Source organism: Hippocampus bargibanti, linkage group LG10, assembly GCF_051943395.1.
Source record: "Hippocampus bargibanti isolate YZ-2025 linkage group LG10, ASM5194339v1, whole genome shotgun sequence".
In the NCBI taxonomy this organism is placed as follows: Eukaryota; Metazoa; Chordata; class Actinopteri; order Syngnathiformes; family Syngnathidae; genus Hippocampus; species Hippocampus bargibanti.
In genome coordinates, this window is record NC_142743.1 from 8,922,336 (window position 1) to 9,059,340 (window position 137,005).

At 39.9% G+C, this 137,005-nt stretch overlaps 9 protein-coding genes and 1 long non-coding RNA gene across 12 annotated transcripts; 5 read left to right on the top strand and 5 right to left on the bottom strand.

Moving 5' to 3' along the window:
* Nucleotides 1–471: 471 nt before the first annotated feature.
* Nucleotides 472–5,677, bottom strand: LOC148892308 (uncharacterized). Its single transcript, XR_016116290.1, has 3 exons — nt 3,822–5,677; nt 3,087–3,169; nt 472–1,537 (listed from the first exon to the last, which is right to left on the bottom strand). It is a non-coding gene; the product is annotated as an uncharacterized LOC148892308 (long non-coding RNA).
* Nucleotides 1,600–9,076, top strand: LOC148892309 (T-cell ecto-ADP-ribosyltransferase 1). The gene is made up of 4 exons (XM_089006683.1): nt 1,600–2,058; nt 2,219–2,291; nt 6,526–7,202; nt 8,688–9,076. Exons 2-4 carry the CDS (start codon nt 2,238–2,240, stop codon nt 8,764–8,766), a joined length of 810 nt encoding a protein of 269 aa, XP_088862809.1. The 5' UTR covers nt 1,600–2,058; nt 2,219–2,237; the 3' UTR covers nt 8,767–9,076.
* A 148-nt stretch (nt 9,077–9,224) lies between these two features.
* LOC148892310 (neuromedin-K receptor-like) lies at nt 9,225–13,263 on the bottom strand. 2 transcript variants are annotated; one of them, XM_089006679.1, is made up of 5 exons: nt 12,770–13,259; nt 11,684–11,872; nt 11,443–11,593; nt 9,824–10,020; nt 9,225–9,717 (listed from the first exon to the last, which is right to left on the bottom strand). In XM_089006679.1, the coding sequence occupies exons 1-5, from the start codon at nt 13,147–13,149 to the stop codon at nt 9,480–9,482; spliced, it is 1,155 nt and encodes a 384-aa protein (XP_088862805.1). In that variant the 5' UTR covers nt 13,150–13,259; the 3' UTR covers nt 9,225–9,479. The 2 variants fall into 2 exon arrangements, with proteins under 2 accessions (XP_088862805.1, XP_088862806.1); XM_089006680.1 differs by lacking the exon at nt 9,225–9,717 and having other exon boundaries at nt 9,820–10,020; nt 12,770–13,263.
* Nucleotides 13,264–15,978: 2,715 nt separating this feature from the next.
* Nucleotides 15,979–25,244, top strand: LOC148892311 (N-acyl-aromatic-L-amino acid amidohydrolase (carboxylate-forming) B-like). The gene is made up of 7 exons (XM_089006682.1): nt 15,979–16,129; nt 19,574–19,800; nt 19,881–20,073; nt 21,260–21,353; nt 21,496–21,603; nt 23,143–23,255; nt 24,054–25,244. Exons 2-7 carry the CDS (start codon nt 19,574–19,576, stop codon nt 24,246–24,248), a joined length of 930 nt encoding a protein of 309 aa, XP_088862808.1. The 5' UTR covers nt 15,979–16,129; the 3' UTR covers nt 24,249–25,244.
* Nucleotides 25,245–26,603: 1,359 nt separating this feature from the next.
* LOC148892312 (claudin domain-containing protein 1-like) lies at nt 26,604–32,317 on the bottom strand. Of its 2 annotated transcripts, none has more exons than XM_089006685.1 (5): nt 32,229–32,317; nt 31,190–31,506; nt 30,953–31,060; nt 29,765–29,902; nt 26,604–27,593 (listed from the first exon to the last, which is right to left on the bottom strand). In XM_089006685.1, exons 2-5 carry the CDS (start codon nt 31,476–31,478, stop codon nt 27,382–27,384), a joined length of 747 nt encoding a protein of 248 aa, XP_088862811.1. In that variant the 5' UTR covers nt 31,479–31,506; nt 32,229–32,317; the 3' UTR covers nt 26,604–27,381. The 2 variants fall into 2 exon arrangements, with proteins under 2 accessions (XP_088862811.1, XP_088862810.1); XM_089006684.1 differs by having other exon boundaries at nt 31,190–31,519; nt 32,229–32,301.
* A 686-nt stretch (nt 32,318–33,003) lies between these two features.
* On the bottom strand, nt 33,004–46,528 carry glb1 (galactosidase, beta 1). The gene is made up of 16 exons (XM_089006987.1): nt 46,315–46,528; nt 44,023–44,192; nt 43,622–43,772; nt 39,508–39,568; nt 39,335–39,429; nt 38,811–38,991; nt 38,683–38,741; nt 37,633–37,754; nt 37,481–37,521; nt 37,285–37,397; nt 37,127–37,201; nt 36,538–36,627; nt 36,303–36,416; nt 34,872–35,003; nt 33,638–33,877; nt 33,004–33,546 (listed from the first exon to the last, which is right to left on the bottom strand). Exons 1-16 carry the CDS (start codon nt 46,363–46,365, stop codon nt 33,295–33,297), a joined length of 1,947 nt encoding a protein of 648 aa, XP_088863113.1. The 5' UTR covers nt 46,366–46,528; the 3' UTR covers nt 33,004–33,294.
* A 106-nt stretch (nt 46,529–46,634) lies between these two features.
* On the top strand, nt 46,635–49,085 carry ccdc86 (coiled-coil domain containing 86). Its single transcript, XM_089006121.1, has 4 exons — nt 46,635–47,580; nt 48,335–48,464; nt 48,537–48,611; nt 48,699–49,085. Exons 1-4 carry the CDS (start codon nt 46,898–46,900, stop codon nt 48,873–48,875), a joined length of 1,065 nt encoding a protein of 354 aa, XP_088862247.1. The 5' UTR covers nt 46,635–46,897; the 3' UTR covers nt 48,876–49,085.
* Nucleotides 49,086–52,921: 3,836 nt separating this feature from the next.
* Nucleotides 52,922–60,191, top strand: LOC148892315 (uncharacterized). The gene is made up of 3 exons (XM_089006521.1): nt 52,922–53,782; nt 54,881–54,953; nt 55,043–60,191. The coding sequence occupies exons 2-3, from the start codon at nt 54,887–54,889 to the stop codon at nt 58,444–58,446; spliced, it is 3,471 nt and encodes a 1,156-aa protein (XP_088862647.1). The 5' UTR covers nt 52,922–53,782; nt 54,881–54,886; the 3' UTR covers nt 58,447–60,191.
* Nucleotides 60,192–68,129: 7,938 nt separating this feature from the next.
* Nucleotides 68,130–90,682, bottom strand: rnf24 (ring finger protein 24). The gene is made up of 6 exons (XM_089007025.1): nt 90,189–90,682; nt 77,864–78,013; nt 73,032–73,074; nt 71,843–71,884; nt 70,903–70,982; nt 68,130–68,381 (listed from the first exon to the last, which is right to left on the bottom strand). Exons 2-6 carry the CDS (start codon nt 78,004–78,006, stop codon nt 68,240–68,242), a joined length of 450 nt encoding a protein of 149 aa, XP_088863151.1. The 5' UTR covers nt 78,007–78,013; nt 90,189–90,682; the 3' UTR covers nt 68,130–68,239.
* Nucleotides 90,683–111,701: 21,019 nt separating this feature from the next.
* On the top strand, nt 111,702–134,919 carry smox (spermine oxidase). Its single transcript, XM_089006564.1, is given in 9 exon segments — nt 111,702–111,824; nt 120,561–120,795; nt 124,027–124,253; nt 125,455–125,628; nt 126,944–127,679; nt 131,110–131,270; nt 134,283–134,402; nt 134,404–134,523; nt 134,594–134,919. Coding segments are annotated over 7 exon segments (1,665 nt in total). The 5' UTR covers nt 111,702–111,824; nt 120,561–120,587; the 3' UTR covers nt 134,443–134,523; nt 134,594–134,919.
* Nucleotides 134,920–137,005: the final 2,086 nt, after the last annotated feature.

Genomic DNA, 137,005 nt, shown 5'->3' on the forward strand with positions numbered 1-137,005 from the left:
CTCAAATGGGATATTGCGAGCTGAAAAATTTACAACGGAGCCTCATCAAAAATGCTAAGGTAAAGGAGAACCGGGAGATTTTAAAAGATCTCATCAATGCCACCTGCTTCCTTGCCAAACAACAGCTGGCATTTCGTGGAAATGATGAAAGTAAAGGCCCTGCTAATCGTGGCAACTATGTTGAACTACAGTAAAGTCTCGTTATATCGATATTCAAGGGAGTCCGAAAAAATATCGATATAACCGGGACTATCGATATATCCGACCCTGTTTGCATGTAATTTTCTCTGTGTGTGCATAGAAATAGTATCAATATAACCGGGACTATCGATATATCCGATATCGATATAACGAGACTTTACTGTATTACATTCTTTCGCTGAGAAAGATGACAGGCTAGCGAGTCATTTTGGGACATCCACTGTATTTTCTAGCCTGTGAAACAGAATACAGAACGATTTAATTGAAGCAGTTGGTGATGTCATTAGAAATGACATTAAAAAGGAGATCGGTGCAGCCCCATTTGTTGCTGGAGAAGTAGACAAGATTGTCATTCTCAGCACTGAAAACATACAGTCGGAACAGGACTGATCAAGGACGACTTTCTTCACTGGCAGTGATCTCCGTTGAGACAGAGAGACTTTTAAAACTGAAGAAAGACAAGGAATGCTTCTACAAAGAAGTTATCGATGCCTTTCTTCAGAAGGAGCGGCGTATGGACTTCATTTACAAGTAAAGGTAACACGATAATAACGTTTTTTTAATTATTTTTTTCTATGCTACAGTTTGTATATATAAAGAATGCTGACATGAAATTTTAAACAAAATACTTAACTCTTGCCAATCAAATGGTGAATAAACTACTCTGTAGAGTTCATATGTTTGTAAATCTGACTGTGATGACGTCAGTGCCTCCCCAGCCATGAACCTCACCGCACGTCACTGTTTGATTCTGACGTGGGCTTTCTCTGGCTATTTCGGTTTTTCCCACATTCCCAAAAAACATGAACGGTAGGTTAATTGGACACCTTATATTGTCAATTGTATGAGTGTGAGTGTTTGTTTGTCTTTGCGTGCACAGTGATTGGCTGGCAACCAGTTGAAGGTGTACCCATCCTATTGTCCGGTGACAGCTGTGAGGATACGTGGATGAAAAAATGGATAATTCGGATAATAGATGAACATTAACATTCACAAAATAAACTCCTCCCAAAATCTAGAAAAAAATAACAAAACATTTCAAACGTAAAATAATGAAATGGAAAACATCTCAAATGAGAAAACCAATATCAACATGCTTGCCTGCTTGTACATGCTTGCCTGTGAAAGCAATGGGATGTTCTGAATCCAGGCGTGACCCCGCTCCTCCCACACACAAAAAAGTCGTCCGTCAAAGTGCACAAAATGTGAAGCTCAGCAGGGCCTGAGTACTTTGCTGCCGTAGCTACAGAAGGAAGGAAGTGTACTGGAGGTCAGGAGACGATAATTCTCCAAAGGAGGAATCGTGCCCTTGTCAGGGTTCATCTCGAGGGAAACACTGGGAGAAAAAAAAGTATATAGTCCCATCAGGTTAGTGAAGAGTCACAAGTTTATTTTTTATTATTTTTTGACAGTGTATGATTTATGGCCAGTAGGTGAAATGTTGCTGCTTGAATAAGGGCAAATGGCTAGTGTAAATATTTTGCAATAAAAATTAAATAGAAAGTCCACACTTTAAGTCAAAAATATTTCTGCAAAGGAGAGACACAGAAAAGTTAAAAAATTATGAGAACTAATTTTTTTTGAGTGCAGGTTGCCATTGTTCACATAAACCAGTAGCTGCAGCAAGAGACTTAACTGCTCCTAATGGCGTGTTATTTCCTTCCACAGGAAAGGAAAAAGGAGTTGCCTCAGGCGATAATTTTGTTTTTCACTTCCACATAGTTTTTGTAGACTCCCCCCCTAGCCCTATGCCTCGAGCCATTTTTTTTTTACCCTAGATGGACTTGATGTTATAATTCCACACCTATACATTATCACCGCGGTGAGCTTCTTTGCACATTTCTACCCATCCCTGCGGTAAGTGTACACGAGCTGAGTTGATCAATGCGACGGGGTGCTCAAAGGACGCTGATAAGAGTCGCCTGAGCTCACTTTGAAAGAATGTGAACAAAAAAGCCAAGTTGAGTGGAGGATCACACTCCCCCCCCAAAAAAAAAATTGATCTTTTTTTCTGCAGACATTAAAAAGAAGAGAAGATGAGACACATGAAGAGGGGGTTCCTGCTGGCCTTTATGGTGCTCTACTGCACGGTAAGTTGCAAAAGCGAATGTCCGTTGTGTTGCAGTTGGAAAAAGTGCACAATTCTTTGATGATATTTTCAGTTTCAAATAGTAAATAAGTATGACATAAGTATGATCCAAAGATGTGAAAGTTGAGTATAAAAATTCATTTGCAAGTTGATATGAAGCGTGGGTTTTGTATTTGCATAGCTTCTTCCCCCAAGCCAGTAACTCTTTGAACAAATGGAACTGTATAGTTCCTCTTTGCAATTTTTTTGATGATACTAGTGCAGCGTGTTCGACCGGAAACAAATTCCTTGTGTGTTCTACATACTTGGCAATAAAGATGATTCTGATTCTGATATTCCTCTGCTCGATATACGCTGTTTTAAAGTAATTATTTTATTTGAAAATTCCTAAAAATAAGACAAATGTGTTATCAATATGTATTGTATTGTGTTCACATTCGAATAAAACAGTTGAATTTAATGTTGAAAAATTAAAACATCATTCTTATTGCATCTTCTGAACTTTTTTTTAGTGGTGGTGGGGGGATGGGTGGTTATTATGTTGCATTTTGATACGAATTATTTGAATTTGTAAACTTTTTAAGCTTTAAAACAGGGGTGGGGAACCTATGGCTCGCGAGCCATATATGGCTCTTTTGATGATTGCATATGGCTCGCCGATAAAACTAAATACATATTCTTGTTTTTTTCGACGTTTATTTCCTGTTGGGGCTGCAGTTGGCGGAAAGCGCAATTTTGATTGGATGACACTGACCTAGGTTGGCCGAAAGCACCATTTTGATTGGATGATACTTGCCGTCATGTTGAAACAGGTAAACGGCCCTTTAAATGAGCTGGACGAGTCCACTTCAGCTTGAATGCACCGGAGGATTCATTCGCCTTTGAGGAGAGAAAAGATTCTGATTCTATTTTGCAATGAAACAATTCCATCGATGAAACAGTCGAATGTCAGTGACATTTTAACAAGCCCCATGTTAACGTTAGCATCGAGATACTTCTGCGAGAAGTAGATTGCAGATAGCAAGTGTGGAAGCTTATGAGCCGTGTGCAGGCTAGCTAGCAGTAACTTCGCCTCTGGACCGGCAAGTTGAATTTCATTCCGATCGTTTGCCTGGATTTTTACCAATCACGAGGAAGGGAAAACCATTCATGTTAACGGTGAGTACTATCACAAAGTTAGTTTAAATAACACATTCTGACATTTTGTTGAAAAAGTGGCCCTGCGTGCGTGCTTGCGCGTGTACGTGTGTGTGCACATACAAATACGCGCGTGCGTGTGTATGTGTGTCTTCACCTACAAACACGAGCGTGCGGGTGTGGCTCTCACTGAAAAACATTTCTAAATATTTTACTTTTATGGCTCTCTTCGTCAAAAAGGTTCCCGACCCCTGCTTTAAAACAAATTACATCGAGTAAATGTGTCGGCGAAACAACAGGCTGCTATCTTAATGCTATCACATAATGGAAAACCCAATTGGCATGTAAATGGTTAGCATCAATGGTAAAGGTTTCCGCACGCTTTAATGCATACCTGTCAACCGACCGTATTTTTCCGTCTTCTGTAGGATTTTTGCACATTTTAGATGTGTACGGCATACAAGACAAGAAAATTTGTACGGGAAACGCAAAAATTGTTCAATATAATTTTGAGATATTTTCAATTCCGTTTTGGTCATTAAATATTAGCAGAAATGTTACTTATAACAAATGTCGTCACTCGTAAAAAGCGAAGTCGACCACCAAGAAAACAAGTCTGTGCGAAAAGTCTCGAGAAGAAACAAAAGTTCAGAGAAGACAAGTTCCGGTTAGGTGGAATTTTATTTTGAAATCAGTTAAATTAAATATTTTACCGTGTTTATTTTTGTTTGCCGTAAAGCGTTCATATTTTTTTTAATAAACATTATACATCGTAAGAACACAAATTCAATTTGTCCACATAAAAAGCAACAATGCTGTACAACAAAGAACATACTAGATTATTGCTAGAAATATGTTGTAATTTATTAAAAGTAGACATTTTTACATGTGAAATTTTGTTCATAAAATTACGCAATGAAATATTACACACGCGTATGTTTTTTTTCTCAGTAAGGAAAAATTGAGCTGTTAGTAAGATTGCAGTGTCTCGCAGGTTGAGAGGTATGTTAATGGGTATGTGGTATTTTTTATCCCCTCTGAATAAAAATTACAAATAATTCCGCAATTTACTGAACAGTCGTAAAATAAGATTACTATCCTTAAAGGACAACCGACACCATTTTTTGTTTCCTAACTGAGATCAGAAAAACGTTTTATAGCATCTAAAATACCCAAAAAAGCTGATATTTTTAGTCAAATGCAAAACACAAAAAAAATGAGTTAAAGTGTCCCAAAACTACTTCAAAATGACCCTGGAAATTGCGAGTTTCAGAAGGTCCCGCCCCCTTGTTCGTGACAGCAAGCCAGGATGTCTTGCCTTGCTGGAGAATCAAAACAATGGCTTCAGATTCGGAGAAGATGCTTTCTTGTTACTCATCCAGTTATGAATATTATTCAAGTAGTTCTGAAGAGGAAAGCAGAAATCTTTGCAATCAATGAAAGAAGTCCTTCCGGATCAATTTGAGGTGTGTAGCGTCCCAGAAAATGCACAGGATGGCGCCCAAGCTCCGTTGGAAATGGGCTGATTTGTCTGCTGGGAATTTGTGTCAACTAGTATAAAATAGTAGTCTTGGTGCAACACACAATGATTTACCATTGCGTTATTTATGTATTTTCCTTGTCATTTCGCCATCAACACTGATCAACACGATGTTTTCAGACCAAACATCCATCCATCCATCCATTTTCCATACCGCTTATTCCTCATTAGAGTCGCGGGGGGGTGCTGGAGCCTATCTCAGCTGTCTTCGGGCACGAGGCGGGGGACACCCAGAATTGGTTGCCAGCCAATCGCAGGGCACATAAAGACGTACAACAGTTACTCTCACACTCACACCTTGGGACAATTTAGAGTGTTCAATCTGCCTGCCATGCATGTTTTGGGGATTTGGGAGGAAACCGGAGGACCCGGAGAATACTCTGAAAACTCCACACAGGGAGGCCGGGGTGGAACACGAACTGGCGACCTCTGCACTGTGAAGCCAATGTGCTAACCACTCGACTACCGAGCCGCCTTCAGACCAAACAAAGTACCCAAAATGCATTGTATGGTGCTTTCTCAGTCAGGGGCGTTCCAGATATGACGTCACGTCAGGCATCGTCATCAACTCGAAAACGAGACTTCCTGAATATTCAGCGCCGGTCTTAAAACATAAAATACAGCTATATGCCGTGGAATCTTTGTAAAAATGATTTTACAAATTATGGACACAACTTGGGCGGCCCAGTACGGAAAATGGATGGATGGATGGACACAACTTGTCTGGGGGTCGGTTGTCCTTTAAAGGACAACCGACGACAAGTTGTGTCCATAATTTGTAAAATGGTTTCAAATGACTTCTACTGAGCGTATTTTAAAAAGATTCCACCGCATATTGCTATATTTTACGTTTTAAGACTCGCGCGGAATATTCAGGAAGTCTTGTTTTTGAGTTGGTGACGAGTCCGTATGTGACGTCACTAAAGGAACGGCCCCTGACCAAAAAAAAGACACATTGTAGCAGTCCTTCCATCACATCAATGTATTTTGCTGTATTGTTTGGGCTGAAAACCTTGTGTTGCACCTAAAAGCCGCCAGAAGAGGGTGTCCAAGCTCCATATAAGGAATTTATCAGCCTGTTGAAACGGAGGTGGCCACTGGAGGTCGCCATTTTGTGCTTCTTTTCTGGTGATCGTTTCTCCCCAATGTTGCCTCAAAATGGCATGGAATAAATTCTTTAATTGATTGCAAACATGTATGCTTTCCTCTTCAGAACTATTTGAATCATTTTCATAACTGGATGAGTAACAAGAAAGCATATTCTCCGAATCTGAAGCCATTGTTTTGATTCTCGAGCAATGCAAGACGTCTTGGCGTGGTGTCACAAACGTGGGCGGGACTTTCTGAAAATGCCCAATTCGCAGCTCAATTTTTTGCAGATTTTGGACACTTTAAGTCATTTTTATTGGTGTTTTGCATTTGACTAAAAATATCATACTGCGTGTTTTGGGTATTTTAGATGCTATAAAACGTTTTTCTTATGTCAGTTAAGAAACAAAAAAGTGACGTTGGTTGTCTTTTAAAGTGCCTGCATTACTAATGTTCACTTCCTTTCAAGGCGAGTGCAGTGAAACGACTGGACATGGCCCCCAACGCCGTGGACAACTTGTACGAGGGCTGCCGCAAAGGCACCATGGATAAATTAATCCGCTCTGATGTGCTCCAACAAGAGTTGAGCCAAGACATTGGCTTCCAGGCAGCATGGAGTGAGAAGTGTTCCACGCTGCTCCCCGGAGGCGTGAAGGAACACACCTCCGCCCTCTTGGCCTTTGCTAACGGCGGCCAAGCGTTCAAGAAAGCTTTCAATGACGCGGTGGAGACCATGGGCGTCAACGTTAGCATCTACGAGGAAAACTTTCACTACAAGTCCTTGCACTTCTTACTCACGGACGCCATGAGTCTCGTGAGGCCGAAGACGTGTAAGAATGTTTACCGGGTATCGGAAACGGATTACGATGTGGAAAAAGGAGCCAGAGTGAGATTCGGACGATTCACCTTGGCTCAGTCGGATGTCTCCATGAAGGAAGACGTGGAGGATGGCGTCTATTTCAACATCACCACGTGCTTTTTTTTCAACCTGGAGGGTTTTTGCGACATCACTGAAGATCTCGCTATCTTGTCTCCCGCCGAGGAGTTCACGGTGGAGGATGTCAAGCAAGGAGGTGATGGCGACTACACTGAGGTCATTTTGAAACACTCCAACCTGAAAGCCAATCACAACTGTTACATATCACGGTAAGCCAATCCTTGAGAGTTTTGAAAAGTGCTTAGAAATAAAATGTATTATTATTGTCATCATCATCATCATCATCGTTATTGTTATTATTATTGTTGTTATAATAATAATAATAATAATAATAATAATAATAATAATAATAATAATAATAATAATAATACTACATCTAACACTGGGGTCACCAATCTTTTTGAAATGGAGATCAACTTCTTGCGTGCAGAATAATGTGAAGCGCTACTAGTTTGATACACATTCCTGGAATAATTCTTGGGAAAAAATTGCTTCAGTACAACAGCTTTGCAAACAATAGTACCAATCCAATTTCTAAACATCCGTGCAAGTGCTAAAATGGTTAAAAGATCACCTCTAAACTTCTTTGGGAATCGCGTTACAAAAAAATAAAAAATCCATAAATGTTGGGACTATTTTCAGAGCGGGCCCACGGGGGACTCATTTGGTTCACGGACAGCATATTGGTAACCCTTAAAAACATCAATCAAGCTCTTCGACAGTAAGAAAGACTTGACTTCCTGTCGCCATAATAGCATGAAGCTATATTCAACATTTGCATAAAACTGTAGCCCAATTTACATACTATTTCTGTGTGTGAATCGTGTTTTTTTTCTAGTCTCAACTCTTTATTATATTGGAGAATAGTGAATACAGTTACTTTTTCTTTAATAAAACGCGAGTATGTTATTTGTCATGACAAGTGTGACACTCACCATGGAGGACATGTTAGTCTGTTTGGGTTACACTACTGGTGACCATGGGAGGAAGAGTGACCCACAAACATGAGCACAGACTTTGATTTGCAGGTACAGTTCTGTACATACATACCCGTCAACCTGCGAGACACTGTGACGTTTCTAACGGCTCAATATTTCCCTACTGAGAAAAAAACCATAAGGGTTGTGTAATATTTCATTGTAAAATTGTATTCACAAAAAAAGTTACAACATATTTAAGTAATGTTCAACATATAACATAAAAGTATGTTTTGTGTTGTGGAGCATTGTGGCCTTTTTTTGCTGTGGACAATTTCAATTTGTCCAAAACAAAAAAATAATTTCAATTTGTGTTCTCACGATGTATAATGTTTATACAAAAACGCCACAATATGACGGCGAAAAAAAAATGGTAAAATGTTTAATTGAACTAATTTTCAAATTCCACTTGACCGGAAATTGTATTCGGAACTTTTGTTTCTTCTCGAGACTTTCCGCAGGACTTGTTTTCTCGGGGGTCGACTTCGCTTTTTACGAGAAGCAATGTTTGTTATAATTAACATGACTGCGTTACATTATTTAATGACGAAAATGGAATCGAAAATCTCTCAAATATAACAATTTTTGCGTTTCCCGTACAATCTTTCTTGTATGCCGTACACATCTAAAAACGTGCACAAATCGTACAGAATAGGCCGGTTGACAGATACGTACATAGTTTTGATCAAATCCAAACTTATTTTTTTATGTTTGCAGTGCCCCGGCAGTCAGGGTCCCCCAGTGGCTGGCAATCGTGCTGGTGTCCTTCTCCCTATATGAGACGCTACCCCGTTAGCATCTCAGCTCTTGAAAACGACACGTTGTCCAACAATGGTTGCATTTGAACACGATTCGTGCTAGTATGTTTATGATTCTTTCCTTTTTGTGCGCTGAAATGTATTATTGCTTTTAAGAAATGTATCAATGTAACTGACAGGCTATAATGAAAATGTTAGATTTTGAATGCTCTGAAGTATCCGTTTATGAATATGCTTGTGGTTTTCATGTACTGTCGCCACGGATGTTTTTATTATTTTTGCGATTTCCTAAAGATCTGGGTTCCGTTTTTTTTCTGAACAAACAATAAAGAAATCTTTATAACAATATCAGATTTATTACGTAGAGATATTTTGGCGTCATATGTTAGACTTACTTGGCAAATGAAGACTGAATTAATACGACGGTTACAGTTGAGAAATTGGTAAACACAGAGTTGCAGTCTTGAAGCGTTCACTATGACAACCGCACAAAATTCTACCTAAAGTTTCACATAGACCAAAGTCAGTAAATTATACATAAATGTACAACAATAAGACCAACACATTTGTGGCTTTATCCCTTCAAACTTTCATGTTTCAATAAATACTATGCGAGTCTCCCTTCTTTAGCACTGCACTTATATAAACACAAGCATAAATAAATGATGGATAGTTAAACAGGGACTTTAGGGAAATATCTCTCCTACGGACCCAAAAAGTTTCACAACCACTCACAAACCGTGGAGTACCGTCACGCTAACCCCTCTTTATTATTATCAGCCCGCCTTTCAGACTTGGACCAACGTGTATTTCCATGCGAGCACACACTCTTGTCCTTGCTCAGGATGCTGGTGTCCACGTGTGACAGGGTACACATGCTGCTCTGGCGGTGTGGGCGGCGACGTCTGTTCTGGAGCTCCAGCTCGTCATAGCTACTCATCCGGATGAATGGACACCATTGGAAAACACGTTTGAAGCCGGCTCGAAACCTGATTGAAGATTAACATCTCGATCCATTTTTCTTTTTCGTCTGTGTCAGTCGGATTTCCGAATGTGAGTGGTTTCATATGGGAGTTGGGGGTGGGGGGGACTCACCTGCTATTAAGACAGCAGTAGATGATCGGGTTATACATGGTGGAGCTCATGGCTAGCCATAGCACTGCCAAGTAGATCTGTTGGATGGACTTCCACTTACTCAGACCTTTATTGAGGCCCGTCACCATGAAGTAGACGTGATAAGGCAGCCAGCAGAGGGCAAAGGTCACCACCACAAGCATCATCATCTTCACGATCTGCGCTGAGGGGGGAGTTCAGCTGAGATGATATGGCCCTCATTGATGACATCTCATAAAATTTGAAATGTTCATGTCCTGTGCAATGGTCAGATGAGACCAAGCCAAAACATCCAAGCTCAACATGGATGACGCATCTCCACCCTGAGTGAAAGCCCCGACACATTATGCCAGCTTTGTTTCCCCCGACATGTGCGAAAACGCTTTAATCTTTCCTGGGTTCCATTTTGACATCTAATTGCGCCTTTGATGGTGTTTTATCTTCAGTGGTGAGCTTGAAACTATTGCACCTGTCGCCTTTTCTATTTGTGGGCGTTGATCTAAAACGTTTGTGGTGTCAAATAGGGGGCCGCTACTTATATTTCAACAGAAAGAAATGGATGACTAACTCATCTTGATGTGTTTTCCAGTGAAGGTTTCTGCAACAAAATTGCCTGCCAGGTTACTTTATGGCATTTGTCATTTTTTCTGAATCAAATTTTCCCCGTTTGATATTAATCCTGCTGCAGTCGAGATAGACTCTTACATCACGGCACCTGTGATTTGTCCTTAATCCTCATAGCAACCTCACTGTGTACAACCACTTGCGGCTGTTGTGCGTCGATTCCCCCTTGTGCAAAGTTTTGAAATGATTTAGCCTGTCTGACTTTTTTATATCAGAAAAAGCTGGCATGTAAAAAGCAGTGTGGTCTATATTCACTTTATATCACAGGTGTGAAAGTCAAGGCCCGGGGGCCAAATCTGGCCCTCCACATCATTTTATTCGGCCCGCGAAAGCAGATCGAGCATGTCAAGTGCCATGATGCTTGCTAAAGTCCGAACCAACATTTCAAATTGTCCCATGTAAAGCACAATAATAGTCATTACTCTTGACTTCAGATTTCAAAAAACAAGTTATTCATTAATTTGTTGTGAGGAAGCCGTAATTACAATGTGGCCCCCGGCAAAAAAAGGAGTTTGACAGCCCTGCTTTATGTCATTTTGATTAGTTTCAATTTCTTCCATGAAACATTGTGGAGTATAAATTAACATTTGGTCAGTGGCTAAAAATGCAGAACCACTTTTTTTTTCCTTCTTCAGAAGAGAAAGCAATGAAAAAAATGACTTGTACATTGTTAATAGCACAGCCCCCTTGCGTAAATACATTTACATATATCACATATGCTTTATAATGTATTTTTATACTTTGCACTATGTACAGTTCTTTTTATGATACATTTTTGTGCAGTTGTACCGTTCAGTCTTCTGTCATTTTTTTGGGGACATGAAATACTTCGTTTTTTTCCCCTTTTTTTTTCGACCCCGCCCCTCTAACCCCTTTCAATTTTGCTGCTCTAGATTTCAAATTTCCACACTGTGGGACTATTAAAGGCTTTCTGCTTTCTGTTTCTGAAATAGGAGTTGCTCATGTTTTGACCGTACCTTCCTTTTTGCCCGCAGTTGTCTATGATAGTTATCCGATGTGTCTCCTGGGATTTCACCTCCCCAAAGGGTTACACCAATGATGGAGTAAGTAATGGCCATCACCACTAAAGGCACCGCATAGACCAGAACAGTCACGATGATGTGATACCTGGGATGGCACACACAAATACACAATGTTAGATGTAGTATGTGAAAAGCGAAAAGAATAACTCAGGAAGCTTGTTGCTCTTTGGCTCACGTGAAGGGGTCATCCGCCATGCGGGGCCAGGCTACGTAGCACAGCGTCCTGCGGGGCAAGGCTCGAATTGTGGAAAAGTAGCCTAGGGGGAAGGCCAAGATGACAGCCAGACTCCAGATGGTCACGATCACAGTCAGAGTGGCTTTGGCAGACAGGCGAGGCTTGAGGGGATGGATGATGGCCATGTACCTGCATCCATAAGCAGAAACTAATTCCTGTATTTAGTCATATCTCGGAGTTGATCCTCCAAGATTTTTCCCTTTCAGTTTGGAAACCTATATGCAGTTTTGATCCCAGAAAAGGGTATAAACTGTAACGCAAGGCCAGGGTAAATAGATTTAGATTTCACCTTAAGGGACACTACTGGACTTCTATGGGGTTAATTAAGTGGATTTCATCAAACTAAATGAATACGATGTCACATGTAGGATAACCATACACTTGAAGCAAAATATAGGAATAAAGTAACACATTTCTGAAGTTGCGTATTAGAATTTCCAACATTCAAATGTCATACTTTTTTCATAAAATTATTTGTACAAATAATGATCTCAAGTGGCTGGCTGTCTTTGATGATGCGACGGTTAACTCAACAAACGTTGCTAATGTAGTTTTTTTGGTGAAGATTGATGATTTTGGAGATGAGAAAATTCACTTATTCGATTAACTCGTAATTTTAAAGGCAAAAACCAAATAAAAAAAACCATTTTAAGCGGAGCACTTCAATCACTTTTGTTGCGTTGGCTTTCCTTCATTTAACCAAAAATAAATACATACGTTGATAGAACTAATTGGCCCTTGTAATGTCCCCCAACTTAAAAATGAGTCAAAACGTGTCAGCGAATTGTGTTGCAAACAACATGCTATCTTTCTTATGCTAACATTGTTGCTATAAATGTTAATTTATATTGTTGTGATCAGCGTGGGTGTTTCAGCGCCCATCGCCCAAACGATGTCAGTTTTAAAATAAAGTGTTCAAAAAATAAACAATATTACATTACAGTACGAAGGCAATTCTTAAAATCGTAAAACGTTGCCTCGACTTCAAAGCGCGTAATCGTGGCGGGTGCCGTCTATTTGCCTCACCTGTCGAGAGCAATGGCGGTCATGGTGTAAATGCTGGCGAACACCGTCGTAACCGGGAACAAGTTGTGGAACGTGCAGTAGAGCGCCCCGAAGTACCAATCCGCGTGGGCAGCGTAGATGAAGTTGACGAGCGTGTTGAACGCGGCCGTGGACGCGTCGCACACGGCCAAATTGAGGAGGAAACAGTTGGTGACGGTCCTCATCCGCTTGTGCGCCAAGATGATCCAGATGACCACCGCGTTGCCCAGCAGGGCCACGCAGAGGACGGCGCAGTAAGCTACGGCCCACAGCGCCACTCGCCACGCCGGCTGCACGAACTGGCTAGCAGCCGGGGGGCTTCGGTTTGACACGGAGGCGTTCTGGTCGGAGCTGGAGGACATTCCTGCTGGAGGATGCTCAATCGATAGACCACAAGTGCGGGGTCCCTAATGGTGCCACTTCAAATCACGTACACTCAAACCCCTCCTTCGGGAATGGGGTGTGAGCCTCGAATCATGAAATGATCATTATATTAAATAACCTGCCCGTTGAATGCATTTACAACCCATGTGATTCAATTAATTCTTATTTTCATTTGACAGCAAGACGACTTCTTCACAAAACTAACATTTGCACAATTCGCAATCGCAGGGAGGCATCTGGGAAATTAAAAAAAGGGGGCCAATTGGCCCCCTTGTGTCTGAAAAGGGGGTCAAATTCTAAAATTGATGGGGTCCGATTTAACTAGATTACCGAAGTACGTGTATACTAAACTGAAATAAACCAAAATAAATTTGTATATATTGTATTGCATGGAAAGAAAAAAAAATACAATATTATAAAAATTGTATATATTGAATTGAATATCTCAACAATTTTAATTCAAGTCAAATAATTTCTTCATACATAAAATAAATATTTTCAATTTTATTTAGTTACTACATAATTAATCATGTGCTATTTTGATATTCTACAGTATTACAGAAAAGACAGACAACAGATTTAGCATAAGATTTCTTACTTGTCTACTGAAACAAATTCCTTTGCTATGAACATTTCCAATGTGCTGCAACAGCTCTGACATCATTCTCATTATCCACTCAATTCGAATCATCAGCAGCAGTTTGCTGTAAGGAATTCTCACTACGTCCCGCAGACTTATTCGATTGTTTCTAAAAAAACGAGAATGTGTTTGTTTGCTTCCTGTTTTTAATGTCTTTTAGCGTTTTACTCCTGTTCTCGCGCTCCACATTTCACAAACATCCGCCATGTATTCAACATGGCGGATATTTACATTGGTAAATACTGCAATGCAACATGGGTAAATGAATATTCGATTATCTCTTTCGGCACTTTCCGGCGGATCGCGGAAAAGGCCGAAATATCCTCAACCACAACTTTGTGGTCGCACAATGATTGACAGCATAGACCAAGAGCCACTCCTGCCATTAAGTGAAAAACACACATGCAAAAAAGGTCAAAAAGTGTGTTTTCCTCTCAGCAAGACCTCATTACCTTGAATGGGCTACACCCGAGCTCAAATGTCGCCGTTCTGTTCCCCTCCCCTCCCATTGCCAAAAAGGTTACGGCCTCTGAAGTTCTTTCACGGCACTCCCAATTCCTCTTGGATGTCACATGAATAAATCAGGTGTTGTTTCATCTCAATGGGGGTTGCAGGGTGAGGACGTTTGAATGATGTTGCATCATGCGGAGAGCTATTGCAATAGTCTTGGTGGTAAAATGAAAAAGTGCATTTCTTCAACTGAAAAAAATGAACAAGCAGTAATTCCATCATGAACAGACAATCAACTATTTCTCTTTGTAAAAGCAGAAACTTTATGAACACAGACACACCCCAACTTACGAATGAAACACTGTGTTCCGAACGGTCAGTGCTATATTTTATATGGAATGTATGTTTCAAGGACAACCGACGTCTCCGGACAAGTTGTGTCCATAATTTGTAAAATGGCTTCAAATGACTTCTACTGAGCGTATTTTAATAAGATTCCACCGCATATAGCTATATTTTACGTTTTAAGACTCGCGCTGAACATTCAGGAAGTCTTGTTTTTGAGTTGGTCACGAGTCCGTACGTGATGTCAGTAAAGGACCGCCTCCTGACCATAAAAAAAGACGCATTGTAGCGTCCTTCCATCACGTCAATGTATTTTGCCGTACTGTTTGGTTTGAAAACCTTGTGTCGCACCCAAAAGCCGCCAGAAGAGGGAGTACAAGCTCCATGGAAGGAATTTATCATCCTGTGGAAACGGGCTGATTCATTCCTCACAGGAGCTGGTCGCCATTTTTCTGCCTCTTTTGTGGGATGTTACATTGGAGTCCTGATGGCTGGAATTGATACGGGAGGACTTCTTTGATTGATGGCAAACATGTAGGCTTTCCTCTTCAAACCTATTTGAATCATATTCATAACTGGATGTGTAACAAGAAAGCATATTATCCGAATCTGAAGCCATTGTTTTTATTCTCCAGCAATGCAAGACGTATTGGTGTGACGTCACGAACTGGGGGCGGGACTTTCTGAAAATGCCCAATTCGCAGCTCAATTTTTGCAGATTTTGGACACTTTGTCATTTTTATTGGTGTTTTGCATTTGACTAAAAATATCATACTGCGTGTTTTGGGTATTTTAGATGCTATAAACCGTTTTTCTGATGTCAGTTAAAAAACAAAAAAGTGACGTCGGTTGCCCTTTAAGTTACACCCAACCCTGTTTCTGAGACAGATCAAAAGATACAGTGAGTCCTTGATTAATGACAGAGTTCTGTTTCGATGGCAGTAAGACACTTAATTCAATTTTGAGTCCAAACCTACGATAATGTCGCATTAAAGTCATAAATCCAGTAAATATGTTGTGGAGGAAGGGTGGCATTTTAGGTCATAAATACAGAAGAAGAAAAAAAATACATAATTTTTCAAAAAGAAGACCGATCTAACTTCTCTGCATGGAATGCAGTCTATAAATTAAGAACTCAAAAGTTCTTCATTTACTCAAACTGAGTAAAGTTTGAGTACTGAGTACTCAAAAGTACTTATTGCTTCAATGCAGTTGTTTACACCCTGTCAAGTCACGGCCGTAATTTATTAACGCAACGTCCCGGAGCGGCTCCTCTGGGTTTTAATAGGAGACAGTGAGCGTGTGTACTTCCTCTTACATCACAAAGTGAAATGTGATCTGCGAGAGGAGGGCCTTCATAACCCACAAATGGGCGGACTGGATCGCAGAACTGTAAACGGCCAAGGATTGAGTCCCTGCTTGTTTTCTAAGCAGCATGCAAACTGCTTTGAGACGCTAACAGTGAAGATTAATCGTCAACAAAACACCGCCGTTGGGTTACAAAGCTGGTTGTTGGTACACAGGTAAGGTAAATATGGTGTAGGGATTTTATTGTGTGTGACAGTAAAAAAATATAATAATTCTACTTGGGTTTTATGCCTGGTGTGCAGCAGGGAAGGGTGGTTTTGTAGTGTTGTGCATGTCAGCTGGATGGGGTCCAACTCAACATTCAAACAATTCAAGCGCTTGGAAGTTAAAGAGGACCAATGCAGTCTATTGGAGAGAGTGTGTGTGTGTGTGTGTGTCTGTCTCTGTGTGTGTAGCAAATAAAGAGTTTGGTGTTTCTCTTTAATCGTAAGTAGGTTTGTTGTCAGATCTCCCAGGCAAGTGACACGTAGATGTATCCCAGAGCTTGATCATGGCGTGGAGCAAGTCGAGCAAGTCGTGCTGTGAAACTCCATCCAACGCTGTGCGGGTCTCTGCGAGTTGCGTGTATGTCTGAGTCTGAGTCCGAATGGTTCTGTCCCGTGATTTCCCCCCCAATCTCTCTGTCCCACGCTGGCTACTTATATACCCTCGGCCTGCGTGGGAATGAGTCAAGCTCACATCAAAGGGTTGAAAAGCGCACTTCCGCATGATGCCACACATATATGGAACATATATTGCACATACATACAGATTTTCACCCAGGAGGGAATTTTCATCAGTACCACATACACACACACACACACTTAAAAAAGCTGTACCACACCTAAAGTGTGTGTGTGTGTGTGTGTGTGTGTGTGTGTTGGTTCCGGGTTTTTTTTTTCATTTCTTGGTAATGGTCATGAGATGAAATTTCTGTACGATCTGCACTTGAACGACAACATGTCAGTTTATGTGACAAAGTGATGTCCTCTCATTTTGTTTGTATTTTTTTTTTTTGGACGTGCAATAAATGAAAAGGTTTCTTCAGCCGTCATCTGTACTTCTATAAAGAAGTACAGATGACCTTTTCATCGATGGACCACTCGGGTACGACTGAGATGTAAATGCAATACTTTGTTTCTTTTCTTTTCCAACCACCAGCACCAGCCCTCCCTTTCAATGTTGCTGTTGTAGATTATGAATTTCCCCCACTGTGGGACTATTAACTCATCCACTGCCACTGTCAAAAAATTATTTGGCAATTGAAAATACTACATCAGGGGTGTCAAAGTCATTTTTTGCCGCGGGCCACATTGTAGTTATGGTTTCCTCTCGAGGGCCGTTATGAATTTGGGGAACCCATTACAATGTTTAAATCCCTTCAAATATTACATATAGAGCACACAGCAAATTAATGAATAACTCGTTTTCAAATCTGAAGTCAAGAATAATGACTTTTATTGTGGTTGACATCCAAAAATATGAAATTTTGGCTCAGATTTTAGCAATCATCATGAAATTTAACAAGTTTGATTTGCTTTCGCGGGCCGAAAAAAATGATGTGGCGGGCCGGATTTGGCCCGCGGGCCTTGACTTTGACACCTGTGTACTATATATTTGTTTTTCATTGCTTGGGTGCCGATAAAGCGCTGGCCAGATCTCTGGCAATATTTTTCCCTTCACAAAGGTGGCAGTATTTCCCTTTTGTCCATATTTGCGCTTTGTTACTGCTTCAGCTGTTTTTAAAGCCCTGTATAAACCAATATGCATGCATTGCATTGTATTTTGGACAGCCACCCTCATTTCAAGCTCATATAACTCCAGACCATATCATTGTAGGAATTAAATCGTTTTTTTTTTTCTGATGGAAAAAAGAGAGTCTAAGGTTTCTTACGCTGCATTGAATGTTGATGTAGTCCTAAAACTCAATATTTTGAGGGTCCTGGAATACAAGTGACAATGACAAAAACCTCGGCCCTGGAGTGGACACATTTTTTGCACATCATCTGCCAGTGAATGAGTTAAAGACTTTCGGATTCTGATGATCTTGGGGCGAATATCACACATAACTTTGTAAAGGAGTGCAAAATAATGTTTTTTTTTTAAAAAAGGGGGCCAATTTACTTTGCCAACCCCCCGCCCATGTCAGCCCCCCCTTTAAAGATACCAGCAGTCCACTGTCGCTAATAGGACTGGAAGAACAAGTATTGGCGTTTGACAACATTCTCGCGAGGGGGTTCGTCCGAAGTGGAGTGCGACAAGCGTGGTGGAATACGAGACAAAACACTTGAGACAAGTCTCAGCCAAAGTCTCGCTTCAAAATAAATACAATCGGTAACTAGACAAACGGCACAGTCTGAAGTTTAACCTTCAACCTCAATCTGGGTCACGCGTTCAAGTGGATGGCTTAATGGATTGCCTTTGGTCGCATGTAGAAGGGGGTGGGGGTCACGGCTGGAATCTTGGTGTGGAGTGAACGTATTCTCTCAGCCTTCGCATAGATTTTCACTTCAGTTCAGTTCAGAAAGCGTTTATATAATAGTGCCACCATGGGGAAATGTGCATTTTCCTGTGGTTCCCACCCACATTCCAAAACATGTATGTTAGGTGAGGTTAGGTTAGGTTAAAGGACAACAGATGCCTCCGGACAAGTTGTGTCCATAATTTGTAAAATGACTTCAAATGACTTCTACTGAACATATTTTACAAATATTCCAACTATATTTTACGTTTTAAGACTTGCGCTGAATATTCAGGAAGTCTTGTTTTCGAGTTGATGACGATGCCAGAAGTGACGTCACGTCTGGAACACCCCTGACAAAGAAAGCGAGACGCAATGCATTTTGGGTACTTTGTTTGGTCTGACACCTTCGTGTCGATCCGTGTTGATGGCGAAACCAGAAGGAAAACACATAAATAACGCGATGGTGAATCGTTGTGTGTTGCACCAAGACTACTATTTGATACTTGTTGACACAAATTCCCAGCAGATAAATCAGCCCATTTCCAACGGAGCTTGGGCACCATCTAGTGCATTTTCCGGGACGCTACATTGAAGTCCTGACGGCTCGAATTGAGATGGAAGGACTTCTTTAATCGATTGTAAACATTTATGCTTTCCTCTTCAGAACTATTTGAATCATATTCATAACTGGATGAGTAACTAGAAAGCATCTTCTCCGAATCTGAAGCCGATGTTTTGATTCTCGAGCAAGGCAAGACATCTTGGCGTGACGTCACGAACAAGGGGGTGGGACCTTCTGAAACTGGCCATTTCCGGATTCATTTTGAAGTCATTTTTATTGGTGTTTTTCATTTGACTAAAAATATCAGCCTGCGTGTTTTGGGTATTTTAGATGCTATAAAACATTTTTCTGTTGTAAGTTAGGAAACAAAAAAAGGGTGTCGGTTGTCCTTTAACTGACTGAGTGTTCAATCTGTGATCTGACTTTTGAATGGCAACAGTGCAAAGCGCCGATGTGTATGCGGAACTGTCGCGGCTTGGAATTGAAGCAGATTTACCGACAGGAGACAACTTCTTTTTGACAATGGATGTTACAGCTTTGCGTTTGCTTTACTTGTCAATAAAGATTATTCTGATCATCTTATGTTGTGGACAGATGGAGCGCCTGTTTTTGCCCGCGGTGTCCCGCATTGTCATCAGCGGCGGTACGCACGGCAATGAAATGACGGGGGTGTACGTCGTGCAAGAAATGGCGAAAAAGAAGGTTGATAAAATCGGCTCCGCCACCCGAACCACAATCCTCTCCAACCCGGAGGCCGTTAAAGTATGTCGACGTTATATCGACAAAGATCTCAATCGTTGCTTCACAGATGCTTTGTTGAGGTACGTTTGAAATTGGATGGCCTTTTGAATATTTTGACGCTGTTAAAAAATAAAACCTGTTATGTTTTTGGGATTTCCAGTGCGCCTTTAACGGCCTCCTCGCCGTACGAGATCAAGCGAGCTCACGAGTTGAACGCTCTGTTTGGCCCCAAAGGAAGCCAACAAGCCGTGGACGTCCTGTGCGACCTCCATAACACCACCGCTAACATGGGCGTGTGCTTCATTTTTTATCGCTTTGACTGGATCACTCTGCATATTTTCAAATACATCCAGGTAAAATGATATAGTTTTCTCCTTTTCATCAATTTTGGAGGGGTGACGCCATATTTTGATAAAAAAAAAAGCATCTTCATGTGGTCAATAGAAATGACTTTACACGCATATTTTTAAAACCTTTTCACTGGAGGGACAAGAACATTTTATTCGGTGGGGCGCGGATTGGATATCCTGAGATATTTAAAATGGTGGCTGACTTCCTCTTGCCATTTATGTAATCACATTCTATTTTTTTTATACTTCCTCACGAAAAGATTGGACTTTTTTAAACCCTTTCATGGACAGCGGTTACTACGGTGAACAGCTTCTTATATTTTCTTTTTTTTTAGGGTGGGGCAGTGGTTACAGGTACTACTCAGAAAATTTGAATATTGTGAAAAAGTTCAGTACCGTATTTTCTGCACTATAAGGCGCACCTAAAAGAAAATATTTTTCCAAAAGCTGACCACGCGCCTCATAATCCGGTGCGCCTTATGTATGGAAAATGTTTTAAAATATGTCATTCATTGAAGGTGCCCCTTATATTCCAGAAAATACAGTCATTCAATTTAAAAGGTGAAATGAATATATTATTTAGACTCATAGCATGCATTGCAAGATATTTCAAGCTTTTATTTGTTAGAATTTTGATTAGCCGCCAAAAACTGCAAAATACAATACAATACATATTGATTTATATTGGGCTTTAACAAAAGCTGAATCAGAGTCTCAAAAAATTAGAATATCACATGAAATAAACAGAAAAAGGAAGTTAAAATAAATACAATGTCAGCAATGATATTCACACTTTTGGAGACTGATTTTGCGGTTTTCATAAGGTGTAAGCCATAAAAATCAAAATTGTAACAAATAAAAGCTTTAAATATTCTGCAAAGCATGTTATGAGTCTCAATAATATATTCATTTCACCTTTGAAGTTGAATGACTTAAATTAATGCATTTTTTCACGATATTCACATTTTCTGAGTAGTACCTGTATTATTATTATTGTGTGAAAAAAACAACAATCTGGACTGTTGTACTGTAATTGCACAGCCACCTTATGTTGATACGATGCAGCTACATATATCAATATGCCTTTTCATTGATACTTGCACTATGTACAGTTTTTTATTAAACCTTTTTGCACAGTTACAGTGTACACCTCAGTCCCAAAAAAAAGTTACATGTTTTTTTTTGTCAGAGTAAAGTATCATTTGGGCCTGTGAGAGCAATCCAGTTGGACACACCACTTCCGGAGGCTTACTCACTCGAAGCCGTGGCCAAACATGGATTCAGTAAGTGTGTGCATGTCCATGTCTCTGAGAGGCATAATTTTCCAGGAACAACTTTTTTTTTAATCCTAAAAAACTGGAATTTCATGGATTTCAATGTCCGGTTTCAAAACAACTCCGGTTGTGTGTCTTTTGTTGTGAATAGCCTTGGAGGTCGGACCTCAACCCACCGGTGTGATCAGAGCGGACATTTACAACATGGTGATGGAAACGCTGGACCTCATTATGGATTGGCTTGAAAAATTTAATTCTGGTGAGTGCATCTAATTGAATGCTAAAAAAAAATGGTAAGAATGAAAATCACAGTAAGGAATGTATATGTTAGAATCACAAGGGGAAAACTATCCGTACATTTACATGAATGAAATTGTTATATTAAAGTGAATGGGGGGAGTGTGTGATGACAAAGGTTGAAAACGCCGCTAAACAAAAAGTGAAATGAAAATGTTTGAAAAAGTTTGTATTTAACTCCCCCCAAAAAATTCCAGACATGAGAGCGAGAAGTAATTTTGTCTGTCAAGTGTTGCAGTGACTCACTTGCATGATCTTTGGTAAATACTATGTGAAATAATATTACTTTATAGATTATTGTCATTAATATTACAATTATGAATATAGTTAAAAAAAAAGATTAGGGAAATAAGCCATATTTTGGAGTCACAAAAGTGGACACTTCTACTCCTTTTCATTTCAGCTTTCATAATTTTGCTGCTGTGAATTGCGAATTTCTCCACTGTGAGATTGATAAAGGTTAATCTAATCTAATTGGATTGGATTAGTTTTTATTATTCTCACAGTGGAAATTTACATTTCACAGCAGCAAAGTGATGAAATAAGAGGAAAGGAAAGGAAGAAGTAGAAAAACAAAAAAACAGGAGCTGCTGGAAAGGCTATCTCGCGGCGCCACCTTGAAGTCAAAACAACAACAAAAAAACTAAATCACGAATCATAAATGAAAAGAGGATAGGATCAAAGTATCCTTTTCACCAGTGGATCAGAGACGTAGCGTCTGCTACAAGCTAAATGTTGAAAGCAAACACGAAGCTGTAGCATCCATTGTCGGAAAAGACATTGTCTCACATCTCCTGTCCCACGTAAATTCGCTTCAATTCCAAGCCGTGACAGTTCCACATACGCATCAGTGTCTAATCTAATCTAATCTAATCTAATCTAATCTTAATGAGTGAGGTTCATCGTCTTGTGAGTGAAGAGACTCACGCCAGGTTAAAATGGATTATTATTATTATTTTTCTCTTTCATAACTTTGTTGCTGTGAAGTGTGAATTTTCCAGTGCAAAATTAATAAAGGTTAATCTAATATAATCTGATTTTAATAAGTGAGGTTCATGGAATGTTTTTATTTGATTAGATGAGCGTTTATTTGTCTAAAAGTGGAGAAATGTACATTTCACAGCAGCAAAAACAAAATACAGGAGCTGCTCTAAAGGCAGCCACTCACGTCGTGCTATCTTGAAGTAAAAAAAAATAGTTAAAGTAAATTAAGTTATTAAAAAAAATATTAGTTATTATTCCTCTTTCATAACTTCGCTCCTGTGAATTGTGAATTTTTTAATTTTATCTAATCTAATTGTATTTAGTGAGGTCCATCGTCTTGTTAGTGAAGAGATTGACGGCAATTTAAATGGATTGTTATGATTATTTTTATGATGATTCTTTTTGTGTTCTCATCATACGTTGACTTGATTCTCTTCAACCTTATTTTTCCAATTCCACATGACCACCGAATTGTCTCCCAGACTCAAGTTAACCCAGGCTGTCCTCCATTTGACAGGATGTATGTTCGAGGGCGGTGAAGTGGAGGCCTTTTGTCAAACCGGCTCCCTCGATTACCCGAGAGATCCGAGCACCAATGACATCACGGCTGTCGTTCACCCAAAGCTGCAGGTGAAGATCAGTTTACTACCTATATTAGCGATTACGCAGCGGCGTTCTATTCTGGAGGTGTGTGTTCTTCAAGGAAAACCGACACCATTTTTTTGTTTCCTAACTGACATCAGAAAAACGTTTTATAGCATCTAAAATACATTACCCAAAACACGCAGGACGATATTTTTAGTCAAATGCAAAACACCAATAAAAAGGACTTAAGTGTCCTAAAAGTACTTCAAAATGACCTCAGAGATGGCGAGTTTCAGAAGGTCCCGCCCCCTTGTTCGTGACGTCATGCCAGGACGTCCTGCCTTGCTGGAGAATCAAAACAATGGCTTCAGATTCGGAGAAGATGCTTTCTTTTTGCTCATCCAGTTATGAATATGATTCAAATAGTTCTGAAGAGGAAAGCATAAATGTTTGCAATCGATTAAAGAAGTCCTTTCGGATCAATTCAAGCCGTCAGGACTCCAATGTAGCGTCCCAGAAAATGCACAAGATGGCGCTCAAGCTGCGTTGGAAATGGGCTGATTTGTCTGCACCGTCAACACGAATCAACACGAAATTTTCAGACCAAACAAAGTACCCAAAATGCATTGTGTGTCGCTTTCACGGTCAGGGGTGTTCCAGATGTGACATGACTTCAGGCATCGTCATCAACTCGAAAACTTTCTGAATATTCAGCGCGAGTCTTAAAACGTAAAATATAGCTATATGCTATAAGTCATTTGAAGTGATTGTACAAATTACGGACACAACTTGTCCAGAGGCGTCGGTTGTCCTTTATGGGTGTTTAATTCTAAGTTTTTGCAGGACAACGACTTCAAGCTTCTCCGTCCCGGGGATCCCATTTTCCAGTCGTTTAATGGGGAGGCGGTCAAGTACGAGGGAGAGGAGGCCTACCCTTTTTTTGTGAATGAATGTGCCTACTATGAGAAGAATATTGCCTTCCAGTTAGCTCGCAAGACCAGTATCAGCATCCCGTCCATTGGCGTGATAAAGGATTGATGAGCGATTGACGCGGGCGATTTCAAATTATACAATTTACATCGATGACGGGTGATTGAATAATTTTGGAATTGCACTTATGATGAAGAGAAGAAACCGCTCAGCTGATCTGGAAATGAAATCGCCGTTGCAAGCTCTTGGCTTTGAATCTGTGTATGAACGATTCGGACGACATTGTACAGTCAAAAAAAATTCTGAATCAGTTCAAGCTCATGTCAAAATTTTGCTTCGCAATTAACTCATTTGCTGCAATTGAAAAGTGTAACGTGGAGCGCCATTCCCGAATTTGTTCGGGTTTTGTTTTTTCTTGGTGGGGATGCCGATAAAGCGCTGATCAGTCCTCTGGCAGTGTTTTTAGCTTCTACGAGAGGGCGTATTTGGCTTTTGTCCATGTTAGCTCTTTCTTCCAGCTTCAGCTGTTGTTAAAGAGCTATATAAATCAATATGTATTGTATTGTATTTTGCCCAGACCCAGACAACTTAGGAATTAACTTTTTTTTTCTGATGAAAAAAGAGAAGCTTATGGTTTCTTACACTGTATTGAATGTTTATGTAGTCCTAAAATTCAATATCGTATGGAGTGGACACATTTGTGCACATCGCCTGGCAGTTAATGAATTAAAATTTTCAATTCATCAAAATTTTGATTCATATTACGTGGGAGGAATAAGAGCCGCGCAGAGTGGACGACAGATGTTTTCGTCAACAGCAATTTCGACGCTTTCTGGGTTTGGTCACTTTGACTGCAATTTTCATCGACAGCAGAAGGTTGTAAGTAGAATGTCATTTTTAGAAAGGTGTTGGTTTTATTCTTTTTTTCTAAACTGCAATTAAAGATTTCAATGGGCAAATTTCCCCATTGTGGGACGATTAAAAACTTTCTGATTCTGAAGATATCAATAGAATTCAAGCTTTCTGCTTTATGATGGTCACGTTTAATGCCTGAAACCTGACTTGAATTAGCATGCCGTGTATTGTTGCTCAATGCTGTTTAAATTCCAGTGGATTGTTTTTTAACTGAAGCGATTTTTTTTTTACGAAAACAATTTTAAACTTAATGAGAAGTAAAAAATTATGTGAATCATTTTTTGATTTTTTTTACTGAAGGTAAATTGTGATTTTTTTACTCAAACAATTTCAAATTAAATCAAAGTAAAAATGTAAGTGAATGATTTCTGTTTTTTTTAAATTTTGTGAATTGTGATTTTTTTTTTTACTCAAACAATTTCAAATTAAATCAAAGTAAAAATTTAAGTGAATAATTTCTGGATGTTTTTAATTATGTGAATTATAATTTTTTTACTAAAACAATTTTGAACTGAATGAAAAGTAAAAATTTATGTGAATGGTTTCTTCTGTGAATTGTGATTTTTTTTTTAATAATTAAAGAATTTCTAACTGAGTCAAACTAAAAATTCGTATGAATGATTTCTGGATTTTTTTAACTACAGTAAAGTCTCGTTATATCGATATATATATACCGCTTATTACGATACTATTTCCATGAACGCAAGGAGAAAATTACATGCGCGCAGGGTCGGATATATCGATAGTCCCGGTTATATCGATATAACGAGACTTTACTCTATGTGAATTGAGATTTTTTTTTTTTACAAAAACAATTTTGAATAGAATCAAAGTAAACATTTATGTGAATGGTTTCTGGGTTTGGTTTTTTTTAAACCGAGTGCAAATTGTGATTTTTTTTTGTTAATAAAACAATTTCAAACTGAATCAAAGTAAACATGTGAATGGTTTCTGGATTTTTTTTAACTATGTGAATGGCGATTTATTATTATTATTATTTTTTTTTTTACTAAGACAATTTTTGGCTGCAGAATGCCCTTCCACCGACATGAGGATAAATGGATTAGAAAATGGCTGGATAGGTAGGCATTAACTGCATAGTCAACGTTTATTTCTGAGCCCAAAAAAGAAAACCAAGATCACCATTTTTTCCCCATGTACAAAATTTGAGCCTCTTTAAAAAAAAAAAAAATCCACAGATCTAACTACATTTGAGAATGCCCGAGGTTTTTTTTTAACAAAAGTGAATGATCACGTGGACGATAATCACGATAAACGATTGAGATGAACCAGCACAAACATCAAGCGCAGCAACAAGTGGTTACAATTCAAGCGAGAGACATTTTGTCAACACGACACACGCAGTCGACAAACTTTTAAGCAAATGGCTGAGATATTGCGAAACAGACAATGATATTTAAAAAAAAAACATTAATGGCAAGGTGATGAGCAGCAGTGACCTGGCAATTAACTCATTCACTGCCATTCCCGAATTTTTGTTCGGGAATTGAAAAGCATGACGGAGAGCGCCATTCCAGAATTTGTTCAGGTTTTTCTTCTTGGAGGGGGGTGCTGATAAAGCGCTGGTCGGACCTCTGGCAATGTTTTGCCCTCCCATGAGGGGGCAGCATTTGTCTTTTGTCCATATTAACGCTTTGTTCCAGCTTCATCTGTTGTTAACACGTTATGTAAATCAACACTTATGTATTGTATTTCGGACAGCCGCCCCATTTCGAGATCATATAACTCCACACCCATATAACTTAGGAATTAACACTTTTTTCTGATGAATGAAGATAATCTAAGCTTTCTTATGCTGCATTGAATGTCTATGTAGTCCTAAAACTCAATATTCTGTGGGTCCTGGAATTAGAGTGAGAATGACAAAAACCCTGGCACTGGAGTGGAATTGTACAGCCACCCTCATTTCAAGCTCTGATCACACCAGACCCATATAATTTAGGAATTAACTCTTTTTTTTCTGATGATAAAAGAGAGTCCTCAGGTTTCTTACACTGCATTGAATGTTTATGTAGTCCTAAAACTCAATATTCTGTGGGTCTTGCAAGTTGAGTGATCACGACAAAAACCCTGGCACTGGGGTGGACACATTTTTGTATATGGTCTAGCAGTGAATGAGTTAAAAGAAGCCAATCCCCACAGCAAAACTATAAGTAATACATAATCGAGTGTGGGAGAAAAGGCCACTTAAATGCAAAAAATAAGTGATACCACAAACGGATGGTGCGTCATGGCTATTGTCAGTACTTAGAATAACTCGCTACAAATGTACTTTATTGATTTCGATTGTTCTCAGTGGCCACGTTTAAGCCACCCTATAGGCAACCATACGCGAGTAGTTCATACGGTGGCTACGTGCCGCCCAGAGGAACAAAACGGCCGCCATCATCTGGAGCGGGAAGGAGATGAGGGCGAGGTAGAAGGACCAGCCCAGAGATGACTCGGGCGGTTTGGCGTACTGGTGGAGGAGTTCCAAGCCGACCAGGAAGCAGCACACGCTGCCCAGACAGCACAGAGCTGACGAGGAAGAGGAGGCATGTCAGCAATGGGGGGGGGGGGCGTCGCCACATTGACTGTTCGATTGCGGACATCCTCCCAGAGGGGATAAGGGGGATTTTCCATATTTGCATTGTTGGGCTCCTCGCACGCAAGAAATGACATTGTTGTTCTTTGCTCTTCCTTTTATAGACCTATGCTGTGTAGTTCCATATTGAAAGCCATTCTCGTTGGTATTTGATCTCCTTTCGATCCATTTTTAAAGTGCAGGGACTCATTTCCGAATTCAGAGGTATCAAAATCATTTCTGTTGCGGGCCCTCGGAGGACTGTTACGACACCAAAGACAGAGTAAACGGTTCATCAAATCGCATCTTTCATCAAATTGTATAATTAGCGTATTTTCCGGTGTATAAGGCACACACAAAAGCCTTACTTTTCTTAAGAAGATGACCCTGTGCCTTATATGACGATGCGCCTTGTATGTGAAGAATATGTGAAGAAAAAATCATTGGTACCGCCCTACCCACTCTCGAGGACTTGCACACTGCAAGAATCCAAACTAGGGTGCGGAAAATCATACTGGACCCTCCGCACCCTGCCCACCACCTTTTCCAGCCACTCCCCTCAGGCAGGCGCTATCGATCCAAGTGCAACAAATCCAGCAGACATTTAAACAGCTTCTTCCCCCAAGCCATTAACTCTTTGAACAGTAGCCCAAATTGAACAGTATACTGCCTCTTTGCAATTTTTTTGATGATACTAGTGCAGCGTGTTCGACCAAAAACAAATTCCTTGTGTGTTCTACATACTTGGCAATAAAGATGATTCTGATTCTGATATTGAGCCACAACAGGTCTTGCAACTACTGTCAGCAGCCACAGACTCCATTTCCTCCTGTAGAAAAAGTCGTGCGTAACCCCTGCCTCTAATGTAGCGCCTTATAAAGCTGTGCGCCTTATATTTGGAAAACTTTGATATATTTACATATTATATAAATTGTTTTTCATTCATTGATGGTGGCACCTTATAGTCCGGTGAACCTTATACAGTAAAGTCTCGTTATATCGATATTCTCGGGAGTCGGAAAAAATATCGACATAACCGGACTATCGATATATCTGATCCTGCGGCATGTACATTTTCTCCTTGTGTTCATAGAAATAGTATCGTAATAAGCAGTACTATCGATATAAGCGATATCGATATAACGAGACTTTACTGTACGCGGAAAATAAATTGACAATAAACCATTCATTGCGGGTGCGACTTATAAACTGGAAAACACGGAACTTGGGCAAAACTAATTGGGGGAACGACTAGTTTGTTCAATTTGCTGTTTGTTCAATGATCGCTCAAGTCAATGTAAACAGGGTAACACATTTCTTGGAAAATCTCAATGTTATTGCACATTCGCGATTTTAACATTGAAGTTGACAGGCATGATTTGCTCTCGTGGACCACATAATTCGATGTGGGGGACCGGATATGAACCCCCTCCCTCCCCGGGCCTTGACTTGGACACCTGTGTCCTTTTTATAATAATAATAATAATAATATTATATATAATAATATATATAAAAATATAATGTTCGACCGGAAACAAATTCCTTGTGTTCTACGTACTTGGCAATAAAGATGATTCTGATTCTGATAATAATAATAATAATAATAATAATAATAATACATTTAGTTTATTCATTTATTTTATAGCCTTTAAAAATTCTCAAGGTAACTTTACAGTCACAGGATAAGTTTTGCAGCAGCGGCAGCCAAGCCCGCCAGCATTCACTCAACCTGGAAGTAACTCAAATATAGAAATAATAGCTACTACTACTACTACTACTAATAATAATAATACATTTCATTTAAAAGCCTTTCAAAACTCTCAAGGTCACTTTACAGTCACAGGATAAGTTAGATAGATAGCTAGGTGGCTAGCTAGCTAGCTATATAGGTAATTTTTGGTAAGACAATTGAGGGAGTTGGTAGAATGACTGCCTTCATATTGACCTCACATCAGTTGATATCTACTCCCAGTTCGATATACACTAGTGAAATCAACCTATCGATGTATTCACAGCCATGTTATTAGCGTAGACGGCCCATGTCAGCGGCCAATAACATATAAATTAACCAATCAATCAACATCATAAAATCCCGCGACTTCCCCGTGAGCGCAGCCTTGCTTACCTGCGAGAAGATGCAGCACTCCCACGACCAGAGTGGGTGTGAAGCTGCGGCAGAGGCAAGCGCAGATGCCCACGAGGCCACTCAGGAACACCAATGTCAGAGAGACCAAAGGGAGGAGAAACTGGGACCTCCACAAGTCTGGAGCAACATTTAAACCATTAGAAATGAGGAATGGAAATCGGATTTACTTATTTAGTTGGTGTCGTCGGCGAACCCTCATTGCTACGGCTCTCCTCAAGCAAATCAGAATTTTGAATTGAGCATCTTCATTGTTGGACCGCTTTGGGCTCCAGAAATTATGGCAGCATTTGAGTTAACTGGTAACGATGCTTGATGATTTCCAAGAAAAGGACTCATAGAAGTTCCCCAACCATCAAAATCCAGTGATAGTCCTTGTTCAGAAGCAAAAAAAGGGTTTGGACGCATTGCAGCATGGGTCGCAATCTGTTTTATTTAAAAATCCCCCCTGAAGCCAAACGAGTTTTAACATTACAGAGACTTAAAATGACATTAAAAACACCATACAAATGTTGATCAATGTCAAAGACATACTTGTGAAAAAAAATATTCATATTTCAACTTGTCAATCATGAAAATAATGTTTGCTATTATTTTAAGAAAACAAAAAAAATGAATATTTTACAATCAACCAAACATTGAATAATCAATCTTGTTTGAAAAGTACAATGAATTGTAAGACATCGTTCGTAACTTTTAATATGCACATTGATTGAACCCAAAAATAGCTATCAACACACTCAAATGACAAACTGTATAACAAAGTTTTTGTTGCTTTTTCCCCGGCAGATGCCATTACACGACAATGATAAATACAATGCTAACTCTTGACTCTCGATTCCAGGAATGACCCATGGAACGCACACTAAAGGAAGTTAGCAGAGGGCACTGAGCCGATCGCCTGTTCTAAATTTAGATACGGTACTTAGCGATCTCGTGTTTTGAAAGAACGTTGGGTATTTACTATTTTGATGATTTTTTTACTTATTGTTTTTATTGGAAACCGTAATTTTCATTTATAAACCGTAACCCACAATGGGATAATGAAAACCATACTCATTATGGCAAAACCGGAGTAGTTGGCAGGTATGCATTAGTAGCTAGCATTCCAGACCAAAAAGGGAACCACAAAATGCAATTCTCAAAAGATACAATTTGCATCAAACTTACATGTCCTTAGCAGGTCCTCTTCACTGTCATGGTTTCCAGTTTGATCGTGTCTTGGCAAGAACTTCCGAGGAGGTGTGAAGCGCTCACAGTGCTTCATAAACTTGGGATCTGAAGGAAATGTTAAAAAAATAAATACAAATAAAAGTCATCAGACATTGGTTGACAGGTAAAGGCTACATAGTTCTATCAAAGCTAAAACCAAGAATTCATAAAGCCCATGTTTCTAATGAACACTACCTGGTTCCTTGAACCAGTGGGACTGGCCAGGCACCAGGATGCACCACCACCACAGTCCCAGGGTGCCATTGAGGTGATAGAAGTTCTCGCTGGATGCCTTTTCATCAAAGTCGCCGTCGACAGAGTGAACGTCACCCAACAATGAGGCGTTGATTCCATCATGTGCGCCAGGTGGGATGCTGTACTCGTACCAATGCTGGGTTGCCACGGCCACGGAAAGGTACACGGTGGCCAGCAGGCTCAGCACGGAGCCAATGACCAGTGCTGTGGCATAGCGATTATCCACCATGGTATCAGCACATTGGTTCAACTGTTCCCTGGTGGAAAACACTCATGAATATGAAAAGAAAAAAAAGAATGAAGAAATTATTAATGACATTCATAAATTCCACTGCGTATGCATGCGGTCTTGGTGCGTTCACCAAAGACGAATAACATATTTTGATTAGATGTAGCCTATCCCAGCTGTAATACCAGGCACTACTGTGCAAGTTACACTCTGAACTGGATGCTAAACAATCGCAGGGCACACATAAAGTGGTTAACATTTTGTATTACTGTTTTTTTTTTTATAATCACAGGAAATTATATTGAAAGCAACGTTGGATTACTCTTTTTGTCTGATACGGGCACAATAAATTGATCTTTTAAAAATATACACACATGAATAGAGCAATTGTTATGTTTACAGTCAGATTAAATGATGCACCAGGTGTCAAATGCGTCGTACTTCGCACAAGTACGAGTGGCATTATAACCGATTCTGGTTTGGTTAATATCGACTTTCAGTGCTCGTACTTGTACCGTTAACCACTGCTGTGTTTTTACGAGCATAAAAGAGCGTCCGAATATTTGAATTTAAAAACTGGCTATTGAAACAAAATCAGTTGTGGTTAGCAACTTGCTTTTCTCAGCTATCTTCCCCACCGCTTGTCACAGATGCCTGCCAAATATTTAGTTATCAGACACCAATCAGCGTTAAACTTGATACTTACTGACGTAAAAAATAATACAATAAAATAATGTGATTGGTAATTACCATATTTTTTAAAGCAAAAGGGTGTTTTCTCCGGTTCGTGTAACAAGGGATAGCCCGACCTTTCTTCTTCTACGCCGTTTGTCTTCTTCTCCTGTACCGACACAGCTGGCCACAGATGTTACAAATCACACCGCTACCTAGCGGAGAAAATCAACAACATCACAGATGACCATCGACAGATGTCTCGTTTAATGCTCGGCGGTCCCATTAATTTAGTAGCTCAATAAAAAATATTAATTCATCGACATAATTACATAAATGAATATGGCGGCGCGTGAACACGCATCGGCTCCCCTCTCTCTCCCGGCAAATTGGCGTTTTTGTGTTGATTATGTTTGTTAAAATAATTTTAAGTGGCTCGCACGCTGGGTCAGAGAGGACAGCAATTTCATCTGTGCTGTATGTCATGCATATTAGCATATTTGACAATAAAGCTGACTTTGACTCTGAAAAGATATCTAGAGCTTAATCCAGTTGGCTTCAGGCAGCAGGCAGGATACATCCTGAACTGGTTGCCAGCCAACTGTAGAGCACACATAGATGACATTCACACCAAGTGACAATTACGATTTTTCCATTAATCTGTCATGCATATTTTTGAAATTTGGGAGGAGACAAGAGGAGCTGGAGAAAACCCATGCAGGCATAGGAAGAACATACAAACACCACAACAGGAAGGACCTCTACAGTGTCAGTTGGACATGCTAACCAGACGACAACGCCTATTAGGTAAATCAAACAAAATGAAAATGAAAAAAAAACGTTTGCAACTCTGTGCAGTGCAATCCTTCATATTTATTAAAATCAGTAGATAAAAAAACCGTCTGGCAAAGATTTTTAAAAATACATGAACAAAACATCAGCCATTGTACTCTGACATGTAAAACTGTATTTCCCTGGTGTCCTCTGAGGGGAATTTGGTAATATACCGATAAAATTGTAAAATGTCATGATGTGATCAACCATTTAAGACACTTTGAAAATGTACAATTAGTCATAAATCAAGTGATGCTTTTTAGGAAGCAAGACATGAATCACATTGTTCAAGAAAAAAAATCCCTTTTCCTTAAAGCAAATCCCATCTAAACATGGGCAAGGGCTTCCTGTGCTCACTGTGCACAGTTGCATTCAAGATGGGCATGGCGGTGAATTCCACCGTGCATGATCCTGAGAGACACGGTGCCCCTTCAAGCTCCAGGACTGTCACGTTATTGGGGGCTTCGGTGGTGAGGATGCTTGCCGGGACGTAAAGAGTCAACTGGGGGCCTCGAGTCGGCCAGTAGCGTCCCAAATTGAAACCGTTGATCCAAACCTGTCCCTGAAGAGCAAAAAGAGAAAGTTAGGAGCCCATGTACCACATTGAGAATCTGTGATATAAATGACAACTCAAGTCATGCAAGTAAGCATGCCTTGTGCCATTTGGGCATGCTGATGTAGGTGTCCTGCGGTAGATCGGGTATGCCGTCAGGAATGATGAAAGTTCCACCGTAGAAGGCGGGTAGTGAATGGACAGCTGGAGGAAGAGGGCCAGATGACGTCGGCTTCGTTTCCCAGAGGAGGCCCAGAATAACTGCTTGGTCGATACTGAGGCTGTACATGGTCCATCCCGTAAGCACGATGTTGTTTAACGTCAGGTTACTCACAAGGCCCTGCACAAAGAGGGGACATACAAGGAATCAAGTCAACTTTGTGTTATTTAAAAAAAAACAACTGGACTCACACATTGTAAAACGCGCAGCCATCTTATGTCAAGTGAATACAGTAACATATATCAAATATGCTTTTGTGTGTCGTGCAGTTGTACATTTCAGTCTCCTGACATTTTCTTTTGTGCATAGAATACTTTGTCTTTTGACCCCCGACCCCTTTCAATTTTGCTGCTGTACATTGCAAATTTCTCAATGGTGGGACTATTAAAGGCTTTCTAAATATGATTTCCTACTTACAAATTAGATGTAGATGCCTGCATCTAAATTAGTTTATTGACACGGTTGATCACCAAGTTTATTATACTTCATGAGAACTTACAAAATAACTACATATAAAAACATAATATATACATGAAATTGAGATTGAATTAAGAAAACAAACAAAAGGCAACCGAAACTACATTATACATTTGTGAAACTAACCAGACTAACAATAAATACCTCAAGAATGTCCTTCCTTTTCACCATTGTCATTTAATTTGACTGTAAAGTGTCCTTGAGAGTTTTGAAAGGAGCTCAGCAATTAATTATTATTATTATTATTATTATTATTATGAGCGTAACAAGTTTATTTTAAAGCGTATTTATTTTGCTATGACTGCTTGTTATACAGGGCATCGCATTAACATCGCATCGCATCAACATCGCATTAAAAAACCTGTCAAATTCCAAAATCTAATTAAAATCTGAATGTAATAAATCCACTGTCGAACAAACATAAAAATTAATTATGATGAAAAAGCGCATTGTTCCAGTTGCACCTGTTGTGAAAGCGTTATATAAAGAAAGATATACAGTAATATATATTTCATTCCTCCACACATCAACATTCGGGTATTTTTTTTTCCTCATGAAAAAGACATTTTGTTGTTTGTTTCGACGACGGCAAAAAAAGTAAATAAGTAAAGGCTTTTTTTTATTAACAATCTCAAACCTTGAAATCATTGATGCTTTTTCCATAGTTGATCCGCCCCATGTTCTCCACTAGGATGTCCACTTGACTGCCAGCTTTGCCCGTCACATTAATGCTTAGGACTTTGTTTCTCTCCAAAATCCCCGAAGCCACCTAGAAATAAAGCAAATATGTATATGTGGGCATTTGTTCTGCTTAATATAAATCTCAACTCATTGCTTAAAGATTTTAAACAAGAAAATATAACACAGAGCAGCACATAAAACAGGATAGGCAGATGACAGTGAGAGAGTGAGAAAATGGATAGAAAACAGTGAAATTTGGACTCGTTTCAACTTTATTGATAGTTAAAAGGCAGAGTGTAGACTGCAAGGTTAAAATATCCCATCAGCCAGGCTCCACAAATAACTCGCATAAGCCATCTGTACAATTCCAACAGAAAAAACAAGAGGGGAACCAGATATTAATGAAGTTTCTAGTGTGTCTGCCTGCATCTGTTGCTGTTGCAAAATCACAACTTCCAAGATGTACAACACAGAGCTCCTTGAGACACGTTATGCAAAAAGCTATCAACCCAGCTAAACACAACACAATTGATGAGGAACTAGGTAAAATTATCGCAGAGAAAGCATGGCAACTTCACTCGGATATCGTCAAGAGGCAACCTGGAAGTTCGTCACCCATTGATGAAGTCAGGGCTAGCCATGGATTTTGCTTTCTCTGTTATAATTTCACCTAGTTCCTCATCAATTGTGATCTGTTTAGCTGGGTTGATAGCTTTTCGCATCAAGTGTACAAATGGCTTGTGCGGGTTATTTGTGGAGCCTGACTGATGGGATATTTTAACCTTGCAGTCTACACTTTGGCTTTGAACTATCAAAGTTGAAAGGAGTCCAAATTTCACTGTTTTCTATCCATTTTCTCATTCTCTGTGCCTGTCTCTTTAATGTTTAACGGCCTTACTCTCTCTGTGTTTAACCCCCAACCCCTCACTACTGCGTTCTTGACCAATCACGTGGCTTTAACTGAAGACTGGGGCGGGGAATAGAGGACTAAAAAAAGTCGGCTGCTATTTTCTTTTTTGGAGAATGGCCTCACTCTCTCGCTGTTTGTAAGCCCCACCCCCTCACTGCTGCGTTCTTGACCAATCACGTGGCTTTAACCGAAGACTGGGGGCGGGGAATAGAGGACAAAAACAGTCGGCTGCCATTTTGTTGTTAGGAGAATGGGCTCGTTCGCGAACGACATCAATTGTGGGGCTCTGTGTGTATCCCGAAAAAAGTTTGTATGCCAAGGTAAAATGTTCATAAATTTAACGTTCGTAAACCGAAATGTTCGTAAGCCAAGGGGTTCGTAAATCGAGGTACCACTGTACTTACAGATTCTCACTATCTGGAGCAACATTGCGGTGTTCGGATTCACTTGATGAGAAATAATCAATCCCTGACTTACCCCGTCCACAGACACATACGCTCGATCGTGGACCCCATTCAGCGGCGACGCAAGTGGCGTAGGCGCGCTGCATTTCACCGGTAGCTTAGTCCTGTACAGCACATAGCCAAATGCCTACAGGACAGGACAGAGCGGCCATGGTATCTTATAATCCGTAAAATACTTTGAAAATAAGTAAATTCATTGAAAACTTTAATATTAATGAAAACAGTCAGATAAAAATATGAGGAGATACCTGGTTGAGGTCAATGAAAGTCTGAGGGACCTCGTTTTCCACTGGACCAGAGAAGGAGATTGTCTCTAAGGCTTCTGACACCGTCTGGAGCTGTTAGAAGAGAAGCAGAATTTGTTTTAGTTCAAGTAAAGAAAGGTTTACATTAATTCAAAAACATGAATGTTTAATTTATGATATGCCTGTGGATGCTAACTATTAGCATGTCAATAGAATTTCACATGTTAATTTAGCATTAAACAAGTAGGCTTGTACGTATAAGTAATTCAGTTTGGTGGTTTTGATGTTGTAATTGACATTGTTTGTTATTCAATTTGACAGTAAACTTTGAGTGGTAGTGATATTTAACTGGTTGAAGCAACTTTTTGAAAATGTTTTAACTACTTCTTCTCTACTTCTACTTCTTCTCATGACAACTTTCGTTAGGCTCCTCCTTCTTGAAACAATTATTCCCGTAAAGCCAAAGAAAAACAACCTTCAGTTCAGTGTGATTTTATTTGTTGTTTTTTTTCTCTCGAAATGTTTGTTAAAATATTGCAACGTTGGGTAATTGCACCTTCTGTGTTAGCAAGAAGATTGTGGCATTGGGTACCTGCTGCATTTGAACGGCACCATATGCAAACTTTGGACTTGATGGTGGGATGAGGCCTTCAGGTATTTTTCGATACTATTATATAAAAAAAATATATGTGAGTTGCTTTTTATATCACATAAAGACGAATGCAATGAAATTAATTCTTATCTACACACCATTTTGATCACATCTCGGATTGCAAAATACTTCTCAGTCAAGTCTCCGGCCTCTGTGAGCGGAGCGTTGTAGTCGTAACTGGTCGGCTGTGCGTCGTAATGTGAATTGGCACCTTTGGGGCAAACGTTATCAGACGTCATAAAAGTTATGTGATTAAAAAAATATTTACTGTATAGAATTTTTTTTTATACTGACCATTCCAATACCCAAAGTTGGTGCCACCAATAAACATATACCTGTCAGGGGACAAAATAAAATGATTTTCAAGGCTTGCACCCAAATGTTGAATTGGGTCAAAATATGGACTCACAGATTCATTTCCTCCCCCTATAAAAAAGAAGACTCACAGGTTGACATTTGCACCCATTGCCAGAATCTCATTGAGGGTGACGATGACATCTTTGGTCGGGACCACCGAGTGAGGCCACCCCCAGTGGTCCAGCCAGCCCGTGTAGTACTCAGAGTTCACCTATTGGTGTAAATAAAGAGGACACTCTCTTTTCAAACACAAACGAACGAACGGACGGACGGACCGATAGACAGATTAACTCATTCACTACCAGACGTGCAAAAATATGTCCAATCCAGGGCCAGGGTTTTTGCCATTGTCACTCAAATTCCAGGACCCACAGAATATTGAGTTTATATTATATTATTATATATATTATATTATATATTTAGGGCTACATAAACATTCAATGCAGCGTAAGAAACCTTAGACTCTCTTCTTTTATCAGAAAAAGAGTTAATTCCTAAATTATATGAGTCCTGAGTTATATGAGCTTGAAATAAGGGAGGCTGTCCAAAATCTAATGAAATACATACATATTGGTCTATATATATATATATATATATATATATATATATAGTAAAGTCTCGTTATATCGAGATCGGTTATATCGATAGTACCGCTTATTACGATACTATTTCTATGAACGCAAGGAGAAAATTACATGCGCGCAAGGTCGGATATATCGATAGTCCAAGTTATATCGATATTTTTTCGGACTCCCGAGAATATCGATATAACGAGACTTTACTGTGTATATATATATAAACAACGGCTGAAACTGGAACAAAACGCTGACATGCAAAAAAAAAAGGGAAATGCTGCCTCCTTGTGGAAATGGAAAAAAAACATTGCCAGTGCTTTATCGGCACTCAAAAAGAAAAGACGTTCTATGTCATATTTTCAATTCCCGAATAAATTCGTGAATGGCAGTGAATGAGTTAATAAATAAAATATACATAAATAAATAAATAAATAAATAATAGGCCTAGAATTACAGAAATAATCTAAAAAAATGTTTCCCTCAATAATAAAGTTGTCATCCAGCAATTCGTCAAGTTAAGGGACCACTAGATGACGAAGGAAGATGAACAAAGTCAATGCTTACCAAAGGTCCATAAGGCTCTGCGTGTCGCTGTACTCCAAAAGCAGCGGACACATTGGAACCTGAAATAAAAGAAGAAAAACACCATGAAATCAGGAGTCGGACCGACCGTTACCTGGCCGCCTACCAACCTGGGCCAAAGTCAACGGTGGCGTAGACGCCTTGGATGGCACCGCACTTGAGGAAGCCTAGCGAGGCGCCATCGGTGGTGAACAGCACCACGTCGTCGCCCAGGTAAAACCGCATCAGTTTGGAGAGGTGACGCATGTAGTTGTAGTCGCATGCAAAGTAGCTGCCATATTCATTTTCCACCTGAAGGATCAGATGTTAAAAACTGTAATTGCTATGTGGTACCGAACAGTGGAATTAAATTAGTTAGCTAGTTCATTAACTAGTTAGCTAGCTAAGTAGTTAGATAGCCAGCTAGTTAGCCGACTAGTACGCTAACTAACTGGTTAGATAGCTACATAGCCAACTAATTAGCAGGTTGTTTAGTTTGCTAACTAATTAGCTAGCTAGCTAGCTAGATGATCACCTAGTTAGCTAGTGATCTTGTTTGTTGTTTAATTTATTTTTCAATTTAGTATTTGATTACAATCCCAATCGATCACTCTACTTTTCACAGAAAGAGATGACAACAAAACAGCAAAACAACCTGCACACTGATGATCGGGCCACCATTCTGATAGAGGAAAGGTTTCATCATCGGCAGCAGTTTGCCCATCCAGCGATCCACCGCCTCTATGTAATCTGGGGGCGTGGGACAATAATAGTGTCTTTATAGTGTTTCCAAAAACAACAGCTCAGCTACTATGTGAGGACTTTCACCTGGATCTGAAGAGCGCAGCACGATGTCTTTCTTGTGCAGAAGCCAGGCAGGCAGTCCACCCTGGGGGACAAATATGTCATCCTTTTAGATGTGGTTTATTTATTATGAGAGTATAATTCAGATTTTGGCATTTGTATTTTTTTAACTTAAAGGACAACCGACGCCTCTGGACAAGTCGTGTCCATAATTTGTACAATCACTTCAAATTACTTCTACTGAGCGTATTTTACAAAGATCCCACAGCATATAGCTATCTATATTTTACGTTTTAAGACCTGCACTGAATATTCAGGAAGTCTTGTTTTTGAGTTGATGACGATCCCCATGTGACGTCAAGTCTGGAACGCCCCTGACCGAGAAAGCGACACACAATGCATTTTGGGTACTTTGTTTGGTCTGAAAACTTCTTGTTGATCCGTGTCAATGGCGAAATGAGAAGGAAAACATAAATAACGCGATGTGAATCGTTATGTGTTGCACCAAGACTACTATTTGATACTACACTACAGTGAGACCCTGGCTTACGAACTTAATTGGTTCCCAGACCAGACAGAGTGTGTAAGGCAAAAAGTGTGTATCAGAAAAAAAAAATCAGATAGGAAACCATTGAAATGAGAATAATCCGTTCCCAGGTTTCCATAAAATATACTTTTCAACTAAATAAGCCTTAAAACTACACACAATTTACCTTATTCTATGTATAATAAGTGTGTTATTGTATTGTAATGAAAGAAATACAGTGCACTGTATAATAAAGTCACTTTATTTACATTTGTGGTGGTCATTGATGGCTTGATGGAATGGCGTTTGAGGTCGGAGGTCAGAGGGAATTGCTGTTTGGAAAGAGAGGCACATTCCATAACGACCGTAAATTAAAGAAATAAACTGTACTTTAAAATAAAGTTTTATTTACCTTTTTGATGGTCGTTGATGGCTTATGGAAGGAGAGTCACCTTCCATAAGGACTGTTGGTAACTTAACCTCTGGTGTGGCTTCTCTTCTTTGCTTCTTTTGGGACTCTTCATCATTTTTGCTAATTAAAAACCTCTTAATTGACACCTGTTGCTTTCTGGCTTGTAAGGTCTTACGAAACTGATGCATCACATTATCATTCATCATGTTGATGCCTCTCATAGCCACAGTCTTTTCTTGATGGAACTGTTCGATAAAAGCCTGCACATCATTCCACTTTGCCAACTTTGCCTTGATGCGCTCACTTGATGCTGCAGCAATCTCCTCCTCCTCAGATGACAACTCCTGGATGGCTTGCTGCTGTGTGTCCTCTTGAAGGGTAATCAAATCCTCCGTGTTTAGGACCTCATTATGGTCAGCAACAAGCTCCTCGCATCCACTTTGAGTCACATGTTCTGTCCAATGGAAACTATTTCATCCAAAACAGCAGCGTCATGAGGATCAAATCCTTCAAAATCCCTCCCAAGGATGCATGTGGGCCACAAATTCTTCCAAGCTGCTTTCAATGATCGAAGGGTAACATCATGCCAAGCCTTTTGTACCAGCTGAACACAATGAAACACGTTGAAATGGTCTTTCCAATAATCCCTTAGGGATAGTTCGGTGTCATTTGTCACTTGAAAGCATCTGGTAAATAAAGCCTTTGTGTAAAGCTTCTTAAAGCTTGCAATCACTTTCTGGTCCATGGGCTGCAGGAGAGGGGTTGTGTTGGGAGGGAGGAATTTTACCTGAATGAAATTAAGATCACCCGGAAGTTCCTCCTCCAAATTTGGTAAGATGCGCTGGGGCATTGTCAAGGAGAGGAAGATACATGATAGGGAGTCCTTTCTCCTCGAGATATTTCCTCACCGAAGGAGCGAAAATATCATGCATCCAGTTCATAAACAGGAGCCGAGTAACCCAAGCTTTGGTGTTGGACTTCCACATTACAGAAAGCTTGGATTTAACCGCCTGGTTTCTTTTGAAGGCCCTTGGGGTTTCTGAATGATAAACCAACATTGGTTGTATCTGACAGTCACCACTGGCATTAGCACAAAACAGGAGGGTTAGCCTATCTTTCATTGGTTTATGCCCAGGGACAGACTTCTCTTCCTGTGTTATGAAAGTACGGTTAGGCATCTTTTTCCAGAAAAGTCCGGTCTCATCTGCATTATATACCTGCAGAGGAACGTAGGCTTCTTCATTCACCAGTTCGAGGAATGACGCCTTGTAGGCTTCAGCAGCTTTATGGTCAGAACTGGCTGCTTCACCATGACGAGTGACGCAGTGAATCCCAGTACAGCGCTTTAAGTTCTCGAACCATCCGTTGCTGGCTTTAAAATCCTCAATAAACGTGATGGTGATATCGGCATGAATTAGCCGTGCTTTCTCGCATATAATTGCTTTACTCACGTTGTCGCCGGATAGCTGCTTTTCGTTAATTCAAATTAACAGAAGTTTTTCAACTTCTTCGATTGCCCGAGACCGTTGCTTTGACAGCACGGAAACACCTTTTGCAACAGACGCGCCTTTGATGGATTCTCTGATGCGGAGGATGGTAGCAATGGTTGACTTAGCATAGCCGTACTGGGCCGCTAAATCAGACAAACGCACACCTCGTTCGTGTTTTTCTAATATCTCCTTCCTCTCCTCGACTGTGATTTTGTTTTGTCTTCTTCGGCTGAACACGAGACTGTGGTGGGGTTTTTTTCGGTCCCATAATAGTAAAATTATCTGCACAAAGCTCCTCAGAGGCGATCGACGTGTGCATTCAATGAGAGGGGGTGTGAAAGGTGCGCCGGCTAGAGCGCTGTTTGGTCGTGTGCTTCCGCCAAAGATCACTCCGCCAGAAAAGTAGTGCGTATTTCAAGGTTTAATTTTCATACATTTGATGCTCGTAAACCGAAAATTTCGTAAGGCAAGGTGTTCGTAAACCGAGGTCTCACTGTAGTTGACACAAATTCCTAGCAGACAAATCAGCCCATTTCATACAGAGCTTGGGCGCCATTTTGTGCATTTTCCGGGACGCTACATTGGAGTCCAGACAGCTCGAATTGATACGAAATGACTTCTTTCATTGATTGCAAACATTTATGCCTTCCTCTTCAGAACTATTTGAACTATATTCATAACTGGATGAGTAACAAGAAAGCATCTTCTCCGAATCTGAAGCCATTGTTTTGATTCTAGAGCAGTGGTTCTTAACCTGGGTTCGATCGAACCCTAGGGGTTCGGTGAGTCGGTCTCAGGGGTTCGGTGGATCCTAGGCCACAGAGGTCCACCCCTCAGTCTAGACTGCAGTTAGTAGCCACAGTCATTGGAAGAATGGTTCGGTGAATGAACATATGAAACTGCTGGGGTTCGGTGCCTCCAAAAAGATTAAGAACCACTGTTCTAGAGGAAGGCAAAGACGTATTGGCGTGACGTCACGAACAAGGGGGCGGGACCTTCTAAAACTCGCCATCCCGAGGTCATTTTGAAGTAGTTTTGGGACACGTCAAGTCATTTTTATTGGTGTTTTGCATTTGACTAAAAATATCAGCCTGCATGTTTTGGGTATTTTAGATGCTATGAAACGTTTTCCTGATGTCAGTTAGGAAACAAAAAATGGTGTCGGTTGTCCTTTAACCACCACTCCTGAATTTGTTCGGGTTTTGGTTTTTCTTGCGGGCGTTTAAAGCTTCAGTCAGACCTCTGGCAATGTTTTTCCCTGCCACGAGGGGGCATAATTTACCTTTTGTACAGCTGCCCTCGTTTCAGGCTCAAATAACCCCAGAACCATATAACTTAGGAATTAACTATTTTTTTATGATGAAAGAATAGAGGCCAAAGTTTCTTTAGCTGCATTGAATGTTTATGTAGTCCTAAAACTCAATATTCTGTGGGTCCTGCAATTTCAGTGAAAAGGACAAAATCCCTGGCACTGGAGTGGACACATTTATGCACATCATCTGGCAGTGAATGAGTTAATTTTTATTTTCTGAAAAACTCGTTTCGTCTTTTTTTTCCCTGAGGCCCACCACCCAACTAAAGTGTTACTTTTGCACCACCAAAACTTGCGTTCCAAGATTTAATGCAGTTTGTTTAAAGCGCAAAAGGTGCATTGTCGTTTGCCAAAAGCGCAATAGAAAATGGACGTATAGACTGAGGAGATTTTCTTACCATGTCCCACTCTGCACAAATATAAGGCCCTGGTCGAAGGATGACCAATAGGCCGATATCTTGAGCCAACTGAAGGAAATGTTCCAAATCTCTGTCTCCGTTGAAGTCATAGCTGCCTGGAGTATTCTCGTGGAAGTTCCATGGAATATACCTGGAACAGAAAATATTGCATCTGAAACATTACAACTGTGTTACAGCGAGATTTGTGTTTGCTTTACATCGATGAAAAGGTTTCTTCAGGCGTCATCTGTACAAGTACAGATGATGAGTTTTACAGTTTATCGATGGACCACTCCTGTACGACTGAGAGTTTACACATCATCATCGAAATATCATTTACAGTATTTCTATTTACATATTACGGGAACATTGGCGAACAGGACAGTGAAACAGTCACGTACGTTTGGATTGCATTCAGGCCCGCCATATACATCTTGAGTAGCCGGTCTTTCCAGTAGACCCTTGGGATCCTGCTGTAGTGGATGCTGCCTGAGATGTAGCGGAACTTCTCTCCATCTTTGCGAAAGCAGTCATTCTGGTAGTCCACGCTGAAGGACGGCGGTGTGGCCACCTGTGAACACACAAGCAAACTACTTTTATTGACATTTTATTGCCACACACATGCTCACTGGAGGAAATAAAAATGCTTTGCTTACATGTTGGTTTTTTATATGACATATCAGGTGATGTTAAGGATGTATCCGCTGAGTCAGGAACTCAACATAAGTCTATGAATTCTAACTTTGTGTTAAGTGGACAAAGGGAAAATTAACTGTTTAATTATTTAAATTGGGACAAAGCAAATCCTCCTTCCTTGTTGTAATTAATTTAAGTGACGTAACTCCATTAAACAACACAAGCATCACTCATAAAATAAGATGGAATGAAAAGAAACATTTTTTGCGTATTTGCACACTTTCATACACAATGCAGCGTCTTATCCACGTGCCTTAAAGGACAACCGACGCCTCCGGACAAGTTGTGTCCATAATTTAATTAATTAATTTAATTTAAAGGAGCGTCAGCGCAGAGCGCCGATGTGTATTTGGAACTGTTGCGGCTTGGAATTGAAGCAAATTTATGTGGAACAGGAGATGTGAAACAATCTCTTTTCGTCAATGGATGCTACAGCTGCGTGTTTGCTTTCAACATTTAGCTTGTAGTTGACATGCACATTCCACCATGATGTCCCTGATCCACTGGTGGAAAGTCGCTTTGATCCTCTCCTCTTTCATCTAGAACTGTTTCATGTCATCACAAAGAGGGTACAGCAAGTCCTGAAGAATGAATGTCTCTCTGTGTCTTTGTTTTGTCATATTGTCTCTATGCTGTCATATTATTTGTTATTTAGTTTTTTTTTTGTTCTTTTGACTTCAAGACGGCGCCGCGAGAGTGGCTGCCTTTCCAGCAGCTCATGTATTTCGTTTTCTACTTTCATTCCTTTCATCACTTTGCTGCTGTGAAATGTAAATTTCTCCACGGTGAGACTAATAAAGGCATATCCAATCCAATCCAATCCAATTTGTAAAATCACATCAAATGACTTCTACTGAGCGTATTTTTCAAAGATTCCACCACATATTGCTATATTTTACGTTTTAAAACTCGCGCTGAATATTCAGGAAGTCTTGTTTTTGAGTTGACGACAAGTCCTGACGTGACGTCATGGAAGGAACGCCCCTGACCGAGAAAGGACACAATGCATTTTTGGGTACTTTGTTTGGTCTGAAAACTCGCACCAAGACAACTATTTGATATTCACTGACACAAATTCCAAGCAGACAAATGAGCCAATTACCAACGGAGCTCTGGCGCCATCTTCTGCATTTTCTAGGACACTACACATCAGTCTTGATGCCTCAAAATGAACCGGAAGAACTTCTTTAATCGATTGCAAATATTTATGCGTTCCTCTTCAGAACTATTTGAATCATATTCATAACTGGATGCGTAACAAGAAAGCATCTTTTCCGAATCTGAAGCCATTGTTTTGATTCACTAGCAATGCAAGACGTCTTGGCGTGACGTCACGAACTGGGGGCGGGACTTTCTGAAAATGCCCAATTCTCAGCTCAATTTTTTTTGCAGATTTAGCACACTTTAAGTCATTTGTATTGGTGTTTTGCATTTGACTAAAAATATTAGCCTGCGTGTTTTGGGTATTTTAGATGCTATAAAACGTTTTTCTGATGTCAGGAAAAAATGGTGTCGGTTGTCTTTAAATAGTCCACAAGGTGCTGTACAATGTATACGTACTGGATAGACGAAGTTGGTAACAACAAATTAGAAAGCTGCAGTAACGTTCGTCCATGAAGGGAAAAAAGATGCTATACTGTAATGTACTGGTTGTTGCTGCGTATTTGTATTCTTCCCAAAATTATTATCAAACCCACATTATCAATACAAAAATAATTAACAATGTTTTCGGGTCAAGTTTTCAAAAAGATATTTCACGTGGTGTAATATAATATAACTAACTGTACTGCGTTTACGCAAGTTTCAGTTTACGTACAGCGCCGGGTAAATCACCGGCACAGGAATTAAACTTCCCCTTATCACGTGAAAAAAATACACGTCGAAACGGTTGTAGTACGTTAAATTTTAGCTATTTTTTCAGTTAACTGACATGTGTGCGAATATTCCTGACGCTACAACGTGGATGTTTTTTCGAAAAAATCATGAGGTTCTTTTACCGTCGGCCCAAGGAGCAGAAACAAGAAGCTTGCGAGACCGATCAGCGACATGACGAAGCATCGACCAAAGCTTTAACGGCTTCTTGTTAAACTACATAAAAGCCGTTTTCTTCGTTGCTTGTCTTAAACGTGTTTTACTTTTACGTTCATGCTAAAATAAGTGATAACGCGGCATCTTGCGGTGCGGAAGTTCGAATCATATGATGCCAAATTGAAGATGCTGTAGTAACGCTTTTTGATCAAAGGGCGGCAGCATTGCATTGACGACTGAAAATGGGGCAATCTTTGAAAGCGACGAAGAAAACACGAGCTTGTTTTGTAATAAGTTTTGCAGATAATGAAAATTTATGACATGCTGTTATCCACGAAAGTGTTTTGTAAGTACTGTGTTATTAATGATTAATGTTATGAAGAGACTATAGACTGTAGCGTTCGGCGTTTATTATGCAGTTCATCTTCCGACCGAAGACTGGCGCTAACGAAAGAAAAACATGTTTACAATAATACGGAAGTACGTAATCACTACGGAGTCAGCTCGGGGCTCACACGTGGAAATATAGAGTCGAAAGTAGTGTATAGAAACATGTCGGAAAACAAAGTAAACAGCGATTCTACTGCGGACGACAACAAAGACACTCTCGATTTAACCACGCGGACCCGCAGCGGCCGCGTGGTACGTCGCCCAGCCTTACTCCAGAATTGTGAGGTCCCGGCGAGGACTCCGGTCAGGCGGAGCAGAAGGTCTATCATACCGGAGAATAGTGAAGCGGAGCAACGTGCCCCGGAGCCCGTCGAAGAGAATCCCGCAGTGAAAGTCGGCCAGGAGACTTTAAAGGAGACGTCCGCGGTGATTCTCGACCTGGAGACTGAGGAAGAGAAGCCTGCAGTGTGTGTTCAACCGGCGACTGTTGTGGATAATCCCGCCACAGGCGTCGTACCTGAGTCAGAGGGGCCTCGCACAGACCCCGCAGCAGAGGCGGACATAGCCGGTGCAGTGTGTGTTCAACCGGCGACTGTTGTGGATAATCCCGCCACAGGCGTCGTACCTGAGTCAGAGGGGCCTCGCACAGACCCCGCAGCAGAGGCGGACATAGCCGGTCAAGTGTCAAAGCCTGCCCTTGCAGAAAGACCACCAGCGATCCCAAAGACGAAGTCGGAACCTCCCAAGAAGAAGCGCCGTTTGGGAAATGGTGTTCAGGCGACTGTTACCATTCCCCTGGGGAAGCCGAAATCAGGACGAGTTTGGAAGGACCGCAACAAGCAGAGGTGATATTGTATTATCATTATTAACACTGTTGTCATCATGTATTGTTTTCAAAATGTGTTTGACGCATGCAAATTACCACGAAGACACGACTGAAGGACCAGATAATTAATATTTACATTAGAAAGAACCCATCTGGTTCAACACAGATGGTTGTGTCTGGAAGGGCATTTGACATAAAAGCTTGGCCAAAACAAACATGCCGATCAAACCTCTGAAGATGGAGGACGCTGATTCGCTGTGGCGACGCCTTGAAGGGAAAAGCCGAGAGAAGAAGACATGAGAAAGAACCTTTATGTTCTCAACTGCTCATAAATAGCAAGAAGATTTACATTAGCTCTTTATTTTAGTACTTGATAGGTCAATTAGCATCTGGTATTCTCTGCACAGCAGTTGAATGAATAAATTCTCACTGAAGTTATACCAAATAAACTGTAACCTTGGATACTATTTGAGTTATTAGATTAAATTGATTTTATTTAATTAACAGGTAAGCCACATAAACTTTTTATTGCAGTCATGTGAGAAAAATATGCCCACCATGCTAAAGTCTTCATAGGGAAAAATCACCCCGATAAAAAGATCCACAATATTACAAGATTGGGGAAAATAATAATCAAAATAATTTTAAAGTAAATTTGTTAAAAGCTGACAAATGCTTGTTTTTTTGTGGACGAATCTGCTACTGTTTTTGTGTGTGTCTCAGGGTTCTAATAATTTTAACAATTCAATACCTCTGCATGCTCGTGTATTTAGGTTCTCTGCGTTGGTAAGAGACACATCACTGTGCACTTCCTGGGCGAAGAAAATGCAGGCAAAGCGAGAGAAGCAGCTGGTACAGATATACTCATCGCAACTGAAACAGCAGAAAGCCAAAGCAAAAGAGGTACATAATTAAAAAAAAACACTAAAAGCAAAGCATTTGTGCACCGCCTGATTCACTCCGCCGCCTGCACAGGATAAACGGAAACGGCGAGAAGAGAACTTGAAGCGGCGCGAGGAGAACGAACGCAAAGCGGAGGTTGTGCAAGTGGTACGTAGGAACACCTCTCACTGTGACCAAGTGTTGATGTTAATGAGTTTAAAACGAGGCTTGTTTGAAAAAAAAATACTGTTGCAGATCCGCAACACGGCAAAGCTCAAGAGGATGAAGAAGAAGCACCTGAGGAAGATCGAGAAGCGTGACACGCTCGCGCTACTGCAAAAGTCCAACAATGACAACCAGAAGAACGAGAACCTGAACAACAATAACAAAGCCAAGCGAGCAAAGAAAAGCAAAAGCGAAAATTTGACTTGAAGACTTTTTTTTTTTTTTTTTTTTGGTCATCGGGTTGTTTTGAATAACAAGAGCTAAGCTTTCCTTGGAGCTGTGGCAAGTAAGACGTTTCAAATCCTTTACACGGATCATGCAATTGTTGCCATACAGGTCCCTCAAGTTCGCTTTCAGCCTGTGATTTAATTTTTTTTCTATTTGCAGGACTTTCTATGAAATAAAGTATCCCCTGAATATTCACAAATTCTTTTTCATTTGTCAGAGTGGAACATAAATGCTGAGAATTCAAGTTCACCATGACTGCTAAATGCATACGTGATACGTTTCAGAAATTATAAATCGGCAGATTTTCATACTCGTGACTCTGTGGTGTGTGTTAAAATAATGTGAGTGTTCCAAAAGTGTCAATTAGAACTAAATAAAACACAAAATGCTCAATCAATTAGTATAAAAATGCATTTTGTTTTTTTACATTTTCTTTTGTTTCACCTTGATTGGGTATTGTGGTCAAAATCGGGAGTCTCCTGACCAAATCACGTATGCAAATGATAGGATTAAAATGTATTGGATTGGATTTATTTTTATTAGTCTCGCAGTGGAGAAATTTACATTTCACAGCAGCAAAGTTTTGAAAGGAAGAGGAAAGGAAAGAAAAGTTCAAAAAATAAAAACAAGAGCTGCTGGAAAGGCAGCCACTCTCGCAGCGCCATCTTGAAGTCAAAAGAACAAAAACAAAAATAAATACAGTAAAGTCTCGTTATATCGATATTCAAAGGAGTCCGAAAAAATATCGATATAACCGGGACTATCGATATATCCGATATCGATATAACGAGACTTTACTGTAATATTGTAGGTAACTTAAAAATTATACCTAATTGCCTGACAACATTTTGGATTGAAAAATTAAATACAACTGATCTGTTTTAGCAAACAAAATATTTGATGTAAAAAACAAGTTTAAGTCAGGCCCTGACTAGCATATTTGATTAGATGAGCAATTATTTATCTCACAATGGAGAAATTTACATTTCACAGCAGCAAAAACAAAATACAAGAGCTGCTGTAAAAGCAGCCACTCACGCGCGGCACCATCTTGAAGTCAAGAACAAAACAAAAAAAATGTGACACACAAAACAGTCATTCAATTTTAAGCACTTCCTGAACCCTCTTTGTGACATGAAGCAGTTCTATACGAATGATGAGAGGTTCAAAACCTCCTTTTCACCAGTGGATCAGAGACATCATGATGGAATGTGCATGTATGCTACAAGCTAAGATTTGAAAGCAAACAGAGCTGTAGCATCCATTGACAAAAAGAGATTGTCTGACAATTCCTGTCCCACGTAAATCCGCATCAATTCCAAGCCGCGACAGTTCCACATACGCATCCATGACACTCCTTTCTTCTCATCGCTGGCTCCTCATGCTTATGAGCTGACGTAACTATCAAAGTGTCCGATCATGATCACTCGATCCACACAAAAACTCAGACCGGCACACGTCATATCACGTCCGACCACAGTTTAGTAGCATTTATTGAATCAAGCTCACATATCTTTCGCTTTTGGGGGATTTACATGAGCAGGGTTGTTCAAACAACACGAACAAAAAGTATACAGGAAGTTTCTTGAAGTAATCAGGTTTGTATTCAAAGCAGTAAAAACACTCGCGTCACCAAATGAATCATTGGTCAGACACTTACGCAATAACGGGAAGGGAGATTGTAATTCGGTCGGGATCGCTAGTCACTGCGTTTTGGTCGACATGAAAATATTTGCAAATGGGGACAATATGTCTTTTAAATGTATTTTTTTCATGTATAAAAAAAACATCTGTGTAAGCTCTCAGTCGTACAGGAGTGGTCCATCGATGAAAAGGTTTCTTCAGCCGTCATCTGTACTTTTTTGAAGGTGTCGGACGTTTCGCTTTTGATCCAAGATGCTTCTTCAGCAAACTAAAGTCTTACTGGTAGTATCAGCCCTATATATATATCCCTAATGTCCAGACATGGCGGCGCCAGACTAGGACAATCAGGTTGCGGGGAGCCGTCATGTCTGGTGCCATTAGGGATGTCTGGACATTAGGGATATATATATATATATATATATATATATATATATATATATATATATATATATATATAGGGCCGATACTACCAGTAAGATTTTAGTTCGCTGAAGAAGCATCTTGGACAAGAAGCGAAACGTCCGACACCTTCAAAAAAGTACAGATGACGGCTGAAGAAACCTTTTCATCAATTAAAAAAAAAAATCAACGTAATTGGCATATATATATATATAGCAATGTTCTCGATCACCTCTGTGTTCCACTCATCGCTTTGCGAGTACAAAAGGTGTAACGAATGCTTTAATTTTACTACATTCATATTTGAAAACGTCATTTTACAATCCACAAGTCAAATGATTTCCTTATAAATTTCGCCATCAACACAAAGTTTTCAGACCAAACAAAGTACCGCAAGATGAATTGCGTGTCCTTTCTCGGTCAGCGGCGTTCCGTCCGTGTGATGGAGAATAATAATTTATCATGTTTAAAAGTGCCGTGCTTTGCTGACCAACTAAACAATGGGTCCACAGTCAAAGCGCAGATGGCCACAGTAAATCTGAGTGAAACAGACACGGCAAGGTGAACTGTCGTCTCCATCTAGATTCTAGAAGGTCCGGCCTTGCACAGAATTTAGGGCTTGAGATACTCCTTTTTCCACCAAAGTTATTTACGGCTTAAACATCCTGCACAAGCGCCAGATTACGAACTTATCAGTTCATGGAAAAGACAACCAATTAAACTGTCTATGTTTTACTGCTTTCAGCTGTTGGTGCTCAGAACGCCCAGAGGCGTGGCATTATAATCAAGAAAACTATGTTTTACTAATATATCACTGTAATTTACATATACTCTCAATAAATAGCTTGGCAGAGAGGCGCAGAATTCAGACGTATGTCATCTGATGACTGCGTCTCCTGCCGGCAGTGGGGACAATCGTTCTGGTTCTGAGTCTCTGTCCACGGTGTCTGTCTGTCATATCTCTGACACCGTGACATGACGTCAGGAATCGTCGCCAACTCAAAAACAAGACTTCCTAAATTATCAACGCGAGTTTTAAAACTTAAAATATAGCTATATGCGGTGGAATCTTTATAAAATACGCTCAGTAGAAGTCATTTGAAGCCATTTTACAAATTATGGACACAACTTGTACGGAGGTTTTCGCCCTTTCCTGGTTAATTTCTGCACTTCAGTTAAAGGACAACCGACGTCTCCGGGCAAGTTGTGTCCATATTTTGTAAAATGGCTTCAAATGACTTCTACTGAGCGTATTGTACAAATATTCCACCGCATATAGCTATATTTTACGTTTTAAGACTCACGTTGATTATTCAGGAAGTCTTGTTTTTGAGTTGGTGACGACATGAAAGGACCGCCCCGTGACCGTAAAAAAGACGCATTGTAGCGTCCTTCCATCACGTCAATGTATTTTGCTGTACATGTTTGGTCTGAGAACCGTCTTGCACCCAAAAGCCGCCAGAAGAGGGAGTCCAAGCTCCATATAAGGAATTTATCTGCCTGTGGAAGCGGAGGTGGCCACTGGAGGTCGCCATTATGTGTCTCTTTTCTGATGATCCATTGTTGCCCCGATGTTGCCTCAAAATGGCATGGAATAAATTCTTTAATCGATTGCAAACATGTAGGCTTTCCTCTTCAGAACTATTTGAATCATATTCATAACTGGATGTGTAACAAGAAAGCATATTCTCCGAATCTGAAGCCATTGTTTTGATTCACAAGCAATGCAACACGTCTTGGCATGACGTCACGAACTGGGGTCGGGACTTTCCGAAAATGCCCAATTCGCAGCTCAATTTTTTTGCAGATTTTGGACACTTTAAGTCATTTTTATTTGTGTTTTGCATTTGACTAAAATATCATACTGTGTGTTTTGGGCACTTTAGATACTATAAAACGTTTTTCTGATGTCAGTTAAGAAACAAAAAATTGACGTCGGTTGTCCTTTAAACTTTAAACTCTCTTCTTTCATCAGAAAAAAAGAGTTAATTCCTAAGTTATATGGGCCTGGAGTTATCTGAGCTTGAAATGGGGGCGGCTGTACAAAAGGCGAATGCTGCCCACTCGTGGGAGGGAAAAAACATTGCCAGAGGTCTGACCAGCCCTTTTATCGGCAAAAACAAATTCGGCAATGGCGCTCTACGTCATGCTTTTCAATTCCCGAATAAATTCGGGAATGGCAGTGAATGAGTTAAACTAAAATGCCTTTTTAGTGTTTATTGTTTTATTATTTAATACAATTGTTAATGCAAAACATACGAAAAAAAAGAAACCTCAAAGAATTTTTGCTGCAACAGCCTGAGAAGTATTAAAATTAACCAACATCCTCTGACCTCAACCCAATCGAGAACCTTCCAAACAGTAACTGTCACCTCGAACCAAGAAATGTACACAATGTAGACGCTACGACGAGGAAGTTTGACTCCGACCCGCGGACAGCGACACGGTGACTTACGTGCGAAGGGAGTGAACGCATGAACTTATGGACGTGTGAAATAATGGATGACAGGTGCAGACAAAAGCGTCCCCACCTTTTTCTGCTCATTCCGTAAATGTCTTCTTCTGTGGACAAGCGCCGATGACGCCATTGTCAGCCACGTACCGGTTACACAGTGGCGTCTTTGTGCGCGCCTGTTGACTTTGCAACCGAGCCACACCACAATGATGCGATGACCCTGAGAAGAAAAGCGGACAGGTGAGCAAGGTGGAAGGAATGATCACCATACGTCTTCCCAGTGGTTGTCATCGGGCTTATAAAGATGCAAAAGTCACACGCAACGTGACACACCCCAACGAGGCCTCAATTCATCAAAGACGCACAAACTCCAATAAGTCAACGGTTGGTAAGTACACAGTGTTTCATATCAGGATTTTTAGTTCAAATTTTTCTATTTTTATTATTCTATTTTGATATTGTATTTTATTCTATTTTTATATCCAACTTTTATTTCACAATGTCACGGTGTTGGTCTTGGATGCTTCTCCCCTTCGGAATATTACAAATTTATTTGAAAATTATTTTGCAATTTTTTTCCCCCGTCTTGTGGATCTTTTTTATAGGGGTAATTTTTTTTCCACTGAATTTTTTATCATAATGGGCATATTTTTGTCACATTACTGCAATAAAAAAGGCTAAGTGGCTTACCTGTTAAATAGATAAAATTGATTTATTTATGTATGTATGTATGTATGTATGTATTGTATGTATGTATGTATGTATGTATGTATGTATTTATTTATTTATTTATTTATTCATGTATTTATTTATTTATTTATTTTTTAATTAATTTATTTATTTATTCATTCATTCATTCATTCATTCATTCATTCATTCATTCATTCATTTATTTATTTATTGTATGGTTAGTCGCATACTTTCTGGGGGGTAATATTGACACTTTAAGATAGTAGAACGTTATTTTCCTTTAAAAAAAATATAATGTATTGCATTGGTGTATGCATTCAGCAAAGAATTACAAGTAATTATCATTCGCGTTTTTTTGTTGTTACGACTTTATAAAAATTTAAAAATCAACTTATTTATGTATTTATTTACATGTGTATTTATTCAATACATTGTATGGCCAGTCGCACACTTTTTTGGGGGGGTATAGTATTGAAACTTTAAGATACTCAAATGTTATTTTCCTAAAAAAAAGTAATTCTCTTTAAAGTATTTTTTCTTGTTTGATTTAATACAAATTAAAAAGTGTGTAATTTTGTGTTTCGATTACAAATTACAAATGATACAATTGTGTTTTTCACTGATATTTTTCTGTCATAAAATGTCATGTTTTTCTTGTAAAAAAAAAAAATTCTGTTGAAGGCAACTTTTGTTGTTATAATTGTACAACTTTATCCTGTTTTAACTGAGTGACTTTTTCCCTTATGGGGTTTATACTAAAACTAATGTACAGCATTTTTCTTTTTTGGGATTTTAGATATTTATGAGATTGGTTTCCTTCAACAAAAAAAGAATGCTTTTGCCAATCCTCCTCCAACTCCTGATGATTGGTAAGCATGTAATTTTTAATTCCCGCTCATTTATTAAGGACGATGCTTTTAAAGTCATGTCTGATTTTTTTCTCTTCACCCCCCAATAGCATCCATAAATTCCCAAACTGCTACGCCCACACCATCTCCCCTAACCACACCCAATTCTGCCACCGGCAATGTTGTGATCACAGCGAACAATCCTGTGACTGGCAATACTGCAACTGGAAATGCTGCAACTACAGCCGGCAACGTTGCAACCGGAAACGCTGCCAGCACAGCCGGCAATGCTGCAACCGGAAACGCTGCAACCACTGTTGGCAATGATGCAACTGGAAACGCTGCAACTACAGCCAGCAATGTTGCAACTAGAAATGCTGTAACCACAGCTGGCAACGCTGCAACTGGAAACGCTGCAACCACAGCTGGCAACGCTGCAACTGGTAACGCTCCAACTACACCTGTCAATGCTGCAACCACAGTCGGCAATGCTGCGACTGGAAACGCTGCTACCACAGCCGGCAACGCTGCAACCACAGCCGGCAACACTGCAACTGGAAACGCTGCAACCGGAAATGCTGCTACCACAGCCGGCAACGCAGCAACCGGCAACGCTGCAACCGGCAACGCTGCAACCACAGCTGGTAACGCTGCAACCACAGCTGGCAATGCTGCATCCACAGCTGGCAACGCTGCAACCGGAAACGCTGCTACCACAGCCGGCAACACTGCAACTGGAAACGCAGCCACCACAGCTGGCAACGCTGCATCCGGCAACGCTGCTACCACAGCCAGCAACGCTGCAACCAGAAACGTTGCTACCACAGCCGGCAACACTGCAACTGGAAACGCAGCCACCACAGCTGGCAACGCTGCATCCGGCAACGCTGCTACCACAGCCAGCAACGCTGCAACCGGAAACGCTGCAACCACAGCTGGCAACGCTGCAACCGGAAACGCTGCAACCACAGCTGGTAATGCTGCAATCACTGCCGGCAACGTTGCAACCACAACTGGCAACGCTGCAACCACAGCTGACAATGCTGCAACCGGAAACGCTGCTACCACAGCCGGCAACACTGCAACTGGAAACGCTGCCACCACAACTGGCAACGCTGCTACCACAGCTGGCAACGCTGCAACCGGAAATGCTGCTACCACAGCCGGCAACGCTGCAACCACAGCCGGCAATACTGCAACTGGAAACGCTGCAACCACAGCCGGCAACACTGCAACTGGAAACGCTGCCACCACAGCTGGCAACACTGCAACTGGAAACGCAGCCACCACAGCTGGCAACGCTGCAACCGGAAACGCTGCTACCACAGCCGGCAACGCTGCAACCACAGCCGGCAATACTGCAACTGGAAACGCTGCAACCACAACCGGCAACACTGCAACTGGAAACGCTGCAACCACAGCCGGCAACACTGCAACTGGAAACGCAGCCACCACAGCTGGCAACGCTGCAACTGGAAACGCTGCAACCACAGCTGGCAACGCTGTAACCGGCAACGCTGCTACCACAACTGGCGACGCTGCAACTGGAAACGCTGCAACCACAGCTGGCAACACTGCAACTGGAAACGCTGCAACCACAGCCGGCAACGCTGCAACTGGAAACGCTGCCACCACAGCCGGCAACACTGCAACTGGAAACGCTGCCACCACAACTGGCAACGCTGCCACCACAACTGGCAACGCTGCTACCACAGCCGGCAACGCTGCAACCACAGCCGGCAATACTGCAACTGGAAACGCTGCAACCACAGCCGGCAACACTGCAACTGGAAACGCAGCCACCACAGCTGGCAACACTGCAACTGGAAACGCAGCCACCACAGCTGGCAACGCTGCAACCGGAAACGCTGCTACCACAGCTGGCAACGCTGCTACCGGAAACGCTGCTACCACAGCCGGCAACACTGCAACTGGAAACGTAGCCACCACAGCTGGCAACGCTGCAACCGGAAACGCTGCTACCACAGCTGGCAACGCTGCAACCGGAAACGCTGCTACCACAGCCGGCAACACTGCAAATGGAAACGCTGCAACCACAGCTGGCAACGCTGCAACCGGCAACGCTGCTACCACAGCCGGCAACGCTGCAACCACAGCTAGCAACACTGCAACTGGAAACGCTGCAACCACAGCTGGCAACGCTGCAACCGGAAATGCTGCTACCACAGCCGGCAACGCTGCAACCGGAAACGCTGCAACCACATCGGGCAACGCTGCAACCGGAAACGCTGCCTCCACAGCTGGCAACGCTGCTACCACCGCCGGCAACACTGCAACCACAGCTGGCAACACTGCAACTGGAAACGCAGCCACCACAGCTGGCAACGCTGCAACCGGAAACGCTCCTACCACAGCTGGCAACGCTGCAACTGGAAACGCTGCCACCACAGCCGGCAATACTGCAACTGGAAACGCTGCAACCACAGCCGGCAACACTGCAACTGGAAACGCTGCAACCACAGCCGGCAACACTGCAACTGGAAACGCTGCAACCACAGCCGGCAACACTGCAACTGGAAACGCAGCCACCACAGCTGGCAACGCTGCAACTGGAAACGCTGCAACCACAGCTGGCAACGCTGTAACCGGCAACGCTGCTACCACAGCTGGCGACGCTGCAACTGGAAACGCTGCAACCACAGCTGGCAACACTGCAACTGGAAACGCTGCAACCACAGCTGGCAACACTGCAACTGGAAACACTGCAACCACAGCCGGCAACGCTGCAACTGGAAACGCTGCAACCACAGCTGGCAACACTGCAACTGGAAACGCTGCAACCACAGCTGGCGACGCTGCAACGGGAAACGCTGCTACCACAGCCGGCAACACTACAACTGGAAACGCTGCAACCACAGCTGGCAACGCTGCAACTGGAAACGCTGCAACCACAGCCGGCAACACAGCAACTGGAAACGCTGCTACCACAGCTGGCAACGCTGCAACGGGAAACGCTGCTACCACAGCCGGCAACACTGCAACTGGAAACGCTGCAACCACAGCTGGCAACGCTGCAACGGGAAATGCTGTAACCACAGCCGGCAACACTGCAACTGGAAACGCTGCAACCACAGCCGGCAACACAGCAACTGGAAACGCTGCAACTGGAAACGCTGCTACCACAGCTGGCAACGCTGCAACGGGAAACGCTGCTACCACAGCCGGCAACACTGCAACTGGAAACGCTGCAACCACAGCTGGCAACGCTGCAACGGGAAATGCTGTAACCACAGCCGGCAACACTGCAACTGGAAACGCTGCAACCACAGCCGGCAACACAGCAACTGGAAACGCTGCTACCACAGCTGGCAACGCTGCAACTGGAAACGCTGCTACCACAGCTGGCAACGCTGCAACGGGAAACGCTGAAACCACAGCCGGCAACACCACAACTGGAAACGCTGCAACTGGGAACACCGCTACGTCCACCCACGTGAGCGTCCTCCTCCTTTGTCACCTCTGCGTGGCACTCCTTAAACTGTCCACAATGTAAACCTGCCAGGGTGGTTGATTTAATTTAAAAATGTCAATCAATGTGCATTGACAGTTCCAAAACCAAAAATGTGGCTGTCTTGTATTTTAATGTTGTCATTTTGAAAAGTAAACCAACAAAAAAAGGACAATCTATTATTTAACATGTCAATTATGACACTGTATGTGCAAGTTGTTTTATTGTTTTCATTCCTTGTGTCATTTTTACAAATGCATGCGTAACTGTGAAAAGATGGACTTGCAATATTGTACAGAATGTAATTTATTGAATTGGCATTCATCGGGGAAAGTGACGAATAAATGTACAGTAAAGTCTCGTTATATCGATATCGGATATATCGATAGTCCTGGTTATATCGATACCATTTCTATGCACGCACGGAGAAAATTACATGCAAACAGGGTCGGATATATCGATAGTCCCGGTTATATCGATATTTTTTCGGACTCCCTTGAATATCGATATAACGAGACTTTACTGTATTTAAATATGTACCGATTGTCATTTCATCATCAAATACATTTTTTGCCGCGGGCTACATTGTAGTTTCGGTTTCCTCTCGGGGGGCCGTTATGAATTTGGGGAAGCCATTAAAATGATTCATCCCCTCCACATACTACATACAAAGCGCAAAAAAAAAGTCAAAAATAATGACTAATTGCGGTTTCCATGGGATAATTGGAAATTTTGGTTCAGACTTTAGCGAGCATCATGGAATTTCAAAGTTTGATTTGCTGTCGCGGGTCGAATAAAATGATGTGGCGGGCTAAAATTGGCCCTTGGGCCTTGACTTTGACACCTGTGCTTTACACTAATTAATGAAATGATGAAATATCAAAGCAATTGAATCCAACTCCCCAAACCACATTCAATAAACGACTGAGGACCCCATAAAAAAACATTTTCGAAAACATTGGGGAGGGTCCATTTGATTGTACATGTGTAACGGAGTCATGAATTATGATGTCATGATGCCAAAAGAAATGTTAAATGTGTTTTCTGGATTTTGGATGGGAGAAAGGTGCGCATTTCTCCCCATCCAAAACAGTAGAGTTGGGCGACCACTAATTGATTGAGACTGATTGAGAAGGTGATTGCAACCACCTGGGAATGGCCAATTACCGCTGGGATCTGATTGGCCAGAAGCTCAGGTGAAGCACCTTTAAAACTAGACTGAGCCAGTCACTTCGAGGAGGGAGAAGAGGGACAAAGGACAACCTGGAGAGCAGTGTTACCTGGGGCCTGCCGAAAACTGATATCAACTTCAAATAAAGAAAACTCACAATACCCTTCCTGCATCTGGCTGAGTGAACTTTTATCAACTTTCCACCTGCTTGCTGTATCGCCGCACGACATATGATTATTAAATTATGACTTAAAGGACAACCGACGTCACTTTTTTGTTTTTAACTGACACCAGAAAAACGTTTTATAGAATCTAAAATACCCAAAACATGCAGTATGATATTTTTAGTCAAATGCAAAACACCAAGAAAAATGACTTAAAGTGTCCAAAATCTGCAAAAAAATTGAGCTGCGAATTGGGCATTTTCAGAAAGTCCCGCCCCCATTTCGTGATGTAACACCAACACGTCTTGCATTGCTGGAGAGTCCAAACAATGGCTTCAGATTCGGATAATATGCTTTCTTGTTACTCATCCAGTTATGAATATGATTCAAATAGTTCTGAAGAGGAAAGCATACATGTTTGCAATCGATTAAAGAATTTATTCCGTGTCATTTTAAGGCAAACGGGCGGGGGGTGGGAATATCTCACCCAAAAAGAGGCAATAAAATGGCCACCGAGCTGTGAGGAATGAATCAGCCCGTTTCCACAGGTTGATACATTCCTTCCATGGAGCTTGGACTCACTCTGCTGGCGGCTTTTGGATGTAACACAAGGATTTAAAAAAAACAGTACAGCAAAATACATTGACGTGATGGAAAGACGCTACAATGCATCTTTTTTACGGTCAGGGGACGGTCCTTTCATGACGTCACGTACGGACTCATCACCAACTCAAAAACGAGACTTCCTGAATGTTCAGAGCGAGTCTTAAAACGTTAAGTATAGCTATATGCGGTGGAATCCTATTAAAATACGCCCATTAGAAGTCATTTGAAGCCATTTTACAAATTATGGACACAACTTGTCGCAACGGCACACAGTATGACACCAACGTCATAATGCATGACTTCGTTACATATGCGCAGAAACCCTGGAAGAATTATTGAGGATGGTCGCACGGTCGTGAACCAAATTGTGTGTTGCTGAAACGTCTAAATGCATACTTGGGCCTCAAAATAATAAATTGTGTACTCACACCCGACTAGCAGAGAGAGTTGACGATGTGTACTTGTAAGCTAATAGCTGGACCGTGACAGAGACGTCTACCGTGTCCAACTTCAAAGTCCATTTCCTGTTCTTGGTTTCATCAAGGGGGAAAAAAATGGCACAAAATCAAAATCACAGCAAAAGACAAATAATTTGACATATATACACGCTCACATTAGTGGCGCGAGTTTGTATTACTTCCAGGTTGAGTAAACGCTCGCGCGAATGGCTGCCGTTGCTCAACCGCAGAAAAACGAATGTTCTTATACCGTGACTGTAACGTGTCCTTGAGAGTTTTGAAAGGTGCTTAGAAATCAAGTGTATTATTATTATTATTATTACACACAATATTGCAGAGATAAACGAAAACGTTATGAATTGCAATTACACAATACGGCCACACGATGTCAATATAAGACACCGTTTTTTTTGTACTGTAGTTGGCTGAATTGTCACGGTAAGATCAGAGCATTGTCATCAAATGGTGAGTATAGTTTTTGCTTTTTTGAACGTTGCTGTGTCGACGACCATTTTGTGTTTGGGAGCCTTTTAACTGAGCGAGTTGATTGTTCTGTAGCCACAAAGGGACATATGTCTTCTTGTGCCGGTCCCAAGCCCGGATAAATACAGAGGGTTGTGTCAGGAAGGGTATCCGACGTAAAAGCTTGGCCAAAACAAACATGCGGATCAAACCTCTAAAGATGGAGGACACTGATTTGCTGTGGCGACCCCTTGAAGGGAAAAGAAGAAGTTGGCTGAATTGTCAGCAGACCAAAATTTTGGGGGAATGTTGAGGAAGTTGTTAAAAAAAAAAAAAAAAATAGGGGACTGGGTGGGAGGGGGGGTGTGTCCGAGACTGGGAGGGTCGCAGAACCGCTGAACTGTGAGGTAGACGCGAAAACTACCATGTTACGAATATCAAACCGCCACTGTTTGTTTTCACACAGAGGCTCATCATCCATATCATAAACATCAAATTTGTCAGATAGCGAACGTGACTCAAATCTTGGAAACTTTATTACAGTTCAAGTCAGTCACATGCAATTGTTTTCATTTTAAAACAAATAACCATGAAATTAGCCAAATAAAAAACATGAAAAAAAAAACAACTCAGAATTATTTCCCTCTCAAAATAGCAATATACAAAAATAGAGCTTCCAAATACTGTACATCTATTATTATTATTATTTCACAAAAATATTCTGCTGCAGAATTCTTAGTCTTACAAACAATGTCTGTGAAAGTCCACAAACAGAACATCCGTGTTAACAACAAAAGGTTGGGGTTTGTTATATTAGATGCTATTATTTCTACTTGTGTGTTTTTCTGGGCACCGCAAAGCGACAGAGTAATAAATATCACATGTGCTTGTCCTTAAAGCATCCACAAAGATTCAAATGAAATTCTAATTTGATTGATTTTGATGAAGCACTTTGAGCGTAACACTAGGCTCTCTTCCATCGTTTTTTTTTTTGTGTGTTCAATATTGCAAGAACAAGTTCTGTCTCCTTTGGCACCGAAATTTGGATTTGTGACGTGCACAATACAACATGCAACATTTTTGATGGTAGGAGATGACTTGCTTAAAGGGGGCCACACAGATACCTTTCATTGGACCTCATCTGAACACTGTTTTCAATCAACGTCAGATAAGGTCCGATTATTGATATTTTTTTTTATATTATTCTCATGGGGTGCACAAAAAGACATTTTTCGTTCACAATTTACCCAGATAAAAAGTCGGGACAGATAAATGCGAATCAGTCTTACACACATATAACTCAATGGATCTAATTTAAGCCATTTCCTCCTTTTCTGATCGGAGTCAATAAAAACAAAATTTCAATGTCTCGAGAACAATATTCTGTGTTGAATAAAGTTTCAGAGTCAACTATGGCAAAGTGAACGAGATACAAAGAACATAATCAAATCTCATTTGATCCCCATCTTGATCATTCCTTTTATCACTTTGCTGCTGTGAAATGTAAATTTCTCCACTGTGAGACTAATAAAGGCATATCCAATCAAAGTCACCAACATCCGATGATAGTAATCCCTCGTTTTCCACGGTCAATGGGGACCAGGGCCACCCGCAATAGATGAAAATCAACGCAGTTGTATAATAATCAGGCTAAAGAATGACGTTTTTTAAATGAAAAACATACAATCTTTGTTTTGTGTTTAGCTTGTCTGTAGAATTTGAACTGGGTGGATAAATAAACAGATCAAAGACACTTTTTTGGAATTAAAATTCCATAGGGGGTTGCTGGGCGGGGCAAACCCACATGGCTGTAAACAATGACATGTCGTGCTGTCATTGGAGGATGTCAACGCTGGGAACCAATGAAACTACAGCCATGTACAAAACTTCTAAGTCATTCGGCATTTTTTTTAAAACAATTTTTTCCCTGAAAAAAAAAAAACATCCGAGATGCACTGAAATCAGCGATAAGTGAATCGCGAAGTAGCGAGGGATCACTTGACCGGTAAAGTTTCAAATATGATCACGTTTTTTTTTTCCCTTATGATATAATAGGTCTCGCACACATTTTAAAAAAGTGGTATGCGTATACCCCGTGTAAAGATCATTTTATGGCATCAGTACACTACCAATGCAAACATGTTCCAATGGTGATGATCAATACATACGCACGCGTTCACACTGAACCAAGCAGAATACATTCAAGGATACAAAGTAAGACTCGTTTCTACCAGTGAACAACAAATACTGGATCACAAAATCACGTTTTGAGGGAGCATTCGTAACATTTGTGAAGTGATGCAGTCTTTCAAAAAGAAGAAAAAAAAAGACAGCGTCACAAAAACTGCCATTTTTGTTGCTTATTTTGTTCTTCAGTACTGTAACGTCCATTTCGTTTGATCACACTTGCCCCAAACTGTGGACCATTGTAAGCTATTGCATTCCTCATCAATCAATACACTATCTTGGCTTTTTGATTCACGTTAGTACGGGAAAATATGTTTCAAATAACGGTTTTTAACTCCTTTCAATTCAATAAGTTATGTCCAAATAATATGGCACCTTGTATAGCACAATTGTAAAGTATGGAAGTGTTTAATGTAACTCTGACATATTTTTTTGAAAGGCACAATCAGTACTTTCCCAAAACAGTTCCGAGACACCTCAAATTAGCCATATTGTCCATTTAGAGTGGTTGCTTGAGATCTGAGTCAAATCATCAGTAAACACATTTCAACCTGTATCAGTCTCGGCACGAAAAAGATATCAACCCCTCAAAAAGCAATTATGAGGTGTTTCAGAAGGATGAAGCTGATAAAGAATATCCATACCTGTAAAATCTTATTTTGTCATTGTGTTCAAATATCACACCACAACAGAGATGGTATTTGTGAGGCCGCGCAAACTATCGGCCAGTATGTGTTAGCGTTAAGACAAAACATACAATTATCTTGGATTTGTGTTGAGTTTATCTGTAGAATTTTAACTGGGTGGAGAAATAAACAGCTCAAATACCCTTTTTTGGATTAAATTACATATTATCACCTCTTATTTTCATCACTTTGATGCTGTGAAATGTACATTTCTCCAATGCCAGACTGATAAAGGCTCATCCAATCCAATCCAAATCAAAATTGTCAGTCAAATTTTAGGGCCCACAGAATATTGAGTTTTAGGGATACACCATAGACTGTCTTCTTCCATCAGGAAAAAATAGTTAATTCCTAAGTTATATGGGTCAGGAATTATCTGACCTGGAAGTGAGGGCGACAGTCCAAAATACAATGCAATACATACATATGGATTTACATAGCGCTGAAGCTGGAACAAAGCACTAACATGGAAAAAAGGGTAATGTAAGGAGTAAGGGAAAAACATTGCCAGAGGCCATGGGCAGCACTTTATCGGCACCCCAGGAAGAAAAACCAAAACCCGAACAAATTACGTAATGGCACTCGATGTCATATTATCAATTCTCGAATAAATTTGGGGATGGCAGCGAATTAGTTCAATGAAAAAATAAACATTATTGCCATTTGAATGTAAATTCCGCTTCATTTTTCTTTAAAAATTTTGAAAATACAAACTTGAGTAGCTTACAACTTAATATAATGACACTGATAACGTTCAAAATTATACACACACACACACACACACACACACACACACACACACACACACACACACACACACACACACACACACACACACACACACACACACACACACACACACACACACACATACATACATACATACATACATACATACATACATACATACATACATACATACACACACACACACACACACACACACACACACATACATACATACATACATACATACATACATACATACATACATACATACATACATACATACATACATACATACATACATACATACATACATATATACATACATATATATTATATATATATTACATGCGATTGGCTGGCAACCAATTCAGGGTGTCCCCCGCCTCATGCCCGAAGACAGCACCCCCTGCGACCCTAATGAGGAATAAGCGGTACGGAAAATGGATGGATGGACATATATATTTACAATTCACCTTTTGTGATCTTACTGATTGTGCCTTTATGTGTTTTTTTTTCTTCCCCACCGCTGCTCTCCAAAACAATCAGCTCTGTTAAGCGAATGGAGCTCACAATCAGGGACACAAAAAAAGAGCAGGGCTCAGTGGTCCACACCAAAACAAAAAGGTAAGAGAAAGAGAGTGAGAAGCGAACCCTCGAGAAAGATTCATTGCCGTGTGTGAGCGTGTGTGTGTGCCTCAGTGTGTGAATGGAAATGCTGCTTCATTACATCCAGGGAACGTTGACTCAAACGGGGGGCAACTCCCTCTCAACCATAAATACACATGAAAAGTGACAACTTCAGATGCATTTTTAGTGCTGCTTTAACACGTTTTGGTGAAAAAAAATAACAATAAGTGGCATTCATGCCCCGATATTTTATAATACTGCGAATAATTATTCACGCTACGTGACGTTGTGATTCTACATTTAAGGGACAACCAACGCCTCCGGACAAGTTGTGTCCATAATTTGTAAAATCACTTCAAATGACTTCTATTGAGCGTATTTTACAAAGATTCCACCGCATATAGCTATATTTTACATTTTAAGACTCGCGTTAAATATTCAGGACGTCTTGTTTTTGAGTTGATGACAATCCCCACGTGACATCACGTTTGGAACGCCCCTGACCGAGAAAACGACACACAATGCATTTTGCGGTACTTTGTTTGGTCTGAAAACTTCATGTTGATCCGTGTTGATGATGAAATTAGAAGGAAAACACATAAATAACGCTATGGTGAATCGTGTGTTGCACCAAGACTACTATTTGATATTCGCGGACACAAATTCCCAGCAGACAAATCAGCCCATTTCCAATGGAGCTTGGGCGCCATCTTCTGCATTTTCTGGGTGCTACATTGCTGTCATTGACGACTCAAATTGATATGGGAGGACTCCTTTAATCGAATGCAAACATTTATGCTTTCCTCTTCAGAACTATTTGAATCATATTCATAACTGGATGAGTAACAAGAAAGCATCTTCTCCAAATCTGAAGCCATTGTTTTGATTCTAGAGCAAGGCAAGACAACCTGGCGTGATGTCACGACCAAGGAGGCGGGTCCTTTTGAAACTAGCCATTTCAGGTTTCATTTTGAAGTCGTTTTTGGACACCTTAAGTCATTTTTATTGGTGTTTTGCATTTGACTAAAAATATCAGCCTGCGTGTTTTGGGTATTTTAGATGCTATAAAATGTTTTTTTTCTGGTGTCAGTTAGGAAACCAAAAAATGGTGTTGGTTGTCCTTTAAAGACTTTGTCGCGTTTTTCCTCATGTGTTAAGAAAACACATCTTGATATATTATCACCCTATAAAAGTCGTGAAATCAAAATCTACCATATTTCTTCCAAAAAATAACTTTCACTCAGATTGACACCACTCTTGAATTAATGAACCATATTTGCTCCCCAGATCTTGACTCAGTCATGGCACATATAAAGCTGACATTTCTGGCACAGTTTAAAGCAAAAAAAATCAACATTGCCTCAAAAATACTATTAAGAACATCATGCTGAAATCTTGCATGTCCAAATATAATCAATTTGATTTTGTTCCCTAAAACACTGCTGACTCAGCTCGTTGATGTAATTGCCTCAATTTTTTTCTGATTTGAATCTGTGAACAATAATTTGGGAATATGATGTAACAGAGTCATACAGAATAAGTCTTACAAGTAAAGGTCTTACCGCTAATAGGCGCCCGGTACTCTCTGCAGTTTAGTAAATTAGTGTCGCCACCTTCACCTTACAGCCACTATATAAGGAGACATGGTCCTTTTTTCATGAAACCCTTATTGGCTTCCAGAATGTAAATCATCCAAACATTTGCATAATAATGATAACAATAATAATGACTAAAAAGACATCACTTCATTCATGTGTGAAGTTTGGCATTCATTGAAATGGATGGAACTGTGTGTCACGTTATGAACATGGAAGTCATGGTCAGAAATTAGATATAAAACATACCCTTACTACCACAATGGCAAGCAAGTCGCTTTTGACTTGTTGTAAAGTGCTTGTTCAATTAAAAAAAAACTAAAACAAAAAACACACCAAAAAAACATTATTTTGTGTGTTATCGATCGTGGCTGCTGTGAATGTTGATCATCCTGGTGTACACAGAAAAAAAAGTGTGTTGGTGAAGAATCAAATCGACACTCTTTTTATGTCTGTGAAATAAGAAAAATGGTTCATCCAGCCGATGATCAATCCAAGCGATCTGAAGGAAACAAAATATAGGAGTCCCCTTGTGAAGATAATTTACTGTACTGTCTTTTTCACCAGGCGGGTCCGCAGAGTCACACCAAATTGGACCTGTACGTCCAATTATTTTACTTGTGTGTACATAATACACCCCCCCCCAAAAAAACCCATATATATATATATATATATATATATATATATATATATATATATATATATATATATATATATATATATATATATATATATATATATATATATATATATATATACACACACACACACATACACACACAGTAAAGTCTCGTTATATCGATATTGGTTATATCGATAGTACTGCTTATTATGATACTATTTCTATGAACGCAAGGAGAAAATTTACATGCCACAGGATCGGATATATCGATAGTCCGGTTATATCGATATTTTTTCCGACTCCCGAGAATATCGCTATAACGAGACTTTACTGTATATATATATATATATATATATATATATATATATATATATATATATATGTGTGTGTGTGTGTGTGTGTGTGTGTGTGTGTGTGTGTGTGTGTGTGTGTGTGTGTGTGTGTGTGTGTGTGTGTGTGTGTGTGCTTTTTTTTATGTATGTACGTTTTATAGTGTTTTATAGTGTCACCATTATATTGGCTTCAGGTTCACTAGACCAGGTTCTCGACACCGGGAAGAGGTTGCTGGATGGGCACAGGGGGTTCAGTGGTGCCGGCCTGCTGAGCAAGCTGTAGGACGGGCATGTTGCAAAGGGGGCACACTTTCCTCACCTCCAGCCATTTGATGAGGCATCTGGGAAAATATGGAGAGGAGGGCGTGAAGGTCTGGTGACCTGGAGTTTATTCCATCTGATTTTGAGGGAGGATTACATTGCTGACTGGTCACCAGTCAATCAAATATCGACCAAAAAATATCCATTCACATTAAGGCTGAAAGATTATGAAAATAAACTACCATATTTTCTGTACTATAAGGCGCACCTCAAAGATTTTTTTCTTTCAAAAGCTGACCCTACGCCTCCTGCTTTATATATGGAAAATGTCATGCATTGAAGGTGCCCCTTATAATGTGGCACACCTTATCTATGAAAAAAGGTTTTTAAATATGTAATTCGTTGAAGGTGACCCTTATATTCCAGAAAATACGGTAATTGTTTTTTTGTCACTTTTATTACGATTCTTTTTTCAAGGTAAGTCTTCTTCCCATGCCTTTTTTTTGTTTTTAACAAACACAAGCAATGCATTCATCTGTTTTACAATAACTAATACCATATTTACCACAGAATCAGAATCATCTTTATTGCCAAGTATGTCGAACACACAAGGAATTTGTCTGCGGTAGAACAGGCTGCATCATAGGAAAAATTGAGGCACTATACAGTTCTATTTGGGTTACTGTTTATAGAGTTAATGGGTTGGAGGAAGAAGCTGTGATGAATAAAATGAAGGCAGATGAACCATGAATTCATATGAAAGATACTTTTTTACCGGGTAAGATGTTATTCGCCGGATTATGTGTGATCAAATTTCTTGAATAGGTCTATGAAAATGCAATTTATTTCCAAGTTATCAACCTGGACAACTTTGAGACAAATCTCACAATAATAAAAGGTGTAATTTTTTTTCAAATAAAAACACATCCAGTGAACCTTTTTATGTGCAGCAATGTTTCAAGATGGTTGGAAAACAACTGAAAGTAGTCATTTGTTGAATTTGGAGAGTTTTGAGGTTATATTTGCAGAACCTTCATTTGAATCAAAAACAACCAAACAGGTCAAGTTACATTTTAACACAGGAGGTCTTGTTTAATTAGCGGCCAAGTAAGTCATGCAGCCAATGAACTCTGAGTTTTTTGTTGCAGATTCTCTGATTTGAGTGTCTTTGGAGGATGTCAGGAATAAAGTTTCCTTCCCCGAGCTGCTGTTTGGAAACGTTTATTGAGTAAATCTCAATAGATTTGGCAGCTCTCTGAGGCTCTTTTCAAGGCACGCACTCACCCACACACACGCTTACAGTAAGTGGTGATCATTCTGGAAGCAAGTGACGAGAAACTAGGCCAGAGGGGTGTCATGCTGATATCAACAACTCAGTTGAAAGGGCGCAGGCTGTGTATATGTGGGGCAAAGTTAGCTCGGTCAAGTGGTCGTGGACTCTGCAGAGTTCGCTGACACATTTCTCTGTCAAAGTTAGAATTTGCAAGAGAAACATACCTGAACCATTCACTTGCTTATCCCTCCATGGGTTATTTCTGAATGATTTATCTATCTATTTATTTATCTATTTATTTATTTACCTTTGTCTTTATGTATTTATTCATTTATTTGTTTATTTGTTTATTCATTTATTGATTTGTTTATTTTCCAATATATTTATGTATTTAATGATTTTTTTGCCAATTTATTATCTATTTGCCAATGTATTTATTTATTTGTCCGTCTATTTATGTATTTATTTATCGATTTATTTAATTATTTATTCATTCATTCGTGTATGTATGTCTTTTTATCCATCTATTTTCATTTATTCTTTTATTTATTGATGTGTTTATCTATTTGCCAATTTATTGATGTATTTAATCATTTATTTGCCAATTTATCATGTATTTACCAATCTATGTATTTATGCATTTATAATAATTTTTATTCGTAATAATAATAAATTTATAATACTACTTAATATTTAATAATAGGCATTTATAGTAATAATAATAATAATACATTTTATTTGAAGCGCCTTTCAAAGCTCTCAAGGACTTTACAGTCACAGACAAGCATAGATACAATGATAAATAAAATACAATTATAAATAGAATACAATAAATAAAATACAATTATAAATAGAAACAAGAGATAGAGCTACACAGAAAATGCAATTTATGTATTCATGTATTTATTTTTCAATCTATTTATTTATGAGGCAATCCATTCATTCATTCATTCATTCATTCATTTATTGATGTTTTTATCTATTTGCCAATTTATTTATGTATCTATTTATGTATTTATCAATCTATTTATTAACTAATCTATTCATTCATTCATTCATGTATCTTTTTATCTATTTATTCGTTTATTCATTTCTTTATTGATGTGTTTATTTATTTGCCAATTTATTTATGCATTTAATTATGTATTTGCCAATTTATTTATTTATTATTTTCCAATCCATTCATTCATTTTCTCATTTACTCATAATTTATTTATTCATTTATTTATTTACCTCGAGGCAGATGACTAATTTCCGGGACTATTTTAACTTAATCTCAAAATCCGTGTGTGCATTCGCATGAAAAATCAACAGAGCGTTGCACTTACTTCCTATGAAATGCATGTTTGCACGGACAAATCCCCAGCTCGTCTTTCTGCTTGAACTCCTCCAAGCAAACCGCGCATATCTGCAAGACAACAAGAGAGGAGACTATTTGTGATTTTTTTTTTCTTTTTACCAAAATTTCTGGCAGACATCAAACAGCTTTGCGCTCTCCGGTTTGGCCGGATGAAATAAGAACAAGTCACAGCACCACTGCGCGATGTGAATTCTTGACAAAAAATGCAAACAAACTGTGCGGATAATCTAAATATGTAAACTGATTCTCCTGGAAAATATGGACTGTACTATACCACCACTGTTTGTATGTGTGAGTGTGCATATTGCTTGCAGCATCACATGACATTGTCAGATGCCTTCTCTCTATTTGCAAGAACACAAACAACAAACTCCTGACGTTTGTTGTGACACAACAATATGTAAATTGGTCTCCGTCATGACCTGGGGGAAGATGAACAAGAAATGCTTCGAGTGAGAACACTTTTGGCTGTATCCAACGTGTTATTTCCACAAGAATTGTTGGTATAGTTCAATAGATAGACTCCCTTTTGCCAATTCGGGGGGAAAATGGGCCATAGGTCTCATGATGTCAGTTCATACATAAAGGGATCCATCTATCTCCAACTTAGTCGTTAAACTGGTGGATTTATGGGAAGTAAAATAATGAGAATGTTCTTTTGGCGGGTTGAACAATTGTGGTCAATACAGCACTAAAGATGCGCTTGGATGATATGATAAGAATTGACTCTTGTATTCAAAAAATATTGCTGTCTTGAAATGATGTGTAATGGTCTCTCTGTTGAAAAGCTATTCAGTGCATGGTGATATTGTGACATGTACAGGATGTTAGCTCCCCCCTCCCGACAAAAAAACAACACATTTTGACAGCAAAGTAATCAAAGATGATGAAGAAAGGCAAGAACTGACCTCATGCAGATTTAACTCTTTCACCTTTTCCTTCTGAATGACCTTGAAAGGAATATCGAAGGGAAAAAAAGCATTAGACACGCTAGCATTGCATAAAAACGTAATTTTTAAAGACTAGAATGAGGGGACAAATAAATATGTTTTGTATTAATAATTGCCCCAAATCAAAGTGAGCTTTACCTCAGGCAAGCAACAGATTTTGCATTTAAAGGTGTTACTAATTCATCTTTGAAGAACTGATTCTTCCAATAATTAGCGTATTTTCCGAATTGTAAGGCGCCACGAGAACCCTTATATTTTCTCAAAAGAATTCAGTGGACCTTATACTGTATATACCTTATCAATATTGTGTTAGCTTTCACATAGGGTTTTTGTCGTTTTCACTTGAATTTCAGGACCCACAGAATATTGAATTTTAGGACTACAAAAAATTCAATCCAGCGTTAAACCTTAGACTGTCTTCTTTCATCAGAAAAAAAATGTAAATTCTCAAGTTATATGGGTCTGGAGTTATCTGAGCTTGAAATGAGGGCGGATGTACAAAATACAATACGATAGGTACATATTGATTTATATAGCGCTTTCACAAGAGCTGAAGCGCTAACATGAACAAAAGGGAAATGCTGCCAACTCATAGAAAGGAAAAACATTTCCAGAAGTCTGACCAGCGCTGTATCGGCACCTCCCTCAAGCAAAATCACCACCCGAACAAATTCGGGAATGACTCTGTCATATTTTCAATTCCCGAACAAATGCGTGAATGGCAGTGAATTAGTTTATTGCCACACATCCATTGGTGCAGCATTCCGCAACCGTCATGTAACTAGAGTGGTCTCTGCGATTTATATCAGAATCAGAATCAGAATCAGAATCATCTTTATTGCCAAGTATGTAGAACACACAAGGAATTTGTTTCCGGTAGAACACGCTGTATCGTCTAGTATCGTTGTCAAAAAAAAAAACAACTGCTAAGTGGCACTATACAGTTCCATTTTGGCTACTGTTGAAAGAGTTCAAAGAGTTAATGGCTTGGGGGAAGAAGAAGAAGATATGCATACTATTTGAGATTTTCAAAAATTAGAGCCTATTTTATGGCCTTTCTCACAGAAAGCTGTCATTCTCGCCCTTTATCCTCACAAATATTGGCAGACAGCTGTGTGTACTCTTTTCAGATGAGTGCATTTCTTACTTGTTTGTATGCATAGAGCTCTTTGTGCGCCTGGTGCCGCAACCTGGGTAGACGTAAAGACAAAAAACATCTTTCCGATGAGCAAGTGACCTCCACATTCATCACATCATGACTACACACATCATTCAGAGATCCTGGAGGAAAGGAAGAGTGGAACAGAAAGAAAAAAACAAACAAACAAACAAACATACTTGAATAGCACTTCGTGTCAAATTCGCTTGACATTAATAAGCTATGCAGATATCAGATGATAGCAAGATATAAGAGGTGCCACATTTTGAGATCACATGACTGTGAGAGGGCATTTGAGGCGGTTGCTTGTGTTGGGTTGGTCCTACTTGACTGCCTTTGCGGTCATGAGACTCATCACCGAATCATTGGAGATAGATTAATCAATAACAGGTTAAGTGAAACCATAACTACTGATCTCTGAGATCTGAAAAAGCATTCAAAGCAGTTGTGTGTTATGATTCTATTTTTTTGATGGTTTCACAAAAAAAAAAATAATAATAATAAAATAAAAAAGGAACACATTCAAGGCCGGACCTCTCGATGTTGGCAATGTCATAAACATTGCCAAATGAAAATACCTGAGTGACGAAAGATACACAAAAATGTATATGTAGAACTTAAAAGGAACAGCTAGCCAACGAGAGTGACAACAAACATGGAGGACAAAAAGGGGGAGGGCTGAGCGAGAAAAACAAAAAGAGAAATTCGTAGGTTTGTAAGATTTACCTCCATTACAAGTAACCTTAACCTCTCGCAGCAGAGTGAGAGGGATCTGTAAAACAAGCAGCACAGTCTAGGAGAGAAACTGACATTTAAAAAAAAAAAAAAAAAAAACGGTCAGCAGGTAAAGATGCAGAGACTCCCAAGAGAAGAGACAGAATATAATTTATCATATTTAAAAGTTTCATGCTGTTGTATGCTTAGTTGGCTGAACACAAGGCCCACAATGCAAGCACACAAAATCTGGGGTCAATCTGAGGTGAACAGACACAGTCTGTTAAACTGTCCTCCTCAGGTAGGAGATCTGGCCTTGGGCGGAAGGGAGGACTTGAAAAACTCTTGCACATGAAGAGCTTATTAGCCCGGTTAGAAATCTATCAGTTCACGGAAAGACAACCCATTAAAATGTCTATGTTCTGTTGGTTTATGGATGTTGGTGCTTGACATCCAGGAGTGTGGTATTCAAATCAAGAAGACTATGCTTTACTCATGAATCACTTAAAAGGACAACCGACATCTCCGGACAAGTTGTGTACATAATTTGTAAAATGGCTTCAAATGACTTCTACTGAGCGTATTTTACAAAGATTCCACCGCATATAGCTATATTTTACGTTTTAAGACTCGCGCTGAATATTCCGGAAGTCTTGTTTTTGAGTTGGTGACGAGTCCACACCCTACGTCACTTAAGGAACGCCCCTGACCGAAAAAAAGGACACATTGTAGCAGTCCTTCCATCACGTCAATGCATTTTGCTGTACTTGTTTGGTCTGAAAACGTCGTGTTGCACCAAAAAGAGGCAGAAGAGGGCGACAAAGCTCCGTGTAAGGAAGTAATCAGCCTGTGTTTTTTGGTGATACATTTCCCCCCTATTGCCTCAAAATGGCCCGGAATAAACTCTTTAATCGATTGCAAACATGTATGCTTTCCTCTTCAGAACTATTTGAATCATATTCAGAACTGGATGAGTAACAGGAAAGCATATTCTCCGAATCTGAAGCCATTGTTTTGATTCTCCAGCAAGGCAAGACGTCTTGGGCTGACACCCCGAAGAAGGGGGCGGGACCTTCTGAAACTGGCCACGTCCGGGTTCATTTTTTTTTTGCAGATTTTGGACACTTTAAGTCATTTTTATTGGTGTTTTGCATTTAACTAAACATATCATACTGCGTGTTTTGGGTATTTTAGATGTTATAAAACATTTTTCTGATGTCGGTTAGGAAACAAAAAAGTGATGTCGGTTGTCCTTTAAATTTGCATATACAGTGATACCTCGGTTTTCGAGCGCTTTGGCTAACAAACCCCACCACAGGGTCATGTTCTGCCGAAGAGGACTCAAAACAAAATTACGGTAGAGCAGAAGAAGGAGATGATCAAGAAATACGAACAAGGTGTGTGTTTGTGTGACTTAGCGTCCCAGTACGCTAAGTAGACCATTGCTACGTGTGGCTATGGGTATTTCTGTGTTGTTTAAGCAACGGTCTCAGGCAATAGAAGAGGTTGAAAATTTCTGTTGATTTGAATTAACGAAAAGCAGCTCTCAGGGGACTGTGTTAGTGAGGATATTATCACAGAGAAAGCATGGCAACTTCACTCAGATATCATCAACGGCCAACACAAAGGTAAATAAAACGACTTTATTATACAGTACAGTTTATGTATTTAATTACAGTACTAAATAAACACGTTTATTATACATAAAATAATGTAGATTTTGTGTAGTTTTAAGGCTTATTTAGTCGATATTTATGTTTTATGGAGACCTGGAAAAGGATTATTTTTATGTGAAATGGTTTCCTATAGGAAATTAATGTTTGGAAGACACACTTTTTGCCTTACACACACTTTCTGGGAATCAATTTAGTTCGTAAACTGAGGTATCACTGTACTCTCAAAAATAGCTTGGCTATTGGCTGCAGAAGTTGGGCGTCGGTCACGAATGGCTTCGTCCCCTGCCCGCGGTAGAAAAAAACCTTCCTGTGTTCGAGCCTTTGTTCACAGTGTCCGAGCGAACATCTTTAACACATTCCCACGGGATGCACATTTTGTAATTATACTTTGAAAGATATCACAGGTCTATTTCATTTTTTTCCCCAATAACTGATTGGAAGGAATTACATAATTGTCAATAATTTGTTGTTGTATGACAAGGAAAGAACAATGTACACTGAACTGAACTGAACGTGTACTGCTGAGGTTCAGCTATGATGACGTGTTTTGGTTCAATATGCTGTTATGTTGCACTATAATGCCATTTATGATTTTTATTTCAATTCACGGGAGCAGAGATGAGCAGTCCTGCTTGCTATAGCATGGCTGGTTTTACCCCTTGCTTTTGAATTTGTGTGTGACCAGTGTGACCGTAATCCAAGCAAATGAGACGATTAATTAAGAATATGTATATATATATTGGTCTGTTTCAACAAATTGCAGGATGTTGTAAGTATGTACAATACAATAAAATACATATTGATTTATCTCGCGCTTTAACAACAGTTGAAGCACTTAACAAGGACAACTATCATATTTAGGAACGATGAGTAACTAAGAGCAGCATTGCATTCAGTGAAAAAAAATAACTTTGGGAGACTGCATTTTTAGATGCTTCGAAGTGAGCAAAAATGCAATTTTTGTTTGCATTTGAAAAATCTCTTTTTTGTAATCATGATACCACATAAAAATCACATGGTATACTTTTGAGGTTCAATTAGAATAGTCTGTGGCAGCGGGACACACTTGTCTTGTCCAATGTGTGTGTATGTGTATATTTATTTATTTTTTCTTCTTTTGTACATATTTTCACCCAGGAGGACATTTTCATCAGTATCTTATATCACACACGCTTTTTTTAACACTGGACCACACCCATGATTTTTAAAATGCAAACAATAGGTTTTGATGGTTATATTTTAGTATCACTTTCAATTCAGATTCATATCTTCACGATTAAAAAAAATCTCTAAACTGTGCTGTTGAAATCATTTACATCTACAAACACAATGAATACAATGCCATTAAAATAAACACACAAATAAATAAATAAACAAATGAACAAATACATACATAAACAAACATACAAACAAACAAATAAATATATAAATACACACAGGACTCAGACCGTATTTGCAGCATGGTTGCTGCATTGGCTAACATTCTCTTGAGATTGAGAAAAGTTATTGGACATTGTTTCAGATTTCATATCAATTAGTTATGTACAAAGTTGTACAACACACTTTTCTATTGCACTAGAAAAAAAAAACAGCAGTAAAATATGGAGTTGACCGGATCCCTCCAAAAAATATGTCGAAATATTTATGGAGATGGCTGGCCTTGCGGTTGCCAGGGTTGACTGTTTTGTAATATTTGCTCTACTAAAAATACATTTCAAGTTCTATTCTCATAGATAGGCTCACATACTCTCAGTTCAAAAACTGACATATTTTCATTGAAGGGCAATGCTAGTTAAGCGTGTATGGCCATTTGACACCCCCGGCAGAATGAGGGTGTTTTTTTTTTTTACAGTGGGCAGGCAGACATTTTTTATGCTTAGTTTATATGCAAATTTCCCCATTGGGGGACTATTAAAGGCTTTCTGATTTTGATTCTGATATGTATGGTCAATGTCACCGTATTATTTTCATCCACTTTAATATATTTTGAAAAGCACAACTATAGGTGTGGTGTGTTCGATTGGCAGTCTCAAATCACACCTAGTCAACTTTCCCTAATCTGCAAATGGAGATCTTGCAGTTTTTATAAACGTACTTTGCGCTTTCTGATCTCCTGCATTATTGAGTTCCATGAAGTCGACCGAGAGGCTCTACTGAGCCACATTTAAAGGGAATGAGAGGATCCCCTTGAACTGGCTGGGAATCAAGTCAGCTGTGTACACACCCACAATGGCATAAACAGCCATCTCTCCATGCACGCATCCTTGAAATTACTTTATTAGTTCGACTATAGATTTTTGGAAAATATGAATATATAAATGTATATATATATTTAAATGTATTCCATTGTGCAATGGAATGAGGCCATGTAGGATACAGTCCAAATGTCCAGTTGAACTCATCAAGCTAAAATTGTGTAATTGTGCTTACCTTATTAAGTAACAGCAGAAGAGGAGACTGAGGATGAAGACAAAGATGGCTGTCCCAAACACAACAATGTAAATATTAAGAGGCAGGTTCTGGAACCCTATATTTGGCATCCTGAAACTGTAGTGTGAAGAATCGGAGCTCATGGATGTTCTGGAAAGCAAGAAAGACCACAATCAGACGTCTCATCAAACACACTGCCTACACGCCCACCAACAAATCAAAAATGAAAACATGAGGTAGAATGAGAAGGTCACAGAAATGAGTTTTACTTTCAAAATGACTAGCTCAATTCTCACCACAGGGTGTTTGTACAGTAAGCAGTTAATGGTGCTTTCATTCTTTTATTTCAGTCGTCATTTTACAAGAGAACCGACAGACATAACAATCAGTCAATCTAACACCTTTATTTTGGGTTATTGACTATGGTTAACCACACACAGACATCCATGCATCCGTCTCGCCAATCAATCGCAAAGCACACGGAAACAACCATCCAAAATCACACTCACAACTCGGGACAATTTGGAGGAAACCGGACCACCCAAAGAAAACCCACACAGGGTCCAAAGAGAACATACAAACTCATAACCCCTCTGGACTGTGGGGGTTGACACCAGTGACGTGCGGTGAGGTTCATGGCTGGTGAGGCACTGACGTCATCACAGTCAGATTTACAAACATGAACTCTACAGAGTAGCTTATTCACCATTTGATTGGCAACAGTTAACGTGTTTTGTTTAAAATGTCCTGTCAGCATTCTTGATATAAACTGTAGCATCGAAAAAAAGAATTAAAAAACGTTATTATCGTGTTACCTTTACTTATAAATGAAGTCCATGCGCCGCTCCTTCTGAAGAAAGGCATCGATACTTTCTTTGGATTGGATTGGATTGGATATGCCTTTATTAGTCTCACAGTGGAGAAACCTTTGTACCTTTGTGTTTGAAACTTTGTAGAAGCCTTCCTTATCTTTCTCTCCATTTCTTTCAATTTAGATATGTAATCCTCCATTCTGAAAATAAGGCCAAGCAACACGAAAAAATGACTGGATGGTTGCACTTAACTAGCTGTTTACTGTAGCTTGCTGTCACTAATTCTATTCTTCTATTCTGCAGCCGAGGAGGCGCAAGAAGAATCTCTGTAATCATCAGCGCCCCCTGTCATGAGGCAGGAGAACTGTGTGCCTCACCTATGCACACAGTTTTGATAAAAATAAAATAAAATAAACGCCGAAGTACAGTGTTTATAATGTAACGTGACTCTCCATTATATATACCAGCTAAACTAGCAATTTATTTCATATACTAAAAGTGTTTGAACACTTGAATAGCGATATGCAGAGGGACGGCAATGCGTTCTCACTGCAGAGCAAGCCAGCACAGTTAGCATAGTCATTGCGCAATCCATGGTGAGGCTCAGCCGGCTGCTGCCTCACCACTTGTCTCTACTTTTTTGAGAAATAATTCAACAATGGTGAAGTTAAATGGAAAAGAACTTTAAAGTACAATTAACTAAATAAATATAACTGTTTAATTTATTTTTTTCATTTGATATTTCTATGACAGGTGAGGCACGGCCTCACCTGCCTTCCCTGACTGCACGTCACTGGTTGACACGCTAACCACAGGACCACCAGGCCGCCTCACACACACAGACACACACAGCTAATTGTATATGTCAACAGAAAGCACAGCAAGTGAACAGAATTACACATATTTAAACTTAACACAACATGAATAATAAATGAATGACACCCTGGAGGGAAGAATATTTTATTCAGAGGCTAAAGTGATGCTTAGTTTACCCACACACAAACCAACATGAGCCATTAAAGTTGGGCAGAACAACAATGAGTGGTTGTAGTCAAGCAAGGGGCTCTTCCAGAATCCCGGAGAGGGACATGACTGGACATGTCTAGAAGAAGGAGGCCCACAGCCCAAGAATAAATAACCTTTACTCCTTGTGGAAGTGAGAAAAGACACACCCCATTTGCCAACATAACAGAGGGAGGTTTTGTCAGGTTACCTGCCTGTACAGTAAAGTTAGAATTTATCTGCCAGAACGTGCCTATAACTTCCTGTACACATTGCCTAAAAACATGGTACACATTTCTTTTGTATCAAATTGCATCCTCTGCTATCCTGATTTCCATTTCTCAAAATGGACATGTCAATGGTAGTTAAGTGTTACAATCGATGAAAAGTGGCTGCCGCTGTTCACCCACAGAAAAACTGATCCTGTGACTGTAGGCAATGTGTCCCTGGAGCGGACACATTTGTGCACATCGTCTGGCAGTGGGTGAGTTAATTTTAGACGATGTATTCTTCTGGGGGGAAAAAAATTAATAGATCTAGTTTTAAGACCAAAAATATAATACAGTGATACCTCCGTTTACGAACCCCTTGGCTTACAACCTTTTCGGTTTACGAACGTTTAATTTATGAAAATTTTACCTTGGCATACGAACTTTACCTTGGCATACAAACTTTTTTCGTACACAGAGCTGGCTCAATGAGTGATGTGTCGTTCGCGAACGAGCCAGTTCTTCTAACCACAAAATGGCAGCCGACTGTTTTTGTCCTCTGTTCCCCGCACCCAGTCTTCGATTAAAGCCACGTGATTGGTCAAGAACGCAGCAGTGAGGGGAGGTGGTTTAAACATTAAAGAGACAGGCAGACGACAGAGAGTTTCAATTTTGACTGCAAGGTTAAAATATTCCATCAATCAGGCTGCACAAATAACCGGCACAAGCCATCTGTACACTTGATGCAAAAAGCTATCAACACAGCTAAACAGAACACAATTGATGAGGAACTAGATAAAATTATCACAAAGAAAGCACCTACAAGGGACCATTCCTCAAGATGGTGAAAGAAGAAGGCTACGTTCCTCATCAAGTGTTTACTGCTGATAAAACCGGCCACTCCATTCCATCAAGCCATCAACGACCATCACAAAGGTAAATAAAATGACTTTATTATACAGTACAGCTTATTTCTTTAATTATAATACCATAGCACATTTATTATACATAAAATAAGGTATATTTTGTGTAGTGTTAAGGTTTAGAAAATTACAAAGTAGAAATTATGTTTTATGGGGACCTAGGAACGGATTATTCTCATTTTAATGGTTTCCTATGGGAAATTAATTTTTGTGATACACACTTTTCTCCTTACACACTGTCTGGGAACCAATTAAGTTCGTAAGCCAATGTATCACTGTATTTGCTTGTAACGTGTGTGTGGATGCTTTGGGAATTTCTGCATTGACCGCAGCCAATGAAGTAAACCCAAGAGGTTCGCTGGCGAAAGGAGATGAGGAAATGTAAACACAGTCAGGCCAGTGAACTTCGAAACTGTGGCTCTCCTCAAATTACTGGGGTGAGAATTCTTTCGCAAATCATTAGTTGCTATTCCTAGAAAACCGGGTCAATGTGTTCAGAGGGCAAAGCAGGAGAATCGTGGACAAAGTTACAACTAAAATAGAGTCTGAGACCGCAAAATGGTCAAATGCCAACCCTGGAAGAAATTGTCTGTAAAATGGCCTGGAAAAATTTGGACACTATCAATTTGTGTTTCATTTGGAAGCATGGATTGTAAAAAAAATAGATGGATATATATGAAGAAAAGGGAAGACTTTGCAGGGCCCTAGACAGTGCATTTATCTTTTGACTTTTCTGCCTCGGCTTTGCTACATTTATAGACTCCGTGGCAGACCTAAAACCTGTTGGACTTTTCTGAACAACCCCCCCCCCCCTCTCCCTTGTCTAGATACAGCCACTGGCAGCTGAATTTTCTTGTGAGCCCAAACATCACCTGACACGTTTTGGGTCTGAAAAATACAAAAAAGACAACCAAGCTACATTTCCTGTTCTTTGTTTGCCATTGACAGTCCGTTACTTCGTTCAGTCGGTCGGCTAATTGTTCATTTTTCTGTGATCATAAAACAGGCCAACGAGACAAACACCATTTTGGATTGGATTGGATTTACTTTTCTCGCAGCGGAGAAATTTACATTTTCACAATATTTCAATAAGGAAGTAGAAAAACAAAATACAGGGGCTGCTGGAATGGCAGCCACTCTCGCAGTGCCATCTTGAAGTCAAAAGAACAAAAAAAAAAAAACCGAAATAACAATTTTTAAGGGTGTGTCGGATATTGTGGGCTGATGCCTTCACTAAGATTAGAACAGTCTTGCGCATTGTACTGTCAATCACAGCGTGAAGGAAAGTGAAATAATGAATCATATCCAAAATGTCTCACGTACTATTGGTACACGTACTTTCGCAATTGCCGCCAGTTACTTCTGACCACGAATCAACCCACATGTTATCCTTTTACTCCCACAATCATGTGAAGCTTGACAGTATCCACGTGTCTCGTGGCCGGAAAGGGTTTTTCTCGTGGTTTGTCGCTGCCATCGTCTCCTCCGTGATTTCTACCACCTTGTGTTTCTCGCCCTCCAAATGTTTCACAATGTTACATGACTGCACTTAGACATCACTCGCATGAGATAGTGCACATGGTCATCCAACACCCGTACCACTTCTTAAGATGCCTCCGCCAAAGTTTTATTCGATTCCGAGTGTCAGAATACAGCCATTTGAGATTGAATGACGGACTGGTATCAAATTTGATAATCCAAGATCCACCCTCGCGTGACCTACTGAGTCACCAAACTGTCAGGATGACACTGTGTAAGCTCTCAGTCATACAGGAGTGGTCCAACGATGGAAAGGTTTCTTCAGCCGTCATCTTTACTACTTTGAAGGTGTCAGACGTTTCGCTCCTCATCCGAAAAGCTTAGTCAGTGAACTAAAATTTTGCTGGTATTATATATAATACGCGATAAAAAGGAGCGTCAGCGCAGAGCGCCGATGCGTATGTGGATCTGTCGTGACTTGAAATTGAAGCGGATTCTTGTGGGACAGGAGATGTGAGACAATCTCTTTTCGTCAATGGATGCTAAAGCTTCGTGTTAGCTTTCAACATTAAGCTCGTAGTAGATGTGCACATTCCACCATGACGTCCCTGATCCACTGCTGAAAAGGACACTCGATCCTCTCCTCTTTCATCTAGAACTGCTTCATGTCACAAAGAGGGTACAGTAAGTGCTGAAGAATGAATGACTGTGCCTTTGTATTGTCATATTATTTGTTATTTAGTTTTTTTTACTTCAAGATGGCGCCGCGAGAATGGCTGCCTTTTCAGCAAGTCCTGTATTTTGTTTTTCGACTTCTTTCTTTCCTAAGTTTGCTGCTGCGTTACTTCCGGGGAGTGTGAACGCTGGCGAGAATGGCTGCCGCTGCGCACAAAAAACTAAAATAAAATAAAATAAACGTTCTCATCCTGTGACTGTAAAGTGTCCTAGAGAGTTTTGAAAGGCGCTTAGAAATAAAATGTATTATTATTATTATTATTATTATTATTATTATTCTAAAACCTCAAACACGATGACCGCAAGGACAAAAGGCTCCCCCAAGACTGGAATTGTGACCCTTTGCTCCAAATTGATCAATCCGAATTCATGGCAAATTATCACGACAGAATAGGGAACTCCGCAGTCACGTTGGTCTCAATTAGTCATTTTCCAAAACTCCCAAATATTGATTTGTAGGAATTATCCACCAAAACACAATTACTGTTTCCAGCGACCCCAACAGCATGAAAATTCAGAAATAGTAGCTCCAAGGAGAAGTGGAAATTTCCACTCCCAGCCATGAGCGCTATGAGCTATGCGCAACTGAAACCTAATATCCCAAAGGGCAGGACTAAAGACCGGTGCCTCACAGGCAGAAGGAGGAAATATGCAGCAGGTATCGCTGTTTATTTGACATGTCCGTAATAATAGCGCAAAGTTGCTTTGGGTAGAAGGCGGTAACAAAGGGCAATTGCTAACTTTTCATTGAAAACATATTTGGCTAGCTATTGGGACGACTCATCCTACATAAATGCCAGTAAACGTTTTAATTTCAAGTTAATTCGAAGCAGATACAGTCGTGGTAGTTGATTCATTTGCCATGATTCAATTGTACGGAAACGATTGTGGGTTAATCAAACGGAGGCAATCAAACTTCTTGGCTGAGGCGAGAAGACTGAGGTCGGATTTGATAGGGCTTATCCACTGGTGAAAAGGATGCTTTTATCCTCTCCTCTTTCATCTAGAACTGCTTCATGACAACAACAAAAAGCGGGGAAAGCAAGTGCTTAAGAATGAATGAGTCTCTGTGTAATCATATTTATTTAGGTTTTTTTTTAAATTCTTTTGACTTCAAGATGGCGCCGCGAGAGTGGCTGCCTTTCCAGCAGCTCCTGTATTTTGTTTTTCTACTTCTTTCTTTCCTTTCCTCTTCCCTTCATCACTTTGCTGCTGTGAAATGTAAATATCCATATACAATTCATCACGGAATGGGTGGATTGGATTGGATTTGCCTTTATTAGTCTCACAGTGGAGAAATTTAAATTTCACAGCAGCAAAGTGATGAAAGGAATGAAAGTAGAAAAACAAAATACATGAGCTGCTGGAAAGGCAGCCACTCTCGCGGCGCCGTCTTGAAGTCAAAAGAACAAAAAAAAAACAAAATAACATAATATGACAGCATAGAGACAATATGACAAAACAAAGACACAGAGAGACATTCATTCTTCAGGACTTGCTGTACCCTCTTTGTGATGACATGAAACAGTTCTAGATGAAAGAGGAGAGGATCAAAGCGTCTTTCCACCAGTGGATCAGGGACATCATGGTGGAATGTGCACGTCGACTACAAGCTAAATGTTGAAAGCAAACACGCAGCTGTAGCATCCATTGACGAAAAGAGATTGTCTCACATCTCCTGTTCCACATAAATCTGCTTCAATTCCAAGCCGCAACAGTTGCACATACGCATCGGCGCTCTGCGCTGACGCTCCTTTCTTCTTATCGCGGGTTCCTCAAGCCATGCATCCATCCAGCCGCAGACTGTCCAACAGCACTGACCTTTCCGCTAAAGGTCTAAATTGGACAAATAATGTAGCATCACTTCAAACTACTTTTTTTTTCATGGTAATGTTTTTCGTGAAGTGAAAGTTCATCAATAATGCTCATTTTAAAAGCAAAATACGCGAACTAACTCAAGCAGGAGTGTCAAACTAATTTTTGTTCCGGGCCGCTTCGGAGTTACGCCATCTCGCGGAGGGCAGATGAAAAATCCCAGTGTTATTTATTACCCATGACAAGTTGACATTTCAGTACAGATTTCAGCAAGGATGATGGAAGTAGACAAAACTGATTTGCTCTTGCGGGTCACAAAAAGTTACGTGGCGGGCCGGATCTGGCCCCCGGGCCTTGACTTTAACACATGTGAACTAGGGTTTCTCGATTATGATAAAAATACAAATTTGCTCATAATTAATGTATTTTTTCTTGATGACAATTGCTACTTCAAAATGAAACAAAGAAAGGTCTGAATGTATAAATTAAAGTGTTGATTTCTTGATTAAACAAGCGTAGCGCATGGGGGTATATTTAACTCATTCACAGCCATTCCCAAATTTATTTGGGAATTGAAAAGCACGACATTGAAAAGTTGCCTATCCCGAATTTGTTCGGGTTTTTTCTTGCAGGGTGGTGCCGATAATGTGTTGGTCAGACCTCTGGCAATGTTTTCCTTTCCACAAGGGGGCAGCATTTGCCTTTTGTCCATGTTATTGCTTTGTTATAGCTGTATGTATTGGGATTGTATTTTGTACATCCGCCCCCATTTCAAGCTCAGATAACTCCAGACCCATATAAGTTAGGAATTAACTTTTTTTTATGAAAGAAGAGAGTCTAAGGTGTCTTACGCTGCACTGAATGTTTATGTAGACTTAAAATTTAATATTCTGTGGGTCCTGAAATTTGAGTGAAAATGACAAAAACCCTTGCACTGGAGTGGGCACATTTTTGCACATGGTCTGGCAGTGAATGAGTTAATATTCACTTATAAATTGTCATACAACTATATAACAATTTCAGTGCTCATTTTCAAATGGGTACAATTTCGACTAGATTACACCGAACTAAATTCCGACGTACCAGCTCTTGAACTAAAACGATAGCTCACGAGAGAAAATCCAACATGTGTAACAAAAAGAGGCTAACAAATAGCGAAGGAGAACCTACGCTCAAAAAGAAGCTAAATGTGCGCTTCTGCTCACCTCTCTCCCCCCCTGAGCCGTATTCTCACGGCACAGCCCACCATTCCGGTGTGGCCCCTTGTAGCGGCGCAAGATGTCACAAACAAGAGGAGCTGACACACGCAGCTGCCTCTCAGCTATTTTTTCTTTCTATTTTTTTTCTTTTTGGTGGTCCGGCGGCCTCCACATATCAACTTGCTTATCTTCCCTCATCAATTATACAAATAGTTGGTGTCACCACAAAGCATATGGATGTTTAAGTCCGCAGTTGGCCTACTTTCCTATCTCGTGGCCAGAATGCAAGGTGATGGCTCAAACTCAAATCTGTCCCTTTCGACATTTCCGTGGTTATCTGCTCGCGAGAAGGAAGGAAAAACAAATTGACAAACTTGACCACTTTTTTGTGCAACTTTCAACTGTCGTAGTAACATGAGCACTTCCAGGGGTCTCGCTCGGGGCTCATAACGTCATCGGTATTTGTGGAGAAACATTAAAAAGGAACCATAGGTCGATATAACCGGGACTATCGATATATCCGATCCTGCGCCGAACTGCATTAAACAAAAGCCGCCAAAAGAGGGCAGCCAAGCGCCATATAAGAAACGGAGCTGGCCATTAGCTCCCTTTTTTTTGGGTGAGAGATGTTCCCCCAATGTTGCCTCAAAATGGCACATATAATTCTTTAATGATTGTAAACATGTATGCTTTAATCTTCAGAACTACAGTGTATTTGAAACATATTCATAGCTGGATGTGTAACAAGAAAGCATATGATCCGAATCTGAAGCCATTGTTTGGATTCACAAGCAATGCAAGACGTCTTGGCGTGAAGTCATTTTTATTTGCATTTGAATAAAAAGTGACATCGGCTATCCTTTAATACACAGTATGGAATGTTAATAATTTTCAAAATCATCGCGCTTCAGCAGACAAAACAAGAAACATTGTTGCAAAAAACGATTGCATTCATATACAGTACAGTGGGCATGTACATAACACAACAGGGAATCGGGGTCTCGTCACCTGACCAAGTCGACCAATGGCGCGACCGATGGCGTGTCACGTGACAAAGTCGACCAATGGCGCGACCGATGGCGGCTCACGTAACAAGACACGTGACCAAGTTGACCAATGGCGCGACGGATATATCGATATAAACAACAAAAATGGCCGGCGGGGGATGAAAAGGAGCACCGTAATAACCGGATTATCGTAATAACCGGGTATCGTACTGAACGGTACTAATTATACATAAAAAGACTAGAAATGTGCAAGGGAAATGAAAATAGTATCGTAATAAGCGGTACTATCGATATAACCGATATCGATATAACGAGACTTTACTGTATGTTCGTCGTTGTATGTAGAGCATTGTGGCTTTTTTGCTGTGGACAAATTGAATTAGGGAATGGCGGAGAATGAGTTCAGTTTGACCTACTGTGCAAAAGCTTGCACAATGCAGTCTTTACCATCTGTAATAATTTATAGCCATGACCTTTCAGGAATTGAATTTATCCACAGCAAAAAAAAAAAAAAAAAAAAAAAAAAAAAATTCAATTTGTGTTCTTACGATGCATAATATTTATTAATTTCAAAATAACATTCCACTTGACCGGAACTTTTGTTTCTTCTCGTAACTTTTCGCACGGAATTGTTTTCTCGATGGTCGACTTTGCTTTTTATGAGTAGCAATATTTGTTATAATTAACATTACTGCTAGTATTTAATGCCAAAAATTCAATCTAAAATATCTCAAAATGATATTTAATAATTTTTATGTAGCCCGTACAAACTTTGTTGTATGCCGTACACATCTAAAAATGTGCAACAATTGTACAGAATATGGCAAAATACGGCCGCTTGACAGGTCTGGGATCAGCATACATGCATATGTTTTTTTCTTGTCCACACTGTGTACATCTAACCATTATCTGATCTTAGGCAATACAACTGATTTCCTGAGCTGAGTTATTTGGGATCAAACCAAATTGGCCAACAATTACTCAGTGGCGCAAGTTCAGAGGCGTATGCCATATCATTTCTGGAATGACAATATTTGACTTTGTAACATTCTGCTAAATGCCGAGATATTCAAAAAGCACGCAGGTACGTGCGTTGTTGTTGATAAAAACACGTTTTAACCCATAACACAACAAATGTTTTTGTGCCCCAAAAACATTTGTTGTGTTATGAAGAATCCAAAACTACAACTTTTGCTTTTTGGTCTTGAGTTGAGCCCACAAATGCTAATGCCGATCAACAGCCAATTTTAACCACAGAGAGGTCAATGTTTCCATTCATGGATGGATTGATGATATTTCCTGAGTGACCCCAATTTTTTTGCAGCTATTTCCGCAGCACAAAATTCTTTAGAGGAACCTTCAACATACCAAAGCAACATTTGCGGTACTCTGCTATAAACATAAGGCGCTCTGACAACAACAGCACCTTACTGAGACACTATGTGGCACCTACATGATTCATCCTCAAAATTTAATAAAACTAATAACTGCAGAGGTACAAAATAAATGAATTCATTAAAAGTGTTATTGTGACCAGGAAGCCTGCGTCCCAGTGTAACAATTTCCACTATTCCAGGTTTTTTTCACAGTAGTGCCAACCGCTATCTTATTAAAATAATTTTACCATGTCTGTTTTAAAACTAATTCATCTCCGGGGACGCATGGTGCAACATGATGCAAAAGTAAGTTGATATTGTTAAATTCATATCTTATGTGCGATGTTACACTCATCAGCAGGTGCGAGATGTCGACTTACATAATATTGTGTCCCCCTTTTTCCGCACAAGGGACACAAGCTAAAGTTCTAGCTTGATTCGTGTCCACATAAATGTTGAAAAGTGTTTGATTGACGTGATTAAAAACAAAAGGAAGTGACACAAACTGAAGAAATAATGCAGTTCATTTTTTTGGGCTTGGGTACTGAAAGGAGGTTGAAACAAGGTGACAAAAAAACAAAATAAGGTTAAAACTGCATTTATCTGCATAAACATACCAAATACACTTGCAGGTCGTGATGTCAAGCGCACTGTCTCAGCCAAATCTGATTTAATTCACTCCAATATGAACAAATGAAATGCATAAGAATTACAACCACATCCAACGTGCAAGTTGAAATTTGGCGGAATAATAGTTATTTGTAGTGCTTTACTTTACAAGTCTATAACCATACAAGTAGTATAGTGTATTTGCACCTAGGTCAGAGTGGTCTGGGGCTCTCACTCACTCAGCTGGGATTGGCTCCAGCTCACCTCTGACCCCCAATGAGGACAAGTGATTAAAAAACGGATGTATTAATAAATATGCAGGAGAGTAGAGGTTAGCATTTCTGCCTCACCAAAGTTCTAGGTTCATTTTTTAGCACAGGCCATCATGTGTGGAGTTTGTATGTCCTCTCCATGTCTTGCCTGAATTTTCTTCCACATCCCAAAAGATTACACATGCAGCTCAAAACTTTTAAATTGCCAAAGATGTGACACTCCACAATAATGTTATCACGTTTCCAACTTCTAACAACAGAACTGTGAGGCAGATGTGCTGACAATTTGTCCCCTGGTGCTGTCTTTACAGACAATATGCCAAAAACAGACAGAATTGTGTATACAGTACAACTATTGTATTGTATCCCACCATTTGGAGCAACTGTACCTAATATTGTGTCCAGTTTGTGTGTCGGTCACTGTGACATGATGATGAGAATGACATTCAGTCACGTCGACAAGAATAGAAACGAAACCGTTTGCCATTTGACCGGGACAATAACCCGCAGAGGAATGTTACACACAAGGTCACCCGTCAACGTATGCTGACATCTTTAATTAGCACTCGAGTGTGTTAGAATCTGATCGAAAAGGACGAGAGTGCCCCCGGGGCGTAGGCTCGCTTGCTAGCTCTATAAGCCCCTTGTGGTCAACATTATCTCACCAAAGCAAAAGCGTGGTTCCAAATCCACATCAACAAAAAATAACATAAAAATAATACATTTGAATCGAACAAGAATTCGAAGAGAAGAGGTGCGCGTTCTAATGATGCTTCGTGGCATCGTTTTAAAGAGCTTGGTAGCATCGCCGCTCGTTGCCAAGTGACGTTAGCTAGCTTGGAGTAATTATTATGCAAGTGAACGAGAAGAAATGTTCAACCACTCACCAAGTAGGCACGTCCCCCAAAAAACGTCGTTTCCGTCTTCTCCGAAGTCTGGAAGTTACGGTGGAACTAAATAAATAATAACTAAAAATAGAAATCCTTAACTCAAATTGACGTCGGTCGATGCTGCGGCAAGGGGGACTTCATCACCTACGCCAGCCTGTGGTGATGTTGACCGTGACTTAAAAAATAAGACTCACGCGCAGACAAAATATAGTGAATCCAAAAATAGATGAATCCGATTGGGGAGGCAGCACAATCGAGAAAAAAAGATGCATAGAATTCGAGGATGCGTTGTTCGATTTTTATATAGTCGTCTAGGTTGTGGGAGGGTGCTCCCTCAAATCCACGAGACGACGGGAATGGTAGACGAGCAGCACGATCTGCACGTAAACGCGTGTTTGTTTGTTCTTTTTTTGTAGCGTCCACCACCAACTCCACGAGTGGCTCAGTACACACGTCCTCCCCGATGCCAAAGCTTGAGAATGAGGGAGGGGGCGCGCTTTTGAAGAAGTGGACGTCGCTGTTTTAACCAGGGTGATACCAGATACCAGGGTGATACATGTCGATTCAAGTATCGATACCATCGATACTAAATCATAGTTATATCGACAGCAAAGCACTACTATAAAGTATATCCTTTACATTTGTTTCTTTTGTTTTCTAATAGGTGGGTTCCTCACACATTAACTTTTAAGTAACACCTATTCCGCTATCGACACAGCAGTGGCGGCACCGCAGGCGGTCAGGGCAACACAGGAGTCTAGTAGAAGGAAACATATGAAGATTATTGGTATATGTGTACTATTAAGGTACATGTATGTTTCTATTGAGGATATTATGTTTTATGGCATGGTGAAGAAATCTGTGTGAAACATGATATTTAATTCATTCACTGCCATTGCCGAATTTATTCGGGAATTGGAAATATGACCAAGAGCGCCATTCACGAATTTGTTGGGGTTTTTCTTGCTGAGGTGCTGACAAAACGCTGGCCAGACCTCTGACACTGTTTTTCCCTTCCACAAAGGTGCAGCATTTCCCTTTTTTCCATGTTCGCGCTTTGTTCCAGCTTCAGCAGTTGTTAAAGAGCTATGAAAAACAATATGTATGTATTGCATTGTATTTTGGACAACCACCCTCATTTAAAGCTCATATAACTCCAGACCCATATAATTTAGGGATTAACTCTTTTTTTTTCTGATGAAATAATAATAATAATAATAATAATAATAAGTCACAGATTTTTTTTTTCTGTGGGTGAGCAGCAGCCACACACACCAGTGTTCACTCAACCTGGAAGTAACTCAAATAGATAGCAAGATAGCTAAGAGTCTAAGGTTTCTTATACTGCATTGAATGTTTATGTAGTCCTAAAACTCAATATTCTGTGGGTCCTGGAATTCGAGTGACAATGACAAAAAACCCTGGCACTGGCGTGGACATATTTTTGTACATGCCTGGCAGTGAATTAGTTAATCGGACAAATGACAGAATACCATATTTTGAGAACCTTGTGTACTTCATATCGGTGATACTGCGTGCAATATTAAAATTATATTTATTGATACCAAAATCTCAGGTATCGCACAGCGCTAGTTTTGACTAGATTAGGCTGAAGGGGGCCAACCTGTAGTTTGGAACCAACGCTCGTTTCAAATTTCTTATGAAGTATGAGCAAGGTAAATGTGACCAAATGTGTTTATCATATCATCCACAGTCAGGCTTCATTAAATAAAATGTACACGTTCTGAAGCTTGGTCGACACACTCGTAATAGCATCAGGAATAAGTCTTAGAAAAAAGCAGCGTTTTGTTAGCACTTTCATGCAACTTTGATTTTATGTCCCATCACTTTGGAACGAACCCTAATCTCGGCTCGATGACTGTAATGTGCTTTACTATGGAGTCAGCCAATCGTCCTTGTAGGGTCTCCAGCTGGTCCAGAATGTGACTGCTTCTTGACTGGTATTCGTAAAAGGGAGCATTTAACTTCTAGTCTGGCATCCCTTCACTGGTTCCCTATACATTTTAGAGTTCTTTTCCAGATCTTATTATTTATATATCCAAATCTTTAAATGGCCTCGCTCCTCCTTACCTCTCCAAGCTCAACCTCTTTTCATCCACGTCACATGAAATGACATTTGAAGTTGTCCAAACCACTCAATGCTAACTCCCAATCAATACCTCACCACCTTCAAAAAACATGAATGCGGTATCCAGGAAGTTACACTTTGGCTACCTAACCCGGCACTTTATTCCCTTTGACTGAAAGTGGAAGAGCTTCGCCGGTTGCCCAATAAACATCACTGTGAGCGCATGTGAATGAGATGTGAATGACAGGGTCGCTTTGTGAGATGTATGTGGAACGGGAGTGCCATGTGACATTCTTGAATGGGTTGCCACGGATTAGCCAAGGGGGGGGTGGGAAGGATTGCTGCGTCCATCCACAAAGGCCCATTGAAGAAGCACAAACTGCCACTGCTCTTCCTTCCCCTCCATGGAGGAGGTTGCTGCTTGGTACCTACTCAAAGCAATGATTATTTGTAAAGAATTGCAGAGAGGAGCACAATTATGACCATGTTACACTTCCTTCATTCATTTTGTTACTGTCCATCCTATCCGATAGTCTGATAGAGAATAGACAGAAAAGAAGTTATCATATTTAAAAGTTTCACGCCGCGAACACAAGGCCCACAGTAGAAGCACAGAAAATCTGGGTGAACAGACACAGCCTGTGTTAAACTGTCATCTTCATGTCTGTGTAAGCTCTCAGTCGTACAGGAGTGGTCCATCGACGAAAAGGTTTCTTCAGCCGTCATCTGTACTTCTTTGAAGGTGTCGGAAGTTTCGCTTCTTATCCAAGAAACTACATCAGCAAACCAAATTCTTACTGGTAGTTTAGGCCCTATATATATATATATATATATATATATATATATATATATATATATATATATATATATATATATATATATATATATATATATATATATATATATATATATATATATATATATATATATATATATATATATATATATATATATATATATCCCTACTGTCCAGACATGGCGGTGTCGGACTCTGCTATGATAGGTCCCTGCTCTCTGGTTGGGGGATCTGGACTAATTTAGGACTTGGTAAACTGCATTTTCTGTGTAGCTCTCTCTCTTGTTTCTATTTATAATTGTATTTTATTTATTGCATTCTATTTGTGATTGTATTTTATTTATTATAGTACCTATGCTTGTCTGTGACTGTAAAGTGTCCTTGAGAGCTTTGAAAGGTGCTTAAAATGTCATGTATTATGATTATAATGATGATGATGATGATGATTATTATTATAGTTGTTGGTGCTTGGGATGTGCAGGGGCGGTGTATTCAAATCAAGAATGGCTGCGTCCCCTGCCCGCAGTAAAAGACAATCTTCCCGTGTTCGAGCCTTTGTTCCGTGTCCGACCGAACAAACTGACATAGTCCAATAACAAGTATTCCACTTTTCACCTCAGATGATTTATCTTCTGAGCTAATATGTATTTACTTACGCCTGGAGTGAACTGAGCGTCCTTTGTCAAACATCCATCCATCCAAAATGTATTACTCTTGTCCTTACTAGGGTCATGGGCGTGTTAGATCCGATTCCAGTTGTCTGCCAATCACAAGGTGCTCATAGACAAACAAACATTTTCGCTCATAGTCACACCTAGGGAACACTTCGTGTTTCATTAACCTATCATGTTTGTTTTTTGGAATTCACGAGGAAAGCGGAGTACTGTACCTGGAAAATACCCACACAGGAACCGAGAGAATATACCAACTCTCTCTCTCTCTCTCTCTCTCTCTCTCTCTCTCTCTCTCTCTCTCTCTCTCTCTCTCTCTCTCTCTCTCTCTCTCTCTCTCTCTCTCTCTCTATATATATATATATATATATATATATATATATATATATATATATATATAGCTATTTATTAGCTATCTGGCTGGCTGGCTAGCTATCTAGTTAACTATCTTTAAGAATTTTGAAAGACAGTAATAAATGAAATAAAGGTATTATTATTATTAGTGTATGATCAGGATTTGTAAATGTTTTTAAATTAGTTGTGTGGTTACATCTTAGTTATACTAATGAGGTGATACAAGATCAAATGGGGCAATCAGGCCAGTCGTAGACCCCATACTCAAGCAGGACAATAGAAGTAATTAGTCAGGACAATAGTAGTAATCAGTGTAGCCGCAGGGAGTAGTCCTCTGCTCCCCCCAAACTGAGAGCAGGGACCAATCATAGCAGAGTCTGAGAGTAGGGATATACATCGGGCCAAAACTGCCAGGAAAATATTTGTGTTCGCTGACGAAGCCTCTTGGATTCAATTGTGTAATTCATTTCCAAACGCATTGATTTTCTCCCTTTGTTATTGCCGACTATTATCCTTGCTGTCATTGCCTTTTTATCGAGCATCTTCATCTTTATTAAGCTCATCGAATTGCTTGTTCTGTAGCCACAAGGGGAGCCAAGCCAGTGTCTTATTGTGCCGGTCCCAAGCCCGGATAAATACAGAGGGTTGTGTCAGGAAGGGAATCCGACGTAAAAGCTTGGCCAAAACAAACATGCGAATCAAACCTCTGAAGATGGAGGACTGATTCGCTGTGGCGACCCCTGACGGGAAAAGCCGAAAGGAAAAGAAATGCGTGTGGTTACACCTCAAACTCCGGATCCACTTGGATGATCAATTTTTTGACTATTTGCTTCCATCTAGCTGTTAATAAAAATACTACACGCCCAGACATCTAATACTACACGCCCAGACATCTAATACTACACGCCCAGACATTTAATTTTGTTTTGGGAGGGCCGCTTTTACAAGTTTAATATCACATTGCACAAATTGAAAAAACTTCGAGGAGGAGCAATTTTGTCCCCCCCATTTGACTAATGGGCACACACTAATTCATGATATGGCGTAGTGACCAACGGTGATGTTACGTCGGAATATGTATTTATTTATATATGTATTTATTGTATTTATATTGTATTATCTGCGCAAAAAATGCCGTTTTCTGTATGTATGTTTTTCAGTAAATCAGTTGGTGATTTTTGACGCAGGGTAAAACCAACATTAGGAATAGCAGGCTCACCGAAAAAAAGACACATTGTAGCAGTCCTTCCATCACGTCAATGCATTTTGCTGTATTGTTTGGTCTGAAAACCTTGTGTTGCACCCAAAAGCCACCAGAAGAGGGTGTACAAGCTCCAAATAAGGAATTTATCAGCCTGTGGGAATGGAGGTGGCCACAGGAGGTCGCCATTTTGTGCCTCTTTTCTGGTGATCCGTTTCTCCCCAATGTTGCCTTAAAATGGCATGGAATAAATTCTTTAATCGATTGCAAACATGTATGCTTTCCTCTTCAGAACTATTTGAATCATATTCATAACTGGAGGTGTAACAAGAAAGCATATTCTCCGAATCTGAAGCCATTGTTTGGATTCTCCAGCAATGCAAGACGTCTTGGCGTGACGTCACGAACTGGGGGCGGGACTTTGTGACAATGCCCAATCTGCAGCTCAATTTTTTTGCAGATTTTGTACACTTTAAGTCATTTTTATTGGTGTTTTGCATTTGAATAAAAATATCATACTGCGTGTTTTGGGCATTTTAAATGCTATAAAATGTTTTTCTGATGTCAGTTAAGAAACAACAAAGTGACGTCGGTTGTCCTTTAAAGGACAACTGACGCCTCAGGACAAGTTGTGTCCATAATTTGTAAAATCACAAGGTAGCATTTGTGTTAGGTACATCCTTAATTAAAAAAAAACTTTATACTTTGACAATGTTTTTTAATGTGATTAGTCGTCTTATTGTGTGTCGAGGTGTGAAAAATGGGGCAGGAAACTTTTCAGAGTTGTCTGCCCTGTTGTCCGCTAACTTTTTGTCATGAGTTTCAGACACTGTTTTTACTATAATTTGGACAGGTTCGGCGGGCCGGATTAAAAAGCCTAACGGGCCGTAGTTTTCCCATGTCTGATCTAGCTGGACTTTGGGTATCTTGTTTGGTCCGAAAACTTCGTGTTGATGGCGAAATTAGAAGGAAAACACCGAAATAATGCGATGGTGAATCGTTGTGTGTTCCACCAAGACTCCTATTTGATACTTGTTGACACAAGTTCCCAGCAGACAAATCAGGCCATTTCCAACGGGGGCGGGACCTTCTGAAACTCGGCATCTCCAAGGTCATTTTGAAGTAATTTTGGGACACTTTAACTCATTTTTATTGGCGTTTTGCATTTGCCTAAAAATATGGGTATTTTACATGCTGTAAAACGTTTTTCTGATGTCAGTTAGGAAACAAAAAAATGGTGTCGGTTGTCCTTTAACGTACAATACGATTAGCGGGCTAGCACCGAGCTTCATATTAATAAATGCCACATCAAATGTGACAGATCTGACAGATCAAATGTACTTTTGAAGATACTTAAAGTAAATAAGTCTTTCAACGTTATTGTGCCAAACATTGAACAGCGGTCATCACTTTCTGTTTTCATGGCCTTCATGCGTGTTGAGTAGGACACAAAATCGTCAGTTTGTCTCCCTCCTCGTGATTGGACACCCATTTGCGAAACAAAGCCAATTTTTCATCAATTTAATTGTAATATGATGTTTTTTTTTTTACATTTTATATTTTTTATTGTCATTAAGAATGTTTTCATTACTCCCCAAGCGTCGGCATGCTTTAACGATAAAGTGGCCTCTAGAGGACGGTGTTGCTGTTCAACCGTGAGAAATTAGTATATCCAAATCCCTGTTCTCGTTAAATGCCAAGTTTTTGCGACATAAGAAAACTAGACGAAGATGAATTTTCAAACAAAACATTCCATTATTAATGTGACATTAATCCTGCCCCCTGGAAAAAAAGACCCTACACTTTAAAAGGGGAAGTAAAAATACACAACTGAGATAATGTGGTTTCACAAGTCTGCACATCCTCTTGGGATGTGCCTGTGCGTATTGTAGAAAGAAGCAATGTTTAACTTGGGCCCAGTTAGACGAGGGCATGAGCAAACCCCTGTGGTCCGGCTGGAACGAGTCAAGGATGACTGCTGCCAGCCACAAAGGTGATTGCTGCTTGCCGAAGGAGGGTATAAAAGGCATCCTTGTACACGAGATAAGATAACTCAAGACGTCTTAAGTGAAAAAAACAAGAACAAAAAAAAAAACTAACAAAGTGCCTCCAGCAAGCATAATGAGTGTCCAGTCTCACAGTCACCGTGTCATTTGAGTTTAATACGAGACTTATTGTCGTTAAAAATAATTTTGCAGCAACACCCAGAGCTGGGAACAGTGAAAATCGCCTAAATTTCTGTGCAAAAATATGCCATGACTGCCACGAAAAATAAATTTCAATAGGTTGGATTGATTCCGAATGCAGCCACAACAACATCTATAAGGGTGTGCAACCATATTATTAGCGTTGTTAATTTTTGACCCTGCCCTCTTGATTTTTTTCCCCCCATTTCTTTATCTTTCTTCCACAGTGAGTAACCTCCAAATGTGTGTAGACAACTAAATAAACGAATACATATATAAATGAACAAATAAACAAACAAACAAACAAACAAATCAATAAACATGTATAGAAATAAACAACAAATAAATAAACAGATAAATAAAAAACAAATAGATAAATAGATCAATAACTACATAGACAAATAAATAAATAAATAAATAAATAAATAAATAAATAAATAAATAAAATCATCCGGTGCCGCTGCACTAAAACCTCTTTGACTGTGGGTTTTCGCATCCGCCCCGTGATTACGACAACCAAATTTTTGCTGGTTTACAAATCTTTCTAGGCATCCGCGACAGTCAGGCCCTCCTATGGTGACCTGAAACGTGGTTTCAGTGGCCGGTGGGACATTTTGAAAATGTATTACGAAATGCTTTTTATTTGCATCATCAGTGATGCAAATAAAATTTGGCAACATGAACAAGCACGTCACCCGGCCCGTGAGACAGTTCGAATCAACAAGTTAGTACAGCTGCACCGTATGTTGTGTAACAAGAGACGCGCATGTGCGCATAACTGGGCCAACCCCCCACAGAGAGACACATGGCGGAGTGGCGAGGAATCATAGGAATCAGTCTAGAGACAAATACGCTACAAATAGATACAAATGACAAGCGGACTCGTGAAAGCTCCTAATACCAGTCATTGATATGCAAGAAAAAATAAATACATCAATAATTCAAGACACAAATAATTAAATACACAAATAAACAAACAAACAAATAAATAATAAACCGGCAAATAAATGAAGACATACACAAATAAACACACAAATAAAAATAAATAAATAAAAAACTATCTAATGAAATAAATACACAAATAAACTAATGAACAAATGAATGACCGACAAATAAATAAATAAATAAATAACAGACAACTAAATCAATACATACACGAATAAATACATACATAAGCATGCAAATAAATCAATATCTAAATAAATAAATAAATACACAAATAAACAAATAAATAAACAAAAAAATGAACAATAAACTGTGAAGATTTGACTGACTACAAAATACACTGTAATACATACATATTGATTTATATAGCGCTTTAACAACATCTAAAGCAGAAACAAAGCACTAACATGGACAAAAGGCCAATGCTGCACCCTCGTGGGAGGGGAAAATATTGCCAGAGGCCATTGCAAGAGGCCATGGCCAGCACTTTATCGGCACACGAGAAAGAAAAACCAAAACGCGAACAGATTCGGGAATGGTGCTCCACGTCATATTTTTAATTCCTGAATAAATTCGGGAATGGAGGTGTAAAAATTGATGCCAGATTAGCAAAAAATAAAAAAATGAAAATAAAAAAAACGAAATCACATATGTAAATTAAATTTTAATATAATCTGAGTTATTATTATTATTATTATTATTATTATTATTATTATTATTATTATCGTTATTGTTATTATTGTTATTGTTATGATTGTTATTATTCACATTTACCTGTACAAAAACGTGATACAGTAAAGTCTCGTTATATCGATATCGGATATATCGATAGTCCCGGTTATATCGATACTATTTCTATGCACGCACGGAGAAAATTACATGCAAACAGGGTCGGATATATCGATAGTCCCAGTTATATCGATATTTTTTCGGACTCCCTTGAATATCGATATAACCCATCAAATAAATAAATAAATAATTTTACTGTATGTATGTAATAAATTTACTGTATGTATATTTGCAGTGTCTGAAACTCATGACAAAAAGTTAGCGGACACCCGGGCAGACAACTCTGAAAAGTTGCCTGCCCGGCCATAAACTTGCCTGCCCAATTTTTCACAACTTGAAACACAATAAGATGACTAATCACAAAAAAAAAAAACATTGTTGCAAAGTATAAAGGATTTATTTTTAATTAAGGAAGCACCTACCACATATGCGCCCTTGTCATTTGCCGTCATGCACACTGCAATGTTTGCATTACATTGTCTCTTAAAGCCACATGGCCTCCTCTTTCAAAACTCTCAAGTACACTTTTCAGTCACGGTGTAGTCCGAAGCTCGAAACAGGCTTCTGATTGGCTGCCGATACTCGGCCCCGGCAGCCAATCAGAAGCCTGTTTCGTGGCTTGTCGAGGTTTGCTTGTAGCTTTTGCTTGATTGAATGAAACAAACATTTTATTTTTTTAAAAAAATCACTTTTTTTTCCTGAAGAAGTTGTTGGCCACCCGGCCCGAGATGTTTTGAAAGTTGTATGCCCGACGTAAAAGTTGTACGCCGTGGGCCACAGGGCAGACGCTATTTCAAACACTGATATTTGTAATTAATTTTGCAGATGATTTAGATGTGTGTGTGTATGTGTGTGGGATCATGTGCACCATGCAAATTTTTCTCCAATATAAAAAATGAACGTCTATAGTTGATAACGTGTTATTTTGCACACTCCCTAAGATAGTCACGGCCCACCCAAGGATAAAAGTCGACCTTCGTCACTTGTGCCTATAAAAAAGATATACCAATATAAGATATACCGTGCTCACTCCTCTCTGCCCGCTTGGAAATTTAAAATGGAGTTTAATGTACATATTTGATCAAACTACATCTGTTCTGCATGTTCAGTTATGACTTGCATTGTCGACGTTTATTATCATGCTACAATAACAGCACTTGGGAGGAGGCCACTCATCCCTTTCCTGGACTTCTAAAATAATCGACATTTACACACACAGCAGGCGTTGATACCCTTTTTTTTCGTATCTCCACTACCGGATGACAGAATACAGTGAGGCAGAATATATTGTGTCTTTTTTTCCCCCGCCCATTTGAGGCCAAAGTTAAGACAGGAAGCTTTATTTAGGATTGTGTGGTCTTTGATTTTCTGTCTATCTCTCTGCTTGCTACCAACTGAATAGAATAGCGACGCCGCATCCATTATGTTGCTTCCTTTTTCCTTTGCTCAATCCAAACTTGCTCCTTTTTCATTTTGCGGGCTCCCAAAATAAACATTTTGTGCTCTTGTGGCGTGAGTGACTTTTTGTGAAGCGCGGAGAAAATTATGTGAATGTGTTAGAGAAGCTTGTGTGTGCAGACATAAGCACGTGTTGGCTAAAAGAGAGAAATATTTGGCCGAATGAGACACAATTCCTTGTCAGGGAACCACAACACATCTCAGAACTCTGAGATATGTGTTGTGCAATCGGCGGGTTGGCCTTGAGCACAAAGTGGGTTGTTTGCAACGAGCGGAAGGGTCAAATAAGGCGACGACATAAGGATTTGATTACCTCACCGTGTTACGTGTAAGCTTGGTTGGCTTTACAATGTTACTCCTCATCTTTTCCCCACATATCATGTTGAAGTGTGCGCAATGTTTTCGGCAGTGTGTTCCAGCTGGTGGTGAGGTCATTTTCCCTTCCCCGCCTCGAGAAGCCAAATAGACACATATATATACACACATACACAAAAAACGATTGCATTCATATACAGTACAGTGGGCATGTACATAACACAACAGCGAAACTGCAACGCTTACATCGTACTGTATTATGTATGCAATTTAAAAAAGTCATCAATCTTCTTCTGCTTCCCATTTTTACCGTTTAACACAAACACTTCAATCTCGTCTGCTACACACGAGCTAGCGTCTGAAAATGAAAACGGCTCTGCTACACGGGTGCTGGGCACGTAACCAAGTCACCTGACCAAGTCGACCAATGGCGCGACTGATGGCGTGGCACGTAACCAAGACACGTGACCAAGTTGACCAATGGCGCGACCGATGGCGTGTCACGTGACAAAGTCACACGGCCAAGTCGACCAATAGCGCGACCGATGGCGGCTCATGTGACCAAGTCGACCAATGGCGCGACCGATGGCGGCTCACGTAACAAGACACGTGACCAAGTTGACCAATGGCGCGACGGATATAGCGATATAAACAACAAAAATGGCCGGCGGGGGATGAAAAGGAGCACCGTAATAACTGGATTATCATAATAACCGGGTATCGTACTAAACGGTACTAATTATACATAAAAAGACTAGAAATGTGCAAGGGAAATGAAAATAGTATCGTAATAAGCGGTACTATCGATATAACCGATATCGATATAACGAGACTTTACTGTATATATATATATATAGTGCAGAGGTCGCCGGTTCGCGTCCCACCCCGGCCTCCCTGTGTGAAGTTTGCATGTTCTCCCCAGACCCGCGTGGGCTTTCTCCGGGTCCTCCGGTTTCCTCCCACACTCCAAAAACATGGCGGGCAGATTGACCACTCCAAATTGTCCCTAGGTTTGAGTGTGATAGTGACTGTTGTACGTCTTTGCGTGCCCTGTGATTGGCTGGCAACCAATTCAGGGTGTCCCCCGCCTCGTGCCCGAAGACAGCTGAGATAGGCTCCAGCACCCCCGTGTCCCTAATGAGGAATAAGCGGTACGGAAAATGGATGGATGGATATATATATATATATATATACAGGTTTTTTTATTTTTTTTTTGCTTTGAAAAAATTAACAAACAAAAAATAACTAACAGAAACACAAACACCTTTAAAAACACATATTAGAACACAAATGGTGTAGCAACACATTTAAATACTCAATATACTCACAGTCAGATATTTATCCTTTGTCCTCTACAGGGAACAGTGATATCTATACAGTCCTGGCATTTACTGTATGTATGTACAGGAGGGGTGCCCAAACGTTTTTTGACCTAAGATGTACTTTTCAAGCAACCAACTTACCCCATGTGCACGCATCTACATGAACGCACATGCACATGGACACGCACATTAACATTTAGTAATACCTCACCCAATGATTTCTGGATTTTGGTGTGTTTTACTGCCACTTCCTCTTTTTCCTGAGAAAGATTTCCCAATATGGCGGCGCGTGAACACGCAGCGGCTCCTCTCTCTCCCGGCAAATTGGCTTTTTCGTGTTTATGTCTGTCAAATGTCTGTCCTTGCACGCTGGGTCCGACAGGACAGTCATTTCATCTGTACTGTATGTCACGCATATTTGACAATAAAGCTGACTTTGACTTTAACATTCACCAACCAGGACACCGTTTCATGCTTCGAAAGTGCTTTGACACTGAAGAGAATATCGCAAGAATGAAAACTTTACAGGTAGCGATGTAGCACTTAACAATCCGCTCTGGAGTTTCAATGAAAGTTAATGGTCGCCTGGAAATATAAAAGGCACTTGGAGCCAGCTGACTGACCCCCGCCGTCTTCTCTGCGCAAACCAAAAAACATCAATGAAAAGCTACTTTCTTCCCTGCCGCTCTTTGGTGCGACAAGGGAGGTGGGAAAGCAGGCAGACAATACAGTCAGCCAACACTGGGCAGACTCACAATGTGAAGCCTCTGTGAGGCAACAAACAGAGAAGCCTTTCTCATGGTCCGAGTGTGGCACCAATCATGTGTATGCGTTTATCTCCCCTCTAATTATGTGGAGAACACATGCAAATTCACGTGCCGGCCACATCACGTTGGATTTGAAAGAAATTGTGAAGGAATGAAAACAACAAATAAGCATGTGATTGCAACTCGTAACAACAGAAGAACAACAGTGTTGTGATTGCCTAACACCATCAATGAAGAATTGCTGACTAACATATGAAGGTTAAGTTGACATTGTGCGACCTTTTCGGGGCCTCAAGGTTTAGTAAACAGTAATTAGCAGTGACGTGCAGTCAGGGGAGGCAGGTGAGGCTGTGCCTCACCTGTCATCATGGAAATATCAAATGAAAAAATAAATTAAAGTTATATGTATTTAGTGATTTGTACTTTAAAGTTCTTGTCCATTTAACTTTACCGTTTTTGGATTTTTTTCAAAATCGCTGAATTTTCACATTTACCGTTCAAATACTATATAAGTAGAGACGAGCAGTGAGGCAGCAGCCGGCTGAGCCTCAACATGGATTGCGCAATCACTATGCTAACTGTGTTGGCATGCTCTGCAGTGAAACCGCATTGCTGTCCCTCTGCATATCTCTATTCAAGTCTTCAAACACTTTTAGTATATGAACTAAATTTCTACAGTTTAGCTGGTGTATATAATGTAGAGTCATTGTACATTATAAACACTGTACAACAGTGTTTTTTTTATTTTAATTTTCTCAAAACTGTGCGTAAGTGAGGCACAGTTTTTCTGCCTCATGACAGGGGGCGCTGGTTATTCCAGAGATTCTTCTTGCGACTCCTCGGCTGCAGAATAATAGAATTAGTGAAAGCAAGCTACAGTAAACAGTTAGCAAGGTAAGTGCAACCATCCAGTCATTTTTTCGTGTTGCTTGGCCTTATTTTCAGAATGGAGGATTACATATCTATATTGAAAGAATTTTCTAAACTGGACTTTCAATCGAAGCAGGAGATAATAATTCAAGGAAGACCAACACCGGACTGTATAGCTCACAAACGGTGAGGGATGGATGCAAATCTCCTGGACAGCTTCTCAGCTTTTTGGCACAGAAGGATCTCATTGAAACTATTCCTGAGGCGACACAGTTGCTCCAGCTTGTGCTCACAGTTCCAGCTACTACAGCATCAGTGGAGCGCTCATTCTCAGCACAAAAGACTGAAAACATGTATACAGTCGGAACAGGACTGATCAAGGACGACTTTCTTCACTGGCAGTGATCTCCATTGAGACAGAGAGACTTGGACTTCATTTCTAAGTAAAGGTAACGTTTTTTTACATTATTTTTTCTATGCTACAGTTTGTATACAGTATATAAAGAATGCTGACATGACATTTTAAACAAAACACGTTAACTGTTGCCAATCAAATGGTGAATAAGCTACTCTGTGGATGTAGATGTTTGTAAATCTGACTGTGATGACGTCAGTGCCTCACCAGCCATGAACCTCACCGCACGTCACTGGTAATTAGTCAGTATGATCAAGTAGTTTGATGGACCTTTTATTCTACAATAAAAATATGAGATATGACAGAGGGACAGAGGGATACATATGAATTGTATGAACCGAACAGTTAATTATATTTAACTCATTCATTGCTATTCACAAATTTATTCAGGAATTGAAAATATGACATAGAGCACCATTCCGGAATTTGTACGGGTTTAGTTTTTTCATTTGGGTGTCGATAAAGCGCTGGCCATGGCCTCTGGCAATGTTGTTCCCTTCCACAAGGGTGGCACCATTGCCATTTTTTCCATGTTATAGCGCTTTGTTCCAGCTTCAGCTGTTGTTAAAGCTCTATATCAACCAAATATGTATGTAGTGCATTGTATTTTGGACAGCCGCCATCATTTCAAGCTCATATAACTCCAGACACACATCATTTAGGAATTACCCTATTTTCTGGAATATAAGGCGCACCTTTAACGAATGACATATGTATTTAAAAACCGTTTCCATACATGTGGTGCATTATAAGGGGAACCTTCAAAGAATGACACATTTCAAAACCTATTCCATACATAAATCGCACCAGATTATGAGGCGCATGGTCAGCTTTTGAAAAAATATTTTCCTTTAGGTGCGCCTTATAGTGTAGAAAATACGGTGACTCTTTTTTTTCCGATGAAAGATGAGAGTCTAAGGTTTCTTACGCTGCATTTAATGTTTATGTAGTCCTAAAACTTAATATTCTGTGTGTCCTGGAATTCAAGTGACAATGACAAAAACCCTAGCACTGGAGTGAACACATTTTTGCACATCGTCTGGCAAGGAATGAGTTAATGATCGTAAGCTTAACTATGATACCGGTGCAAATGTTTACAATCAGAATCAGAATCTGAATATCACATAAGGAATTTCGTCTCCGGTAGTATAGGGTACACCTGTATTGCAATAACAAGCAACTATGATCAATAATGACACAATGTATAGCAGGGGTGTCAAAGTCATTTTTTGCCGCGCGCCACATTGTAGTTATGGTTTCCTCTCGAGGGCCGTTATGAATTTGGGGAACCCATTAGAATGTTTAAATCCCTTCAAATATTACATATAGAGCACACAGCAAATTAATGAATAACTCATTTTCAAATCTGAAGTCAAGAATAATGACTTTTATTGTGGTTGAGATCCAAAAATATGAAATTTTGGCTCAGATTTTAGCAATCATCATGGAATTTAAAGACTTTGATTTGCTTTCGCGGGCCGAAAAAAATGATGTGGCGGGCCGGATTTGGCCCGCGGGCCTTGACTTTGACACCTGTGATGTATACCATATTTTCTGGAGTATAAGGCGCAAATCCAAAGAATGGTGTATTATCATACACCATTATCATTTTTCCATATATAAGCTGCAACAGAGTATAAGGCACAGTTATCAACGAATGAAAAAAAAATCCGAATATAATATAAAAACATATAAGGGTTTGCCAAATATAAGGCACACCACATTATAAGGCGATGGCTGGTGTGACGCACAACATCTTATACAGGGGGAAATGGAGTCGGAGGCTGCTGACAGTAGTTGCGAGACCTGTTGTGGCTCAATATGACTTCACATATAAGGTGCAGGGTCATCTTTTGAAGAAAATCAAGGCTTTTGGGTGTATCGTATAGACCGGAAAAAACGGTACGTATCGAAAGACTTTCCATTAATGTGAGGGTACCATTGTGCAGTAGTACCATCCACTGACAGTTGTGCGACAATGAGAAGTCATCGAGCAGAGATCGAATGATCAGTGCAATGGAATACTATCACGGTTGGTACAGATGACCGTTGCATAATTTTGAAGTGACCAGAGGGAGTAATTAGTAGTACAATTTAGGTGTTCAATAAAACATAAATCCAAGAGTGCTTCATAGCGTCTGCTGCTATTGAATATTGGTCATTGACAATTGTTCAAGTATATATATATATATATATAGAGAGCTGGAGGGAAAATCAGTGTGGAAATACTGTCACAGAGGGGTGTGAAAATAAACGCAAAGAGGCACTATAGATTTGAGTTACGGTTGCTGGTTGTGCTGTGCATGGTTTGATGGCGCTTACCTGAAGGGAGTAGCTGGAAGAGATGGTGGGCAGGGTGTGTTGGGTCCAGTAGGATTATTCGTGGTCTTGTCTTGGTTCTTGCAAGTCGTCGTTGCAGATGGATTTTGTCTGGAACCAGACTGTGATGGACTGGATCAATGACTTCTATGTAGAACTGTTTCAGAAGCTCTTGCGGCAGGCCGTGTTTCCTCAGCATTTTCAGGAAGTACATCCCGTCCTGGATAGAGTTCATGTTGGCCTGCGACTTTATGTCCTGAGAGACTGTGATTCCCAGGAACTTGAAAGTCTCGACGATTGACACAGGGTCATATGAGGGACATCTGTGCAGAAGGATCTTTCCAGAAGTCCATCGCTACGTTCTTGAACGTGTTCAGCTCCACGTTGCGTTTCCAGAAGTCCATCCCTACATTCTTGAACGTGTTCAGCTACACATTGCGTTGGCTGTACCAGAGCGCCAGCTGCTTGACCTCTTGTCGGTACATCTGTGGTGTCATCTGCGAAGTTTGGGGATTATTGGAGGTGCAGTCGTTGGTGCAGAGTAGAAGAGCAGCGAAAAGTAGACGCATCCTTGAGGGACCTCCCCTGTTGTGTTAGCATGTTGATCCAGCAGTGGATCCGGTGATGCTCTTTATGTGGTCTAGCACAATATAAGCCTTAAACATACTTATATAAACATTAAACCTACATTCCATGCAAAATATAGCATTGAAGCAACTTACAAACAATTTCACCTTATGAACGACAACTTCGGAACGTATCTGGTTTGTAAGTTTGGGAGCGTCTGTAATGTGAAATGGAGAAATGCAAAAATGGAACAATATTGCATCATACATAACCACTCTGTCAGTAAATATGAATACAGTAAAGTCTTGTTATATTGATATCGGTTATATTGATAGTACTGCTTATTATGATACTATTTCTATGAACGCAAAGAGAAAATTTACATGCTGCAGGATCGGATATCTCGATAGTCCGGTTATATCGATATTTTTTCCGACTCCCGAGAATATCGATATAACGAGACTTTACTGTAATTACCTTGGAAAAAGACAGTTTCAGTTATTTTCAAGGAAGCCGACTACTGATGACATGACACAAATAGGCAAATACAATCATCCCAAAATACAATGGTTTCACCTGGATGGGCTTGCCAATCGAGCCTTTTATTTTCTTGGCCACAGTGTGTCCTTGTAACAAAGACCAAACTATTCCCAAGACAGGATGGGAGGCAACCTCATGAGATAAACTTTTTATTGAGTTACACCCAAACCAACTGATGACATTTGAGAGGCGCAACGCTTCGATCATGACCTCCTGATGATGAACGACTTCTGAACCTGTTTAGACAAAACAACTTGAGATGACAACAACAACAAAAACAATAATAATAATAATAATAATAATAATAATAATACATTTCATTTATAAGCATCTTTCAAAACTCTCAAGGTCACTTTACAGGTTAAGTTTTTCTGTGGCTGAGCAGCGGCAGCCACACACATCAGCTTTCACTCAACCCGGAATAACTCAAATTGATAGAAAGCTAGCTAGCTCGCTAATAGATAGCTAGCAGATAGCTGGCTAGCTAGCTAAGAGCTAGCTAAGAGATAGAAAATAGATAGATAGCTAGATAGCCAGCTAGGTAGATAGCCATAGATAGCTGGATAGCTCGATACAAAGAAGTGAATATTTATGTAGTCCTACACCTCAATATTTTGTGGGTCCTGGAATTCAAGTGACAATGACAAAAACCCTGGCAATGGAGTGGACACATTTTTGCACATCGTCTGGCAGTGAATGAGTTAAGCATGCCTTTATACCAGTCTGAACAGCTAAGTCAGAGGTGTGGATGGCCTTTTTGGGTGAAGCTCAAAGAGCCCACGTTTGAAGAAAAAAATAAAACGATGTCTGCTTCCTGGAGGATTTCCTGCTCACAAAACCCACTCCCTCGTGGAAGCATCACCATTCTATTATAATCCTCAACAAAGAGCTTTGTGAACTTGTTATTTATTGCCGTTATTTGACTGTTCACTTGAAATGTTGGTTGTCGGCGAACATGCTTGGAATGCTTCTCGAGTATCGACAGTATTTTGTCGGTTTGCCAATGACTGCTATGTTATGAGGTAAGAGAGCAATCGCGAAAGTCATACCGGGACATATATATTCAGAAAAATATAGCCAAACACTTATTTGCTAACACATTTTGGGGAGGGTGTTTCAGCACAAATTTTCTTCAAATTAGAATTGATATCTAAAAGTGTAGTTAGCATTTTTTGCTTCACACTGGCAAACTATCATACCACAGCAAAAACTGAATTTGAATGTATGTATGTATTGTATGTATTATCGCGACCACGGCAAAATGTTTAATTTAACTGATTTCAAAATAAAATTCCACTTGACCGGAACTTGTCTTCTCTGAACTTTTGTTTCTTCTCGAGACTTTTCCCACTGACTTGTTTTCTCGGCGGTCGACTTCGCGATATTTGTTATAGTTAACATTACTGCTAATATTTAAAGGACAACCGACATCACTTTTTTGTTTTTTAACTGACATCAGAAAAACGTTTTATAGAATCTAAAATACCCAAAACACGCAGTATGATATTTTTAGTTTAATGCAAAAACACCAATAAAAATGACTTAAAGTGTCTAAAATCTGCAAAACAATTGAGCTGCGAATTAGGCATTTTCAGAAAGTCCCACCCCCAGTTCATGACGTAACGCCAAGACATCTTGCCCTGCTCTAGAATCAAAACAATGGCTTCAGATTAGGTGAAGATGCTTTCTTGTTACTCGTCCAGTTATGAATATGATTCAAATAGTTCTGAAGAGGAAAGCATACATTTTTGCAATCAATTAAAGAATTATATGTGCCATTTTGAGGCAACATTGGGGGAAATTCTCTCACCCAAAAATAGGCTGATAAATTCCTTATATGGAGCTTCGATGCCCTCTTCTGGCGGCTTTTGGGTGCAACACGGTTCTCAGACCAAACATGTACAGCAAAATACATTGACGTGATGGAAGGACTGCTACAATGTGTCATATTTCGGTTGGGCCCTGACCCCCTTTCGTGACGTCACGTACGGACTCGTCACCAACTCAAAAACAAGACTTCCTGAATATTCAGAGCGAGTCTTAAAATATAAAATATAGCTATATAAACTTGTCCGGAGACGTCGGTTGTCCTTTAATGATGAAAACGGAATCGAAAGTATCTCAAAATTATATTGAACCATTTTTGTGTTTCCCGTACAAACTTTCTTGTATGCCGTACACATCTAAAAATGTGCAAAAATTGTACAGAAATACGGCCGGTTGACAGGTATGCAGTGTTTTACTCTGTAACTGCTTCATACAGCAAATACGATCCAGAAAAGAGGTTACGATTGAATGACTGTGTTGTATTACAGTAAAGTCTCGTTATATCGATATTCAAGGGAGTTCGAAAAAATATCGATATAACCGGGACTATCGATATATCCGACCCTGTTTGCATGTAATTTTCTCCGTGCGTGCATAGAAATAGTATCGATATAACCGGGACTATCGATATATCCGATATCGATATAACGAGACTTTACTGTATTTGGTTATTTGACTCCAAGATGGCACCGAGAGAGTGTCTGCCTTTAAAGCAGCTTCTATATTTTGTTCTTGTACTTCTTCCTTTGATTACCTTGCTGCTGGGACTTTCTCCATCTGACGAATAAAGGCTTTCTTATCTTATCTTTAATGACGGCGGTTCGAATTGAGTGAATGCTTCTGCCTGGAGCCCAAATTCCACCGCTACAAGTAAATTCTGATTTATGTCAAGAGTTCATGGACTATAAAGTGTGTCTGATCCAATTATGAAGATTCTCGATGAACGCACTGTGAATGCTGCCCTGCAGGGGTTTTTTTTTCACAACAGTTTGAGTTCACACCGGGTCTGTATGTAAATAATGCCGGATAGTATTTGGGTCATGTGAGGTTAACTAACTCGGAGCTCAGATTAGATTGATTACATACATACATAGAGAGAGAGAGAGAGAGAGAGAGAGAGAGAGAGAGAGAGAGAGAGAGAGAGAGAGAGAGAGAGAGAGAGAGAGAGAGAGAGAGAGAGAGAGAGATGGAGAGATATATATAGAGATAGATATAGAGATAGACATAGCGCTAAAGAGGCAGTGAGAACAGAGATAGATACATAAATTAACACATGTATAAACAAATATATAGATAGACAACTAGAGAGCTAGCTAGGTAGCTACCTAGCTAGATCGCAAGATAGCTCGCTACCTATTTGGCTATCTCACCAGCTATCTCACTAGCTAGCTAGCTAGCTAGCTAGCTAGATAGATAGATAGATAGATAGATAGATAGATAGATAGATAGATAGATAGATAGATAGATAGATAGATAGATAGATAGATAGATAGATAGATAGATAGATAGATAGATAGATAGATAGATAGATAGATAGCGTGAGTTTTCTCCAGGTACTCCAGTTTCTTCCCACATTCCAAAAATAAGCGTGGCAGGATGATTTAACTATCTACATTATCCCAAAGTGTGAGCTGTGAGTGCGGGCACAGAAGGTTGTTCGTCACTTTGTGTGTTCTTTGATTAGCTGGCAAACGGTTCAAGGTGTCCCCCGCCCACTGCCCAAAGACAGTTCTCCGGAAAACCGTTGTTAAATAAAGCGGCTCAGAAAGAGGGACCGAAAATTCCTCACAGTATTTTCCACCAAATTGCTATTATTAAATTGCTATTTGCCAAAATTTTACAACTGTAGTTTGATATGCTAATGAACAACAACAAAATACAAGTTTTTTTTCAATCATATTATTTGTAGTCCTGCCCACGATATGTTCCTCTTGCCATGCATTTGAGAGTCCCCAATCCGGGGTTTGTTTGTTTTTGCTGCGAGCACATCAGCGTGCGTGGCGGCGGTCCGTGACGTCACCGCTCCTTCATGACAAACCAATGAGGAGGCAGCTGCCCTGCACAAAACTGGCTGCTTCTGGTTTGCACGCATACATACAAAAGCCGAGCCGGTGTGCTGCGGGCAAACCATTGGCACAAAAAAGAGAGCCGGCGGTGCCAAAGCGTGACGTTTTAGCGGCGTGAAGACGACGCGACACTCGGGTAAGTGCGGCTGCAACACGACACGAGCTCTCTTGTTTTTATTTAGATTTTATTCATGAATTTATTTATTGTATTGGCTACCAGCAAGTCACTTGACAGAAATCCAAAACAGACCACCCCCCGTTTTGTTTACCGCTGTTCGTACGTCCCGCAAACACTCACACGCCGGTGTCATCCAAAAACAAAACAAACAAAAAAAAAAAGACTTCTGAGCAGTTTTTGTTTGCTTTTGAAATGAGGTATTGCTCGTTTGGTTCCCTGTTCGAGCGCGGTATGTTGCTGTAATTGTTTGTGTGCTTTCTTGTATATGAACAAAATGCTCTGTGTGCTGATGATGTGTAAAACTCACTTGTGTTTGTGTCCCGCTGCCACTGTGGCATCGCAGGTTCAACGTGACGTACGTGAATACACGCACGCACACACACAGAAAAACAAGTTTGATCCCCAAACTGGTCTCCAACCCCTTTCTACTCACAACTATTAACAGTCTATAACAATGGCGAAAAAAATCCGCTTTGTGATTTTGATCCAGGACACATGATTAAGTACACATGTATAGCCTGATAATAGTACAATACAATAGATATTGATTTATATAGTGTTTTAACTCATTCACTCCCATACACAAATTTATTCAGGAATTGAAAATATGACATACAGCCCCATTCCCGAATTTGTTCCGGTTTTGTGTTTTCATGCTTGGGTGCTGAAGAAGCGCAGGCCATGGCCTCTGGCAGTGTTTTTTTTGGTTTTCCACACGGGGGAAGCATTTCCCTTTTTTCATGTTAGTGCTTTGTTACAGCTTCAGCTCTTGTCATCGCGCTATATAAGCTAATATGCATGTACTGTATTGCATTGTATTTTGGACAGCCGCCGTCATTTCAAACTCATATAACTCCAGAACCATATTATTTAGGAATTAACTCTTTTTTTCTGATGAAAGAAGAGTCTAAGGTTTATAACACTGTATTGAGTGTTTATGTCATCCTAAAAGTCAATATTCTGTAGGTCCTAGAATTCAAATGACAATGACAAAAACCCTGGAACTGAAGTGAACATATTTTTGGATGTCCGGCAGTGAATGAGTTCACAACAGCTGAAGCTGTAACAAAGCGCTTAATATGGCCAACTATCATATTCAGGAAATAAATAAATAAATAAATAAATAAATAAATAAATAAATAAATAAATAAATACATAAATAACAGGACTTTGTTTAAATAATACATGGTCGTTAGATCTGGGGGTTATAATGCCAGACAATTTCCCATTTTATTTTTTCATTTATTGATTTAATTTTACAGTGGCTGTAGTTTGCAGTGGTGTCTTAATACTGTAAACTGGATTATTCACAGACCTGGTTTGAGTGGTTCGTTACCCATTCTAATAGATCTACAAATTATGTAAACTCATGTGATCAATGCAGCTCATTTACATGAAGACCTGATGTGACCTGAAACTAAAAAAACCACACCCACACACCCCACACACACACACACACACACCCACATACACACACACACACACACACACACACACACACACAAAATTGCAGGTAGTAATAATGGCGTTTTCAAGAACGGGATTAGCAAGATTTAGGGGCCCATTTTAGTTGCCTGGCACAGGTTCGCTTTTTATGAACATGGATAGGAATTCATTTATGTGCCAGTGCAAGTCTAGTGTAGCGTGTTTTGAGCAATGTTGTACACGAAGCAGCCTCCCTCCTGACACACCTGTTAATTTGGAGACAGAAAGTAGTTTGTGCTTGGAGAAAAAGTTGGCCGCATTATCATTTTCTTGCAAGGGACAATGGTTTTTGTGTAGTTTATTATACACTAGACCCCAGTGGGCATTTCTGGATCGACTCCCAGCACATCTGCAAAATTTAGTTCCCAAAAGTAGACTCAATTTTACACTCACAAAAAGCGGTGGAGCCGCAGACGAATAGGCGCTCCTCGATTATGATTGGTGGACTTCATGTACTGTATTTCATTCATTCATTCATTCATTCATTCATTCATTCATTCATTCATTCAGTCATAATATGACACATTTATTGATTCATATTTAACCCATTTACGCCGAGTTCATTGAACACAAATGCATTTTTTATTTGTTATTAATTATATATACATTATTGCTGCTGTGGACTGCAAATTTCCCCGTTGTGGGACGAATAAAGGTTTTCTGATTATGATTCTTATACAATAAAAATATTGTTTATTTTATACTCCATTTGAAACTTTGTTTTGATTTTATTTTGATTTCTTTAAAATGATTTTATCTGTGTTAATATGAACACACTCGCCGTTAAAGGGTTAAATATTAATAAATGTGTCATATTATCATCAAAATGTAAATATTAACTCATTCACTGCCATTCCTGAATGTATTCGGGAATTGAAAAGCATGACGTGGAGCGCCATTCCCTAATTTGTTCGGGTTTTGGTTTTTCTTGCGGGGGAGTGCCGATAAAGTGCTGGTCTGACCTTTGGCAATGTTTTTCCCTCCCACGAGGAAGCTTTGTTCCAGCTTCAGCTTTTGTTAAAGCACTATATATCAACATGTACTGTATGTATTGTATTGTTTTTTTTTTTACAGCCACCCTCATTTCAAGCTCATATAACTCCAGGCCCATACAACTTAGGAATGAACTTTGTTGTAATGAAAGAAGAGAGTCGAGGGTTTCTTGGGCTGCATTGAATTCTGTCAGTAATCTTTGGGTCCTGCAATTTGATTGGAAAGGACAAAAACCCTGGCACTGGAGTAGATACATTTTGTCATGATCTAGTTGGCGACCAACAGGTGGCGCTGTCGGCCCCGCCTGCACCTGCACAGGTGCTGGTCGTCCCGATCAGTGGCGGACTACCACGTTCGGATTGGCGACCAACAGGTAGCGACGTCAGCCCTGCCTGCAGCCTCGCAGGTGCTGGTCGTTTTAATCAGTGACACTTAAAAGGACTCCCGGCACGACCATCCGGTGTCGGTTCATTGTTTGTTGCATGCTTTGTCTGCAATCGCATGCATTGTATGCTGTGCATGTGTTTGTTTAACCTTGGCGGATTTTTAGACTTGGTTTTCTTTTGATACTTTTTTTCTGTTCAGATGATTTTGATGCTTTAGATTTTGTTCTGGCTGACCTTTATTTTAATACAATTTGTCAAACAACCTCCTGCTCCCTCCTGCCTGCTTTTTTGGGATCCGCGCCTGCCATCACCACCTTGCAAAACGTGACACATTTGCACATTGTCTGGCAGTGAATGAGTTAACACACACACAAAAAAAAGTTGAACCAAGTCACCAGTCAAGCCTTCACGCCGTCATTCGCTGAAACGAATGGAGCTTTTACTCAGAATGATAAAAAAAATGTTTCTTTGTACTACTGGAATCAATCATGTGAAGTTTAATTCAATCATCCATCGTCTGTCCTGCTAATCTTCATTAGTGACGTGCTGGAGTTGTGATTTTGGGGTAAGAGGCGACGCACACTTTGTACCGGTCGCCTGCCGCTGTGTTCATTGTTTGGGCTCAAAACACAGATTCAATTTAGTGTGAATCAGTCTTTTTTTTTATGTGGCGGCACATCCTCAGGTGGTGTAACGCGATAAAGTGTTTGTGTGCGTGTTTGTTTATTTACATGACATTTCATCATCCTCGGGGCAAAAGTGTGGAATGTCTAACCTTTGACACAACGCCGCCAAGATTAATCTTCTTTTTTTTCTACCCCTTTCTTGCTCCAAGGATGTTGTCATTGAAGCCAGTTCTCTAAAATAATCGCAGATGAGATTGCCGATGCAGCTGGAATTAAAAATAAATAAAAAAGTGGGTGGCGGGGGAGAAATGAAAGCAGTTAAGTTATAAGAAGGGCTGACTGTGCTCTTTTAAAAAAAATCAAAAGCCCAATGGCAGATGTATTATAGATTGTCATTTCTAGGTCAGTGGCAGTGTCCCCCGCCTCAACCGTCTTTACGCCACCTCACCCTGAGCTCCCGATCTCCCCAAGGCCGGCCCACACATTAATCTGCCGTGATGGTGTCAAGAGCGTCGCGGCGGTTTTAACCAGCTACAAAATTACAGTACAGCTGAGAGGATGTTTTCTTTTTCGGTCTACCTCATTCATCACAAATGGACATATCTCAAAAGGATCAGTATCCCATTTAATCTGCAAAAAAAAATCTGAGCTTTACCAGGAAAAACTATGAAATGTATGATGTATCAATATTATTACATTATCATAATAGTGACAAGAAATTAGTATATTATGAAAATTAGGGCTCGACTGATTACAGTAAGTGTCTAATAGCTCTTTAACTCATTCACTGCAATTCCCGAATTTATTCGGGGTTTGGTTTTTCTTGCTGGGGTGACGATAAAACGCTGGCCAGACCTCTGGCAATGTTTTTTTTCTCTTCCACAAGGGGGCTGCATTCCCCCTTTTTCCATGTTAGCGCTTTGTTCTACCTTCAGCTGTTGTTAAAGCGCTAATATAAACCAATATGTATGTATTGCTTTGTATTTTGGACAGCTGCCCTCATTTCAAGCTCATATAACTCCAGACCCATATAATTTAGGAATTAACTCTTTTTTTCTGATGAAAGAAGAGAGTCTAAGGTTTCTTACGCTGGATTGAATGTGTATGCAGTCCTAAAACTCAATATTCTGTGGATCCTGGAATTTGAGTGACAATGACAAAAACCCTGGCACTGGAGTACACACATTTTTGCGGGTCTGGTAGTGAATGAGTTAAAAAAAATCACTTCCTTTTGGCTGTTTGTTTGGGGGTGCCAGACATGTTTTTGGAACGTGGGAGGAAACTGGAATATCCTTACAAAACCTGCACAGGCACATATGGGGGACAACATGCAAACTCCACACAGCAAGGCTGGAGCCAGAATCAAACCCTGTATCTCTGCACTGTGAGGCCAATGTGCTCATCTGTCAATCACGGGGCCACTCAGTACAATTTCAATCAAAACGTAGACCCTGATAGATTCCTTTGTATATTTTGGGGGGGTGGGTCAGAATAATGAAACTGTATTCAGAGATACGCTACGAGCTTACACAGCTTCTCTCCAATGTTTTGTAAACTCAGAAAGCTGTTCAAATATCCTGTTGGGTTATTCAAAGTACCCCCAATGCATATTCAGAGCCCGGTGCATCAGGCAGTGGTAGAACTGGAAACAGTTAAAACATGAGCTGGTGATTGGTTCATAACAAAGGCTGTGTTCTGAAATTAATAGGAGCAGAGGGTGTCACCATCTGCCTTTTTATACTGTCATAATGCACCCTGCGTAACTCTCCATAGCATAACGTCAGATTCAATTTTGGAAAGTTACCGTATTTTCCAGTGTACAGTACGCACCCAAAAGCCTTATACGGCAATGTGCCTTATATGTGAAGTCATATTGAGCCACAACAGGTCTGGTAACTACTGTCAGCAGCCACCGACTCCATTTCCCCCAGCCTCTACTGTAGCTTCTGATAATGTAGTGTGCCTGAGTTGTTTGTGGAGCCTGATTGATGGGATATTTTAATCTTGCAGTCTACACTCTGCCTTTGAACTATCAAAGTTGAAACTCTCTCTCTGTCATCTGCCTGTCTCTTTCATGTTTAAACCACCCCCCCTCACTGCTGCGTTCTTGACCAATCACGTGGCTTTAACTGAAGACTGTGGGCGGGGAATAGAGGACAATAACAGTCGGCTGCCATTTTGTTGTTAGAAGAACGGGCTCGTTCGCGAACGACACATCACTCATTGAGGCAGCTCCGCGTACGAAAAAAGTTCGTTTGCCAAAGTAAAATTGTCATAAATTTAACGTTGATAAAGCGAAAAGTTCGTAAGCCAAGGGGTTCGTAAACCGAGGTATCACTGTACACCATTGGGGGCGCGCCTTATACTACGTTGCGCCTTATACACCGGAAACTACAATGTATATTTTGTGTCATTGTTGATCGTAGTTGCTTGTTATTGCAATACGATCGTATCCTATACTACCGGAGACGACCTTCCTTATGTTTTTTTTCTGATTCTGATTCTGATTGTAAACATTTGCAACGGTATGCGTCTTATACACCGGAAAATACGGTATTCTTTATGGTTTAAAATGGCTTTGCTGAAGTTGAATCTCAACATCGCCAATTGTAGCCGATAGATGGATTCCTGGTTAGTTATTGGGCCTTTTGGTGCTATCAATCCTTAATTTGTAGTGTATCAACACACCCGTTGTCATGACGACTGCTTTGTATTCTTGCATGAGCGTTTGTTCTTTTACTTTTGTTTGGTGATTGACAAATGCCGCGTGTTCTAAAGACTGATACCGTGACTGCGTTGTCTTTCTTTTTTCTTTCTTTCTTTCTTTCTTTCTTTCTTTCTTTCTTTCTTTCTTTCTTTCTTTCTTTCTTTCTTTCTTTCTTTCTTTCTTTCTTTCTTTCTTCGATAGAAACAGCCATCCCCCAGGAAATCCGCGCGGAGGCTGACCCATTTCCTGGGAGATGGTAACACAGCCGTGTCACATGTTCAGATGAATGAGGTCAACATATTAGCACTTTTTGGCTGATGGGCCATATGAAAATAATGTCAAACAGGTGCTTCTATGGATTGACGTGGCTTTGGGGTGTGACACGGACATTTGTTTTTTTTCCTGTGCTCTCAGTCAGCACGTTGCGCCCGCACTTGGCATGCTAATGTGTCTGTGTCACGACTGACATTCTTTGTCTGTTTCTCTCATGTATTTTATCCAGTAATAGCTACACTCATGCTTTCAGCCTTGTGCACTGAAATAAGAACAATTTATGTAGTTATTTATGCATTGGTATATTTATATAATTTCTATCAATCTATTAATAATATACATATATATAATACATTATATAATTCTATCTATCTATCTATCTATCTATCTATCTATCTATCTATCTATCTATCTATCTATCTATCTATCTATCTATCTATCTATCTATCTATCTATCTATCTATCTATCTATCTAGTGAGATAGCTAGTGAGATAGCTAGTGAGATAGCTAGATAGGTAGCGAGCTATCTTGCGATCTAGCTAGGTAGCTTTCTAGCCCTCTAGCAAGGTAGCAACCTAGCTAGCTCTCTTGTTGTCTATCTATATATTTGTTTATACATGTGTTAATTTATGTATCTATCTCTGTTTTTGTCTATGTATGTACAGTGATACCGTGGCTGACGAACTTAATTGGTTCCCAGACAGAGTGTGGAAGGCGAAAAGTGCGTATCCCGAAAATTAGTTTCCCATAGGAAAGCATTAAAATGAGACTAATCCGTTTCCAGGTCCCCATAAAACATAAGTTTCTACTTTATAATTTTCTAAGCCTTGAAACTACACAAAATATCTTATTTTATGTATAAAAAATGTGCTTTGGTATTATAATTAAATAATAATTTATTTACCTTTGTGATGGTCGTTGACGGCTTGATGAAATGGAGTGGCCGGATTCATCAGCATTAAACACTTGATGAGGAACGTAACCTTCTTCTTTCACCATCTTGAGGAATGATCCCTTGGAGGTGCTTTCTCTGCGATAATTTTACCTTTTTCCTCATCAATTGTGTTCTGTTTAGCTGGGTTGATAGCTTTTTGCATCAAGTGTACAGGCAAATGTACAGGCTTGTGCGGGTTGTTTGTGGAGCCTGATTGATGGGATATTTTATCCTTGCAGTCTACACTCTGCCTTTGAACTATCAAAGTTGAAACTCTCACTGTCGTCTGCCTGTCTCTTTAATGTTTAAACCACTCTCCCCCCCTCACTGCTGCGTTCTTGACCAATCACGTGGCTTTAACCGAAGACTGGGGGCGGACAAAAACAGTCGGCTGCCATTTTGTTGTTTTTGTTGAACGACACATCACTCATTGAGGTAGCTCCGTGTACGAAAAAATTCGTACAGCAAGGTAAAATTTGCATAAATTTGACATTCGCAAACCGCGGTATCACTGTATTTATTTTTTAATTTATGTATTTATTTATTTCTATCTATATTTATTTATATCTATTTATGCATTTGTTGTCTGTATGTATGTATGTATGTATGTATGTATGTATGTATGTATGTATGTATGTATGTATGTATTGGTATTTATTTATTCATTTAATGCCAATGTGCCTTAGCAATGCTGTGATGTGAAATTGCTTTCCCCCATTTGTTCGAATAAGACTGGGTCGTTTAAGGACTCCTCACAGAATAACAGGAAGTCGATGGGAAACAAATTCAAAGAAAAAATAAAAGAGTTGTAATTGCGGGTTATGAGTCAAGCCAAGTTGCAGCGCTTTTAAGTGGCGTCAAGCATCATTTCAAGACTTCGTTACAATGCAAACCACATGTGCTGTCTTTTTATTCTAATGACAGACTGAAGTCTTGCCTGAATCAAATCTTCATTTTTGGGACAGTTATATAATTCCTAGTCACAACATGACAAGGAGCCATCATCTTTGTAGGATTTTCTTACAAATATAATTTAAAAAATGGAAGCACTTTAAATGCCGAGAAAATCCCGTAGAAGTTAAAAATATATATATATATTTTCCCCACATTTTCTGATCAACAGGTGACCCAATACTTTCACACAAGCAACCAAATCGGATTTGACATCAAACAGATTAGATAAAAGGATGTTGATGTTGATGGATTGTGTACTGCATTTACCTCCTGACGCCCGCTGAGTCCCCCCGATTGACCATTTTTTTTGTTCTCTATTCCTCTTTTCCAAACAGCCCGGGTTGCAGAGGAGTTGGGACGGCATGCAAAGTTGTGAAATCACCTCAGACGGCGCTGATGATCCTCTTCGTAGCGGCCTGCGCACTCCTCGGCAACCTCGAGTAGTCGTGATCGGCGCTGGCGTTGCCGGCCTCGCTGCAGCTAAGGTCCTGCTGAGGAGGGGTTTCACTGATGTCACAGTTCTCGAGGCCTTAGACCGCATCGGTGGGAGAATTCAAAGTATTGACCACGGTGAGAAAATGATTTAAAAAAATGGCGCCCTACTGATAGACAAATAATAATAATTCATTTAATTTACAAGCGGCTTTCAAAACTCTCAAGGTCACTTTAGAGTCACAGGATAAGGTTTTCTGTGGGTGAGCAGCGGCAGCCACACGCGCCAGCGTTCACTCAACCTGGAATAACTCAAATAGGTAGCAAGCTCGCTAGCCAGCTAGTAGATAGCTAATAGATAGCCAACAGATAGCTAGCCAGATAGCTAGCTACCTAGATAGCTATACAGCTAATATATAGCTACAGTAGCTAGATAGCTAGTTAGCTAATACACTGATGTCACAGTTCTCGAGGCCTTAAACCGCATCGGTGGGAGAATTCAAAGTATTGACCACGGTGAGAAAATGATAAAAAAATGGTGCCCTACTGATAGACAAATAATAATACTCGTCTCGTTATATCGATATTCAAGGGAGTCCGAAAAAATATCGATATAACAGGGACTATCGATATATCCGACCCTGTTTGCATGTAATTTTCTCAGTGCGTGCATAGAAATAGTATCGATATAACCGGGACTATCGATATATCCGATATCGATATAACGAGACTTTACTGTAATTCATTTAATTTACAAGCGGCTTCCAAAACTCTCAAGGTCACTTTAGAGTCACAGGATAAGGTTTTCTGTGGGTGAGCAGCGGCAGCCACACGCGCCAGCGTTCACTCAACCTGGAATAACTCAAATAGGTAGAAAGCTCGCTAGCCAGCTAGTGGATAGCTTATAGATAGCCAAAAGATAGCTAGCTAGTTAGCTAGCTACCTAGATAGCTATACAGCTAATATATAGCTACAGTAGCTAGATAGCTAGTTAGCTAATACACTGAATGTCACTAATTAAATATAAATCAAATGTCTTACCTAACCACTCAATGCTGCCAGATAAAACAACCAGAGGTTGTTTTCAATTCATGATAAATTTACAAAGTACATGATGTAACCCGACTCATCAGTTGGGTTCCAAGTTCTTATCTCAAAACATCTCGTGGTACACTTTATTACATTTGGTACATGCTTGAACTGAAGGAAAAACAACATGGTATGATTGACAAGAAAACAGTGGCCGGTGTAGCTTTTTACAATATTACAAGGAGAGGAAATGTGACAAATATGGTAAAAAGTATGAATACTTTGGAGACCGTTTTTTTTTAAATCCACTAACTGCACTTATTATATTTTTTTTTGCCTGCAGGTATAGGTAGGTGTGAATTTATTTGACGACTTAGAGCATCTGTGTCTTATACCTCCCCGTTCACTGTTTGACTTCAGCATACATAATTTAGCACTGAACGTCTTCATTTTTTTTGCCTGTAAGTATGGATGTTTTTTTTTTTGCCTGCAGGTAGGTATGACATGTTAAAATAAATTTAAGTCATATTATAAACCAATATGCTGGAAAAAGTATGAATATTTTAGAATCAGTTTTTTTAATCCACTGACTGCACACCTGATTTTCTGCAACTTTTCACACTTTTATTATTATATTACATTTAATTTCTAAGCGTCTTTCAAAACTCTCAAGGACACTTTACAGTCACAGGATACTTTTTTTCTGCGGGTGAGCAGCGGCAGCCACACGCGCCAGCGTTCACTCAAGCAACTCTGCGCTTCTTTTTGCCTGTAGGTAGGAATGACATGATTAAATATATTTAAGTGATATTATAAACCAATATTCTGGAAACGTACAAATATTTGAGAACCATTTTTTTATCCACTGACTGCACACCTGACTTTCTGCAATTCTCCACAGTTTGCCCTTTTTTTGCCTGTAGGTCGGAAGACATGATACAATATATTTAAGTAATATTATAAACCAATATACTGGATAAAGTATAAATATTTGAGTCTGTTTTTTTATCTACTGACTGCACTCCTGGACTTCTGCAACTCTACACACTTTGCCTTTTTTATTTATTTTTTTTGCCTGCTGGTAAGTATGACATGATATCATATATTTCAGTAATATTGTAAACCAATATACTGGAACAAGTATACTATTTAAGTCTGTTTTTTTAGAAACTCATTGCACTTGTGAATTTCCGCAACTCTTCACACTTTGCTTTATTTCTTTTTTTTGCCTGCATATAGGTATTACATGATAAAATACATTTAAAGGACAACCGACGTCACTTTTTTGTTTTTTAACTGACACCAGAAAAACATTTTATAGCATCTAAAATACCCAAAACACGCAGTATGATATTTTTAGTCAAATGCAAAACACCAATAAAAATGACTTAAAGTGTGCTAAAACGGCAAAAAATTGAGCTGCGAATTGTGCATTTTCAGAAAGTCCCGCCCCCAGTTTGTGACGTCACGCCAAGACGTCTTGCCTTGCTCGAGAATCAAAACAATGGCTTCCGATTCGGAGAAGATGCTTTCTTGTTACTCATCCAGTTATGAATGTGATTCAAATAGTTCTGAAGAGGAAAGCATAAATGTTTACAATCGATTAAAGAAGTTCTTCCGTGTCATTTTGAGGCGTCTGGACTCCAATGTAGCGTCCCAGAAAATGCACAAGATGGCGCTCAAGCTCTGTTAGAAATGGGCTGATTTGTCTCCTGGGAATTTGTGTCAGCGAATATCAAATAGCTGTCTTGGCGCAACCCACAACGATTCACCATTGCGTCATTTATGTGTTTTTCTTCTAATTTCGCCATCAACAGGGATCAACACAGTTTTCAGACCAAACAAAGCACCATAAATGCATTGTGTGTCGCTTTCTCGGTCAGGGGTGTTCCCTCCGTGACGTGACATCAGGAATCGTCACCAACTCAAAAACAAGACTTCCTGAATATTCAGCGCAAGTCTTAAAACGTCAAATATAGCTATATGCGGTGGAATCTTTGTAAAATACGCTGAGTAGAAGTCATTTGAAGTGATTTTACAAATTATGGACACAACTTGTCCGAAGGCGCCGGTTGTTCTTGAAGTAGTACTGTAAACCAATATACTTTATTTACTGGATGTACTCTATTTGCACAGTTTGCCGTTATATCCGGAAATGTATGTATTATTTTTTTGTTGTTGCATTTCAACGACACAGACCGCACGCTTCACCTTTTTCATCGACAGCGACATATACAATTATAGCGACAGTTAGGTATTGTTGTAAAACACAATCTAGCTGTATTTGACTTCCCACCTGCAAAAAGGCATTGAAGTGATGGCCATGCATTTATCTCGCAGGTGTTACAGCTTTGGAGCTCGGTGCGACTTGGATCCACGGCGGCATTGGAAACCCGGTGTACCACTTGGCCGAGGACAACGGCTTGTTGGAACAAACCACGGATGGCGAGAGGAGCGTCGGGCGCATCAGCTTGTACAGCAAGAACGGCGTCGCTCACTACCTGACCAATGTTGGCAAAAGGATCCCCAAGGACCTGGTGGAGGAGTTCAGAGACCTTTACAATGAGGTGAGAGAACAGCAGGAGCACGTTCTTGCCTTTTTGATTACATCTTTTGGGACCTCCCCGCACCCTCTTCTGATTTGACTGACTTCTGATTTGCAGTGCATTCACAAAACCATTGAACGATCTCCCATATTTTCCGGTGTAGAAGGCGCACTGGAGTATAAGGCGCACCCCAAATGAGTGGTGTATTTTCAAACTTTCTCCACATATAAGGCACACGGACTATAATTTATTCGGGAATTGAAAATATGACGTGGAGCGCTATTCCCAAATTTTGGGGGTTTTGGTTTTTCTTGTGCCGATAAAGCGCTGCACAGACCTCGAGCAAGGTTTTTTTTTTCCGTTCCACGAGGAGGCAGCATTTACCTTTTGTCCATGTTAGCGCTTTGTTACAGCTGAAGCTGTTGTTAAAGCGCTATAAATATCAATATGTATGTATTGTATTTTGTACAGCCGCCCCCATTTCAAGCTCAGCTAACTCCACACCAATATAATTTAGGAATTAACTCTTTTTTCTGATGAACGAAGGGAGTCTAATAATAATAATAATAATAATAATAATAATAATAATAATAATACATTTCATTTCTAAGCACCTTTCAAAACTCTCAAGGACACTTTAGTCACAGGATATTTTCTTACGCTGCGTTGAATGTTTATGTAGTCCTAAAACTCAATATTCTGCGGTTCCTGCAATTTGAGTGAGAATGACAAAAACCCTGGCACTGAAGTCAACACATTTTTGCACATGGTCTTGCAGTGAATGGACACCCTGAACTAATTGCCAGCTGATCACAGGGTACACACAGATGCTCACACTCACACCCGGGGACAATTTTGAGGGTCCTGCTATGCATGTTTTTGGAAAGTGGGAGAAAATCGGAGTACCCGGAGAAAACCCAAGCAGGCCAGAGAAGAACATGCAAACTCCACTCTGGAAAACCAGAGCTGCAATGGAACCCGGTACCTCTGTACTGTGAGGTCCACACACTAACCACTCACGTTTTGACTAAAATATCATCTGGAAGCAACTCCCATTCACCCGCGGCTAGAGAAAAGGTCGCCCAATCTCCCGTAATGTGTATTCCAGTTCACCACTGTCTCAGTCTTCCTCATTTGACCTTTATCGTCTGCACATCATTCTTCCTCTTTTTTCCACAGACTGATGACTGTCCATTATTTGGTTGATGTTGCTTTTTTTTAGGTGTACCAGCTGACCCAAGAGTTTTTCCAGCATGGGAAGCCCGTTGGGTCCGAAAGCCAGAACAGCGTTGGCATCTTTACACGAGATGTGTTGCGCAAGCGGATTACGATGGATCCCGATGATTCCGAGAACACAAAGAAGCTCAAGTTGTCCATGCTTCAACAATACCTCAAGGTGTGCGTTGGGAGGTTCAGAACTGGAATTGAACACGGTATCTCTGCACTGTGAGGTTGATGCGTTAACCGACTGGTGTGAAAGTCAAGGCCCGGGGGCCAAATCACGCCCGCCACATCATTTTATTCGGCCCCCCGAAAGCCAATCAAACTCGTGAAATTCCATGATGCTTGCTAACGTCCAAACCGAAATATCAAATTGTCCCATGTAAACCACAATAACAGTCTTTATTCTTGACTTCACATTTGAAAACTAGTTATTTATTAATTTGCTGTGCGCTCTCTATGTAATATGTGAAGGGGGTTAAATATTCTAATGGCTTCCCCAAATTCATACCGGCGCTTGAGAGGAAACCGTAATTACAATGTGGCCCGCAGCAAAACATTAGTTTGACCCCAGACCGCCTAATTCGAATATGGTCCTCTTGAAAACCCCACCTGGTTGGTGAGTGCGGAAATCGTGATGAGACAAAATGGCCTCCTTGACCGTTTTGACTAATTTTCGACTCAGGGAACTCTGTTCTCCCACTGGATGGCCCTGTCATACTTAACTCATTCACTGCCAAACAATGTGCAAAAAGGTGTCCACTCCAGTGCCAGGGTTTTTGTCGTTGTCACTCGAATTCCAGGACCCACAGAATATTGAGTTTTAGGACGACATAAACATTCAATGCAGCGCAGGAAACCTTACACTCTCTTTTTTCATCAGAAAAAAAAGATTTAATTCCTAAGTATCTGGGTCTGGAGTTATATTAGCTTGAAATGAGGGCAGGTGTCCAAAATACAATGCAATACAGTCCATACATATTGGTTTATATCGCGCTTTAACAACAGCTGAAGCTGTAACAAGTCGCAAAAGTGGACAAAAGGGAAATGCTGCCCTCTTGTGGAAAAGAAAAAAACATTGCCACATTGCCAGAGGTCTGACCAGCTATTTATCGTCACCCCGAAAGAAAAACCAAAACCTGAACAAATTCGGGAATGGCGCCCTGCGTCATATTTTCAATTCCTGAATAAATTTGGGGAAGGCAGTGAATGAGTAAAAAATATCCATCAACTGCTCGTACGGGCCAAATTTTGATACATTGACAAAGTAAAAAAAAATGACTGTGATGTTTGAACTAATGATGCTACCCGTACGAACTCTACTTTGCTCGTACAAATGGAACCTTTTTGGTTGAGGCTGGGGGAGAGGGATTTTTAGCGACATTTGAAGTCATCATTCCATTTTTTGTTGCGGATCCACGAAGACGCGAGCCACTTATCAAGTGGCTCGCGAGCTTGTGGCCAATTTCAGAAAGATTGCCTTTCCTTAGGTGGAGAGTTGTGAAAGCAGCTCACCCAACATGGATGAGGTGTCCCTGAGCGACTTTGGCGAATGGACCGAGATCCCCGGCGCCCATCACGTCATTCCCGCGGGCTTCAATAAGATCGTGGAGCTCCTGGCCAGAGACATCCCCCCCCACACCATCTGCCTTAACAAACCAGTCCGCTGCATCCATTGGAACTACTCGAGCCAGCGCGACGAGCCGATCGGCAAGCGCCGCGACTTCGACCGGGACAACAACCACAATCGAGACAACGCCGGGCGCCACGCTCCCCCCAAAGCGGGGAAGCCCGTTTGGGTGGAGTGCGAAGACGAGGAGTGGATCGCGGCCGACCACGTGATCGTGACGGTTTCCTTAGGTTTCATGAAACACAACCACGAGACCATGTTCTCCCCTTCCCTACCCGAGGACAAAGTCCTGGCCATCGAGAAGCTGGGCATCAGCACCACGGATAAGATTTTCTTAGAGTACGCTGAGCCCTTCTGGAGCCCCGAGTGTAACAGCATTCAGTTTGTTTGGGAAGACGAGGCCCAGCTGGAACAGCTGACTTACCCCGAGGAGCTTTGGTATAAGAAGATCAGCAGCTTCGACGTGCTCTACCCCCCCGAGCGCTACGGATACCTGCTGAGTGGCTGGATATGTGGCGAGGAGGCCGTCTACATGGAGCGCTGCGATGATGAAACCGTCGCGGAGACGTGCACAGAGCTGCTCAGGCACTTTACAGGTCAGAACACACGCAAACAGAATGCATTATCAGCACACGGAAGCTTGTAAGCCGCCTCGTCGTCGCCATTGTGTCAAAAAAAAACCCGACACAAACTGATTTGGTTGAGTCAGTCGGTACGCACACTGTGTACCAACTGACTCAACCAAACTGTACCCCTTTTAACTCATTCCCTGCCATTCACGAATGTATTCTGGAATTGAAAATATGACATAGAGCGCCTTTCCCGAATTACAGTAAAGTCTCGTTATATCGATATCGGTTATATCGATAGTACTGCTTATTACGATACTATTTCTATGAACTCAAGGAGAAAATTTACATGCCGCAGGTTAGGATATATCGATAGTCCGGTTAAATCGATATTTTTTCCGACTCCCAAGAATATCGATATAACGAGACTTTACTGTAGTTCGGGTTTTGGTTTTTAATGCTTGGGTGCGCATAGCGCGCTGGCCATGGCCTCTGGCAATGTTTTTTTCTTTTCCACAAAGGAGAAGCAGTTCCCTTTTTTCCATGTTAGCGCTTTGTTGTTTGACCTTCGGCTGTTGTTAAAGTGCTATATAAATCAATATGTATGGATTGCATCGTACTTTGGACAGCCACCCTCATTTCAAGCACATATAACTCCAAACTCAATTTAGGAATTAACTCTTTTTTTTCCTGATAAAGAAGAGAGTCTATGGATTCAAGCGCTGTATTGAATGTTTAATAATAATAATAATACATTTGATTTATAACTCTCAAGGTCACTTAACAGTCACAGGATAACTTTTTCTTTGGGTGAGCAGCGGCAGCCACACGCGCCAGCGTTCACTCAACCCGGAATACCTCAAATAGATTGAAAGCTAGATAGCTAATAGATAGCTAATAGATAGCTAATAGATACAGTAGCTAGCAGATAGCTAGATAGATAGTTAAGAGATAGCAAACGCCACGCAGGTTCATCATGAACTCACAGAAGTTGTTGTGCCTAGCCCAGGTGCATCCTGAACCGGTTCCTAGCCAACTGCAGGGTACACAAACAAACATTTCCTCGCACAATCCCAACTTGGGAAAATATATAATGTTCAATAAACCTAAGCGGCAAGTTTTTGGAATGCGGGAGGAAATGAGAGTACACAGAGAAAAACGACGCGGACACGGGTAGAATGACCCTTTACAACTTTCATTGGCGTGCGACTCGCATATCAAATGTAAAGGCAGCTCATGCCAGGATGTGCAAAAAAATGGAGAACGACTGTGGTTTCGACTCCGTAAGCAGCAGCAGCGGCAACAGCGGGAAGTCATATGCTGACTGTCAGCCGCACACATCCTCCTCAGTCTGGTCAACGGGGGTTTCATCACATCACAAGCATTTTAGTTACACATCTACTTACCAGTGGATGGGCGGAGGGCTGGGAGTAGCCGATTGGAAGAATGGTTACACGATCGGTTTTGCATTGCTCGGTTTTGCCTTGCATCTCCCGTGAGATCCTGGATTAAAAGTGAAAAAAAAAAAAAAAACATTAACTACTACTATTTCAATGTAAATTGAAGAAAGAAAAGTAGGTTTATAAAATTACTCAAAACAATACTGTCCATTTGAGTTGAAAACATTGTAAAACAAACAAATAAATCATTCAACATAATAGAAAAAATGTTGAAAACAATCCAATGAAAATTAAGGAAATACAACTAGGTTTGTAATGTTACTAAAAGAACATACTATGAATTTGATTTCAAAATTCGAAAAAAATAATAATAAAAACATCATTCAACATAATAGAAAAAACAGTCAAAAGATTCCAATGTAAATTAAGGAAATAAAGTAGTTTGTAAAATTATTAAAAGACATACTGTGAATTTGATTAAAAAAAAACACCATTCAACATAATAGCACTAAAAACAATGCTGTCAATTTGAGTTAAAAAATAGAAAACAAACAAATAAAACATTCAGCATAATAGAAAAAAAAGTTCAAAACATTCCAATGTAAATTAAGGAAATAAAAGTTGTTTGTAAAATTATTAAAAACATATTGTGAATTTGATTTGAAAAAAAAAACACCATTCAACATAAAAAATATGGTTTGTAAAATTAAGAGACCATAGCGTGAATTTGTTTTAAAAATTCTAAAAAAAAACAACATAACAAAATAAAATGTTATATATATTTCAATGTAAAGTATGGAAATAAAAGTAGGTTTGTAAAATGACTAAAAGACCATTCTGTAAATTTGATTTCAGAAATCCCCCCAAAAAATAAAGGCATTTGAACCTGGATTTCAAAGCATTTCCATTCAGGACAGACTTCACCTCTGTTTGTTTTCAACTCTGGGCTTGACCAATTGACTCGATTCTGCTAAAAGTGAATTTGAGAAAAGAGATTAGACTTCCGAGAAAGATGTTTGAGTAGCTCACTCGCACGCTGTCAAGTCAAACCAAGGTAAGAGAAATGACAGACAAGACCACAATATCCAAGGTGTGAGCTAATCCTGTGACAAAGTCACAGCGTCAAGGTTGATTGGTGGTGAGAGTTTGTCATCGTATACACGTCTGGAATACTTGTTTTAAAGGACGACCGACGTCTCCGGACAAGTTGTGTCCATAATTTGTAAAATGACTTCAAATGACTTCTACTGAGCGTATTTTAATAAGATTCCACCGCATATCGCTATATTTTACGTTTTAAGACTCGTAGAGGAAGTCTTGTTTTTGAGTTGGTGACGAGTCCGTACGTGACGTCACTAAAGACGCCCCTGACCAAAAAAAAGACACATTGTAGCAGTCCTTCCATCACGTCAATGTATTTTGCTGTACTTGTTTGGTCTGACAACCTCGTGTTGCACCCAAAAGCCGCCAGAAGAGGGCGTCCAAGCTCCATATAAGGAATTTATCAGCCTGTGGAAATGAGGTGGCCATAGGAGGTCACCATTTTGTGCCTCTTTTTTGGTGAGACATTTCCCCTCAATGTTGCCTCGAAATGACACGGAAGGACTTCTTTAATCGATTGCAAACATGTATGCTTTCCTCTTCAGAACTATTTGTATCATATTCATAACTGGATGTGTAACAAGAAAGCATATTCTCCAAATCTGAAGCCATTGTTTGGATTCTCCAGAAATGCAAGACGTCGTGGCGTGACATCACGAACTAGGGGCGGGACTTTCTGAAAATGCCCAATTCGCAGCTCAATTTTTTGCAGATTTTGGACACTTTAAGTCATTTTTATTGGTGTTTTGCATTTGACTAAAAATATCATACTGCGTGTTTTGGGTATTTTAGATGCTATAAAACGTTTTTCTGATGTCAGTTAAGAAACAAAAAAGTGACGTTGGTTGTCCTTTAAATTCTATTTTGATATCAATTTTTCAGCTTCACTTCCAGACACATGTAAAATGATGACATGGCTAATCAAATGTGCTTTTATTTATTTTTTCGATTGACAGGAAATCCCGACATTCCAAAGCCCCGGCGCATCGTGCGTTCCTCCTGGGGTAGCAACCCATATTTTCGAGGGTCCTACTCCTATACCAGGGTGGGCTCCAGTGGCGGAGACTTTGAGAGGCTGGCCACCCCGCTGCCTGATGCCAATAGCACCAAGGCTCCGGTAACTGTGACGAGACATTTTTTATTCTTTGAATGAAAAAAACAAAACAAAAAAACATTTTATTAATTGAAATGCGTTGTTTGAATAATAGTATTTATGAAACCATGTTATTCAATACATTTTATTTAAAAAATTGACAGGTTCTGAAAGGACAACCGACACCATTTTTTTGTTTCCTAACTGACATCAGAAAAACGTTTTATAGCATCTAAATTACCCAAAACACGCAGTATGATATTTTTTGTCAAATGCAAAACACCAATAAAAATGAGTTAGTGTCCCAAAACTACTTCGGAGATGGCGAGTTACAGAAGGTCCCGCCCCCTTGTTCGTGACATCACGGCAGGACGTCTTGACTTGCTCTAGAATCAAAACAATGGCTTCAGATTTGGAAAAGATGCTTTCTTGTTACTCATCCAGTTATTAATATGATTCAAATAGTTCTGAAGAGCAAAGCATAAATGTTTGCAATCGATTAAAGAAATCCTTCCGTGTCATTTTGAGGCGTCTGGACTCCAATGCAGCGTCCCAGAAAATGCACAAGATGGCGCCCAAGCTCCGTTGGAAATGGGCTGATTTGTCTGCTGGGAATTTGTGTCAACTAGTATCAAATAGTAGTCTTGGTCCAGCACACAACGATTCACCATCAAGTTATTTATGTGATTTCCTTCTAATTTCGCCATTAACACGAAGTTTTCAGACCAAAGTACCCAAAATGCATTGTGTTGCTTTCTCGGTCAGGGGCGTTCTTTCCGTGACGTCACGTCAGGAATCGTCACTAACTCAAAAACAAGACTTCCTGAATATTCAGAGCGAGTCTTAATAGGTAAAATAAAGCTATATGCGGTGGAATCTTTGTAAAATACGCTCAGTAGAAGACATTTGAAGTGATTTTACAAATTATGGACACAACTTGTCCGGAGGCGTCGTTTGTCCTTTAAAGTTGTAGACTTGTTCACTTTTTACACTTGGATGGTAAGCAAAAGGCGGCCCGGTCGTCAAGTGGTTAGCACGTCAACTTCACAGTGCAGAGGTTGTGAGTTCAAGATTCAGTCCGGCCTCCCTGTGTGGAGTTTGCATGTTCTCCCTGGGCTCGCGTGGGTTTTCTCTCGGTCCTCCGGTTTCCCCCCCACATTCCAAAAACATGCATGGCAGGCTCACTGTGTGCCCTGCGATTGGCTGGCAACTAGTTCAGGGTGTGCCTGAAGACGGCTGGCATGGGCTCCACCACCCCTTGCAAACCTATGGAGGATGAACCGGTACCAGTGAAAAGTCCATCAAACTACTTGATCATACTAACTAATTACCAGTGACGTGCAGTGAGGTTCATGGCTGGTGAGGCACTGACGTCATCACAGTCAGATTTACAAACATATGAACTCCACAGAGTAGCTTATTCACCATTTGATTGGCAACAGTTAATGTGTTTTGTTTAAAATGTCATGTCAGCTTTCTTTATATACTGTATACAAAGTGTAGCATAGAAAAAATAAAAAAAAAAAAAAAACGTTATTATCGTATTACCTTTAGTTAGAAATGAAGTCCAAGTCTCTCTGTCTCAATGGAGATCACTGCCAGTGAAGAAAGTCGTCCTTGATCAGTCCTGTTCCGACTGTATACATGTTTTCAGTCTTTTGTGCTGAGAATGAGCGCTCCACTGATGCTGTAGTAGCTGGAACAGCGAGCACAAGCTGGAGCAACTGTGTCGCCTCAGGAATAGTTTCAATGAGATCCTTCTGTGCCAAAAAGCTGAGAAGCTGTCCAGGAGATTTACATCCATCCCTCACCGTTTGTGAGCTATACAGTCCGGTGTTGGTCTTCCTTTAATTATTATTTCCTGCTTCGATTGAAAGTCCAGTTTAGAAAATTCTTTCAATTTAGATATGTCATCCTCCATTCTGAAAATAAGGCCAAGCAACACGAAAAAATGACTGGATGGTTGCACTTAACTTGCTAACTGTTTACTGTAGCTTGCTGTCACTAATTCTATTATTCTGCAGCCGAGGAGTCGCAAGAAGAATCTCTAATCACCAGCGCCCCCTGTCATGAGGCAGGAGAACTGGCACACAGTTCTCCTGCCTCATGACAGGCACACAGTTTTGATGAAAATAAAACAAAATAAACACTGTAGTACAGTATTTATAATGTACAGCGACTGTACATTATATACACCAGCTAAACTGTAGAAATTTAGTTCGTATATTAAACGTGTTAGAACACTTTATAGCGACATGCAGAGGGACAGCAATGCGGTCTCACTGCAGAGCAAGACAGCACAGTTAGCATAGTCATTGCGCAATCCATGGTGAGGCTCAGCCGGACGCTGCCTCACCGCTCGTCTCTACTTAGTATTTGAACGGTAAATGTGAAAATTCAGCGATTTTTTTCAAAAATGGTGAAGTTAAATGGAAAAGAACGTTAAAATATGAATCACTAAGTAAATATAACTGTTTAATTTATTTTGTAATTTGATTGTCCCATGATGACAGGTGAGGCACAGCCTCACCTGCCTCCCCTGACGAATGGATGGATGGATGGTAAGCAAGAAATTGCCCTAAAGTGCCAATGGAGAATCCATTGTTGCAAATTATGAGGGGAAAAAAAACACCGTAATGTAAATTATTAATATGAAAAGATATTAACTCATTCACTGCCATTCACAATTTTTTTGGGTAATTGAAAAAAAATGACGTTGAGTGCCATTCCCGAATTTGTTCGGGTTTTGTTTTTTCATGCTTGGGTGCTGATAAAGCACTGGCCATGGCCTCTGACGATGTTTTTTTTTCCACAAGGGGGCAGCATTTCCCTTTTTTTCCATGTTAGCGCTTTGTTCCAGCTTCCGTTGCTTAAAGCGCTAAATAAATCAATATTGCATTGTATTTTGGGCAGCCGCCCTCAATGCTTTTTTTGTGTGATGTGTGTGATGGGGGAAAAACTCGCCCCCCTCAAATATGTCACAATGACACAGACGCCATTTTCACTCTGAATATTTCTCTCGCTTCCTCTCATCAGGCCCTGCAGCTTCTATTCGCTGGCGAAGCCACCCACCGCAAATACTATTCCACTACCCACGGTGCATTGTTGTCCGGACAGCGAGAGGCTTACCGTCTGGTGGAGATGTACCAGGACTGGACACAACACTGAACACCACACCACAAAGCCTAATATGTAAATATCAGCCCCAAAAAAAAGAAATAACATTAAGAAATTGACTCAATTGAAAAACAAATACTTTTTAAAAATCAATCTTGTGTGTATATATATATATATATATATATATATATATATATATATATATATATATATATATATATATATATATATATATATATATATATATATATTATTGGGCATTATTACTGTTGGTAATGTTTTTCTGTACTTGAGATGCAAATCATGCCACATTTATGTCAGGTGAAATACTGAAAGTTTGCCAATGGTGCTGTCATTTCTTTTCTTGACCATTCAAAAAAATGCTTTTTTTAATGCAAAAAATATATACATGCATATATAATTTAACGTCTTTCATAACACAGCAACTGTGATTTAATCATTTTTTTTCCTTTATGTCAGTGCCTTCTTGAGCTAATGTTTCTAAAATGATATACAAATTCTGATCTTTTAATCAAATTAAATGGTTCTACCATTCTGTTGTTGTTGTTGTCGTCCTGAACTTTTTTTGTGGGGTTGGTGTTGTGTGGGGGGTGTCATGGGACAATTTTGGGAAGGAAACAGTACAGAAAATGCAGATCGCTAAACCGTTGACGACGATGAGGGTGAGTGGCCGAAGCTTTAGCAACATTTTATCAGGATATATATACATAATATATATAATCTATCTATCTATCTATCTATGTAATGTAAATTTCTCCACTGTGAGACTAATAAAGGCATATCCATCCAATCAAATCCAATATATATATATATATATATATATATATATATATATATATATATATATATATATATATATATATATATATATATAGCTGACCATGTACCTCATAATCTGGTGCAATTTATGTATGGGAAAGGATTTTAATTCTTTGGAGATGCGCCTTATATTCCAGAAAATACGGTACCTACAATATATATATATATATATATATATATATATATATATATATATATATATATATATATATAGTAAAGTATCGTTATATATCCGATATCGATATAACGAGACTTTACTGTGTATATATATATATATATTTATATATATATATATATATATATATATATATATATATATATATATATATATTTGTAGTTACCGTATTTTCTGGAATATAAGGCGCATCTCCAAAGAATTAAAATCCTTTCCCATACATAAAGTGCACCAGATTATGAGGTACATGGTCAGATTTTGAAAACCAATGTTTTCTTTTAGGTGCGCCTTATAGTGCCGAAAATACGGTACTTTAAAATGTCATTTCGGATTCCTCCTATTGAGGTGCAACCCAAACAAAACCCGAGTAAAAGTCAATTTTTCAAAGCGGGTTTATTGATGACAACAAATGAGAGATTAAAAACCATCGATTGCAGTCATCGTCAGTTTTGGAACTTTCAACACCATTTTGTTTTTTTGAGTTTGCCGTCATGAGTGAAGTTCATGGATATCGTTAGCATTTGCAACATACACACAAGAAAAAAAAACAAAAACAATCGGCGCCGGGATAAGTGTTGAGGTAAAATGCAAACTTGGGTCAAGTACAATCATCCACATGTGAAATACATGTATGTACAGAGTGACGACAATGTCGACGTGGAACGCTGATATTTGCTTCATTGGTTAAATAAACAAAAAACAAAAAGACCGACAACTGCAAAGGCAGAACGGGTTCATTTGGCACCTCATCGCCTGCTTCTCACAGAGAATCGTGTATTCTGTAGACATTATGCGGACATCCCCAAATATGGTAAAACATCATTTTTAATCATATCGGGTGACGAACTAAAAAAAAAAATGCTAAATGCTAACTCGGACGATGGTTCATTTTTCGGCGGGCTTGATGATCGATCATTCAAACCAAAGTGCATCTTATTGACAAACTAGCATAAAAAAAACAAGATTCTTTAATAAACATCTGTAATATATTTATATGTATATACTGTGTCTCTATATTTATTTCTATTATTTTCTGTTTTACTAGTGCAACAACAGACAGTGTCAACTCAAGAGAATAGTTACCAAACGGCAGGCAACCGAAGCTGTTGAACGTCACGTTTTCGCCACAGAAGCAGAACACTGAAAAGGCAACCGAATGATGCGTCAACAAACATGCCAACGTTATACATATTTTTTTCCAAATATATACATATATAGAAATAAATACTGTCATTGTCATTTTAATCTTTTTTTCTTCGATAAGTCAGTGGTGCACATTGAATAGAAAGTATCTAAGACACAATTCAAAACACGACCGAGATACATCATCTAGTTGTCCAACGGCTTTCTTTTAATTTTAGAAAGCTCGCACAATGTAAACATCCGGCATCTTCCACCGGTAATCCATTTTTTTCTCTTTCTTGTCATTGACTTTATGTACAGAGTAGCTGACAGCAAAGGCGAGATTGTCGAAAATGTAAATGCAAGAATATCATGTGACTAAAACCAGCTTTAACCGAAAATGAAAATGGCGATGTACAGTATGGATATTGGCTGATATTTGTGAGTTATTACACCTTTATCGACTTCAAGCAACTTCCCGGTCTATCACTGATAAATAATACTG

What these genes read in the sequence shown, in the direction of transcription:
- LOC148892310 (XM_089006679.1), bottom strand. Translation starts at nt 13,149, where the DNA reads ATGTCCTCCAGCTCCGACCAGAACGCCTCCGTGTCAAACCGAAGCCCC. An exon ending in ACCGCCATTGCTCTCGACAG is followed by an intron (nt 11,873 to 12,769) that starts GTGAGGCAAATA and finishes TTATGGATGCAG; the next exon opens with GTACATGGCCATCATCCATC. An exon ending in ATGGCGGATGACCCCTTCAC is followed by an intron (nt 11,594 to 11,683) that starts GTGAGCCAAAGA and finishes GTGCCATCCCAG; the next exon opens with GTATCACATCATCGTGACTG.
- glb1 (XM_089006987.1), bottom strand. Translation starts at nt 46,365, where the DNA reads ATGTCGCTGATCGGTCTCGCAAGCTTCTTGTTTCTGCTCCTTGGGCCG. An exon ending in GGCCTGAATGCAATCCAAAC is followed by an intron (nt 43,773 to 44,022) that starts GTACGTGACTGT and finishes TTTCTGTTCCAG; the next exon opens with GTATATTCCATGGAACTTCC. An exon ending in GCTGCGCTCTTCAGATCCAG is followed by an intron (nt 39,430 to 39,507) that starts GTGAAAGTCCTC and finishes CCACGCCCCCAG; the next exon opens with ATTACATAGAGGCGGTGGAT.
- LOC148892315 (XM_089006521.1), top strand. Translation starts at nt 54,887, where the DNA reads ATGAGATTGGTTTCCTTCAACAAAAAAAGAATGCTTTTGCCAATCCTC. An exon ending in CCTCCAACTCCTGATGATTG is followed by an intron (nt 54,954 to 55,042) that starts GTAAGCATGTAA and finishes ACCCCCCAATAG; the next exon opens with CATCCATAAATTCCCAAACT.
- LOC148892309 (XM_089006683.1), top strand. Translation starts at nt 2,238, where the DNA reads ATGAGACACATGAAGAGGGGGTTCCTGCTGGCCTTTATGGTGCTCTAC. An exon ending in TTATGGTGCTCTACTGCACG is followed by an intron (nt 2,292 to 6,525) that starts GTAAGTTGCAAA and finishes CTTCCTTTCAAG; the next exon opens with GCGAGTGCAGTGAAACGACT. An exon ending in CACAACTGTTACATATCACG is followed by an intron (nt 7,203 to 8,687) that starts GTAAGCCAATCC and finishes TTATGTTTGCAG; the next exon opens with TGCCCCGGCAGTCAGGGTCC.
- LOC148892311 (XM_089006682.1), top strand. Translation starts at nt 19,574, where the DNA reads ATGGAGCGCCTGTTTTTGCCCGCGGTGTCCCGCATTGTCATCAGCGGC. An exon ending in TTCACAGATGCTTTGTTGAG is followed by an intron (nt 19,801 to 19,880) that starts GTACGTTTGAAA and finishes TGGGATTTCCAG; the next exon opens with TGCGCCTTTAACGGCCTCCT. An exon ending in CGTGGCCAAACATGGATTCA is followed by an intron (nt 21,354 to 21,495) that starts GTAAGTGTGTGC and finishes TGTTGTGAATAG; the next exon opens with CCTTGGAGGTCGGACCTCAA.
- LOC148892312 (XM_089006685.1), bottom strand. Translation starts at nt 31,478, where the DNA reads ATGGTGGATAATCGCTATGCCACAGCACTGGTCATTGGCTCCGTGCTG. An exon ending in AGAGGACCTGCTAAGGACAT is followed by an intron (nt 29,903 to 30,952) that starts GTAAGTTTGATG and finishes ATGTTGCTCCAG; the next exon opens with ACTTGTGGAGGTCCCAGTTT. An exon ending in AGTGCTGCATCTTCTCGCAG is followed by an intron (nt 27,594 to 29,764) that starts GTAAGCAAGGCT and finishes CTTCCTCGTCAG; the next exon opens with CTCTGTGCTGTCTGGGCAGC.
- rnf24 (XM_089007025.1), bottom strand. Translation starts at nt 78,006, where the DNA reads ATGAGCTCCGATTCTTCACACTACAGTTTCAGGATGCCAAATATAGGG. An exon ending in TTCTGCTGTTACTTAATAAG is followed by an intron (nt 73,075 to 77,863) that starts GTAAGCACAATT and finishes ACGTCTACCCAG; the next exon opens with GTTGCGGCACCAGGCGCACA. An exon ending in AGCTCTATGCATACAAACAA is followed by an intron (nt 71,885 to 73,031) that starts GTAAGAAATGCA and finishes ATTCCTTTCAAG; the next exon opens with GTCATTCAGAAGGAAAAGGT.
- ccdc86 (XM_089006121.1), top strand. Translation starts at nt 46,898, where the DNA reads ATGTCGGAAAACAAAGTAAACAGCGATTCTACTGCGGACGACAACAAA. An exon ending in AGAAAGCCAAAGCAAAAGAG is followed by an intron (nt 48,465 to 48,536) that starts GTACATAATTAA and finishes CCGCCTGCACAG; the next exon opens with GATAAACGGAAACGGCGAGA. An exon ending in AAGCGGAGGTTGTGCAAGTG is followed by an intron (nt 48,612 to 48,698) that starts GTACGTAGGAAC and finishes ATACTGTTGCAG; the next exon opens with ATCCGCAACACGGCAAAGCT.